This window comes from Rattus norvegicus, chromosome 4 (genome assembly GCF_036323735.1).
Source record: "Rattus norvegicus strain BN/NHsdMcwi chromosome 4, GRCr8, whole genome shotgun sequence".
NCBI classification, from domain to species: Eukaryota; Metazoa; Chordata; class Mammalia; order Rodentia; family Muridae; genus Rattus; species Rattus norvegicus.
The window spans coordinates 106,447,603-106,576,569 of record NC_086022.1 but is presented as its reverse complement, the minus strand read 5'-3'; the positions used below and the strand labels follow the sequence as shown (position 1 = coordinate 106,576,569).

Here is a 128,967-nt window from a genome sequence, read left to right as displayed (position 1 = left end):
TGTGCCTGTGTCTGTGTCTGTGTCTGTGTCTGTGTCTGTGTCTGTGTCTGTGTCTGTGCCTGTGTCTGTGTCTGTGTCTGTGTCTGTGTCTGTGTCTGTGTCTGTGCCTATGTCTGTGTCTGTGTCTGTGTCTGTGTCTGTGCCTATGTCTGTGTCCAGCCATGGACACCTGTGTGCAGCTTCCCTCAGATCCCAGAAGGTGTCAAATGCCCTGGAACTGGAGATACGGAGGTTTTGAACTGCCCAATGCAGGTTTGGGAACTGAACTCAGGGCCTCTGGAAGAGCAAGAAGCCACCCTCTCTCCCATTTTCAATTTTTTTTTGTTTGTTTGTTTTGCTTTCAGCACTGGGACTGACCCTAGAATTGCACACAAGTTAGGCAAGCACTCTAGCACTGAGCTATAGCCCCAACCCCCTACTCTTTCTTCATTGTGGCAAAATAAACATAATACGAATTTTATCATTTTAACTATTGTTAAGTGCAGAGTTGAGTGGCACTAAGTGTATGCACACTGATGGGCAACCAGCACATTTCCACCGCTCAAGTTTTCCTTTGTCTCAAGTCTGTACCATGAAGTAAGACGTTCCCTACATTAACTACTTTTCTCTTTGCTATGACGAAATCTCTCTCTCTCTCTCTCTCTCTCTCTCTCTCTCTCTCTCTCACACACACACACACACACACACACACACACACACACACACCTTATAAATTGTTGGGATTTCCTTGGCTCACATTCTGAGCATGCAGTCCACTGTGGTAGGGAAGGAATGACTGCAAGAACATGAAGTGGTCCGTCACGTTGTGTCCATAGTCCAGAAGCAGAGAGGAGAATGCAGGCGCTCAGCTGCACTTTCCCAAGTTTTTGTTTGTTTGTTTGGTTGGTTGGGTTTTTTTTTTCCAGTGGGGGAGGGGGAGGTTGCTTTGTTTCTTTCAAAACAGGGTTTCACTGGCTGTTCTGGAACTCACTCTGTAGGCCAGGCTGGCCTTGAACTCACAAATCTCCTCGCCTCTGCCTCCCACGTGCTGGGATTAAAGGCTGTGCCACAACTGCTCAGCTCCATTTCCATCTTTTTCAGGCCAGGACCCCAGCCCATAGCATGGTGTGGTGAGATCCACATAGAGTCTTTCCCCTTCAGCTAAACCTCTCAGGAAACAACCTCATGGTGGGCATGCTCAGTCTCCTAGGTGATTCTACATGCAGTCAAGTTAACAGGGAAGGAAGACCATCGCATTCCTTTGGGCTGAGGGTGGCTCAGTGGTCTGAGCAGAAATCCCTAGGTTAGGTCCGCAGCATAAACAAACGCCCTCCAACCCCTCTTCCCCCACACCAAAGTTAGTTTGTCTTCCCAGTTTGGGGGAGCAGATTAGCTAAATGGTTCTGGCCCAGGCTCCTAAAGCTATTCATGATTTGCCCTAGAATTTTCTAGCACCTGAGGGAGGACTCACTTGAGTCCAGAAGCCACACCGCCAAGTCTGCATTGGCAAACCTCAGCTTCTAGGTGGCTACCGGACAAACACGTCCATTCTTTGACACACAGACCTCTCCCAAGGGCTGCTTACATCACAGCAATTGCCTTTCTTCATGAGGGGCGGGGGCGGGGAGCACATCAGATAACCATTGGCAAGCATGTGACCTCATCTAAAGAAAGACAGCTCTCTCCTCACAGCGCCACTACTGCCGGTACTCAGGGTCTGGGTCTGGGGCTCCCATGTTTCTGCCCCCCCCCCCATTTTTTAAAGAATTGAAATAAAATTCACACTGATTGCAAATTATTGAGAAGGCTTTATTCAAAGCAAAGTTACAGTGCAGACCCCAATACACTACAAAAGAGCAGTGGGCCACATGAACAAGAAAGTGCTCTAGGGCTGAAATATTACTTAGGGAAATCTTGTAAAGATTGAAGAGAAGGAAGAACTTGATTCCTACTAGGCATGATGAGAATGTTTCTCCCTTTTGAGGGTTTATGTCCTATAATCATTTTTTTTTTGGGTTCTTTTTTTCGGAGCTGGGGACCGAACCCAGGGCCTTGTGCTTCCTAGGTAAGCGCTCTACCACTGAGCTAAGTCCCCAGCCCCCCTATAATCATTTTTAAACTGCGCATGTCCATTCTCATAACGGACCTGATTTATTTATATACACACCCAATTTGCATAGGCACGGGATTGTAACTAGAGGATATTCCGAAGATTCTGAAAGGAAAGTCCTTTGTGGCAGCATTCGAGTGAAAAAACCAGCACTGGGTAAACAGAGGCCATTCGTGCCTGCTGGACCACAGAGCAAGCTCAAAGCTAGCCTTTGGTTTCAAACACCAAAGAACATATAACACACATTCATATTTGGTCAGGGAGATGGCTCAATGGGATCTCAGGGAAAGCTGAGACTCCTGTAGTAATTTCTGAGACTCCTGTAGTAAAAGGAGAGAACCAACTCCCACAGGTCCACAGGTTATCTTCTGACCTCCATAGGCCTGCGTACGTGTGCTCAAGCACATACACATAAAATCTAATCGTTCAAAAAAAGAAACATACCAAGGGGCTGCCGAGATGGTTCAGTGGTTGTGGGTAAAAAGAACTAAGTTGGGCTCCCAGCACAGACATAAAGCAGCGTGGGAGCACTCATAACTTGCACCAGGAGCTCTAACACTCTCTCCTAACCTCTGAGGGCACATGCACGAATGTGGAGTGCATGAACTCACATAGGGGCACAGAAATAGCCCTTTAGAAGCAGCAGCTGAGGGCAGAAATGTGTGCTGCTCTTCAGCCCTGCCCCCTTCTCCAGACCAGGATCCCAGTCAGGGAACAGAGCTTTGCACAGTGTGCGGGTCTCCCCAGCTTCGTTAATATTAACAGACTAATTCTTTCATGAGCATGCCCGAAGGCCCAACTCTAGGTGATTCTAGATTCTGTCAAATTGACAATTAACACTAAACACACACACATACACACACACACACACACACACACACACACACACACACACACACACACACAGAGTTGCATTCTGGTTTGCTTTCCATGCTTCTTTTGTCTCTTTCACACAGAATGGCAAAACTAATCCCACAAAGGAGACTTTCACAAATGTATCAACAGCTCTAGAGGTAGCAGATAGACGTGCTGACTCCTTGTGCGCATGCTCTGGCACACCGCATAAACATGCTATACAGGAGTATAAACCCTTCTGCAACAGTCCACACAGCTGCTCACTTCCCTCTGCCACTCCCCACGACCACTCGTTCCATTCTGACTGGGAAATTTGAGCATTTGTTCAAAAGAATGCAGCCTGCAGCGGAAGTGGCAGCAAAGAAGAGCGATGAGGTCTCTCGTTTCCTGTTGAGGGATTTTTTTTTTTTAAGAAAATGAAATGTTTGGTTATGCTCTGGCTAGAGGTAGGGTCTACGAAGACAAAAATGAAACGCAATTAAGGGATGGAGAATGGCAAGGTCGCTGTTACTATTTTAAGGGTAGCTGAGGTCCTCTAAGGAGAGGGACATGCGAGCAGTTTCCTAAATGACAGCAGAGCACAGTCAAAAGCCCCGAAGCAGGAGTGAATGATTTCCTCAGAGTCAGAAGTCAGCCAGTGGCCGGGGATGTAAGTCCGTTGTTTAAGTTCTTGTCTGACCTGCAGAAGGTTCAATTCCTAGCACCACATAAACCAGGCGTGCTAGCATATATCTGCTATCCAGTGCTTGGGAGGTAGTGACAAAAGGATTAGAAGTTCAGTCTTTCTTGGCTACACAGCAAATTCGATACCAGCCTGGATTACAAGAGACTCTGGGTGAAAAAGGCAAGGGACAGGGTCGAGATCTGGACTCTCTCCATGAATCATGGCCACCACATCCATGACTGAACCCTTCCCTTGGTAGGGTCCATGATGAGCCAAGAAGCCTCAACAGGTGTCCCTCAGCTCAGCAGTTTTATGAAGTTACCATTCTCTCCATACCTTTATTCCAGTTTCTGATTTAAAAAAAAAAAAAAAGTCATACTGAGGCTATGACCTGGAGCTCAGTAGGACACTTGCCTGCCATGCACAAAGCCCTGGGGTTCAAAACCAAACAAAGAGGTGTAGTGCCTCATGCTGTGATCCAGGCACTATTGAGGGGAAAGTAAGAAAACAAAAGTTTCGGGCTGGAGAGATGGCTCAGGGGTTAAGAGCACTCACAGTTCTTCCAGAGGTCCTGAGTTCAATCCCCAGCAACCACATGGTGGTTCACAACCATCTATAGTAAGATCTGATACCCTCTTCTGGTGTATCTGAAGACAGCTACAGTGTACTCATATACATAAAATAAATAAACCTTTAAAAAAAAAAAAAGAAAAAAAAGAAAACAAAAGTTTCAGGCCATCCTCAGCTACATATCTGGGCCAGTCAGAGATTATGAGATCTTGTCTCAAAAGTAATAAAAATTAATAAAACAAAAATGTCAGACCGGACAAGTCTGAAAAGGCCTCGCCCACCACCCTGTCCCCTTGTCCATCCCCCATCCCCCGCAGGCCTTCAGAAGGCCCTGTGAAGTCCCTACTTATTCATCCTCCAGCTTCCCATCATCCTGCTCAATCAAAGTGGAAATGTGATTGTTTATGAGTTGGGCGGCCTACCCTAAGCCGTCAGTGAGCAGGATGGTCTGCTCCAAGCAGCAGGCAGAAATGGTGTCACTGATAACGACAGCGGTTAGTGGACACAAGGCAGAAGGAAGCCCCATTGGCTCAATCATTTCTCTACTCTGAGTGTCTCACCATTGCCCTCCACACTCCACATACACCCAGCAAATACTGATTTAAATGTGCATGTGAATGTCACGGAAGACACACAGAAAAACTCTCCAAATGGGACCGGGGGACCCTGGCACCCCTAGGTTCTGACTTTTTCCTTCCTCCTGGTGTCCCAGTTCTTTGTCGCTCTGTAACAAAGCATTTGGAAACTTAATAACTTCAAGCAGCTGCAACGCCTGTCTTGCTCCTAAATTCAGTTTGGTCAGGGACAGCTTGTCTCCACTCTATGGAATGCAGACTTGCAGCATTTCCTTCCAGATGCTGGATTCTCTCAGAGCCCCAAGGCACCATGCTTGATGACAGTGGCTCACAGCCATGTGGTCTTTTATGGCCTGGCCTCTTAAGTCATAAAAGCCCGTCTCTGCCACATTTTACTAGAAGAAGGTCACTCAGGCCAACCTACAGGTAAAAAATGGTGGGAGAACTGTTGAGGTACATGTGGGGATTTCAAAGTCCTTGCCTATTAGGTTAAATGAGGCTGCTAGATTTGACCCTTTTTTTTTTTCATTTATTTTTGGTTTGTGTTTGTGACAGGGTCTCAGGTAGCCCACGCTTGCCTCTAACTCACTATGTAGCTAAGGCTGGCCTTAAACTCCTGCCTCTTCTGCGTTTCCCTCCCACAAGCTAAGATTTCTGACTGAGTTTATGGTGATGCTGGGGATGTAGCCCAGGGACTCAAGTATGTTAGCATCTAAACACTCTTGGGTGTTTTCTTTCTGGAAAGGAACCACTGAGCTGAACTTAGCGAGTGTAGGGAATGCCTGCAAGTCAGCTTCAGGCTCCTTTGTTTGGGAATCCTGCATCTCTTCTCTATACCTAGGAGAATCAGATTTCTTTCCTAAATAAAGAGAAAAGGAAATGGAGCTCCCCTTGGGCACAGCCTTGTACAACTGGGCATTTATGCTCTGGCTTCAAGGTGAAGCCCAGAAAGCCCAGACCTGACTTACAGTTAGTATTGCATCGGGAATGGGCTTGGGTGGCAGTAAAACCCTCTACAGAGATACTGTCTCCACAGGTCTGGACAGTCTCGTGCTCAAACTCAGCAGATCCTTCAACAAGCAGAGACATTTCACCCCACCCAGCCCTGCTCGCCTTTCCCCAGAGAGACTAGATTTCCTGGAGTTAGAGTGAAACCACGTGACTAAGTCCTAGCCGAGGAAGTGAAGATAGAAGTAATGGAAGCTACTTCCCAGCCTGGTTCATAAAATTCTGGTGTGGGCCCCTTATCCTCCTTCCTTTTCTGGTCTACTGCCCTGACACAGAAGATGCAGGGGTCCAGCACAAGAGAGGAGGCCTGGATACCAGTCGTTGCGTGGTAGGGAACACAGAGCACAGGGCCAGGCGTGGTACCGTAGGCTTTTAGGCCTAACGTTCAAGAAACAGGCCAATCTCTGTGAGTTAAAAGTCAAGCTGATTTATATAGAGAGATAGGGCTAGCCAGGGCTACATAGACAGGTGAGGCCCTGTCTAAAGAAAATAATTTTCTTAGAAAAGGGAATTAGCACAGGAATCATAGGATTGTATTACATAAGTAAGAAACAACTTTCTTTAAAAGATTTATTTTTATTGTATGTACATGTTTTAAGCACACCACACTGGTACCTGGTGCCCAAGCAGGCCAGACAAAGATGCTGAGTGTCATAAAACTGGAGCTACCGAAGCTTGTGAGCCACCATGAGGGTAAGCCTCGATGTGTGGAGGAGACAACTACACACACACACACACACACACACACACACACACACACACACCAATTTCTGTTTCTGTCTATGTGGACCATGAAGTTTGCCTTCAGGAAATGTTTCTCCTCTTTTTTCTCCTATCAGTAGAATATGCTCCTTATTCAACACAGAGAAAGAAACGGGAAGGGGGAATAGATGGTGTTTCACCCGAGTGACTATACTAGAACTTATTGTACGAGCTGAAGAGGTAAGTTTTTCAGGAATGCTTTATTTCACTCCTGTAAGGGTTAATAAGAAAAGAAACGTTTGCAGGCAAAGGAGCTTTTTTCCTCTTTTTCCTTTTAAAAACGACACTGAAGGTTAGCTGAAGGAGAAAAACCGCACCCTCCAATACAGTGTTTCTAAACGACCACTAAGAAAAGGCACAGTGGAGCCCTCCCGGGATTCCTAGCTCCCACCTCCGCCCTTAGACAAAGCTTGAAACAGCTTGTTTTAAGAAGCACTAGCCACAAGAAAATAGAAAGGAGACTCTGGAGAGGCAAATGCAAGAGTCTTGAGGCGATGCGGGTGGGGTGTCTCCCGCGAGCAGGGTTGCAGCAGAGCGCGCGTGCTCGCCCACACACCCATTACTCTACACCACATATCCACTCAACAAAACCCTAAGTCCTTTCCCGCTGCCCCCCACGCCTTTCCCGCGAGGTGAGCAGCAGGCTCTCGGGTACTAGGAGAAGGAGATGCATCAGGAAAAGAGACCACGGGTAGCTGGTGCCTGCCACCCCCAACGCGGGATCGTAGCGGGATAGGAACGCGGGCCCAGATGGGCGGAGCCCCAGGCAGCCTGGAGATGCTGAGCGCCCCCAGCCCCCGCGCGCGCTGGCCACGCCCCTCACGGGCTGGCCACGCCCTCGTTGCGGCGGGCGAGAGGCGGGGCGGGGCGCGGTGTATATAAGACGAGGGGCGGGCGCCGCTCTTTTGTCTCTTGCTGCAGCAACGCGAGTGGGAGTACCTGGAGCGCGAGCTCGGAACGAGAATCCACGGTGAGGCACAGCGCTGGCCTTGGGGCCTACCCTGGGTGGGGTCGGGGCAGCTTGTGGCTGGCGGGCGCGTTCCCCCTGGGTTGCAACAGGCGACCCGACGGTTTGGAACATTCTGGGGCTAGCAGGCCACGCCCTGGGGCTTCGGAGGGAGGGTGTGGTAGACGAGTCCCGGATCCTCGGCCTCCGGGCTGCGGGAACGCCCCGGACTGGGAACGCCACGTCGAGAGGCGTTCGCGGAAGGCGCGGGATCCAGGACGTGCTGGTCACCCCCAAACCCCAGGCCACCCATTATCGCCTTGGTTCGCCCATCAGAGTTGTAAGAAAATGGCAGACAAGCCGGACATGGGGGAAATCGCCAGCTTCGATAAGGCCAAGCTGAAGAAAACCGAGACGCAGGAGAAGAACACCCTGCCGACCAAAGAGAGTAAGTGTGCCCCCCGCCTCCGGGTTCCCACCCCAGCGCTCCTCCCTTCCCTGCTGTGCCAGCCCGGCACCCCCAACCCCCATCCGGCCACTATCTTCCCACCCCTAATCTAAGGCCACAGCCACCCTTCCAGTCACACAAAGCACTTTGTCTCTTCCAAACCCCATCTCTGTCCGCAGGCCTCCTGGGTTCCTCACCCACCCCAGGTTTGTGGGTTGGGTGTGGGGGGCTGTACGGTAGGTCCATTCTCCAATGACCACATCCCGCCCTTCGCAGCCATTGAACAGGAAAAGAGGAGTGAAATCTCCTAAAAGCCTAGGAAGATTTCCCCACCCCACCCCTTCATCTCCAAGAACCCCCTCGTGATGTGGAGGAAGAGCCACCTGCAAGATGGACGCGAGCCACAAGCTGCACTGTGAACCCGGGCACTCCGCGCCGATGCCACCGGCCCGTGGGTCTCTGAAGGGGACCCCCCCACTAATCGGACTGCCAAATTTCACCGGTTTGCCCAGGGATATTATAGAAAATTATTTGTATGATTGATGAAAATAAAACACACCTCGTGGCATGGTTTGCGTGGTCTGGATTTTTTAGTTAAGTATGCGTGGGCAGAGCGGAATTGGGAGTGAGTTGTGGCGCAGGGGGAGTGGGGGACGTGGTAGAGTGGACTAGCTGAGAGAGGACATACCGTTTTATTTTGGTTTTACGGGTTTCTCACCACAGGGTTTCCTGGGTTCTCAGTTGCTCCGCTCTTAATACAATTCACATAAATTTTAATCCCATTTTGAAAAATGCTGTCCAAAAGATTTAAGATTTGCTTTTGATCGGTTCTGCAAACCCTACCTTTTCTTCTGCCCTTGTACCTCTCAATGCACACCAGAAGCAGTGATTTATTAAAGTCTAGAGGAAGGGGGGGGCAAAGAATCGTTCTGGAATGTTGGGAATTGGGCGAGGTCGGGGTCCATCCCTCAGACACAAACACAAGGTTTTCTTCTGGGTGTTACAGAATGAGGTGAAATAAAAACAAAGGCCACAACTTGCGGAACAGACATCGGAACTGCAGCCACCGGCATCAGCCAATTTTTTTTTTTTTTTGTCTGAACCTTCGAATGCGTTAGCCATTAGAGGGGGAGTATAGACTGAGCCGCCTCCGGGACAGAGATCCGCTGAGGGTGGAAGTGAGATCAATGACTGCGTTGTGGCGGCTGAACTGAAGGAGGTCACACCCTTTCATGACCCACAGGGGAGGGGTGGGACCAGCACCGTGGGGCTTAATGGAGGAGGAGCCCAGGGGTATTGGGCAGGCTTATGATTACAGGGGTAGCCTTTTCCTGGAGGAGGGGAGGGAGGGAAACAATTGGATAGGGTTTGCCCCACATTTTTGTCTTACCCCCAAGGGACTGGATAAAAGGATAGGGGCAGTTAGTTCAAATGAGCTGTATCCTCCTGGCCACAAGAAATTTAAAACCTAGTAGTGAGACAGGCAGGCAGGACAGATCAGAGGACAGACAGGTTGGGGAGCCTCTGCCTGGTTTACATAAAGGATCAACTCCAGCTGGTACCTGGAGGCCATCACCTCTGAATAGGGAATGGTTCTTTTTCTCTGGTGTTAGTGATTCCCACAGATGCAGCTTTTGTAGTGACCCAGGATAGGATGGAGCTGAATTAAGTCCCATACTTGTTGAAAATTCCTTGAGTAAGAAAATTCCTCTAGTAAGTGGGCCTAATAAGCTCATTATCTCAAAAGAAAGAAGAGAGGAAAAAACCTCCTGAATCTTTACTGGCCTCACCTCTGGTCTCGTTAAAACCAAGCAGCAACCATGCTTCCCTTCCCCTACAGGCTTGACTCTTGTACCTTGATTGACAGGGCCTGAACATGATGAACCTTATCATGGTTTGAAGAAGCCACACATCCTCATTTCCCTTCCCCAGGCCCAGTTCAGGGTAGGAAGGAAATACTGTTGATTTACAATTGAGGTGATGACGGAAGGGAAGACTGCCTATTCCCGAAGTGGCAGCTATGGTAGTCAGCTTTGTCTCTAGAAGAAACACCTGTGAGATGGAAATAGAAACCATTTCTTTTGTCTAAAAAGTTCCAGTCTGTAGTCTACTGACCCTGCTTTGGATCTGGGGTCAGGCAGTACAGAGTGGAGATGCAAAGCAAAGCAAAACCACTCACCACCGGAAGACGTGGCCAGGAAGCAAAAGAGAAAGAGGAAGGGGTAGGGGTCCCACAGTACACCTTCCGCTTGGCCCCAGCTCTTAAAGGTCCCACCACCTGAGAAACAAGCCTATAACACATGGGACTTTGAGGATCATTTCAAGATCCAAATTATAGGAAGAACCATGTGTAAATTAGGAGATTTTGGGAGCCAGGTGTGGTGGTGCATGCCTATAATCTCAGCACTTGAGAAGTGACGTTCCGGAGGGTTTGGAGTTCGAGGTCATCTTCAGCTATCCAGTGGATTCAAGATCTGCATGGGCTACTTGAGACCCTGTCTCAAAACACACACACACACACACACACGCACACACACACGCACACGCACACACGCAGTGGGATGCTTGTTTCTGCAAAATTTAGAGGCCATGTATTTGGTGAGCTTAGTTCAACACAGCCCTTTTGAGTGCCCAGCAAGACCCCATCACTCTACTGAGTCTACAGAGTTTTGTGCCACCGACTGCAAAATGCTCAATGAAAGAAACACTAGAGACACAAGCAGTCCCCCCACAGCCCCTTGGGAAAGCAGACAAAGAAGTTAGCTGTGAGAGTGGCTGCCTTAGTGAAAGAGGAAGCATTTGATTGAGACAAGAAGTGAGACCATGAGTGGAGGCAGGCTCCTCCTCCTGTTGACACCAGAGGGTATTCAGTGAGGTAGGAGAGCAGTCACTGAATGAAAACAGAAGCAACCTCAAAAGGAGCCCAGGAAGGAAGGTGGGTGTGCTGTATCCTGTAGTCATTTGGGAGCCATAATAGATCTGGGGTCAAAACAAAGTGATCTGAGATGTCTGTGAGAGAGTGGGGGAGATGTGGAAGACACAAATAGTAACCACCATCACCAGCAGCGGTACCTACCCTATCACCAAGCCATCCTCACCAGCACCACTACCGTGCCTGCACACAGCTTGTAGTATGGCATCCAGCCTTCCTGGATTCTAGAGATCCTAACTCAAGTGATCAGGGTTGTGAAGAAAACTCTCTTACCCACTGATTCATCTCCCCAGCCCATCTCCACCTTATATTTTTGAGGCAGGATCTCTCACTAAACCTGGAACTCACTGCTTTAGCTAAGCTTGCTGGCCCATGGGCTCTGCCTGCCCCTGGCCCCCAGTCACTGGAGTTATAGACACATGCTGCCACACCTAGCTTTTTACATGACTGCTTGGGAATCTGAACTCAAGCATTTATGCCTGTGCAACAAGCATGTTTGTGTGTGTGTGTGTGTGTGTGTGTGTGTGTGTATGTGTGTGTATATATATATATATGTATATATACATATATATTATATAATTTTATGAGTATGAGTGTTTTGCCTGCATTTATGTGTATATACCAGGTATATGCTTGCAGTCTTTGGAGCCAAACAGAGGTATCAGATCATCCCCCGAAGCTGGAGTTCCACGGCAGTGCCACCTCTGGACCACTGTGGGCGGTCCTGAGTCACATAAGAAAGCAGCCTGAGCAAACCACGAGGAACAAACCAGTAAGAACATTCATCTCCAGCTCGTGCTGCTGCCTCCAGGTTCTTGCCTTGAGTTTCTACCCCGAATCCTCTCAGGGATGGAATGTGAACCAAGAGTTGTAAGGTAGAGAGGAAATATACCCTTCCTCTCTACCTTGCCCTTGGTCATAGTGTTTTATCACAGCAATAGAAACTAAAGATAGTCCCTGAAGGGACTCTGGGCATCTGGAACATGGTGAACAGGGCTCTGGCAGGCCTTCCCCTTCCCCGCCTCTGCTTTGCTAAAAAAGCCACTTAAGATTACATTCCTGAAGCTAGACCCCAAGGTCTATTCCTTTATTTGACTACTCCCTCCTCCTGAGGCTGACTATCAAGGTCCAGTTATCAAAGCAATCAAAAGCCCCTTTGGCTCACCTAATCAACATGCCCAGTTAAAAATTAAACACCTTGGGGGGCTGGAGAGATGGCTCAGTGGTTAAGAGCACCGACTGCTCTTCCAGAGGTCCTGAGTTCAAATCCCAGCAACCACATGGTGGCTCACAACCATCTGTAGTGAGATCCGACGCCCTCTTCTGGTGTGTCTGAAGGCAGCTACAGTGTACTTACATATAATAAATACATAAATCTCTTTAAAAAAAATTAAACACCTCACCCTACCACAGGGTTTCTCCTTGTACCTTTATAAACTGCCATTTTCCTGTGTCGTGCTTTCTACTCTCTACCCAGAGGCAGTCCTGTGTCCATCCTCCACTCTCTCCCAGACAAACACCCCTAACCCCTTTTTCCTCTCCCTTTTCTCCCTTCTCCCTTGTTCCCTTCCCTGTCTCCCTCTTCCTCCATCTTCTGTCTTGCCCCTTATGCCTGTCCTCTGTTGTTCTGGGTAAATAAATCTCCTGAGTGCTAAGAACATGGTCTTGGGGACCCTGAGCCAGTACTTTTTCTTTCATCCCCCAAAATCTCAGTGACTCACGACAACAGAAATACATACGTACTTTGTTCGTGTTACTATTCGCTGCTACTCAGTGGTTTCTGCACTCACTCAGCGTTGTTCCCCTCGATTCTCGGACTTAACTTCCATCCAGTCACACTAAGCAAAGCAAAACATGAAGCAAGGCGGCATCATAGGGAAAGCAAGAAGTAATTGGTACCCTGGGGTGGTTTGGATGTGAGATGCACCCCTTAGACTCATATGCTTGGACACTTGATTTCCCAGCTGGTGGTGGTTTGAGAGGGTTATGGAACCATTTGGAGGAAGTATGCACTGGAGGCCATGCTTTCAACATTTATGGCTACATTTCCTCTTCTCTCAAGCTTCCTAACTACCAGGCCAACCTGAGGCTTCTCCTACTGTGCCTTCCCCATCATGACAGACTCTATCCCTCTAGAGATGGAAACCAAAATAACCCTTTCTTTCCTAACTTCCTTTGTATCAGGGTATTTTATCATAGTAACAAAAGAGTAACTAATGCAGACCTATAATAGAATTCAGTGTCTTAAAAAGTATCTTCCTTAAATCAAAAACGTTGACTTATACCTGTAATTCCAACATTGGAGAGGCGGAGGCAGGGAAATCAGAGTTTAAGACCATCCTTGGCTACATCGTGAGTGGGAGAGCATCCTGAGTAAATGAGACCTTGTCTTTAAAAAAAATGTTTTCTAAAGATTATCTTTCTTTATTTCACCTTTATATGCCAGTTGGGATCATGTTGATTTGTGTTTTTACAGTATATGGAGGAGGAACTAAATTATAGTTATTCTTAATGTTTATTTCAGAAACAAGAAGTGTCATCAAATATTTAAAGATTAAGGCGTTTTGGTCCCTGAGGGCTAGCGACTGCAGCTGCCCAGAGTAAGTTTGGACTGTGGCTCTGGCCCAGGAGCCACGGAGGAACCTGCTTGAAAGCTTCTGGAAGGGAAACTGTACGAAATGAAAACATACAAACACCACTGCTGAAGGATGTGATGTTTGACCAAGACGGTCATCTTGAAGCCATTAAAGGAAATTGAGCTGAACAAAGATGGACCATGAAAACAGAGAAAGGTAAGGACTGGCTGAGCCCTGGAGCCATAGAGCATCCTCAAAGGGCTTCGTCTTTGAACTTCCTGTTGTGTGAAATATAAATTTCCCTGTATCTATTAAGATGGCTTGGCAGTTAGAGTTCTGCCCTATGAGCTTGAGGAACAGGGTTCCAATGCTGTACCCAGAAGGTGAGACACAGAATCCCTTGCACAAACTGGCCACCCAGACTAGCCTTGTGGGCAGTGTGAGCTCTGGGTTCAGCAAGACAGCTTTCCTCAGTGGATAAGGTAGAGAGGGACTGAGGAAGACTCCCCAATTCAATCTCAGGCCTCCACATGCACTCACACACATTTGCAACCATATAAACGAAAACATAAGAAAAACAAATAAATTTTCTCATATTTAAAAAATCTGTAGTTGGGTTTCTGTTATAGTCAAAATGATTCTAATACTCGTTATCAGGAATCAGAGAAGTCTAACATCAGAAGCAATGCAGACCTGAACAAGAGAAAGGCCTGCAGTGGAGGCTCACTGGTAAGTACGTGTCTATTGATCAGAAAGAGGTTCTGCTGGTAAAGGCACTGCTCCCAAGCTTGACACACCTGGCAACTGGAGAGAATCCCGGGAACCCACAGAGTGGAAGGAGACAACTGACTCCATCAAGTTGTTCTCTGGCCTCCACACAGCGTGTGCACATACACATATAAACAAGGGGATTTTCTTTAAAATTCAGAGCTAGAGAGATGGCTCAGCTTATCCAGGGAACCCAAGTTCAGTCTCTAGTACTCACAGAGGGTGGCTCATCCACCTATAACCACAAGTCCAAGGGTTCCAATAATCTCTTCTGACTTCCGTGAGCACCTTCACCTACACACAGAGAGAGAGAGACAGAGAGACAGAGAATCAGAGAGACAGAGAGATAGAAAGAGACAGAGAGACAGAAAGAGACAGAGAGACAGAGAGATAGAAAGAGAGAGACAGAGAGAAAGACAGAGAGGTAGAGAGACAGAGAGAGACAGTCAGAGAGAGAGACAGAGAGAGTATGTGTATATATTTTAAAGTAGCCAAGGCTGGCCTCAAACTTGCTATTTAGCTGAGGATGACACTGAACTGATCCTCCTGCCTCCACAAGTTCTGAGATTACAGATGTGTACACCTATCATCTATACCAAATTTATATGGTGCTGGGGATATGTGTGCATGCTAGGCAGGCAGTCTAACAATGCACATATTAGCCCCTTATTATAGTCTTCAGATAGAATTCTTTCTTGGGGAAATTACTTTTTGCTTTTAAGGCCTTCAACTAACAGGATGCTATCTTCCCACAGGCTAATTTTGTGACTCATATCACCAAAACACTTCTGCAGCAGCTCTAGACTGTGTGGGACCACATAACTGGGCAGACTGTACCCGAGTAGACACAAAGTACCACAGTGTTGAAGGGGTACTTCCCTTTTTTCACCTTATAGACTCCAGATTCGTCTGCATCAGGCCTAGTCCACACAGAGAGCACAGGAATGCAGAAATCAACTCCTACCAACACTGGGGCCAGGAAAGGACTGCTCCCAAGGGCAGAGTGTCTACTGAGCCCAAAAGCAGGAAGCTGCCTCAGAGCCACTCAGCCAGACCTCAGGTGCTGCTCTCAGACTTCTTCCAGTAGGATAGAAACAAGCTCTTAGGATTTCACCCCTTGAGTTTTCTGATATGTGTAGCTCGGCCCAATTCTAAGTAGTACAAAAAAAAATCCGAGAAAATATAATTTAAGGAAAGCTATTTTAAAATAGGACTAAACAAGAAACATTCTAAACCTTAATATACCTTTATTTATTTATTTATTCATATATTTATTTATTTATTTCGTGTGTGTGTGTGTGTGTGTGTGTGTGTGTGTGTGTGTGTGTGTGTGTATGTAAAACACTTGTGTGGAAGTTAGAGAACAACTTTGTGCAGCTGGTTCCGGCCTTCCCATGCGGTTCCAGGGGATCCAGTTCAGACCACCAGGCTCAGCCACAGCAAATGCCTTGCCCTCCTGAGCCATCTTCACGGTCCCGGAGACATTTGTAAAGAGCACAGTTCACGACGACAGAAATAAGACAAAAGAGAATTTGGGGATTGTGGGTGACAGCTGGAAATGCACCTCAGTTTGTAGGGTGCTTGCTTAGCACACAGGAAGCCCTAAATCCTCTCCCCAGAGCGGCATAAGCCAGACATGTTGGCACATGTGCAAGACAATCAGAAGTTTGAGGTCATCCTCAGCGTAAACCCAGCCTAGGATACAGAGGAAAAACAGAAAAGAAAATCCATAAATCTGCATGACTCTCTCCACCTACACACAAGCAGGCTCGCACACTGTGTAAGCACATAGAAGAGCGCCAGGCCCAGATGGTTCCACAGATGATTCCTTTCAAAGCTGCAAGAAAACAATAACTTCAGTACCTCAAGATTTGTTTCAGTAGCTAGAAAAGGACATATGTCTCTCATGATGATTAATCTTGGGTGTCAGCCTGGCTGGAACCTCAAAGCATTAGTTCTGGGTGTGTCCTTAAGTGTTCTTCCAGAGGACATGAACATGGGCATGGGGGGGTTGAGCTGGAAATAGCTTCTCTCTATGGTGGTGGGCACCATCCAAACAGCTGAGAGGCCAAAGAGAGCAAACCAGAAGAAAAACCTATGGATCTGTCTCTGTCTCTCTGTCTCTCTGTCTCTCTGTCTCTCTGTCTCTCTTTCTGCCTCCACACCCTCTCTTGCTCTCCTCTCTTCTCTCTTCCCTAGGGCTTTCCAGCCCTCTGTGATGGTTTCTATATGCTTAGCCCAGAGAGTGGCATTATTAGAAGGTATAGCCCTGTTGCAGTAGGTGTATTCTTGTTGGAGTAGGTGTGTCACTGTGGGTGTGGGCTTTAAGACCTTCATCCTGGAAGCCAGTGTTCTGCTAGCAGCCTTCAGATGAACATGTAGAACTCTCAGTTCTTCCTGTACCATGCCTGCCTGGATGCTGCCATGTTCCCGTCTTGATGATGATGGACTGAATCTCTGAACCTGTAAGTCAGCCCCAATTAAATGTTCTTATAAGAGTTGCCTGGGGTTGGGGATTTAGCTCAGTGATAGAGCACTTGCCTAGCAAGCGCAAGGCCCTGGGTTCGGTCCCCAGCTCCGAAAAAAAAAAAAAAAAAAAAAAAAGAGAGTTGCCTTGGTCATGGTGTCTGTTCATGGCAGTAAAACTCTAAGACACCCTCCTTCTGTGGCCTTCAGAGACTTGCCCCTGAAAATCACCTCACCTCCCTGGTTCTGAAGCTCTCGGCCTTGGCCTGAGCCTGTCTCCAGCCTGCACAGAGCCTGTGGCCGGATGTCTCTAACCATGCCGAGTCTCTTGCTTCTGTTTCTCTGGAGAATCCTGGATGGCACAAATGACAACTTTGATGTTAGGGGTTTTTTTTTCTCCTTAAAAGATTTATCTAGGGCTGGAGAGATGGCTCAGCGGTTAAGAGCACCCGACTGCTCTTCCAGAGGTCATGAGTTCAATTCCCAGCAACCACATGGTGGCTCACAACCATCTGTAGTGAGATCCGACGCCCTCTTCTGGTGTATCTGAAGACAGCTACAGTGTACTTATATATAATAAATAAATAAATCTTAAAAAAAAAAAAAAGATTTATCTAACAGGGCTGGGGATTTAGCTCAGTGGTAGAGCGCTTACCTAGGAAGCGCAAGGCCCTGGGTTCGGTCCCCAGCTCCGAAAAAAAAAGAACCAAAAAAAAAAAAAAAGATTTATCTATTTTCATTTTATTTTTATAAGTGTTTGCCTGAATGTATGTGTGGGAGAGACCAGGAGTGAGACAGGGTCTCTGCTAGGATAGGGGCCATGGGTAGGAACTAAGGGTGGCAAGACAGCCAGCTTCTTCCTCACCTTCCTGAGACAATAGCCTGACAGCTTCAAAAGGCCTTGTAGGGTTCCGTTTCCCCAGTCAGCAGGCCCCCTGCTGACAGAACTTCCTCAACAGATTTGAAGCTGGATCAAGACCTGTTACACAACAGTTGCGGGCCAATTTACCCTCTATCTTTCTTCAAACTGACCAACCCTAAATTAGGGAAGGAAAACTCTTCGAAGACTTTAAAAAAACCCAGACCTTGAGAAAAGAATAGCGTTTTCAGCTATCTGGGCCCCCTCCCCCACCTCCCTGCTTTACAAAGGGTCTTCCTTTTTGCTACATGCATGTCCTTCCTTACCCCCAGAAACGGTTTTCTTCATCTACGGAGTCTGTCTGCTGCAGTCTGCGGTGCTTGGTTCCCCACTGCTACCAGCTGCACTTGAGATTTCTCCTGCCTTTAATTCCCTAACTGGCAGGAAAAGACGAACCTAATCAGGATCCCTAGATTTTATCATATGGATGTCACCATGTGTACTGCATGTCTGTGGTACATATACATACACTCAGGCACACACACACACACACACTCTCACACTCACACACTCTCTCTCACACTCACACACACTCACACACACACGTGTATTATGTGCCTGCAGTAAGTACATATACATACACTCAGGCACACACACACACACTCACACACACATACACACACTCACACACACACTCACACACACTCTCACACACACTCACACACACTCTCACACACACACACACACGTTTATCATGTGCCTGCAGTACATATACATACACTCAGGTATACACATGCACATACACATAAAATAATTTATTTTAATTAGGAAGAAAATGTATGTCCCCGTTCTCCAGAGAAACCAATGATCTACAGACAGACAGCTGAGAGAGGAGCTATTATGAGAACAAGTTCACACAATCACAGAAGACAGTAGTCTCATAATATGCTGTTTTCAAGCTGGAGATCTTGGGATGCTGTTAGTAGGCCTCAGCCCAGTCCTGAAGGTTTTTGAAAGCAGCAGAGCCAAGAGTAACTCTAAGTCTGAGGCCAAAAGTCTGACAATGCTGAGGGTGCTTTGATGGCCTAGAGTGCAAAGGCCAAGAATCTAATATCCCAACTACTGGAGGGAGGAAGGAAGGACGGACAAACACACACACACACACACACACACACACACACACACACACACACTGTTAACTTACAGGCAATTCCACTAGCTCCTCCCAGGGGACCTGTGTCAGCTTATGTCATCATTCGCTGCCCTTACCTGCCACAGCAAAGTATGGGTGGCATAAAAGGACTGCACCCTAGCTCTTTCTTTTCCTCTCTTAGTTCTCATGTGTTCCCCTCTGGTGTCTCTCTCCCCCCTTTCTGTCCTCTGTCACCCTTCTCTGCCCTCATGGCTTTGTTCTCATCTGTCTGCCTATACCCCTTCTTCAGGCCCTGGTTCCCCTCTCTTCCCCCAAATAAACCTCCCTTATACCAGCTCTGTCGCAAGACATGATTTCTCAGGGGGATACCTTGGCTTGGGCCTGCCCTCACACACACACACACACACACACACACACACACACACACACACAGACACGCACATGCACATACAGATACATACACACGAAAAAGAGAGAGAGAGAAGAAAGGAATGATTTTAATCTGGGCTATGTGGGCCTTCAGCCATTAGATGGGATGGCAGCTATATCTAAGTTAGGACATTGGAAGCTTGTGAGATGCCTCACTGGGGGAAGGTGCTTGCTGCCAAACTTGATGATCCGAGTTCAATCCCTGCATGGAAAGAGAGTATTAACTCCCAAAAGTTGTCCTCTAACTTCCACACATGAGCTTTGGCACTCACATATGAAGGGGAAAAAATACTCATATGCATAAAAATAAAATAAATATTTTCGGGGTTGGGGATTTAGCTCAGTGGTAGAGTGTTTGCCTAGCAAGCGAAGGCCCTGGGTTCGGTCCCCAGCTCTGAAAAGAAAATAAATAAATAAATAAATAAATATTTTTTTTAAAAAAGCCTAATACAGTGTTACTACCTAACAGTCAATGCTAGCAAGAAGCAGCAGAAGACAATATCTATGAGTTCCAGGCCAGCCGGAACTTCTTAGTGAGACCAAATAAAAAACTTAGTGTTTCCAAATTTAAAAATAAATAAATAACATGTGGCCCATACATATACAACCACCAAACTAGATAAAATGGATGAAGCAAAGAAGTGCAGGCCGACAGGAACTCTCCTGAGAGACACAGCCAGAATATGGCAAATACATAGGCGAATGCCAGCAGCAAACCACTGAACTGAGAACGGGAACCCCCTTGAAGGAATCTTAGAAAGGACTGGAAGAGCTTGAAGGGGCTTGAGACCCCATATGAACAACAATGCCAAGCAACCAGAGCTTCCAGGGACTAGGCCACTACCCAAAGACTATACATGGACTTACCCTGGGGTCCAACCTCATAGGTAGCAATGAATAGCCTAGTAAGAGCACCAGTGGAAGGGGAAGCCCTGGGTCCTGACAAGACTGAACCCCCAGTGAACATAATTGTTGGGGGGAGGGAGGTAATGGGGGGAGGATGGGGAGGGGAAGCCCATAGAGAAGGGCAGTGGGAGGGGTTAGGGGGATGTTGGCCTGGAAACTGGGAAACAGAATAACAATTGAAATGTAAATAAGAAATACCCAATTTAATAAAGATGGAGGAAAAAATAAATAATAAGTAATAAAGTAAAAAGAGAGGAGCAAATGAGGTGGGTAGGTGGTGGGTCGATAAATACTGCTGTAACCATACAGAAGTGTTTGGTTTTCTGTAATTTTATCAAGTGAATAGATTTAAGTATCGCACACCTCTATCAAGATAAAGAACTGAGGTTGGAGTTGAAGTTCAAAGGTAGAACTTGCCTAACATGTTTGAGCCCAGCACTGCAAAATAATAATGAATAAAGGATACTCATTATTAACATTATGCTAATTTAACTGTCATCGCCCTGACAGACAAAGAGTAGCATGTCATCTGAGTTCCAATCCCTATGACTCCTGATGAGACTGAAATCTTCCCATATGCTTGTAGCCATTTGGATCTCTGCTTTGTTATAAAGTCATATAAATGACCACGGCTTTTTTCTTCTTTTTCTTGGGACAGTTTCTCTATGTAGCCCTGGCTGTCCTGGAACTAGCTCGATAGACCACGCTGGCCTTGAACTCACAGAGATCTGCCTGACTCTGCCTCCAGGTACTAGGACTAGAAGTGTGTGCCACCACAGCCAAGCCATGGGTACTGCTTTATCTAGAATGTTTGTTCTGTGTTCCTGACACGTAGACTCTAGCATTTGAGTCACCAGGTGGTGGTTCTATTTGGGAAAGCCTGTACGTAGCCATCTTGGAGGAAGTATGTCTCTGGGAATGGCTTGAAGACAAAGCATCTCTGCTTGTGGGTCAGGATCTAAGATCACAGCTCTTTGCTCACAGCCCAGCCACCATTTCTGCTACCTGCTGCTGTGCTGTCCCTGCCATTACAGGCCCCAAGCCTCTGGAACTGTAAACCCAAATTAGTTCTTTCCTCTACAAGTTGCCTTGGTCATGGTGTTTTATTATAGTAATAGAAAAGTACAGGGGTTGGGGATTTAGCTCAGTGGTAGAGCGATTGCTTAGGAAGCGCAAGGCCCTGGGTTCGGTCCCCAGCTCCGAAAAAAAGAACCAAAAAAAAAAAAAAGAAAAGTACAGAAGTTGGCACCAGGGAATAGGCTATTGCTGTGAAGAAACTGATAGTTTTGGGGTTTGGGGAGAAATTTGGAATTTTGTGCTTGAAAAGTGGTTAAATGTTATAAGCAGGGCATAATGAACCATTCTAAGCTTGGAAGACAGTAGTGATGAGAGGAAACACATTGCCTGGGGAGAACCAGCCTGAGAGATTTTAGAACAATAGTAACAACTGGGCTAAAATACAAAATGTGTGGTTCAAAGGTTAAAGGAGCACGAGGAAGCGGAACGGAGCTAAATCCTGTGTTCAAAGATATTAAATAGAATTAAGGGAATGGTGACCTTGGGGCAAGACCCCACTCAGCTAAATTTATTGTTTATGTGTTAGAGGTTGAACAAGGGATAGTCATATCATGTTAGGTGGTGTTGTGACATGATTGTTGTTTTCACTTGGTCATAAGGAGATATGATTGTGACTTAAATTGACAAGGGATGGATTGGGATGTTTATTCTCTTCGGTTGACAATGTGACAATATCTGGAATGAACGACAATCCAGTCATGGAGTATAGACCTGTGATCCAGATCTTGAGGCATAGTGACCATGTTTATAAAAAACTTGTGAAAAGGAATTAGAGAAAAGCTCAGGTCCAAGCAGGATGATACACTTTTAATCCCAGAAGACAGAGGCCAGCAGATCTCTGAGTTCAAGGCCAGCCTGGTACAAAGCAAGTTCAAGGACAGCCAAGCTTAGGCAATGAAGGAGTTGGAAAACAGAAAGCTGGTGATAATGTATTAGAACAAGGGAGCCATGTTCCAGCCCCAGCAATAGCAGAACTTGGCTTCAGACACATGGCTCTGGTTTTAGAGTCAAGAATAGAAGGGGTCACTGGACAATTGATGCTGAAACTATGAAATTAGTAGTGATTAAGAAGAGACAAGCATAACTGAGGTGAAATCTTCTGGTAAGTATTTTCTGAGGGCACAAAGAAGCTGTGTTCCAGAGATAGACATTATGCTAGCAACCAAACTTGGCAATGTGTAAGAGTCACCCAGGTGAACTGGTTTTGAAGGCATGAAGGGTTCACGGAGAGCAGTTGAGGCTTGGCACTGTAGAGGTCAGAAAAGACCTTTGGTGAAGGTACAGCCCCAGTGGCAGTTAAAGGCCCAGGACTGAAGGGGTCATGCAAAGAAGTTGAGGCTTGGCACCATGAATAGAGCCTGTGAGAGGCTATTGGTGAAAGTGTAGCCTAGTTGTAGCAAAGGACCTCAGCATGCTAAAGATGCCAGTACCATGGGATGATCACTAAGAACAGCAGCAGTAGTGGAGTGAAGTCAGCCAGAGCCTAGAGTGCTGCAGAAGAGTGACCCAAGCCCTTTGGGGAAGTCCAGGAGATCATGTTTGGATCCCAAGCACTGGGACAAGAATTTGTAATGTTGACGTTACCTTGGAGACCCCAAGATGTAAGAGATGTCAGAACTATGTGATACCTGCTGAGGAAAGCGGCTAACAGGAAGTGGGACCAGCCTGAGAGGAAGAATTGTGTGGTAGTCAACAATGCTAGAAGGAGTTGGAGATCTGACATGGAGATGCAGAGTTCGGAGTTTGCCCAGCTGTTTTCTGGTCTCTCTTCAGTCCAGTATTTCCTCACTATGACATTTTGGAATGGTAATGTATACCCTGTGATGTTGGAAGTGTGTGGTCTGTTTTTTATTTTTATTTTATATGGAATTTCAGTTAAGAGATTGCATAAGTCTCAGTAAAGACTTTGGACTTTTACACATTGGTGAAACAGTGATAGACTATGGGGACTTTTGAAGTTGGACTAAATTCATTTTGCATTATGTTATGGCTACAAACCTATGGGGGCCATGGAGTGGAGTGTGGTGGTTTGAATAGGTTTGGCCCCCATAGATTCATGGGTTTGAATGCTTGGCCCATAGGAAGTGGCATTATGAGAAGGTATAGCCTTGTTGGGGTAGATATGGCCTTGTTAGAGGAAGTGTGTAACTGTGGAGGTGGGCTTTGAGATCTCATGCTCAAGCTACACCCAGTGTGGAATTGGAGCCTTCTCCTGGCTGCCTGTGGAAGACAGACCCCTTCTGCTGCCTGCATATCAAGATGTAGAACTCTCAGCTCCTCCAGCACTATGTCTGCCTACATACTGCCTTGCTCCACGCCACAATAATGGATGAACCTCTGAAGCTGTAAAATTAAATGTTTTCCTTTATAAGAGTTGCTTTGGGGGTTGGGGATTTAGCTCAGTGGTAGAGCGCTTGCCTAGGAAGCGCAAGGCCCTGGGTTCGGTCCCCAGCTCCGAAAAAAAGAACCAAAAAAAAAAAAAAAAAAAAAAAGAGTTGCTTTGGTCATGGTATTTCTTCACAGCAGTGAAACCCTAACTAAGACAGTAGTTAAGAATGACCTTAAATTTCTGATCCTGCCTCTACCTCCTGAGGTGACCTTATGTGGTAGCAGTGACTGGGATCAAGCTAAGGCTTTATACATGGTAGGCAAGTGCTCTACTAACTGAGCTATATTCTCAGTGTGAGTGTGTGTGTGTGTGTGTGTGTGCGTGTGTGTGTTTGTGTATGTGTGTGCTTGTGTGTGTGCGTGTGAGTGTGTGTGTGTTTGTGTGTGTGTTTGTGTGTGTGTGTTTATGTGCGTGTGTGTGCGTGTGAGTGTGTGTGTGTTTGTGTGTATGTGTGTTTGTGTGTGTGTTTGTGTGTGTGTGTGTGTGTGTGTGTGTGTGTGTGTGTGTGCTTAATTTAGACTAACTAGTGAGGCCTTGAATTCCCTAACCAGAGTAGCCAAGGCTGGCCTCAAATTTAAGGACTAGATTCCAGGCATGAGCAACCACAGCTACTTCTGTTAAGCTAAAAAAACAAACAAACAACAATAACAACAGAAAACCCTAGACAAGATATGATGTAGCCCAGGATGGCCTCAGACTTATAATATGGCCAAGAATGACCCTGGGCTCCTTGAATCTCCTGTCTCTATCTCCTCAGAGATAGGATTACAGGTGTGAGCCACTATGAAAGGCTTCTTTCAAGCAATTTTGAAGTTGAATACCTTTAATTGGCACTTTCTATCTCCCCAGACCCCACCACTGCCCCCTAGCTGCACCCGTATGCTGTCAATTGCCCCTGAGGCATCTGCCTCTGAGACTGGGAAGGTTGATGAGTTTTGTAGCGTGGCTGCAGTATGGTGCCAGCATCCAGTTCCTCTAAGTGATGTTTGGGGGTGCCTCCCCCATCATTGCCCATGCTCCCAATCATAGATTGCTTGGTTAAACCCTACCTGGCTTTCAGACGTGAAACTGAAGGGCAATTCTCCTGTTACCTTTGTCATCACTGTGGTTCCCCATTTCCAAGATACCACCACCCTCCCTCAACTGGAATTCAGTTCTGCCTGGGAATGTGCAATGAACTCTGTGTGGTTTTGAGGGGAAACATATCTCTTATACAAGGTTACAAGGATCTCAACCCACCTAGGTTGCAGGATCTGGCTACGATGGCAAGCAAAGACCAGACCTCAGAAAGGGTGAAGGTGCACCATCTAGTGGCCCTTGCTGGAGTGGCAGCAGGTAAGTGGACACATTTTATACTGGCTTTTCCGTGATCATGAACAAAAATTAAAATCCAGAGAATAGTATATCCTAGAGACCACGCCATACCAGAAACAGCAATAAAAGGAATAGAACCAAGGTCGGTGGCACAAGCTTGTGATCTCAGCACTGGGGAGGCAGTTTCAAGACAGCCAAGACTACATGGAAAGGCCCTGTCTCAAACAAACAAACAATCAAACACAAAAAAACTCTTCCTATTTTATTTTCCTATTCTTTAAAAACAGATGTGATATATTTATCTGTGGGAGGGAGTGTCTTGAGTCCATTACACAATGCATATAGAAGTCAGAGACCAACTTGCAGGAGTTCATTCTCCTGCTACTATGTGAATCCTGAAGACTGAACTTAGGTCATCAGACTTGGCAGCAAGTGCCTTTACCCCCCTGAACCATCTCACTGTCCCATTTCCTGTCTCCATTAATCTAATATCTAATTGTCCAAAGGTATACTAGCAACAAGATCAATAGTATGACGACGTATCTGTCAATTAACATTGGATTTTGTAATACATTGTAATTGTATTCAATTACAATGAATAAGTGAAATAAAGAATACCAACATTTATAGAAATGTACAAGTCCCCATTGATTCATGGGCAGGTGATTACAGCAGTCAAAGACCGAAATGCCTGAGTCTTGGCTTCCAAATTTAAAGATGTTGGATTTATATAGGTGTCTTAGGGTTCCACTGCTGTGAAGAGGCACCATGACCAAGGCAACTCTTACAAAGGAAAGCATTTCATTGGGGCTGGCTTACACTTTCAGAGGTTCCGTCCATTATCATCATGGGAAGAAGTGCAGCAGCCTGTAGGCAGACATGGTGCTAGAGAAGGAGCTGGGAGTTCTACATCTTGATTCAAAGACAGGAGGAGACTGTATACCACAATGGGTGTAGCTTGAGCAAGGAGACCTCAAAGCTCACCCCACCATGACACACTTCCTCCAGCAAGGCCACATCTCCTAATAATGCCACGCCCTATGGCCTATGGGGGGGGCAGTTACATTCAAACTACCACAGTAGGTAAGATTTTCTCCTTTGGAAACAGAGGGAAATGTCTGAGAGTTAGGGGAACAGAGATCTGAGGAGGAACTATGTGGCTAGAAAAATGGAGAAGTGTCCTAGGCTACAGAAATGTTGAGAACAGAAGGGGCAACCTAGAGATTCACATAAGGTTCTCAAAGGAGAGATTCTTCCTAATGCAGCTGGAATAGTCAGAGGATCCAGGGGGCACCCCAGTACCCTGTAGTTTTCACTCTTCCCCCCTTTGCTCCAGGAAGTGACCACGCTACCAACCCCCTACTGGATTCCCTTGAATCTTCAGATAAAAAACAGACAGTTGTTCCTTTCAACTTGCCTTCTTGGCCCAATTGCTAAGTGCTACTATCACCTGTCTGGAAAATTGTGCCCTTACCAATTTCTTATCTCTGTCTCTCCCACCTGCCCTAAACTTCAGTTGCTAAACTCCCCTGACCACCTGTCTATAGGAGCAGCCTGTGTGGCCACGATCTTGTCTCTCCAAAGCATGGAAAACTCTCCTTCCTTGCCTCTCCCTCTTGCCTCCAGGGACCCAGAAGTCCTACCTGTACCTTCCACCCAACAATTGGCCCATGGCCTTTACTGACAGACCAAGAACCACCTGGGAAACAGGATCTTAACATCAGCACCGCCCCCTACATTCTCAGTCAGCTAGGGCCAGTATGGGCCAAGGTCCACCCAGCTTGGTCCTGTAGGGAAGGAGCTACAGGTTAGTCAGGCCAGGGGGAACCATGACAACATGTTCAGTTAGGAGCTGGAGACCAGGCTGATCTTGAACTCACAGAGATCTGTCTGCCTCTGCCTACTAAGTGCTGGGATTGAAGATGTGCACCACTATACTTGGTCTCTTGAAGCATCATCTTTGATGACAAGATCGATCCAATCAGACACCACCAGATGGAAATCTTAACAGTGTGGCAGTGAGGTTGCTTCTACCATTCATGCTATTCCAAGTCCATCATTACTGGCTCATACTAGAGAGGCACCTAAATTATCACACTTTTCTTATTCTGTATAGAGGCCCGATTGAGTGATTATATATTCCTTAGATTTTTACAGGAAGGAAAAGCAAAGAGAAATAACAAATAAACACACCAGGGTAACTGAGAAAAAATTACTTTTATTGGGGGCTTCTCGTGACCAGATTCTTTTTTGGGTTGTTTTGTTTTGTTTTGTTGTTTTTTGTTTTTGTCAGGGTCTCACATATCATAGTCTTGACTCTAACTTGCTATGTAGCTGAGATGACCTAGAACTTCTGGCCTTCCCGTCTCCATTTCCCAAGTACTGTGGTCTGGTTTACCCAGTGCTGGGGACTGAACTCAGGACCTTGTGTGTGTTAGACAAGCACTCTACCAACTTAGCTAGGAAGAGAAAGGTTTGACTTTTTCTCATCGCTCAGTTACCAACACTGAGAACAGTAGCCAGCGCATGGTAGGTGCTTAATAGATATTTGCTGACTACAAAAATGTTTCTACTCATATAACTGCAGAATTAAATAGCATTACATATATGAAAACCTGTATATGTGTTTATGTGTATATGTGTATTATACTGTATAGTGTATGCTTACATACGTATACAGGTGTCCTGCTCTATTATTCTCTGTTCTGTCCGTCTGCTAGCTAGATTTTTGTCAACTTGACAGTCTCAAGTCATCAGGGAAGTCAACCTCACACACACACACACACACACACACACACACACACACACACACACAAATACAAGATATTACATATCCTTCCCGACCCCAAAACAAAACACAAAGAAATGAAATAAATATAGGCTGAGGAGGGCAGATACCTGGTGAATGAAAGCCAGGATCTCACAGCTCTTCAGGGCCCAACCCAAGAAAGCTCTTCTCATTTCCTTCCCTGCCTGGCCCAGGAGATACATTCCTACCCTCTCTTGAGGTTTCCAAAGGAAATGAGGGAGATGCCTCTGACTCACTTCCTTGTAGGAAGACGGGATCACCTGCTGTGTCCCTTTCATCTTGGGTACTCTACAACATTTGGCTAAATCTATAATATGAATGATAAAAAGAAAAGAGCTTGGACGTGATAAGAGGCAGAAGACAAATATTTTATGGAGACAGAATTAATCCAGATTTTGATACTGCCAGAAACTGGGCTCCTTGAACTTCTGTGACCTTGAGCTTCAAGGACAGGTTTTAGAAGGAACCGGAATCCCAAAATTGGTAGTGTCCTGCCTTTGTGGCAGCCAGCCGTTAGACTCTGGTTTCAGTTTTAAACACTTTAAACACGTGGCTTTAGAGGGGACTTTCCCCCTGGAACAGGAAATGATGATGACAGGCAGAGCCTTGACCGGGGACCAAATTTGTCAGAAAACACCTACATCTGGTAAGCTATAGTGGCCAAGTGGATGGAGTAGCCACAGAGCTGCCAGTAGCTAGCCAGCCAGCCCTAAGCAGGTGACCCAGAAGTCTGAGATCCAGGACCTTTTCAGAGGCAAGCCCTGAAGCTGCGAAACCTCAAAGCCACTCTTCTTTTGTGAGGAGAAGGTGAAGAGAAACGAAAGCTAACACTATGGTAAGCAGCTGTCATGAACAGAAGACTCACACTATACTAACCTGAGGAACTAAATGCCAAGATTGCCTTTGGGCAAAGGATAATTGAGGCAGGGTGTGGTGGAACATACCTGTGACCCCAGCCCTCAAGAGGCTGAGGCAGGATCAGCCTGGGCTACAGAGAAATAGTCTTTCTCAAAGGGGATTAAAAGGCAGAGCCCAACACAGTACAGAGCTGTGTCCTGTGATCCCAGAGGTAAGAAGCCGAGGTAAGCCACCAATGAACAGACACCAAACCACAAGGATGAAGCCATGAGGTTCACATGGCGCTGCCCTAGAGACCAGACCAGAGCGGAGATCCCAAACCAGTGTGGTGTTCAGCTATTTTCTCAGTGGTGAAAAAGTAAGCTGCTCCCATAATGTCAGCACTTTGAAGGAAGAGACAGCAGGATCAGGAATTCAAGGTCGTCCTTGGCTATACAGTAAATTACAGGCTAACCTGAGAGAGGGAGGAAGAGAGGGAGGGGAGGGGGAAAGGGGGAGAGGGGGAGAGGGAGTGGGGGAGAGAGAGGGAGGGAGAGAGGGAGTGGGGAGGGAGGGAAGGAGGGAGAGAGGGAGGGGGAGGGAGAGAGGGAGAGAAGGAGGGGGAGGGGGAGGGGGAGGGAGAGAGGGAGAGGGGGAAGGAGGAAGAGGAGGGAGTTTTGGGGTCTGGCATACCTTCCCCACAAATAACCAAAATCTAGAGAGAGTAGAGAATGAATCTGGTACCAGAGAATGTGATAGGGATTGAACCCACGGCCCCATACCAATCCACTATGTTCTCTATACATACACTGTATGTGCATGAGAAAAAATTTCCTCTTTTTCCTATAGTATAATATGACACAGCTGCCTCATGCTTTTCCTCTACCAGCACTGCCTTACAGGGTGTTCCAGATTAGTTCAAGAGTTTCCTCCCCATTTCTACCCAGCATTCCATCAAATGGCCACACCTTCGTCACTGTGTAGAGCACTGGGCTTCCTTCTGATCTCAGAAGTTACCAACATTGCTGCAGTAATAAACTCTGGAAAATTTGACTTTTCACAAGAGAAGTGTAGTCCCTAGGGAGAAGAATGAAAAAGAAATAAAAGGAAATGGTGACATATCTTTGTCGGTTGCTGACAAATCGTCCTCCCGATGGTCCGTGCTGACTCTGCTGCCCCACTTGTAGCGCCCCAGCTGCAAATGGACCCATCCTGACCTGGAAAACTGTGTTTCAGAGACTCCATTCAGTAAGCTGTTCCCATAATGCCAGCAGATGAGTTGGCTATGTAAGCGGGCACAGTTCTGGTGCAAGAGGAGCTCCCTCCAGCCAAAGCTCCCTTGCTATTGGATGCTGTCCAATTCCCACGACCATTTGTCTAGGGATTCTGCCCATACAAGAGCTACTCCTGGATCCCACTCACCTTTGCACGTCTAGCATCAGACACACCACGTACTCAATAAAGGCTTATTGTGGGGAGTTCTGATTAGATTCTTAGGCCAGCCTAGCTCAGTGGTTGGGTTCCAGGTACCAGAGAGTATCCCTGTCTCAAAAACTTTAGATTGCTCCTGAGGAAGTTGATTTCTGTGTTCCATATACATATGTATAAATACACATATGTGCACATACATTCTACATAGATGAATGTATGAATACACACAAATAAAAATAGATTACTCAAGGTCTTCTCATGGTGGCACAACTTTAACCCTAGTACTCAGGAAACAGAGGCAGGCAAAGTTTGAGGTCAGCCTGATCTGTATAGAGAATTGCAGGCCAGCCAGAACTACATATGAGACCCCATCTCAAAAATAAATAAACAAGCAAACAAAGAATATAAATAAAAGTTTGAGGCCGGTAGGATGTCACAGTAAATAATCATACTTTCCCAAATAAAAGTTATATTAGATGAGAGAAAAAATTCAAAGTATGCTTTTATGGACCTAGCAGCTGGGAGGAGGCAGAGATAGGAGGCTCCATGTTGCTCACTGGCTGGCCAGTCCAACCGAAATGGTGAGCTCTATCTCTAATGAGAGAACCCGTCTCAAAAAGTAATGTGGAGAGCCATTGAGGAAGATACCTAAGATTGACTTCTGGCCTCCACACATATATACATAGACCACCCCACACACACACACACACACATGTGCACACACACAATAACAGTAATAGTAATAAATAATACATTAAAATTATTAAAAAATTGGGTTTTTTCTGCCAGAATGACGATTCTGAGACTATTACTAAATGCCTAAGCCATAATTAGCTTTGGCTGACTAACTAGCTTGTAACTTATCTAACCCATTCAAACTACTCTATGTCTACCACTCGGTAGTTACCTCTTCCTCAGCCCCAGCCTGCTTCTTCTTTCACATCTCCTCAGTGCCTCCCTCAGCATCTTTCCCAAATCTCACTTGAATCTCTCTCCAAGTCTCTCCCTGCATCTCCTTTTATTCTCTCACTTTCTCCCAGAATCCTCTTCTCCTATCACTGTCCCACCTCCTATTTCCTGCCTCAGTTCATTGGCCACCAGCTTTTTTATTCATAGGTGATGCTTATAAAAGATTCTCTCTACATAAAATTTTAAAATAAAGCTTGAACTTTACAAAAGAAGGGGGGGTGCTGGAGAGATGGCTCAGAGGTTAAGAGCACTGACTGCTCTCCCAGAGGTCCTGAGTTCAATTCCCAGCAACCACATGGTGGCTCACAGCCATCTGTAATGGGATCAGATGCCCTCTTCTGGTGTGTCTGAAGACAGCTACAGTGTACTTATATATAATAAATAAATAAACCTTAAAAAAAAAAAAAGAAGGAAGGAAGGAGGGAGGGAGGGAGGGAAGGGGAAGGGAAGCAGCTAGGTGTCTTGGTTCCACCGTAGAAGACCTCAGACTAGAATAATCTGCCACTACCCCTAGACATGGCAACTGCATCACTTTGGCCTTTTTTTTTTCTTCTACCCCAAGTTTCCCAAGAAAGAGCACTTATTAACTATCTAAAACAAAACAGGCCTGTACTTTGAAGGCTTTCAAAGCATCTTGACTCAGTCACAGGCATCAATGGCTCCTTGTGCCCATGCTGACCTTAACCCCAAGATACAGCTCCTGTCTCAATCCTGAAAGAAGGCTCAGTAGGGCTATATTGTCAGGTAGCATAAAAGTGTTTCCCCTGGGGGCTTCAGTGTGCCAGGCACTATGCCTGTAATGGCTGATTCCAGAGACCTGACATACTCACACACCCCTACTCACTGTCCTATGCCTGTGACTTGTCTCTCAGCTCTACCTTGAAGCCATCCTTCTTCCTCCTGGACCTTCTGCAGGTCTCTGAGCTCAGAGATCATTTGGGAAAACAACCAATTTGGTCTTGATCCATTGGAGTGACTGTGAGGAAGGCATTGCAGGTAACAGACTTTCTCTTTTGGGGCTTGATTTACCCATGAAAGAACCAGGAAGAGCTTTATTGCCAAATAGAATAAATCCCAGAGAACAGGAAGTAAGAGTGGGTCACCAGAGAGTGACACGAGGTCAGCACAGGGTAGACAGGCTGTTACAAGGTAGGGAGGGGAGTTTTAGAGGAAGTGTAAAGAAGCCCAAAGCACCAGAAAAAATATACTTAGGCCTGAGCAGCTCCTGAAAGAAAGACTTAAAAGAGAGAGAAAGTGGGGGAAAGGAAAAGTTATACCTTTCTGAGTTAGGGCTCAGGAAGAAAGAGAGACCCAGCTCCAACCTTAAGGCAGTTCATAGGGACTGGTGTGTACTGTTGTTTTAAAGTTACATTTATGTATGCATAGTGGTGCGTTCCTTTAATCCCAGAACCCAAGAGGCAGATTTGTGAATTCAAGGCCAACCACGGCTACACAGTTTCAAAATTAATTAATTAATAAAAAATACATGTATCGGGCTGTTTGCTGTGTGTATGTGTGCACAAGCTTGCCACAGCACAAATGTGGCAGCCAGAGGCCAGCTTTCAAGAGTCAGTTCCTCCCTTTCACCATGTAGGAGCCAGAGTTTGAGCTCAAGTCCTCAAGCTACGCAGGATGCGCCTTCACTCACTGAGCTGTCTGGACATAGGTAGGAAAGAAAGCCCTAGACACATGGGTAAACTTCAGGCACTCTGAGAGTCAGGTGCAGCAAGAAGCCTTGTACACTGCACAGATGAAGCAAATACATCAATGTGTGGAAGAGAGAGGCTGTCTTAGTTAGGGATTTACTGCTATGAACAGACACCATGACCAAGGCAAGTCTTATAAAGGACAGCATTTAATCGGTGCTGGCTTACAGTTCCAGAGGTTCAGTCCATTATCATCAAGGCAGAAGTATGGCAGCATCCAGGCAGGTATGGCGCAGGAAGAGCTGAGAGTTCTACATCTTCATCTGACGGCTGCTAGCAGAACACTGGCTTCCAAGCAGCTAGTGCTAGGATATTAAAACCCACACCCACAGTGACAGACGTACTCCAACAAAGCCACACCTACTCCAACAGGGCCACTCCCTGGGTTGAGAATATACAGACTATTCTCACAGAGGCAATGGGCAGGAAAAGCCAGGCCCTGGGAGTGTCTGGGAATTATCAGCCTAGTTTGGTGTGGATCTGGGAGTCCCACTGGCCTTGTCTCCATGAGTAGTAATGAGTAGCTGCTGGCCTCTTGGTCACACATACTAGCTAACTGAAATAGTTATTAGATATTGTCTCTAGAGGAACAGAACTTATAAAATGAATATTATATACATATATATTATATACACATATATACATATATATTATATACACACACACATCCATTATATATAGTATAGGTATACATTCAATAAATGTATATATAAATAATATATAAATGTGCATATACAAATGTATATACATATGAAGTATAGTCATATAAAATGAATTTTATATATGTCTGATTTTATTAGAATGGCTTACATGCTGTGATCCAACTAGTCCAACAATGACTGTCTACCAAGGGAAGGTCCAAGAATCTAGTAGTTGTTCAATCCATAAGGCTCAATGTCTCAGCTGGTCTTCAGTGTACACTGGAATCCTGAAGAAGTAGACTCCAATGCCAGTGAAGGAATGGACTTGATAGCAAGGTGAGAGCAAGCAGGCAAAGAGAAAGCAAGTTTCCTTCTTCCATGTCTCGTACAGAGGCAACAGCTATAAGGTGTGGTTCAGGTTAAAGGTGGACCTTCCCACCTCAAAAAATGTGGATTAAAATTGTATTTTCTCATCTCAAAGATCCAGATTAAAAGTAGGCCTTCCCATATCAAATTATTTGATTAAGGGAAAATTCCTCACTGGTGTGGTGGTGCACATCTTTTATCTCAGCATTCAGGAGAAAAAAAGTAGGCAGATCTCTCTGAGTTTAAGGCCAACCTGGTCTATAATATGAGTATAGAAAATCCAAGGTTCTGTTATACAGAGAAACCCTGTATCAATAAAACAAAAAGAAAGAAAGGAAGGAAGGAAGGAAGGAAGGAAGGAAGAAGAGAAGAGAAAAGAAAAGGAAAGGAAAGAAAAGAGAAGAAAAAAATTCCTCACAGATGAGCACAGCTCTTGCCACCAAGCTCTTCTAACCCCAAATATCTCTCCCCTCCCTGTTCTTCTTCTTTCTTTTTTTTTTAAGATTTACTTATTTATTTATTTATTATACACACTGTAGCTGTCTTCAGACACACCAGAAGAGGGCATCAGATCCCATTACAGATGGTTGTGAGCCACCATGTGGTTGCTGGGACTTGAACTCAGGACCTCTGGAAGAGCAGTCAGTGCTCTTTACCTCTGAGTTATCTCTCCAGCCCCTCAGTTTTTTTATCACCCATTCTATAACAGTGATTTGCTAACTACCCTCTCCCTGGCAGGCTTTGTGCCAGGCATTTGTGACTATTTACATTTGGAATGTGTCCCCTGATGTACTGCTTTAAAATTTTAAAATAAATAAATAAATAATAAATAAATAAATTTTAAAATAGCTTTTGGTGCTATTTTGAAGGCTGTGGAGACTTTAGCAGATGGGGCCTAGCAGTTTAGTAGGGGTAAGCTTTTGAGGTTATAACCAGCTTCTGGTTTCAACCTGGGCTGTTTCCTCCTGGCTATGAATAACACCTTCGCCAGCTCCCACCACCTTCACTCATGCTCCACCCTGCCTTTCTGGCCATGACTGCCTGAAGCACCCCAAAACTGTGAGCCAAAAGTCATGTGTCCTCATTAAGTTGTTTCTGTTGGGTGTTTGGACAGGGCAACAAGAAGTAACAAAAACAGTCTGGAAGGCACAGAGACCAGTGAAATCTGGCCTTTCCCAGCACAAGTCAAAGTGCCCGCCTCCTGGGTGATAAGATTACAGACTTACCACAAGGTAACACGGAATCCAGGCCTTTGTGTATGCTAGGCGTGGTGATTTAAATGAGAATGGCCCTCTATAGGCTCTCCTATTTGAATGTTTAGTCATCAGGAAGAGGATTTACTGGAGAGCTATTAGGAGGTGTGGCCTTGTTGGAGTGGGTGTGGCCTTGATGGAGGAAATTTGTCCTTTGAGGTAGGCTTTGGGGTTTCAAAATCTCAAACCAAGCTCAATGTCCTGCTAACTGCCTTTGGATCCGGATCTAGAAGGCTCAGCTCCACCATGTCTGCCGCACACTTCCATGCTTCCCACCATGATGACAATGGACTCAACCTCTGAAACTGTAAGCCAGCCCCAATTAAATGTTTTCCTTTATAAGAGTTACCATGGGGCTGGAGAGATGGCTCAGTGGTTAAAAGCACTGACTGCTTTTCCAGAGGCCCTGAGTTCAAATCCCAACAACCACATGGTGGCTCACAACCACCTGTAATGAGATCTGGTGCCCTCTTCTGGTGTGTCTGGAGACAGCTACTGTGTACGTATATATAATAAATCTTTTTTTTTTTTTTTTTTAAGTTACCATGGTCACAGTGTCTCTTCACAGCAATGAAATTCTAAGTAAGACACTAGGCAAGCACTCGGCCAGCTGAATTACGATTTTGAGTGTTTTGTGGTTTTGAGACAAGGTAGTCTAGAATTTATTGTGTAGCTACAATGATCTGAATGAGAATGTTCTCCATAGTCTTAGACATTTAAATGCTTGGTCCTCATTTGATGGTGCTCTTTGGAAAGGCTTAGGAGATGTGACTTTGTTGGAGGAAACAGAACCCAAATCACAGTCACAAAACCAGAGATTCACAGAAAAGGACTCTGGAATGCCTCCCTGTCTGGTTCCCCAACAAAATCCTTTTTCCAAGATCTAGCATTTTGACAAAAGCCATTTCCTCGGGGACTTGAAGAAAGTTCCTGTTTGCTAAAAAGGGAATCATTCTACTTATCTCTGGCATGAGAAACTTGTGGCCCTTTATTAACACATGACTGGTGACTATTAACTTGCCTAGGTCTGCAGCCTCTAAGCTCCCTCAGCCCCTACTCAGAAGCCCCACATCAGCTCACAAGCCCCCTTTCTTCCACCCCCATTAACCCTGAAAAATCTTTCTTGTCCCTTCTCTTTGCTTTCCCAGGAGACAGCCTTGGCCGTTTGGAATAAATGTTTCCCTTTTCAAGCATGGAGTGTCTGCTTTGGTTTCTTTACAGCACACATTTTCATCTATTCCCCAAACCAGCTTGGGATGAGGCTGGGCTGTGATGGCAGTAGCTATTTTCTTGGTGGTGCCCACTCCTAAATTGTAAAAGCCAAGGATAAAAGCAGGGCACCCCCTATAATGCCAGGACATTGGAGGAGGAGGCTGGAGAATCAGAGTTCAAGATCAGGGTTGGAGATTGGGTCAGCATTTAAGAGCCTAGAGCAAGTTTGAGGTCAGCCTGGTCCACAGAAGACCCTGTCTGAAAAGAAAACTAAAAACCCCTCAAAGACCAGGGCCAGCAAGGCGGCTCCTTGGGTTAAGGTTCCTGCAGCCCAGCCTGATGATACAAGCCAATTCCCAGAAACCACCTGCTGGAAAGTAAAAACAGAAGGACTGACTCCTTCAAATTGTCTTCTGACATCACACACACACACACACACACACACACACACACACACACACACCACACCAAAGCTAGGCTGGATGTAGTGGTACCTGCTTTTTTTTTTTTCTTTTAAGATTTATTTTATTTATATGAGTACACTGTAGCTGTCTTCAGACACACCAGAAGAGGGCATCAGATCCCATGACAGATGGTTGTGAGACACCACATTGTTGCTGGGAATTGAACTCAGGACCCCTGGAAGAGCAAACAGTGCTCTTAACCGCTGAGCCATCTCTCCAGCCTGTGGTAGCCACTTTTAATTCCAGAACTCAGAGAAGCAGAGGCAAATAGGTCTTTGTGAGTTCAGCCTGATCTATATAGAAATTCTAGTCCAGCCAAGGCTACATAGTGAGATCCTGTCTCAAAACAAATAAATAAATGAAATAAAAGTAAAATTTTAAATGTAGTTAAAATTTTAATTTTCTTTTTTAATTGACCAGGCAGTGGTGGTGCAGGCTTTTACTCTCAGCACTCGGAGGCAGAGACTGACAAATCTCATTGAGTTCGAGGCTGGTGTGTGTGAGACCAAAACAGGAAAAGTAGACCTTTCAGGCTAAGAGCTCTGTTTGCAGTTAAGAGTACGTTCCTGGGGTTGGGGATTTAGCTCAGTGGTAGAGCGCTTGCCTAGCAAGCGCAAGGCCCTGAGTTCGGTCCCCAGCTCCGAAAAAAAGAAAAAAAAAAAAAAGAGTTCGTTCCTGTTTGTCCTGCATGTGTTTGATCCATTTGCACCGGATGGACTTGATCACGTGCAGGCAGGAGGTATGTGGGCAGGAATCACGTGGGAATGTACACTTGCCCCTGATTAGACCTAGTAGAAACAAACACAGGTATGGGCCTGGGTAGAGTCCATTAACCTGGCCAGTATTTAATTAAAGGTTGTTTCAAATTTGGCTTAAAAGTGTGGTAGTGGTCTTATTTTTGACAAGTAGGATTAATGCCTGGACTACAAAGCAAGTTCCAGGAGAGCCAAGGCTACACAGGAACCCTGTCTCAAAAAAAAAAAAAAAAAAAGATGTGTATGTATGTATCTGAGTGTAGGTGTGTGCGCATGAGTGTATATGCATACTGAGACCAGAGCTATCAGATCCTCCTGGAGCTGGCATTACAGGCAGTCGTAAGTAATCCCATGTGGACTCTGAGCACCGAACTCAGATCTTCTGTAACAACAGTGTGGCCTCTACTATAACCATCTCTCCAGCACCAGAGTTGCTGCTGCTGCTGCTGCTGCTGCTGCTGCTGCTGCTGCTGCTGCTGCTGCTTCTGCTTCTTCTCCTCTTCCTTCTCCTCTTCCTCCTTCTTCTTTTTAGTTAAAGACCAAAGGAGAAGTGTTTTCTTGTTTGTTTGTTTTGTTTTTAAGATTTATTTATTTCATGTATGTGGGTACACTGTCAGTGACTTCAGACACCAGAAGAGAGCATCAGATCCCATTACAGATTGTCCTGAGCCACCCACCATGTGGTTGTTGGGATTTGAACTCAGGAGGTCTGGAAGAGTAGTCAGTACTCTTTTATTTATTTATTTATTTAAGATTTATTTATTATATATGAGTACACTGTAGCTGTCTTCAGACACACCAGAAGAGGGCATTGGATCTCATTACAGATGGTTGTGAGCCACCATGTGGTTGCTGGGAATTGAACTCAGGACCTCTGGAAGAGCAGTCAGTGCTCTTAACCACTGAGCCATCTCTCCAGCCCGAGAAGTGTTAACTATGAAAATGGGAAGGTTTTCATTCCTAAAACCTACATTACAAAAACAAAACAAAAAAAAAAATTTAAGCCAAGTAGCACACCCCTTTCATCCCGGTACTCGGTATGGAGGCACAGGCAGAGGATAAGTGAATTCCTGTAAAGCCCAGGCCAGCCTGGGCTATATAGTAACACCCTATCTTTTAAAAAGAAAAAAAAAAAAGCCAAAGCTACCATAGTAACATAGTGGCATAATGCCAGTCATAATAATAATAATCCCTAGGGTTTGTTGAGTTCCAGGTTGGGGGTGGGAAGCCTTCAAGAGAGCAACTGGCCATAGTAGATCAAGAGAGGACTGAAGCTGGCATGGGAGGCTCCCTGGGGCGTGGGCCAGTAAGGAACCTGAGGTGTGCCTCATCTATGCACTGTGGTCAGCACTCAGCCTCCTGACTTCTCACCTGGACTCCGGATCATTAGCCGTTGTTGCCTTGCTCCCACCTGTCATCCAGATAGGACTTCCTGTTCGGTAAATTCTGAGGGTTCCTTTCCCTGCTCCTCAAACTCCTCTTTGTTCCTAAACTTCTTAGTGTTCACCATCCCCAGACCTTCTCCCTCCCTTCAGCCAGCTGGAATTTCCCGTCCCACATGCTCTCCCAGCAGGAGACTCCATTCCTGTTTCTGAGTCACTCTGGGGTGACTCAAGCGTGACTCACTCCACCGTGGCCCCTCCCACTTCTACTCACCTCGGCTGGGTGTGGCTCCTGCCCATTCACTGGCCCGGCTTTCTTTCTGCAACAACCGACGTGAGACTCCTCCCACATCCCAGGGACCTGGCACGAAAGGGACCTTCAACAAAGGAGAAATCTGGCCAGTGCAGAGGCAGCTAGACCACAGAAGCTCGAGCATTCCAATGCTGGAAAAGTAGCTGAGCTGGTTTCTCAGTCCCCACCCTTCTCAGACCCTGCTGCAATCAAGGCTCATCTCACTTTTCAGAAACCGGCCTTTCTGTCCCCATGGACCACTCCAAATACCCATTTACAGCCGGGAGCAACTATGGGTCACAGACTGAGCTAACAGTAATCATAGTAAGGAAAGTATTCAATGTTAAGTAGGATACAAACTTACGTACTAGGCAGACAAAAAAACAAACAAAAACCTTATTTCAAAGGAAATAAGAGACATATTCTTTATTATGGAGTCAGATTGAGTGCCCTGGGAACACAAATTTAAGTTACCACAAATCCCATGTCCCAGTGTGGTAAGAGTCTAATGAAGTTTTGTTGTTGTTTTGGTTTTTCAAGAAGGGGTTTTTCTGTGTGGCCCTGGCTGCCGTAGAATGATGCTTGCTGGTTCGTTTGCTGGCTTACTCTCTGTCGTGGTTCTAACTTGACCAGCCTCCTACACAGCCCAGAAACACCTACTTGAGGAATGATCCTGCCAAGAGCGGGTTGGCCCTCCCACGTCCATCATTAATCAAGACAGTCTCCCACAGACATTCCCATAGGCCAATCTGAAGCCCGGCTTGTGCACACCTGTAATCCCAGCTCTTGGAAAGTAGAGGCAAGAGAATCAGGAGATCAAGGTTATCAATGATAAGTTAGGGGGCTTAGAGACAGCATGGAGTACATGACCGAGTCTCAAAAACAAATACAAAACAAAAACAAAAAGGATGGGGAAGTGGGTTGGAGAGATACTCAGCCCAGAGAGTGGCACTATTAGGAGGTGTGGCCTTGTTGGAGTAGGTGTGGCCTTGTTGAAGGAAGTGTGTCACTGTGAGGATGGGCTTTTGAGACTTCCTTTGTCAATGCAGTTGATCTGATTCTCTTCACCTTAGCCTTAGTCCCAGGAAGACTCCAGATAAGGACAAAGAACAGCCATGTTCTTCACCAAAACCAGTCTCTACACCATATACTAACATTCTTCTCCTCTGAAACCCCCACAGTTCAAGTCACACACTCAGCACCAATGATTCCATCCATATTCCTACTAGGATGGCTGATTAAGCCCCCACTTAAAGCCACTTTCCAAATCCAAAGTCCCAAAATCCATATTCTTCCAAACAAAAGCATGGTCAGGCCTAGCACAGCAATACCCCAATACCCTAGTCCTTGGTACCAACTTCTTCTGTCTTAGGGTTTCATTGCTATGAAGATACACTATGACCAAGGCAGCTCTTGTAAAGGACAACATTTAATTGGGGCTAGCTTATAAATTCAGAGGTTCAGTTCATTGCCATCAAGGCAGGAAGCATGGTAGCATCCAGGCAGGCATGGTACTCAAGAAGGAACTCAAAGTTCTACATCTTGTTCTGAAGGGAATCAGGAGAAGACTCTGCAGCTAGGAGGAGAGCCTCAAAGCCCACTCCCACAGTGACACACTTCCTCCAATAAGGCCACACCTCCTAAGAGTGCCACACCCAAGGTCAAGCATATTCAAACCACCACATACTCAATGGTTAAGAACATGCATGAGGACTGGAGAGATGGCTTAGTGATTGATAGCGCTGGCTGCTCTTCCAGAGGACCTGAGTTCAATTCCCGCCACCCACATGGCAGCTCACAACTGTCTGTAACTCCAGTTCCAGTGGATCTGACACCCTCATATAGACATACACACAGGCAAAACAAAATAAAATAAGAATAAATAATTTTTTAAAGGAGCATAACCCCTATCAGAGGATTCACATTTACTTCAGTGGGCACATGTATGCATGTGGCAGACCTCATATATGCATCATTTAAAAAATAACTACATTTTTAAAAGAAATAAAAACGTACTCCACCCTGGCCCTGCTGCTGCCTCTTACTGACTTCATCTCGCCCCCGTGAACTAGATCCCCACGCCAGCTCCCCGAGGCCCTGCTCCATCAGAACCCAGGCAACCACCAGGCCTGGAAACCAGTATGGTCAAGGTCTCTCTTGAAGACAAGACTGTGAAACTATGCTCAGCTAATGATTTCTTTCTTTTAATTTACCTTTTTTTTTTTTTTTTTTGAGGTAGTCTCTCTACATAGCTCAGGTCCACCTAGAACTTGAAGTTCTCTTGCTTCAGCTTCTCAGGTGTTGGAGTTACTCGTGTGCACTATGGTATCTAACCTAATATTCTGATTCACATATATTCATATACATTCAATATGGTAATTCAGTATACACATATAATATGTAATGATCAAACCAACATAGATAACATTTTCAGATCCTTAAACAGCTTCTTGGGGCTGAGGGAGTCAAGTGCTTGTTCTGCAACTGTGTGGACCTGAATTTGGATCCTCAGTGACCACACAAGTCCCAGGAGCTCTATGGACAGCTAATATCTAGGCAAGGTGGACAACACCATGCTCACTAAGAGAGACTCTCTCAAACTAAGGTGGAAAGAGAGAAAGAGACAGAGAGGAGAAGGAGGAGGGGGAGGAGGAAGAGGAAGAGGGAGAGGAGGAGGAGGAGGAGGAGAAGAAGAAGAAGAAGACGACGACGACGACATCTCTGGCCTCTGCATTGGCACATGGAGGATCACAACTCCACATACAAACATACACATTACACATGGGGGCAGAGCACACTGTTTTGGTTTTCTGTAGTGCTGGTTAGGATCCAGGGACTAATTTGTGCTAAGCAAATGATCATCTGTGTGCCACATCTGACCCTTAAATTTTTTTTTTTAGTTTTTTAAAAGATTTATTTATTTATTTCATGTATGTGAGTACACTGTCGCTGTCTTCAGACACACCAGAAGAGGACATCAGATCCCATTACAGATGGTTGTAAGCACTGTGCGGTTGCTGGGAATTGAACTCAGGACCTCTGGAAGAGCAGTCAGTACTCCTAACCACTAAGCAATCTCTCCAGTCTTCCTTAAGTTCTTATTAATGGGTATTAACTATATTATGAAGTGGAAACTTAAGAGTTCTTGGGACCGTCGGTTGGATGGTGTTTTGCCGGGGCAAACACGTGAAGGAATGTTTAACAATGGACACAGGTGAAAGGCTAAGGCAGACTCAGGAAGGAACGTTTCACTGAAGCAGACACAGCAGAGAGGATATTCAGCTAAAGCAAGCACGTGAAAGGACACGTGATGAAGGATTCTTTGCCAAGGACATGCATGTATTGGTCTGCCTTACACTGCATAGTTGAGCTGCATTTGTCGGTTACCATAGAGAAATGCTGGTGGTGTGCTGCAGTTTGCTGCTGCTTCAGTGGACTCGGGCTGATTGGATGCACGTGCTGAGGAAAGGCATGTGGAGGACACATGATGCTTAGAGGGTGTCAATAGGATCCAACTGACAGTGACAGAGGCAGAGCTTGGCTGATGGAGCTAGCTGTGCAACTTGTGACACAGCCTGGAATGGCGTTCCTCCTGGTCCTTCCTCCTGCTCACCTCACTGTCTCTGTTAGGCGTTGCCATAGGTGCTGATTAGTGTTTGCTAACCTGACTCTACCAAACTGGGCTGTGGATGTATCCATGAAATGTTCCCAAGTGTCTGGAGCTGCCTCCCCTAACCTGTGAACTGAACTGCCGATTTCCAGACAACACAGAGGGGACTTGCTCCAAAGAACCTTCCTAAACATGTCCACTTCCCCATATCCTTTTCCCCCCACTACCTCTGGTGAGTGGTGGGTTACAGGGAAGGTTAAAGCATTTAAGGACCATCACTAAAAATAAGGTTTGAAAAAAATTAAAATTAGGGCTTGGGGAGATGGCTCAGTGGTTAAGAGCACTGCTCTTCCAGAGGTCCTGAGTTCAATTCTCAGGAACCATATAGTGACTCACAATCATCTGTAAGGAGATCTGATGCCCTTTTCTGGTGTGTCTGAAGACAGCTAAAGTGTACTTATATACATAAAACAAGTAAATAAATCTTTAAAAAAAAAAGAAAAATTATAACATTATATAATTGTTATATTATATATAGTTAAAATATATACTTATATGTAGTTATTACTTGTTAATAAGTAGCAAAGTACATACTCTATATAGTTGTTATATGTTATATATAACCATAAATAAAACTATATATAACATAATAACTATATGTTACATATAAAAGCATAGATGGTTATTATTTATTAATAAGTAATACAATATATGATATGTACTTTATGTATATTGTTGAACTATTTAAACCTACCAGCTTCCAATAATGACACAGAGACTTATTTTTTTTTTCTTTTCTTTTTTTTTTTTTTTCGGAGCTGGGGACTGAATCCAGGGCCTTGCACTTGCTAGGCAAGCGCTCTACCACTGAGCTAAATCCCCAACCCCAACTTATTTTTATTTATGAATGCCTAGGCCTTATAGCTAGGCTTGTTCCCAAATAGCTCATATATCTTAATTAACCCATTTATTGTAATCTTCATCCTGCCATGTGACCCATTACCTCCCCTTCAGCCCTGACACCTGTTCCTTCCACCTTTCAAATTTCCCCCAAGTCCCCAACCACCTGATTCTTTCCCAGAGTCCCCTCTTCCTGGATGTCCCACCTTTTCTCTCCTACCCTGCTACAGGCCATCAACTCTTTATTAAACCAATCCAAAGATGGAGAAGATTTTACAAAACGCTTCATAAAAATAACAATACCAAAGTCCAGACAGTACTCAGGACTCTGCTAGTACAGAAAGCAACATTCGAACAAAGCAAAGAGAACCTTTACCCAGCACACAAGATTATCCCAACATATGTGTATATACTCGTTTGTTTTGTATTTCAAGACAGGCTTTCTCTGTGTAGCCCAGGCTGTCCTGGGTGTTCTGTAAACACCAGACTGGCCTTAAATTCAGAGATCCACCAGCTTCTGTCTCTACAGTGCTAGGGTTAAAGGCATGCACCACCACAGTGCCCAGTTAAATAACTGTATGTTTATATGTCCCACTGCGATGTTTTAGTTTCAGTACACAAGTACAATACATACCGTTTCAATTAGGAAAGTGGGCGCCTCCATCTCATCTTGGCCCAGGGTGACCTTGAGCTTCTGATCCAGCTGCATCTTTTTCCTCAGTGCTGGGGATCAAAGGCAGAGCTTCTTTGCACATGCTCAGCAGGTACCACACCCCCCTGCATGCTAAGGTCCTAGTTACCGTTCTATTGCTCTGAGGAGACTCAGTGAACGAGGCAGATTATAAAAAAAAGCAGTTAATCGGGGGTTAGTCTCAGAGGGTTAATTCGTTATCATCATGCTGGGAGCTTGGCAACAGACAGGCAGGTGTGGTGCTAAAGCAGTAACTGAGAGCTTTGTATCTTGACTCACAGGGAGCAAACAGAGAAAGTACCAGGTCTGGCGAGGGCTTTTGAAACCTCAAAGGATAACCCCCTTGACACACCTCCTCCAACAAGGCCACACCTCCTAATTCTTCTCAAACAGTTCACCAACCGGGGCCAAGCATTCAAACATCTGAGCCTGTGGGAAGTATTCTTGCTTATACCAGCACTCTAGGTTAGTGTCCTACAGGCCCATACCTGTGCTTCGGAGCTAACATGTCAGCTCACTGACTGTACCTGTGTAGCTGGCTTTGGGACTTGATCGTAAGTCAGAGGATGCAGAAGCAGCCCAGGAACTCTGTTCCCCAGGTGCTCAGTGCTTGCTGGCGGGAGCTGCAGGGCAGGATGATGCAGAGGTGCATGGGGGAGGGGGAGGGTGGTGAGGTTTTTGATGAGCCCAGCAGGTATGCTCCAAAGTGTCAGGCTGAAGTGGCAGAAACCAGAGGCAGGACCAGAATGATGGGTGTCAAGGAAGATCAAATGTGTTCAAAAGGAGAGGAAAGAACCCCGGAGAAGCCTCTCAGAAACGCTGATGTGTGGTCAGACATTGCTTTCTGGGCTCTGGTGAAGTTCAGTGCTAGAACACTTGCAGGTTCTCTGTGATGAGGCCCTGGGTTCAGTCCCCAGCATTAAAGATAAAACCAAACTGAAGAAATACATACATACATACATACTACATAAACACTAAACGTATACATACATACATACATACTACATAAACACTAAATATATACATACATACTACATACATACATACATACATACATACATACATACATACCATGGCTTTGATGCCCCTGCCCCAGAAAGGTACTAACAGAAACATCTCCACCAAGACTGAGGCAGCTTACAGGTATGAAAGAGTTCTCAAGAAAAAGCCTCTTGGACTGGAGAGATGACTCAGTGGTTAAGAGCACTGACTGCGGGGTTGGGGATTTAGCTCAGTGGTAGAGCGCTTGCCTAGCAAGCGCAAGGCCCTGGGTTCGGTCCCCAGCTCTGAAAAAAAAAAAAAAAAAAAAAAAAAAAGAGCACTGACTGCTCTTCCAGAGGTCCTGAGTTCAAATCCCAGCAACCACATGGTGGCTCAAAACCATCTGTAATGGGATCTGATGCCCTTTTCTGGTGTGTCTGGAGACAGCTACAGTGTGCTTATATATATAGTAAATAAATACATCTTATTTAAAAAAAAAAAAGAAAAAGAAAAAGCCTCTCATGTGTTTAAGAGTCTACAGGTAGACTCAAGAGAACTGTGATTGTGGGAGTTGGAATGTTGCAGGTCCACAGTCAAATTCTCTTAGGCTATTTTCAGCCCCCTTGGTAGTCCCTTTCACACCTATGGGTCTGAACTAACATCTGCATTATCTGGTGAAATCTTTTGAGATATACTAACCAGCCACTAGCTTCCACCAACTCAAAGGCTAAGAATATCATCAGACTCTGAGGTTTCAAAGCTTTGCCACAGCTACCTGCCTTGATATGTCCACACATGTATATTAAAAACACCTCGAGTGATGACTTCCTTTGTTCTGTTACTATGAAAGCTTGAGAGAGCTGGGCTGTAGCTCAGTCGGTGGAGTGCTTGCCTAGCATGCAGTGAGCACTGGGTTCCATCCCCAGCACCACAAAGCTCAGCATGGCCGTACGTGTCTTTGACTCTGGCCCTGAGAAGACAGAGGACCGAAAGTTCAAGGCCATCATCAGCAACATAGGGAGTTTGAGGTCAGTCAGGGGCATGTGGGACCCTGTCTCAGTGAATGAATGAATGAATGAATGAACGAAAGAATGAGTGAAACCATCACCATGTTGTAACATGGTATTTGAGGTGACTTAGATTCGATTTCTTGAGCCAAGATAATTTATATTTGTGTCCAGAATACATTCTCTTTTAAAAAATATCTGTCTGTCTGTCTGTCTGCCCATGAGCCTGAGCATATGTCTGCATACCACATGAGTGCAGGAGTCTTCAGAAGTCAGAAGAGGGTGTTGGTTAGATCCCGTGGAGCTGAAATTACAGGCAGTCCTGAGCTGCCATGTGAGCGCTGAGAAGCAAACCCAGATCCTCTGCAAGGGCTGCCAGTGTCCGTAACTGGTGAGCGTCTCTCCAGCCCCCGGAGTAAGTTCTCTTACTGCTTTTGAAGAACTGTTTTGTGTGGACACAGGCTATGCTCTTGTGTGGGGCCCTTCCACCCTGGCCAGGAGCAGCTCAAAGAATGACTGATTATAGTCAGTCTCCAACGACTTCCTTTCACTAAAGTTCACCTTCTACAATGAAGTATCAGTCACGTCCTCTGCAGGAACTGTTGTTTGAAGCAAAATACAAGTTTCGGCTAATAAGGTAATTAGAATATTACAAGGAAAAGTACAGGTTGGGCTTTTTTCTGTTCTTGAGAGAAAGGAAAACATACGCACTCTCCAGGACACAAAGCACAGCTGTTTGCTTATAAGTAGCCCCTTGGCTGAAAGGGTTCCCCTTGTGCTGAGTTTTGAACCTACAGCCCTGTACATGCTAGGTGGGCTCTCTACCATTGAGCCACATCCCCCGCCCTCTACTGCGGATCCATGTCTATATTACAGGTGAGGGCAGGCACAAGGTAAGGCAAGGTCCATGATCTGGCAGTGAAAAAGAAAGGTGGGGGCAGCATTTTTGAAAGGCAGGAGAGAGGGAGAGAGAAAGAGAAGAACCAAGATGGAGGCAGAGCAGGAGGACCCAGATCCGTGTGGCTTTAAATGGCCACAGGTAGCTATGAATATTTCATAAGGGATGGATTTTTACAGGACAATTTGTCTTATCTAGGTGTGGAGTTTATATCAATGTCAATTGGTTGTGAGTATTGTGTGGATGTTTTCGTGGAGTTTACTGATATAAATCTGATTGCTAACTAACAAGTTTATTGAGTTTTGATGTTAATGGGTTACTGGGAGTTGTGACTATAACAACAGAGGGCGGATGCTGGGAATGGGAGCAGAGTTTGCAGCAGGGGCAGGCCAGAGAGTAGCCATGGAGACGGAGAGACTGCTGGAGTCAGTGAGTAGCAGGAGGTAGTGTGGCATGGTGCCTGGTGTTTGGCATCATTTTCAATGATTTACCGCTACGTTTATTTGTATTTCCAACTACTGAGACAACTATATGGCTCCGGACAAAATCCAGAACAGGTTTTACCTGGAAAAAAAAAAAAAAAAAACTAAAAACTAGAAAGCCAGCCGTGTTAGCTTACCCAGTAAGGCCTGTGCTTTGGAGACCGAGGCAGGAAGAGTGACATAACTGTGAGGCCAGGCTGAGATATTTATTGAGATCCTGTGTCAAAAATACCACATACAAGAGGTGAAGGACGGAGCCCAGCTGGTAGAGTATTTCTCTACAGTGCACGGAGACCTGGGCCGACTCCCAGCACCACGTACCATTTATTCCTCTGATCAAGAGAACAAAATCTCTGGCCTAACCCAGTTGGGCCTTAAGCCCAGTCGATCCCTTGGCCAAAGGGACACCCCTAGGAAGGTTGGGTCATTGAAAGCCATGTTGAAGAGATGGCGGAATAGTTAGTCCTTTAATAGGAATTGTGCTTTTCCCGTCCAGAATCCTGGCCCTCTGCAGCACTTCACTGGGATACACCTAGAGGCTTAGGAAGTCCACCCACTTTACTGAACTTAAAGAAGGGCATGTTTCCTCCTTTCTTCTTTTTATCTCTTTTCTAAAGACACTTCCCTTAACGCTTCGGGTCCCTGCCCATGTCTCTCACCCCTGCACCCTTCACCCCTTACTCTTTCTCTGAAGCCTCCCTTCCCAGCAGGTGACTGCCAGCTTCAATAGGAGAGTTCTTTCTCCTCTTCTCCACTGCCTGCTCTGGGTTTTGTTTTGTCGTTGTCGTCGTCATAGTTGTTGTTTTGGTTTTTTCAGGCTTTGTGTATGTGTATGTTGTTTTTTAAAATTATTTTTATCAGTTATTTTATTTACATTTCAAATGTTATCCCCTTTCAGTTTCCCCTCCAAAAACCCCCTATCCCACTCCCCTCCCCCTGGGTTTTTGTTTTGTTTTGCTTTTTTTAAACCCAAATAAAACTGCCCTTGGGCTTCAACTTAAGTCAGTTCTTAACTGTTTTTATCAATGATAAAATTCCAGTAATAGTGTAATACTGCACACCTGTAATTATAGCACTCAGAAAGCACAGGCAGAAGGATCAGGAGTCTATGATCATTCTTGGTTACTTATCCAGTGTAAGAATGTGCAATCCTCTCTCAATTAAAAAAAAAAATCCCTATAAAACAAGCTATCTGAAACTGGAGAGATAGCTTAGTGGTTAAGAGCTCTTGTTGCTGTTGTTGGGGACCCCAGATTCATTCCTGGCACCCACACATTGTCTCACAACCATTTACTTGTAACACCGGTTTCAGGGGCTCTGAATCCTTCTGACTTCCACTGGCACCGGACCTACACATGGTGCACATACATACACTCAACAAAACATTCAAGTGCAATAAATAAATAAATAAATAAATAAATAAATCGATCTAAAAAACAGAACCAGAAGAAAAAAGAGGAGGAGGAAGAGGAGAAAAAAAGAAAAGAAAAACCATGCAACCCAAAATTCTGAAGCTGTAGTCACCTCTTCAGCCTTTGTCTTGTAATAAACTTCCTCCAGCTGCCTTTCTTTTTCTCATCTATGAATTCTTGCTTTGGTGGAGATAAGGGCCCATGGGGAAGGATGCTCAGTCTGCTCTGCCTTTATCTCAGCCCTCACACACTGGTGGTATTCCTACTCTCCCCATGTTCAATACACTGTCCATAACAGCCCATGGGGCTGGATGGGGGCCTGTGAGGCTCTGGAGTCCCTGACTCTTTGAAATGCCCTCTTCTTTGACCTCTACTGCTCCAACCAGTTCATCTTCCCTAGCCTCTCCGAGCCTTTACTCAGATAGTATCTCCTGAAGCCCAAGCTGGCTACAAACTCACTATACAGCCTGAAGGAAACCTTGTGCTGAGCCCCCAGCTTTTGCCTCCTGGGGTTGGAACCGAAGGTGTGTTCTGCCAAGCTCCTACTACAGTCTTCACTGTAGGTGAAGGAGGAGGAGTATTCCCAAACTCAGCTGGGAGAAAGGTGAAGGACTCTAGGAGCAGCCTTGATTTTCCCAGAATGGGGCTTACATCACTTTTCTGTCCTTTTTATTTTTAAAAAGATTTATTTATTATATATGAGTACACTGTAGTTGTCTTCAGACATACCGGAAGAGGGCATCAGATCTTATTACAGATGGTTGTGAGCCACCATGTGGTTGCTGGGATTTGAACTCAGGACCTCTGGAAGAGCAGTTGGTGCTCTTAACCACTGAGCCATCTCTCCAGCCCCACTTTTCTGTTCTTATATGGCAACCCCCATCCCCCAATCCCACCCTCCGATGTGGTGTGATATCCTGATGCATTATGGGAAGGGGCCCCTTTTGCAAGGCAGAGGATTAGGGGCTGCCATTAGAATGAAGTCAAAGATAGTTATTGGTCATTGGGAGAAAATCTAGTTCCCCACGATCAATAGTCCATAACTCCCGCTACCACCTAGTAAACTTCTGTTTAATAAAGGTCCTGCTGCATTTCTAGAACTTGACAGAGTGATCTACCCCTTCCTCCTTTCCTTTCCTTCATTTCCCTCACACTCCTTTCTGGATTAGCTTACTTACGTCATACACAGAAGTACTGATAAACACTGAACCCAGTCCAAAAACGCGGGGCCCCCAGAGCCCCAGTACTTGCTGGAGGCCGGGCACCTGAGGAAAGTTCTGGTTCTTGTTTTTTGTTATTTCCTTGAAAAGCATTTTCTGCCTAGAGGCTGTATGGGAATAAATGCCTGAAACTGATCGGGTCCTCTCACAGCCGGACAGACCTGCCTGACCAGCCCACCCCCTTCTCTCTGAGCTTCACTCCAGTCTCTGCCATAAGCCCTTTAAAAGGCTCCTGGAAAGGTAGCTCAGAGCTACCCTATTTCCTGGGGAGAATCCCCACCTCCACCCTGCCATGGTGCAGAAACTCTTCTCTCTTTCCCATTCTCTCTTAAGCCCCCACTTATGAATCTATACTAGATTTAATACATTTCTCTTTCAAATCACCCCTTGTGGCCTATGAATTTCATTCTTCGAATTCTTTTTTTAATCTCCCCCCCCCCCCCCGCCCCCCGGAGCTGGGGACCGAACCCAGGGCCTTGCGCTTCCTAGGTAAGCGCTCTACCACTGAGCTAAATCCCCAGCCCCCATTCTTCGAATTCTTGAGACAAGAACTCAAAGCACACTGTTTCAGGGCACTTTGGTGGCTTTGAAAGTTTCAGGGACCCTAGCCGTTTTCCCCTCCAAATATAGTTCATCAAGAGAAGGGTTCTCACTTTCTCAAAGACTCCCCAGTATTTCCATATGTACTAAGGGTTCGAATCCTTAAGCAGCTCAGAAATCTAGCATACAAATCTCCAGGTACTAGCCTGAAATTTTCTGCAGTGCAGGTTAACCCGGAACTCACAGAGATCCCATTGGCTCTGCCTCTGCTGGGCTTAAAGGCATACTGCTGCGGACAGCTGTTGCTCTTGCAAAGGACCCCATTTTCATTTCCAGCACCCACATGTCTCAACTGATCTGACCTTCAAGAGTGCCAGGCATGCACTTGGATGCACATACATACATGCAGGTAAAGCACTCACATGCATAAGATTGAAGCCTCTCTGCCCTGCTTGCTTCCCTTAAGCATGCAGACAGCACTCCTGGGGCTTCGTGTTACAGGCAGGTCTACTGCAACGCTAGCTTCAGGATTCTCCACTTCCCCCAGCAGCTTCTCAGGTGTTCTCCATCTGTCTGCATTTTTCCCCTCAGGGTCACCAGTCTCAGGCCATGATGACCTGAGTTCAGGTTCTAAAAGCCAGGATGGAAGGAAAGAACCAAGGCCAGAAAGTTGTCCTCTGATCTCCATGGGCACAAGATGGCACACATTCCCTACCACTTGTACACTCAGTAAATAAATGTAATTTTAAATTTTTGGAAAAACGAAAGGTAAGCTTTGGGCTCTCAAACCTCAAAACATTTTTATAGCAGATCTTCAGGATAAGATTCCTGACCCGTAGACATTTTCTCAGGGGAACTAAGAAGTTAGGACTGACCTCACCATTACAGGTTCAGCCAATCCCAAGCCTATGTTCGTCTATCTACTCTCCTCTACTTAGCCCTGTCCTCACTTCCTCCTTTAAAACACAGCCCCCGGCTCTGTATCTTTGCTAAAATGAGCTCTCTGCAGTGAGGATGCTCAGACATCAGGACTCTAAGAATCCTCTCTGCCATTCTGTAGGAGGGGAGCCATTCAAACAGCAAAGGACCCATACAATCCTAATGGAATCGGGAAATTATGGAGAGACATACAATCCTAATGGAGTCAGGGTGTGATGGAGGCCACGCTCTAACTGGGAGCCTGCTGAAGGCAGCCTGTTGACTTTGGCAGAAAGGGGGCATAGCACCTAGCCCAGGTTACCCTGTGTCCAAGGAGTCCATCTCTGAAAAAACAAGCTGTAAATGACTCAAACTAGAATATTTTTAATGGGAGATCTGGAGGTCTGACTGAAAAATAATTGCCTTTGTCAGGCAAACCCACACAGAACTAAAGGCTGGAAGTGAGCAAGAATAGCCTTGCGGCAAGGCCCTGGGTTCAGTCCCCAGCTCCGGAAGAACTTGCGGCTCCTCAAGAACAGGGTTTGTGTCTGTCTTGGTCTTTCTTATATCTCAAAAATGCTACCTAGTTCAACAAACATATGGGACATAGAGTAAGGTATGCCAAAGGGTGTGTATGCTAATAATCCCAACACCTGGAAGGTAGAGGCTGGGAGGAATACCATAAAATTGGGACCAACCTGGGCTATATAGCAAGTTCTAGGCTTGTCAAAGAGACATATGGAGACCTTTTCTCAAAAAAAGAAAAGAAAAGAAAACCCCGAACAGGGGCTCCCATTGGTAGTGCTACATACCTTTAATTCCAGCACTCAGGAGACGGAGGCAAGCTAATCTCTGTGAGTTTGAGGCCAGCCTATCTACAGAGCTAGTTCCAGGACAGCCAAGGCTATGCAGAGAAACCCTGCTCGAAATATCAAGAAAAACAAAACAAGAACAAAAATCAAACAGGGCGTGGGAGATGGCTAAGAGGTTAGTAGCACTTGCTCCACATGCAGGCGTGAGAAGCAGAGGTCAGATCCCGCATCTATGGGTATCTCAAGCATCCCTGTAACCCTACTTTCTTTTTTCTTTTTTTTTTTTTAATTATTTATTATGTATATATAAATCATACAGCTTTCTGCCTGCATGTATGCGCCTGCTGGCCAGAAGAGGGCACCAGACCTGATTATAGATGGTTGTAAGCCACCATGTGGTTGCTGGGAATTGAACTCAGGACCTCTGGAAGAGCAGACAGTGCTCTTAACCACTGAGCCATCTCTCCAGCCCCCGTAACCCTACTTTCAAATGGAGCAGAGACAGGGCTTGCTGGCTTCCAGCCTAGCTGAGAGATTGCAAGTCTCTGGGTTCAAGGAAAGACCCTGAGAAGTGATAGAGAAGGACACTTAACCTACTCTCCTAGCATCTGCATACTACAGATGTATGCACAAACACACTCGCATAATCATACACTACACACAGATGATAGACAGACAGACAGATAGATGATAGATAGATATACACAAACAGCTATAAGATTGAATAATTAAAGAGGTTAGTCTGTTTTTTCAAAAATGAGCCTGCATTCTTTTGGATGTTGTCTCTGAGTTCGTATCATGGCCAATAGTTTCCGTGCATCTTATCATTAGACTCTATGATACTGACTAGGGATATGGATGTGGAGTTTGCTGGCTTCATGTGGCCACACACACACAACCTTCTGGTGTAATTCACTGCCACCTTACTCACTGCTCCTTCCTGGAGCCCTCATCCACTCTGTTTAACCTCTTCCTGATTCTTGGCTACCGCACTTTGAATAGACAACCACTGCATAAAAGGTTTAGTTCATCATTTTGTTTTAAGCTTGAAAGTCCCCTTGCTTCAGCATCCCTAGTAGCTGGGATCATAGGTGCATGCCACTGCCCTGCTGGCCCCGCTGTTTTTGTGGGACTTCTGTCCTTTCAATTGCTTGGTGATTTAAGACAGTCCCCTAGATCACAGAGTTGCCTACACCAGTAGTTTGGCTCTCACTGGGATGTGCTCCCAGCCACTGGCCAGAGCCCTCTGCATTCCAGAATGAAAGACGCACATGCCAGTTAATTTTAAATGCCTTGACTAGGGCTGGAAAGATACCTCGATGGTTAAGAGCACTGACTGCTCTTCTAGAGGTCCTGAGTTCAAATCCCAAGCAACCACATGGTGGCTCACAACCATCTGTAATGAGATCTGATGCCCTCTTCTGGTGTGTTTGAAGACAGCTACAATATACTTACATATAGTGAGTGAATGAATGATGAATAAATAAATAAATTTTTTTTAAAAAATGCCTTGACTAGCCCAAAGCCTGGGCGGTTCTAATCCTCCCCATGCTAGCACACATTTCCCTTCTGTAATCCTGGCCTAATACCCTCTAATCCTATATTTTATCTTTGTTGCCCTGGCTCCTTCTGGGCAGCTCTCAAGTCTTTACTACCCAAGATGCTTCTGAGTTGCCCTTCCTGGGGCTGCATTCCTTTGGCCTACATTTCAGATGATTTTCCTTCTGTAGCTCTAAATCTGGTTGTCTCCCTCTGAATCATGGCGATCCTCCCTCTTCCTTTCTCCCAATTCCTAACCCATGCAAATCTAAAGGTCCTGCCTCAGTCTACCTGCCCAGCCATTGGCCATTGGCCATTGACCATTGGCTCTTTATCGATTGATCAAAAACCAACTGGAACAAAGACCTTTAATGTTTGGTCACGCAGATTCTCTGTTTTAAAGGCTAGAGTAAATCAAAGCATTAGAACTAATCCCCAATAGTTGCCTCAAACTCATTATGTAGTCAAGGCTGACTTTCAACCATTGATTCCCCTGCCTCTGTTACAATATCTTATACCAAAACTCGGTTGGAGTACATAAGGGAAAGCTCTTTCTTTCTGGTCAAAATAATAAAAATTTATGTTTGGCCTGAGTAGAAAAACTAACATTCCATGCTTCAAAACATAAGAGTTAATCCAGGTTCAGCCAACTGAGCCTATTGTTTCTTTTTCGATGGCTGATGGGGTAGGTTCTAGCCAACCAGAGGTAGTGCCATGCCTCAGTAGTGGGTACTGAGTTGTACAAGAAAGCAATTGAGCAAGCCATGGGGAACAAACGAGTAAGCAGCATTCTTCCATGGCCTCTGCCTCAGTTCCTGCCTTGAGCTCCTGCTATGACTTTCCTCAGTGATGGACTATAAAATGAAATAAATCCTCACCTCCCCGAACTTACTGTTGGTTAAGGTGTTTATCACAGCAATAGAAAGTAAACTGAGACACCTACCAATCACCTGGTAGAGGCTTGTCTCAGGAAGGCTGATCCACCTGAAGCCGAGCTAAAGAGATGGGAGAAATAAGTGTCCCTCTACTGAGAAAATGCACTCCTCCCTTCAGTCAGACCATCCCTGGGGTTCTGCCACAGAGCTTCCAGGGACTCCACGGCACAGATGTTGAGTATCCCCTTCCTATACATGGGTTCTGTGGTTGAACTCAGCTCTTCAGGCTTGGCTGCAGGAGGCTTTACCCGCTGAGCCATCTCATCGGCCCTTACATTCTTTCTTTCATTCATTCATTTATTTATTTTGCCACGAGGTATGTTTTATTTTCATCAATCATACAAATAATTTTCTATAATATCCCAGGACAAACCGGTGAAATTTGGCAGTCCAATTAGTTGGGGGAGGTCCCCTTCAGAGAGTCACGGGCCGGTGGCATCGGCGCGGAGTGCCAGGGTTCACAGTGCAGCTCGTGACTGGCGTCCATCTTGCAGGTGGCTCTTTCTCCACATCACGAGGGGGTCTTGGAGATGAAGAGGTAGGGTGGGGAAATCTTCCTAGGCTTTTAGGAGATTTCACTCGTCTTTTCCGGTTCAATGGTCTCTTTGGTCGGCAGGGTGTTCTTCTCCTGCGTCTCGGTTTTCTTCAGCTTGGCCTTACCGAAGCTGGCGATTTCCCCCATGTCCGGCTTGTCTGCCATTTTCTTACAACTCGAGGATTCTCGTTCCGAGCTTGCGCTCCAGGTATTCCCACTCGCGTTGCTGCAGCAAGGGACCCTTACATTCTTTTATTAACAGTACTAAGGAACCCGAAGGGAATCCCAATGTCCCAGGTAGCACCACCATTTCCTAAATGCTTAGATTACAACACCGCACCTGGCTCCAGTCCCTTATGTTTTAATAGAACCTCTAATTCTAATGTTGTGTAGGGTACCCATACACTGTCCTGTCCCCTGAGGATCATTCTATGTAGGTATGTAAATGTTTTTGAATTGTGTTTTGAAGTCTCAGTTGAAATAGGAATCAGCTTCATGAAGAATTTGGCAGCTTAGTGAGACAGAGCAAAGTATTGGTATGAGGATAAGGACACCATCATTTACTCATTTTACAAGTCAGAATCCAAGGGGCATTGTGAAAGTCAAGTGTAAGTGGAACTCTAAGTCTGTAAATGGCAAACATATGAATGGCACGGGATGGTCTAATGGGGGAAGTATTGTGAAAGAAGTCCTGAGTGGTTAGTGGGGATTTTTTTCCAATGTATTGCATTATCAGGATTCAGGTGGGGATGTCTTTTCAATGGTGGATCCTTGGGCCTCACCCTCAGATATTCTGATGGAGTTGATCTAGTTCAGGGACATTTAATATTTATCGCCTGACTTCCTCCCTGCTCTTTACCCTTCCTGGAAGAAGAATTGATGAACAAAGGCAATAGAAACTGGTCAGGTAGAGCAAGGACCCTAAAGAAGCAGCTACAAGCTAGAAGCCAGCAACACCAGAAGAGTTCTAGTTCCAGTTTCTTTGTTAACTCATCTCTGAGCAGCATGCTTAGGGGCTGCACTCAGGACTGTGACGCTGAGACAGCACTCTGGCCACCTCCTGGCTGGGCCAATTGGATTGACTAGCTTATTCCCCATCCCATGCCTCAGTTTCTCCATAAACCCTTTAAAAAAAATCCTTCTACTCCACCATAGTCAGATGTGGTGGTACATGTCTCAGTACTCGGGAGGCAGCTACAGGGAGATCTCTATGAGATTGAGGCCAGCCTGGTCGACACAGTGAGTTCCAGGACAGCCAGGATTACATAACAAGATTGTCAAGAAAGAAAGAAAGGAAGAAAGGGAGAGAGAGAGAGAGAGAGAGAGAGAGAGAGAGAGAGAGAGAAAGCAAGCAGAATTCCTGCGTGTTTCAGCTTCAGTTCCTGCCCTGACTTCCCTCAGTGATATGGGATGTTGGGGATTGGTTCTAAAGCTTTGAATTAATCTGGCCTCTCAAATCAGGAGTCTGCGTGTCTAAATGCTGAAGGTCTTTGTCCCCAATAGGTTTTTGATCATTGCTAAAGAGCCAATAGCCGGGCAAAGAGAGGTGGAACTTTTAGATTTGCATGGGCTAGGAACTGGGAGAGAGGAAGGCAGAGATCAATCACCATTACAGGGAAGAAGAAAGACCAGACCTAAAGGCCCACCAACATGTGAGAATTAGGGAAAGTGGCCACATGGGCCACTTCCCCAATTACATTTGGGGTAGCAGAGATGAAATATAGATTTTAAAGATGTTAACTCAGGAGTACTGGAGGGAAATGTTTGCTAGCAGTAGAAAGGATTAGAACTGCCCAGCCTTTGAGCTAGTCAAAGCATTCAAATTTAACTGGTGTGTGTGTGTGTGTGTGTGTGTGTGTGTGTGTGTGTGTGTGTGTGTGTGTGTGTGTTATTTCATTCATGAATCCAGATAGCTCTTGAGTAGGTACATGTGTGTGGCCCATCAGGAGCACAGAGGGATTAGCCAAATTACTGCTACACTGGAATTCCGGGCGGGGCATCAAGCATCCTGTAGGCCCACCGGTCTCTCTTTTTAGGCCATTTTGAAGAACTTTATACATGTTGGACAAGTGCTCTATGTCTGAGCTATATACCCCTTTTCTGGTTTCTGTTTTTAAATATATATTACATTCTATTTATGTATTATTACACATCTGTACTTCTGTGTACAAACATATATATGTATGCATCATCCCATTGTCCAGGTTCTTCAGTTTTGAGATCCTCCTGCATCAGCTTGCCTGGTGTTGGAATTACATGTGTAGCACCATTTGTGTGTGTGTGTGTGTGTGTGTGTGTGTGTGTGTGTGTGTGTGTGTGTGTATCTGTTTGAAACAGAGTTTCATCTGTCCCAGCCTGAACTCCATATGTAGCCAAGGATGATCTTGAATTCCTTCCCCATCTACCTTTCAAGTGCTAGGATTGTGGGTACACCACCTGACTATCAAGTGGTGCTTGCCTCTGAGTCTAATGGCCTGAATTTGATCACCAGAACCCACGTTGAAAAAGGAGAGAATTGATTCCCACAGGTTGTCCTCTGACATGCATACATGCACTGTGGCACACATGTCTTCCTCCATACAGGGTAAATCAATGTAAAACAAAACAAATCAAGAGCGGCTTAGGTATGGTATCTTCTCTTTATTGACAAGGCAAGTGAGACATTAAGACTCACCTTCCAAAGCCACATAGCTGGTCAGGAGTAAAGCTAGCATCTGAGCCCTCCTGAACCTCAGAGCCCCCACAGAAGCTAACCACAGATTCCTTCCACTTTCTAGAGCCTGGAAAGCGTAAGACAAGTATGTGACATCTGGTCCCTTGATCACCTCTGGGTTCTCTCCCCTTATTGGTTATTTCTCCATTGCAATGATAAAACAACATGACCAAGGCACCTTATAGAATTTGTTTGAGCTTATGTTCCAGGGGGATAAGAACCCATCAGCACCTCCGTAGGACATCATGGTAGATGGAGCTGGAAGCTGGGAGTGTACGTCTTAAACTATAGGCAGGAAGCAGAGAAGGAGCTGAGAATATCATGTGGCTTTTAAACCTCAGCGCCTGCCCCCCAGTGACATACTCCCTCCAGCAAGGCCTCCTAACCCTACCCAAACAGCACCTCCTTCGGGGACCCAAATATTCACATACCTTGAGCCTATGAAGAACATTCTCATTCAAACCTTCACTTCCAATCTCACGGTACCCAGCAGTCTTAACTCCAGGTTCAGCTACTTCCACATCATGTCCTTCCTGTGCCTGTACCTGACACTTTAAATCCTATCTTATGGTTATTTCTCATTCTCTATAACTGAACTTTCCACCATGCTGGGGATGGAACCAGAGTTTTCTATATACCGGGTAAGTGCCTCTCTACTGAGCTTGTTCCCAGCCCTAAAGCCACTCCTTGCTTCCTGCAGAGCTCCTTGATGTCCCCTTCTAGCTTTATCTGTTTAGTTCTCCTTTTAACTCCTGGTAACACGCGCTGTATGGTTGGCTCAGCTCCTCACACTCCTCATCCTCATTGTCCCGACTTTAAACATTTCCTGTCCTCAATAACAATTGCAACTTTAATTTCCCTTTTTAAAGATTTATTTCACGTATGTGAGTACTGTCACTGTCTTGAGACACACCAGAAGAGGGCATCTGATGGTTGTGAGCCACCATGTGGTTGCTGGGAATTGAACTCAGGACCGTTGGAAGAGCAGTTAGTGCTCTTAAATGCTGAGCCATCTTTCCAGCCCTTAATGGTGATTCTTTAAATGCTTTAAACTCTGTTTTAGTCCACCACCTACCAGAGGTAGTGGGAAAGAAAGGATAAGGGGAAAGTGGACCTGTTTAGAAAAGTTCTTTGGAGCAACTCCTATCTCTGTTGTCTGGAAATCGGCAGTTCAGTTCATAGGTTAGTAACAGCAGCTTGAACTTCATTCCCAACCACTTCATGGATACGCCAGAAGTCCAGTTCAGTAGAGTCAGAATAGCAAACACGAATCAGCAACATTGGCACTACCTAGCAGAAACAACCAGGCCTCAGTCTCGGCTCGAGTCAGCACAAGGGCCCAGGAAGAATGCCAGAGCTCTCAGCTGTGCCTCTCTTAGACAAGCAAAGATACAGGACCCACAAGCTTTACACAGCTAGCGCTATAAGCAAGGCTAGCTCAGCCTTCATCACTGTCCATAGAGTTCTTTCTGTATCCTCCAAATATCACGTGTCCTCCATGGGTCTTACCTCAGCACATGCATCTGTCTCAGCTGACATCACTCTGCCAATCAGCCCAAGTGCTTGGAAGCCATAAGAAACTGCAGCATGCCACCAGAAATTGTGGTGTGTGTGTGTGTGTGTGTGTGTGTGTGTGTGTGTGTGTGTGTCTGTGTCTGTGTCTGTGTGTGTGTGGAGTCCCAACAAATGCAGCTCAACTATGCAACGAAAGCTGGACCAATACATGTGCGTTGTTAGTCAAGAATCCTTCATCACATGTCCTTTTACGTGTTTGTTTTAGCAAAACATCCTCTCTCCTGTGTCTGCTTCAGCAAAACATTCCCTCATGAGTCTGCCTTAGTCTTTCACCTGTGTCCACTTTAGGAAAACACTCCTTCAAATGTTTGCCCCAGCAAAACACTATCCAACAGACTTCCTAAAGAACCGTTAAGTTTCCACTTCGATTACTTCCCAGCATCACCTGACAGTAAATACTCTGATAATAGGAAGGACAGAAAATAGATCAGCATGACCACCGACAAAAGGATGCCACATAAATTCATCACCTGAAGCACACCCCCACTTTAGTGTTTTGAACAGTGTTTCATGTAGCCTAGGCTGACTTCAAACACTATGCAGCAAAGGTGATCTTGAACTAATTCTCTTGCTTCTATCCCCAAAGCACTGTGATTATGGAGTCCACCACACTCAGCTTACAGAGCTCGTTTAAACACTGCTTCGCTGACGCATAGTGTGCTTGGGGCATGGGGCACAGAAGTTTAAAATGGTGGGTGTTTGGGATTGTTAGAAACCTACCCAGAACCACTGAATGGCCTTTGTCTTTGGTTGGTCCTACTGTTCTTAAATTTTTGTTTTATTTAAGATTTTAAAAAAATATTTTACATGTGTGAGGGTTGCCTCCTTGTATTTAAGCGCACCATGTGTGCAGTGCTGGCAGAAGCCATTGGGAGCTACAGGTGGTTGTGAGCTGCCATGTGGGTGCTAGGAACCAAACTCTGGTCCTCTGCAAGAGCAGTAAATGCACTTGGCCATCTTACCAACCCTTCTTTAAGATTTTTAAAGTTTTATATGGATGAATGTTTTGCCTGAATGTGTGTGTGTGTGTGTGTGTGTGTGTGTGTGTAGCATGTGTGCTTGGTATCCAGAAAGAGGCCAGAAGAGGATATCAGATTGTTTGAACTGGACTTTCAATAAGAATGGAGTACTCTGCAAGAGAAGTAAAGGCGTTTTTTTTTTTTTTTAATTTTTTTTTTTATTTATTATATCTAAGTACACTGTAGCTGTCTTCAGACACACCAGAAGAGGGCATCAGATCCCATTATAGATGGTTGTGAGCCACCATGTGGTTGTTGGGATTTGAACTCAGGACCTGAGGAAGAGCAGTCGGTGCTCTAACCACTGAGCCATCTCTCCAGCCCGAAGTAAAGGCTTTTAACTAACTTTCCGGCCCCCCATTTTATTAAAAAGTGAAATGCTTTATTCTTTGGGAATTCACAGGGTATGTTGATCACATTCATCTTCACTCTTCCCCCAGCCCCTCCCAGACCCACTCCACCTGCCTATCCCAAGTGTGTGTCTTCTTTTATGTTTAATAACCCATCAGTTCCTGTTGTGTCTGGGAGTGGGGCTCTCCACTGTAACATGGCCGACCTACTAAGAGCCACACCCTTATATAAAACTGACTCTCCCTCCCCGAGAAGCCATCCACTGTTCTTAGTTCCACGGTCGGGTGGAACTTATGTTGACTGATGCCTGGCTTGGTCTTTCCAGGCATCCACCCCTGCTTTGAGGCCCTGCATGCACTGGAACTGTCACACTGACACTGCACTCCTGTCCACCCTGACCTCTGTCTCTCATCATCTCTTCTCTCTCCCACAATGGTCCCCTAGCCTTGGTGAGAGTGTGCTATAGATGTCCTTCTCCACTGACACCTATTATCCTCACTTCCTGGGTTTTTTATTTTGAGTCTCCAGTAACTCAGCTGTCCTTGAACTACAAAGCTAAAGATGACCTTGAAATCGATACTCCTGCCTCCACCTATGGACTGTTGTTCTCACTACACCTAGTATACATGGCAAGTAGTGCAGAAGAGCAAACCCAGGACTTCCTGCATGTTAGGCAAGCATTTTATTAACAGAGCTCCAACGCAGTTCTGTTCTCAGATTAAAACTTATTTTGCTATTGTTGGTTTTTTGAGGGTTTCTCTGTATATCCCTGGCTATCCTGGAAATTATTCTGAAGACCAGGCTGTTCTTGAACTCAGAGATCTGCCTGGTTCTGCCTTCTAAGTCCTAGAATTAAAGGCATGCACCACTAGCACCCAGATATACTTATTAAGATTAAATGTGTGTCTGGGGCTGAAGAGATGGCTCAGCAGTTAAGAGCACTGATTGCTCTTCCAGAGGTCCTGAGTTCAATTCCCAGCAATTCCCACATGGTGGTTCACAGCCATCTGTAATGGGATCTGGCGCCTTCTTCTGGTGTGTCTGAAGACAGCAACAGCATCCTTATATACATAAATTCTTTAAAAAAATGTGTGTGTGTGTACACTTGAGTTTTGGGGTGCCCAAAAAGGCCCTGGAACTGGACTTAACACAAGTTCAGGTCCTTTGAAAGCACAGCACTTAGCAGTAGCCACTGAGCCATTTCTTCAGTCCCTTATGTTTATACTCATGAACCTCCTGAAACTGGAGTAATGAGTGGTTATGAGCCACACGTGTAGATGAACCAAGCCTGGTTCCTCTGCAAGAGCACTTTTAGTCTCTGAGCCATCTCTTCAGGCCCGCTTAGACTGTTATATAAGAGAGTTAGGAACCCATTCCTAGTCCTCAGTGGGTTGTAGCTAAAGCCATCTGTAAATTGTGTTTCTACTCATCCTCTTTGTTCCAAGAAATAACAACTCTGAGACTTAATATTTCATGAATAAAGTTTCTAGGCCATGAATAAAGTTTTGCTTGTTCCCCAACTGGTTCATAATTTAACTACTCATTTACTCTAAGTCATGCCACATGGCTAGCTACCTGGTCCTCAGTTTCATGTGTCTGTCTCCTCCAGTGTTGTGGGAGAATCTCCCAAGTCTGATTCAAATCCAGAATTCCTCTCTCTCTGCTGGATGTCCCACCTTCTAACCTTGTCCCTGCTCATTGGCTAATCAGCATTTTTACTGACAGATGGATGCCTCTGCACAATGCACAAAAGATTATCTCTACGGTGGGTAAACCACTTTCCATGAAAGTTGGGGGAGGGGGCGAAGTCAGCACTCCAAACTCCAGAAATCCAAAGACCAGCTGTATCGGTGAGCTCTGGGTTTGATTGAGAGACCTTGTGTCAATGAATAAGGTGGACGTGCCAAGTAAAGATGATTCATGATATTAACCTTTGGCCTCCACACATGTATGTGCATCCAAATCATAATCATGCATGCACACATGTGCCAGATACATACATGAAAAGCAGGAAAATATTATAAACCTTTACCAATTATCTCCAAACCATTTTCTCAAGAAGCTCCCCAACAATGCTGTCAAGTCACCTCATCCTCACCACAGTCCAGAATGCCTTGCCTCTGATTATGATCCCACTTCATCTGGGCTCCAGGTGATTAATCCATTCACTCATCACTAGTGTATCCTGGTGAAGGAAGGAGGGCCTGTGGTTCCTGCCCCCTCAGTCTACCAAAAAGATGAAAAACATCTCAGAGAGAGAGAGAGAGAGAGAGAGAGAGCACGCACACTTGAACAAGAACAGACTGAGCAAACAGAAAAAGCTTACAAGGAATATGGACTTAAACTGGGGCTTAAATTATCTGATCTCCCGATAAACAGAACAGAGAGCAAGTGCAGGGGCCCAGGGGCAGAAATCAACATGAGACAAGGAGACAAAGGATCAGCAGAAAGTCAGGATGCTGGGAAGCACATCCAGCCTTCAGTTAACTACAGCCCTACCTTCAGATCACAGGAACTCACTGTTGGTTTTTCAAGTCTCAATTTATGTGCATATGCCGCAGATGCTTTGGTGACAGGTGCCCTGGAACTGGAATTGTAGGCATTTGTGGAGAGCCAGACCTGGGTGCTGTGAATTGATTTTCTGGGTGAACAAGTGATCTTATCATGGAGCCATCTTCCCAGACCTTTTGGTGTTTCTTTGTTTGTTTGTATTTTTGAGACAGGGGTCAGTAGAGCTTAGCTGGCTTTGTCCTGACTCCTGAGTGCCAGAACAGGAATGCACCACACACCCAGCTCTTGCTCTTGTTTGTTTTTGGAGACAGGGTTTCTCTGTGTAGACCTGGCTATCCTGGAACTCTATCTATAGACCAGGGCCTTGAACTCCTGATGCCCGTGTGTCACTACTGCATCTTTTCCTTAGGAGAGGGCTGGCCTGGAACTTGCTAAGTAGATCTTTTCTTCTTTAACAAACCAAGCCCACACAGCTTAGTTTTATTTATGTATGTGCACCTCACATGTGTGGGTGACTGCAGAGGCCAGAAGAGAGCATGGTATCCCCTGGAACTGAAGTTACAGGTGTTTGTAGGTCATCTGATTTTAGTGTTCTCAACTGCAGAGTTACCTCTACTCACACTTTTGAGGTAAAATCTCATATGTAAATCAGGCTGGCCTTGAACCCACAGCAATCACATTGACTCTGTCTCTTGAGTGCTGGGATTAAAAGCTTGAGCCACTGTGCCCATACACTATTGATTTTCTTGCTTAAGGACAGTTTTATTGTGGTTCATACTTCTGACAAGCATACCCAGCAATGTCAAGATTACAATTATTGTACAGAATATCCCTGTGATCTCAAAAGTCCTCAGTAGACGACTATCTAGCTTACAATCCTCGGCTGTATGGGATTCCTCATGTCATTTGTGTACTTTAACAGGACTCGTGGACACTCCCTCCCCCTTTTTCCTGAGGCAGGGTCTCCCAGTGTAGCTCTGCTGGCGGTCCTGGAGCTCTCCATGGAGACCAGGCTGGCCTGAGATATGCCTGCCTCTTCGTCCCAAGCCACGCCTGGCTCACTTCCCCTAATTTTAATGCCTTAAAGTACAGAAAAACAGAGACAAAAAGGTTGACAATGGGAAGCTGTTGTCTGCTGCTCCACAGATGGTATTTAAATCTCAGTAGGATTTATCCTTTAAAACTGCTGTTAACTGGCCATCTACAGAACACCGGTTAGTTTGGTAAAGACACTTGTCACTTTCAACTGGACACAGGAGAAACCAAGGCGGCATGGGGAGAAGAAGAAGGCATGGGGCGCCGGGAGGTCTGGAGACTCAAGGACAGGCTGGGATACCAAGAAATAAAATAAGGTCTTGCAAGTGATTATACATGGTGATTTGTGCCTGTAATCCCGGGATTTGGTAGGCTGAGGCAGAACACTAAATTTAAAGCCAGTTTGATGAAGAAAAGAATTCACTGGGGGCTGGGGATTTAGCTCAGTGGTAGAGCGCTTACCTAGGAAGCACAAGGCCCTGGGTTCGGTCCCCAGCTCCGGGAAAAAAAAAAAAAAAAAGAAAGAAAAAAAAAGAACCAAGAATTCACTGGCTGAACAATTTGGTCTAAGGATTTTAAGTTACCCTTTTTGGAGGTACGTTAACATTCTGCAACACAGGCTGGCCTTGTACTCACAGCCATCTGCTTGTCTCTGCTTTAGAAGTGTACCACGCCAGGTATTTTTTTTTTTTTTAAATAAAGCATTTCCCATTTAGCAGCGAGGGACATAAATGATTTCATTCGTTTCTGAGACCTTGACTGCTGTGTGCAAGTGGCTGAGTAGTTGAATCTCTCCTTCACAGTATGAGTCCCAAGGAAGCTTGTGGTTCAAGAGCTACCCAGCAAGCCCAGGCCTTGAACTCCTGCCCCCACTTTCCAAATGCTAAACCAATGGAAACTTACCACCAGAAGACTGGGTTTTGGTTTGTTTGGAACTTAAAGCTCAACCTTTAACTAGCTCGAGTTCATAAAACCTAATGATCCAGCCTAATCTTACTGGAATAGGAAGAGATTTTTATGCTCATTTTCTTACTTTTGCCCAATTGAAAACAATGAAATCAGTCAAAGAGCTGATGGTAGTCCCTCAGGGGGTCAGACAAAGCTGTTTCCTCTCACCAACAAGACTAGCTAACCCCTCAGTACAGTAAGACTTGTTTCCTAAGGTTTCCTTTCCCTAGCAACATTCATGTACATAACACTGAGTTTCCTTAGAACTTTTCCATACACACTCCACCTCCCAGCTCCAGTCCCCTTCTTCCTGAATAGTCTCCTTTTTTATACTTACTGATATTCCATTCTGGAGGTGTTGCTTTTGTTAGCTACTTTAATTTCTCCAGCATTTTTACAGGATTGCTTAAAAACTTTGATATAATTTATATAAAATTTATATAAAACCATCATTCACTCAACAGACCTGTAAGTGCACTTGGGGTGCGGGTGGGGGTTGTTAAGAGCTGCTAGCCTAAGTGGTTGGTTAGCATTGGCGGTGAAAGGTGCTGCAGTTGGAAACTGGAAGGGAAGGGTGAATGAAGTGTGCGGTTTCCAAGTGTGCGAATGGCTGGTTTTATTAAATAAAACACTAAGCATTGAAAAAGAAAAAGAAAAAAAAAAAAAGAGCTGCTAGCCTGACTTTCATAGCTCAAAAAGTTCAGGGAACTTTACTGAAACTTGGGATCCCTTGCCAATAATGATGATGATGATGATAAATGCTTAGGGTCCTCAGAAAGGATCCACTAAACAGGCTGTTGATCAGGCTAACTACAAACCCTGTTGTCCCTTTGTAACCCCTTAGTATAGGGAATTACACACGCACACACACACACACACAGACTCACACACAAAACAAGATTATGTCTGGTTATCTAGTCTTCATTTAAACCCAAATTAGGTGGGGGTATGATGGAAGGTGCTTTTAATTCCAGCACTGGGGGAGGTGGGGAAGGGCATACTCAACTACATAAGCAATTCAAGGACAGGCTCGGGCCTGTCTCAAGACCATACCCAAATTAAAAATATGATCCTTATTAAAAATATCATCAATTACAGCTATAAACGGTTCCTTTAATAGACAGGAATGACCTACTACGTGTTCTCTTGGATTAAACCTAATATTTTTTAAAAACAGGCATATCTTTTTTTTTAGATTTATTTATTATATATAAGTATACTGTAGCTGCTTCAGACATACCAGAAGAGGGCATCAGATCTCATTACAGATGGTTCTAAGCCACCATGTGGTTGCTGGGATTTGAACTCAGGACCTCAGGAAGAGCAGTCAGTGCTATTAACCGCTGAGCCATCTCTCCAGCCCAAAACAGGCATATCTTAAATCATTTTTAATAGTGTAACAAACAGGGTCCTTCCTCTGCTAGCTATTCTACATGCCGAGTTTTGGTACTGTATCTCTCCTCTGCATCTGTTGATATGCTTGTCCTTTTTGAAAGCCACAGAAGCTAAGGCAACCAACGCTTTGTCCAGGTGCCACAGCCAGTGGAGGGTGGGCAAATTAGGAAAATCGACAAAGCAAGCAGTACCCTGGACCCTAGTTTCAGTAAACTTAGCAGGGAACTGTGTTCAATTTCGAGTGTACCCAGACAAAATTAACTACCAAAAGCGAACCAATAAGAGCGAAGGCTCAGCAAGGTTAAGTCACTTGTCCAAGGTTACACCAAGCATATCAGAACCAGAATGCCAGGACTGAACGTGTCTTAACTCCAGGGCGCGATCTGTTCTACCTGCGCCACGCCATCACTGACACGTGGTCAGGGGTAGTCTGAAGTGTTTGCTGAGTTAGTAATGCCCTAAAGAGAAAGTAGACTGTAAGGAGCCTGGGTAAGGTTGGAGGGAAAGACATGCACATACAGAGAAGCAGTCCACGTGCCAGAAGCAAACTAGCCCCGAAGCCCACCAAGTTTTCCCGGCAGCGCATTGGAGCGGGTGGCGGCCCGGCAACCGAGCCGGCTCGCTAGGCCTCGATCTCCCGTAGATCTGGGGACACGAGAGCCCCGGAGGAGTCCCGACTGCCTTTCCCTTCTGGATCCCCGGCTTTCAAAGCAGCACACAAACACACGTCCCCGGGAGGTCTGCGATGGCCTGGCAGCCACGCGCCCAGGCGCTAGGGAGCCACCTCAGGGGCGTTTCGTGTCCTCGTCCTCCCCACGCGCAGCGTGGCGGGCCGCGGCTGGGCTCGGGTGCTGCGAGACAGCGGCCGGGCCGCCGCCAAGCACGGTCGCCCGCCGGCCGCGGGGCCTCAGGGCGGCGAGAGGCGGGGCGGGCGTGCGGGCGGAAGGAGGCGGAAGAGGAGGAAGAGGAGGAAGAGGAGGAGGAGGAGGAGGAGGCGGCGGCCCGAGCCGGGAGACGGGCGGGGGGCGGGCCGGGGGAGGGGACGAGCGGGATTTGCGGACGCCGCGCCGCTGCCGGGAGCCGGCGGGGGCCCGAGAGTGACCGAGTCACGGCGGGCGCCGGCGGAGCCGCGGCCGCGTCGGACCCGCCTCCTGGAGGAGCTCAGGCCCGGCCCCATTCCCGCCCCGCGCCGCCTCCCCGCCGCCGCCGCCGCCGCCGCCGCGGGAGCGCTCCCCTGCCCACCCCGCCCCCGCGGCCGAGCCCGGGAGTCGAGTGGGAGTCGGCCGGCCGGGCGCGGGCAGCGCCGGGAGCCCGCGGTGGGGGCACACTGCAGCCGGGAGCCCGGGAGGGGCCGCGCCGCCAGCGTCTGAACTAGGATGTCCCGACATGAAGGTGAGAGCCGAGCCCCCGCCCCCACCGCTTGGGCCTCGGCCTACCCCGCCCGAGGTCCCGGCGCCGCTGAGGGCAGCGGGGCACCAGCGGGGACGCAGGCCGGGTCCGAGTCGCGGGGCTAAGGAACCCGAGGCGACCGCGGCCCGAAGAGCGAGCGGGAGCGGCGGCCGCAACCGTGGCTTGCGGCCGCGGCCCTGAGCTGGGCCTGGAGCCGGAGGCGGGGCGGCCGGGCGGCCGGAGGCTTTGCACTGTCATGGGGCGGGAGAGGGGGAGGGGAGGCGGCGAGGCCCGTTACCGGCGGGAGCCTGGCCCTCGGGACACATACCGGACGCCCAAGGCCCGGCCGGCCCGCCCGGGGGAACCGCGGGGCCCCGGCGCGGCCTAGCTGCGGCGGCTCCCGGAAGAGCCCGGCGCGGTGGCCGAGCCGGGTCGCGGGCGTGCGGCCGCGACCGGGGAATGGGGTCCGGGCCCCGCGGGCGCGTCCGGTCTCTGGGAGACCGCGGGCGAGCCGCGGCCCCACCTGAGGGCCGCGGCCGTGCGGGTGGGAAGGCGCCGCGGCCCCACCTGAGGGCCGCGGCCGTGCGGGTGGGAAGGCGCCGCGGCCCGGGCTCGGGCAGCCCTCGGTGACTGGAGCTCGCCCGGCCTCGCGGTAGGCCTCGGCGCGTCCCTGGGCTCGGGTAAGCCAAGTTCCCGGGGCGGATCCAGCCCAGCCGCGGCGAGCAAACTCTCTGCTCGGTCACCTCGCCAGAGCGGAACTTGCTCCCGGCCGGCCCCGGGCCCTCACCCGCGTGCGCTGCCCACCGAAGCAGGCTTACAGTCGGGGGCGTTTGGACTTCCGCGGTGCCCTGTGGAAGGAAACACGCTAGGGTTCTGTGGTTAAGAATCAGACCACTCACGTCCCAGCCCCACGGCACAAAGGCACAAGTGTTTTAAGGCCGATGGATGGGCGATGAACTGGTGAAAAATAAGTTAACTCGAATTTACTACCATATGGTTTAGGAAGGGGGAGGGGGTTAGGTTCTCTTTGTTTCACTACAGCAGATTTTACCTTAAAAAGTAGTCTCACCGACTCAGTGAAAAGTTTATTTCAGTACGGGTAATGGAAGATTGTATACGTGACCTGAAAGTATTGTATCCCTTAGATTTTCAAGTCCAGTAAAGGTGTTTTGGAAGTAGAAAAAGTTTGAGGAGGAAGATTCTCTCGCAGGCAGGACATTCTTAGGGAAGTACAGACCTTGGATTTTCTATGGTGAAAAACTCAGTTCAGTTAACATACATTTAGTGAAAGTTTCAGAATTTGCATTTCTAAAGGCAAGATTGAGATCGAACATTTTGTGTTTGGTGATTCTCTAAAAAAAAAACTAACAGGAAAGAAACTTCTTGGAGCATTTTTGATTACTGTTCATATGTTGGACATTTTGAAATAGCAGGGTACTTAATTTAGCCTCAATCAGATGGATGAAAAGAAATTTTTGGGAACTCACCTGTTAAACCATTTTATATGCTTAATGGGAATGTGTTCCTTATCAGTGCAATTTGAAAAAAGTTTTAATTAAGGTTATAATCATTCCATTTGGAGATGGTAAGGTTGGCATCAGTTGGTGTATTGATCACCTTCAAGACAAAGTGAAAGTGAGCACGGGGTGTAGGCTCTAACTGAGGAACCAGATTAAAATATCAGAAAAACAGTCTGATGAGATGGGTGTCTGAGGTCTGCTCCTTGCCTTAAGGAAGCAGCATCTGGACTGAATACCCTGATGCAGTATCCTGGAAAAGTACCCTCAGATGATGTGTTTGAGCCATTGACATGGTTTAGGTAGATACAGCATCCTTTAATAAAATACACATTGTGTGATCTGAGCCCATCTTTCCCTCTTTGGTCCTGGTAAGGATACTTTTTAATTACTTGACATCTTGAAACTTTCAACACCTGTCTTGGCAACTTAATGCACAATGTTTGACAAGTGATTTTTATATTTACATACATACATTAATTAAAGTTATTTCTTTATTTATTTTAGACAGTGTCTCACTAAGTAGCACTGACTGGCCTGGAACTCAAGAGTTCTGCCTGCTTTTGCCTCCCCAGAACTGTGATTAAAGGTGTGTGCTCGCAGACCTTTAACAGGGTTAGTTTAAGGGTCTAGTTTTTGGCCTAAAGCAGGAATGATAGTTTTAGTATCACATCTGTTCATGAGATTTGTCTATATTTTGTAGTATATTATTTCAGGCAGTAATTATTTTCATCAGGAAGGATTTGACAATCTCAAATATAGGGTACAATATATAGGGTACAAGCTCAGATTTTTGTTTACTTTTCTCTTTGGACCAGCTAAACCTGTTTATTTCATTGTGAGACAGGGATCACGGTACCTATTCTTGGCTGGTCTGAACTTACTATGCACACTAGACTGGCTTCATACTTTTCAGGCACCTTCTTGTATTCAGCCTTCCTATATCTGCCTCCCTTCTGAGCCATCTCACTTAGCACAGCACTTATTAGTGGTCTAGATTTTGCTCTTTTAATCATCTGTCCTTACATTCTCTGCAGTTGTTTTCCTTGGGAGTATGACCCAGAACTGGATGTTGTAGTCTAGTTCAGGACAGAGCTGAACAGCCTGTAATGTACTTGCCTAGGTCTTGCTTTACAGCCTTAAGTGTACAAATAACTTGTTACTTTGTCTTCTCCCAACTCTAACCAATTGCTCTGTAGTATACAGATGATATAACATTGGACCACACAGCCCCAAGATGAACACCCATCAAGATCAAGCACTGGACTACTCTGAGAAAAATGGATGCAGCCAAGGACACAGAGAATGCTCTAGGCCAGAGTTAACCCACTTTCTCTAAAGTAAAGGGCCAGGTAGAAAACGTTATAGGCTTAACCAACTATAGTCTGTCACTGTCACAGTTGTCATATGGAAGCCACCTAATCAAGTTATGGCTGTGTTCCACTTAAAACCTTATTTATGGACACTGACATTTGAATTTCATAAAACTTTCATGTGTCATGAAATATGGTTCCTTGAAACGTTGCCATCACCACCATTTAAAGATGTAAAAGCCATTTTTAGCTGGTGGGGCCCATCGAGAATTGGTGGTGGCCAAAATTGATCCAAGCACTGTAGTTTGTCTGACCTAGTGGAGCTATACAGCTGAGGGTCCTGGAACTGGTGGGAGACCAGGAAGGGCCCAGACATACCCTTGGTATGTCTGCATTTCTACTGGGTCATGAGCAGGTGCAGGAACTGACCAACTCCTGCACCTTATGAGGGAGCACAGCATAGATTGGGAAGAGGGCTGGGGAATAAGCTCCTGCCTTTTCAGGTAGGTGTTAGTGGAGGGCGGTTCTCCACCACAGTGAAGTTCCTATTTGCTACATGATTTGACTGGGGAGAATTCCAGGGCCTCCCTTTCAGCTCGTTTTGAAATGTGCTTACCATGTTAGCAAACGTTTCCCAGGTCTAACTAGCACCAGGCCACTCTATGTTGTCTATATCAACAGTATCTAGTTTTGGGTCTTACACCAAACCCACTCATTTTCTGTTTTCCATGTTTCTTTTTTAAACTGTCTCTGGCAAGGACTATAGCTTAGTTGTAGAGCACACGTGTTGTTCTGCTTCTTGTTATTTTTGAGACAGTATAATAGGTATCTGGCTGGCCTTGAAGTTATTGTGACCAAGAGTGACCTTGAGCTCACAGGCATTCAGCACCATGTCTGATTTATGTAGTGTTGGGACTTGAACCCAGAGCTTCATACATGCTGGGTAAGCATCTTACCAACTAAGCTGCATCCCTGGCCTTGCAGGACATGCTTAACCTACGTCGAAAGCTTTGGGTTTATTTTTCAGCACCAAAGGAAAATAAAAGGAGGCATGTATGATGTCACCTAGTATTAGCCGTAGCCACTCTTAGAGAGTAAGACTGGAGGATCCCTTGAACCTAGAAATTTACTGCCAACCTGGTTGTACTACTCAGTCAAAAGAAACAGCACTTCAGGTCCCTGTCTGTATTGCCAGACCCCTGTCAGGAGGTTGAGGCAAAATCCTGTATCACACATACAAAAATTCTTAACATCATGTTTTGGAAAACAACATATTTGAAATGTGTGTGATTCTGAGTTTGAAGACCAGGAAATAGCTTTGTAAATAAAAACCTGTGAGATCACTTAGCTCATGAGCTCAGTTATGGGGGTTGTAGTTGATTACCTGAGTTAACACAGATAGCAGCTTTAAATCCTTGGACTGTTTTCCTTACTGTGTGAAAGGCACTGCTAGGTACCAAGGAATGTGAGGAGACACGGACTTTCACTCCAAGCTGATAGGAAAGATGTGTTTGCAGACAGTCTCTGGAGGCAGTGCAGCCTGAGGCAGGCTGACAGAAAACGATAATAAGCAAGTGGTTGTCAAAGTGCTCACCGACTGTCCATACAGCTGTTTTGGCGTATTTAGTGTACATGTGTGAGAGAGGGTGTGTGGAGCAGTGCATGAGGGTCGGGATAACTTTTGAGCTCAGTTCTATATTCTAACTATAGAGCCATATCCTATGACTTCCTAGGATTGAACTATGTTCACCAGGCTTGTGTGGCAAATGCCTTTACTTGATGAGACTTCTTACCTTATTTTCCACAGGTTTAGAGAGGGAATGAATATATTTTGATTCCAATAGTTTGGGCTTTTTTTTTTTTTAGTTTGGGTTTGTTTTTGTTGTTGTTGTTGTTTTTTTTTTTTTTTTAAAGATTTTTTTTCTTTTTTTTTTTCGGAGCTGGGGACCGAACCCAGGGCCTTGCGCTTGCTAGGCAAGTGCTCTACCACTGAGCTAAATCCCCAACCCCTTATTTATTTAGTTTATGTATGTGAGTACACCGTTGCTGTCTTCAGACACACCAGAAGAGGGCATCAGATCTCATTACAGATGGTTGTGAGCCACCATGTGGTTGCTGGGAATTGAACTCAGGACCTCTGAAAGAGCAGCCAGTGCTCTTAACCACTGAGCCATCTCTCCAGCCCCTGGTTTGTTTTTTTTTTTTTTTTGTTTGTTTGTTTGTTTTTTGTTTGTTTATAAAAACAGGGTTTCTTATAGTCCAGGCTGACCTCGAACTTCTGTTTTTCTACCTAGGTGACTAAGTTTTGGGGTTATAAGTGTATCACTAGATGTACCCACTTTCAAGTAGTTAAGGTTGTTCTCTGCCACTCTGGTAAAAAGATAGTGAGTGTGTTTCTTTGTTCAAGAGACATGGTGGTGTGCATGGCAGTTGCATGTGGCAGGCCCAGGGCAGCCTTCAGAAGTGGGTTCTCTCCTCTCACCCTTCCTGGAGTCCTGGGCATCAGACAGGTCGACCAGTTTGGTGAGAGCACTTTACTTAGCTGAGACAGGGTCTCATGTAGTCTGCATTGGCCTTTAACTCCCTATGTAACTGAGGATGATTCTGAACTTCTTATCCTGCTTCCACCTCCTAAGGCTGGAATTACAGGCACACATCACCATGTTGTGTTTATGCAATGCTAGGCTACAGTCTGCCAACATCTTCAGCCCCAGCCCTTTTCTACACTGTGATTAGTAAGAGATCGAGGTTTTAAGTAGAAATATATTCCTTATATTTACAGTGCTGAGGATGGCATAGTAGATATGGGAACGGTCTTGGTACCGTTTTCTTTACTTCATGAACTTACTCTGTCTTAGGCAGGCCTTGAACATGCGATCCTCTTGCTTCATCCTCCATTGTGGTACAGGTCTGTGCCACCAGGCTGTATTTACTGACTTCTGCCACTAACTTTTTGAAGATTTTTAGTTGTGTACTGAAAGTGGATAGATGGAATAGATGACAATTTGTTATTTGTTTCTCAGAAACATTTAATGCTATTTATTAACAAATGTGATCACAGGACTTTGCTAGCCATCAGTCTAATTAGTATCAGTTTATATATCTTTTGCAGCACTGGGAATTGAACCCAGGACTATGTATACATTTAAGAGATCTACCATGGGGCCACATCCCTGGTCCTCAACTTTGGTTTTCTGAGACAGGGTTTCATGTGACCCAAACTTGATCTATAACTGAGGATGACCTTGAACTCCTGCCTCTGCCTCCCAAGTGGTGGAGTTACAGGTTTGTGCTATTAAACCTAGCAATTTTTTTATAGAAAATATTATGTATTTATTTTTAATGTGTACAGCATGTTCAAATGTATGTGTATATGTTAGAGTATCAATTACAACTTTTTGAAAGTCGTGCCCTTTTGTATATTTTTCTCTTTTCAAAAAATACTCTTTAGCAGTAAACACACATTAAGACATGAAAAGAGAATTGAAATAATTTTTTCCCCTCAGATTTTTGACTTCAAAGCTAGGCTTGATAGCATACAATTTTACTACTCCCTGAAAGACTGTGTGCCATCATCTTGACTCTGTTCAAAGATCTTGTCAGTAGTAAGATAGTGTTAACTTCATAGATTACATTTATTTTGACTTTCTCTTTTGTTTTGTTTGCTGTGTGTCCGTAACTGGCCTGAAACTCATTTTATAGCCAAGGTTAGCCTTTTTTCTTCTGAGTGTTGGAATTGTGGGCATAAGCCATCATACTCAACTACTTTGACTTTTCCGTAAACAATAGATAATAAATTAATGAGAAAACACACTGTATTTTAATTTCTAGATTTTTTTCATATAAAGTTCGGTTTGAAATACACTTTTTCCATGTATTGGCATTTTGTGTTTAAGTTCAGAGTATTAATTTCTTGTTTTAACTTGGGACTTAAATAGAAATAAATTTCTTTTAATCTCGGGATTTTCTGTTGCTCAGCTTTAGGATGTGTGCACTCAGACGGCTGAGGCAGGCAGACCAGTCAGTTCATGGCCAGCATAGCTACTTGAAACCCTGTCTCTAAAATAAACATAAAAGGAAAGAACCAGACCCAGACTGTTACCAATAATTTTGTTTAAAGAAAGGAAACTTTGTTGTAGTACAAACTTAGGAAGTTTCTGACCAAACATTCATTTGTTTGGCTTGCAACCTTGTAGACAAAAAGCCTATGCATTTATGAATCAGACATGACTTAAATTTCAGAGTATCTCCCTGACACCTGTTGGTGCACATGGCTGCTTTGTTTCTTTTTTAAAAGTTAGTGTATGTGTTCCTTTGCTGTGTGCATGAATGTGTACTGTGCATTGAGCCAGCAGACGCAGTGGATCTCCTGGAGCTGGAGTTGCAGGTGCTTGTGCTGTCATTTGGATGCTCAGAATCAAACCCGGTCTGCTGAAGAGCAGCCAGTGCTCCTGACCGCCCAGCCAGGGCTCCAACTATCTTTTGCTGTTTCTAAGCAGAGGCTCAGGTATTCCAGAGTGGCCTCAAATAAGCTATGTTGCCAAGGCTAGCCTTGACTCCTGACCTTCTACCCCTACCTCCTGAGTGCAGGGATTTCAGGTGTGTGTTACCATGCCTGGCTCTAAAGTTGTTTTTAGTGAAGGTTTTTGAATTATCCTTATTATAAGAAATGCTGTGGGGTAACTTTCTTGAATGTGTGTTCAAAGGAAGCATTCTCTACTTCGTTAAAGAGTGCTCTTTGTAATAAAAAGAAATTTGCAAAATAGTAATTTTGTATTAATTTTAGTGTTCTAAGGGCTGTAATCTTTTTATTCCTTAAATAGCTTTTGGGGGGGGGGTCACTGAAGTTATTCATTGAAGTTGAAGAAAGAATCCCTAAGTATACAGAACACAACAGGTTTACATGTGTTCTTTGCTGTGTGTTATGTAGGATATGTGTCAGAGAGAATAAAGCAGATAGTCAGAGGCTTGGATTACCTAGGGAAATGGTTTGGGAAGGATGTGAACGGTCAAGAAAGCCCAGAGCACACAAAGCACGCTTGGGATTGTAGGGCTAGGCACATGTGGCATAGGCAAAGCCGTGGGCATGAAGCCTTGCAGTGAATATATAGCCTTGGTGCAGAAACAGAAAACCACCACTCAGGCCTGCCTGGTACAGCGTCCTGTGAAGCAGGCACCAGGAGGCAGCAGCTCACTGTCCAGTACATTTAGCAAGAGATGAACTGCTTTGCTGAGTGACCTTCCTGTGTGGTGCCATCCCTACCACGTGGCTCACCTAGTGCTTTAGTGGTGGTCACAGCCTAGAGAGCTGTTTTTAATTTTAGCAAAGGGAAGCTTCATGAGCCTATCAGTAATGCAAAATTGTCTCATCCATGGCTACGGTGCCAACCAATAGTCTCAACAGACTTCGCCAGTGGTTACAGTAATGTGGGGAGAAACTGTAGCTGGATCGTTGTAATTTATCACTGCCGCTAGGGAGGGGAAAACTTGAACTCAGTGGGTTATCTTCTGTTGAATTGTATGTGTGCATGTATGTGTGTTTCTCTGTGTCTTACACTGAGCACCAGTGGCATGGTTTGTACCCTCTTTCTATAGCTGAAGGGTTTTCATTAAGGAGACCACTTTTTATGGGTTTTTTGTTTGTTTGTTAGTAGCCCAGACTGATCTAGAACTAAGAAAGATGGCTCTGGCAGGCTTGACAGTTATGAGGAGTCACTGGCCTTGACCAAGAATTTTTATTTGTTTGTTTGTTTGTTTGTTTTGGTGTTTTGAGACAGGGTTTCTCTGTATCTTTGGCTTCGAACCGCCTGCTTCTGACTCCCAGAGTGCTGGGATTAAGGGCATGTGCCACTTTTAAATACTAAGTTCAGGATGGGGAGATGGCTCACTGGGTAAAGTACTCTGCATAAACATAACATAAACACCTGAGTTTGGATCCCCACTACCCACTAAAGGTCTATAATTTACCTTTCGGCTATGATTTGACTACTTACTGTTCCTTAAAGGCCCATATAATGCCATCTGTGCTGTGGAGTTGAGGGCCCTCGGGTAGCATTTCTACCTATACTCTACAGTATACATCGTTTATTTTTGGCCTCCCCACCATCTATTTGCTAGGTAGGAGTAGGCTTATCTTTGAACCCTACTGCTTCTTACTGCTTACCACTCCAGTGTCTGGCTCCTTGCCCCATGAGTATCTGTGAGATTCGTTAGTATTTGTCTAAAATAACCAAGACTGGAAATCCTCTCCTGTTTTCATTTGGGATGCTGATTAACTAACAGGAAAGGGAGACTGTGGGAAAGGAACAGGAACTTTAGAAGAGCGATGAGCTACGTAGAGAAAAGTCAATCTAGGGGAGCTGAGTTCCAGGAGCAAGGCCTGGCCTAACACTGGACGATGTTTTGTTTCACCCCTGCTTCTGGTTCAAGTTAATTGTGTACTAATTGTACTTTATGTTTGAATTTGCTGGTCCTTATAGTTGTTCCTTCAGTGAATATTTATGGACAACCCACCCTGGCGGCATCTAGTGCTTGCTAAAACTTGTAGATCTCTTGCTAGAGGATGCTAATATTCAGTAGGTCTGAAGCATGTGTTTGGAAATTAAATGCTTTCCTGTTGGGCTCTCTTCCAGTGTGCTGGAATTAATCTTGAAGTTTATATTTTACGACAAGGTAGTTAAACTGTGTAAGTATTTTAATATTTTGTCAACACTTGCACGAGCCTTCCTCCCTTAAGTTTATTTTCATTTACATTTCAGTCTTAGTCTGCCCAGCAGTTCACTTCTTTCCTTTGCAGCATTAAACCATAGGTATTCTGAAGTCTGAGTACACATCTGCATATGTAAAAGTATGTTAAAATAGATTATTCCTCATAGGTTTGTAATTATATTTGATACTTATCAAGAAAAGAGCTCAAGGGATTAAATGTTTAATTTTGTTTTCAAAGCACTTAGTTTTTGCATTACAAGCTTTACACAGTCCTGTTGCTTATATAACTATCAACTGCTGGGCTGAGTAGCTAGACTCTGGTCCAAGTATCCCCTCCATGTTTGTCCACGCTTGTCGGTGTAAGCAAATGGGGTCCTCTCTGAGGAGCTAAGGCCGTTCAAGGGAAGCAGACACACTGTAGTAAAAGAGTTGCTGTAAACTGTCCTTTTTCTGGTGTGATGGTGGATAAAAAGTGTACGTATTCAGATCCGCTGATCAGCTGACCATTGCAGAATCTGATAGGTATTTGTGTGGTGTCTTGTGGATATAGATGTGGATAGACAGTGGTGGCACAGGTCAGATTCACTTACTCTGGCCTGGGAAAAGTAGAGAAGAAGGTAAAGTAAGAGCGACTCAGTTACCCTAAGCTGGCCATGAACTTGGGTGCTGGGATTATTGCTTGCTTATTTTTGATTTTCAAGACAGAGTTTCTCTGTGTAGCCCTGGCTGTCCTGGAACTCACTCTGCAGACCAGCATAGCCTCAAACTCAGAGATTTGTCTTTGCCTCCCAAGTGCTGAGAGAAGGGCCTGCGGCCATCACTGCAAAGCTAGAAGCTGGGATTGCCGTTGTGCTTCACAGGTGCAATTCATTTTAGTAAGTTAATAATACCCAAAGCATTTTAACATGCAGCAACTAATGCTAGAATTATTCAGTATTTCTTGTTTTTGTTTTAGGACCTAGTTTCAGGGGCTAGAGAGTTACGATAGACTCCAAGAGGGTACCATGCAGGCAAAACACTCATACACATAAAATAAAAATAAATCTTAAAAGACCCCGGGTTCATATCTTCCAGGGTGGTCTCAACTTCACTGGGTAGTCACAGATGACTTTGAACTTGCGATCCTCCTGCCCACATATCCCAAGTGCATGAGAGCATGTTTCACTACACCTTGCTTTAAAAACTTGTTAATGCTTCTTTTGGTTTGGTTTGGTTTGTTGGTACTGCTGGCGAACTGAACTCCAGTCTTTGTCCAGGCTGGGCAAGTATTCTACCACCCTTAATGAAGTCTTCAGTCTGTTGAGCATCTTTTTTTTTTTTTTTTAAGAATTATTTATTTTATGTATATTAGTACACTGTAGCTGTCTTCAGACACATCAGAAGGGGGCATCGGATCCCATTACAGATGGTTGTGAGCCACCATGTGGTTGCTGGGACTTGAACTCAGGACCTCTGGAGGAGCAGTCAGCACTCCTAACCGCTGAGCCATCTCTCCAGCCCCTTTACTGTACCTTTTTCTCAGCTGTACCTGATCTCACCTGTGCTTCGTCTTAGATCTGCCGGTTTATCTTTTCATCACGTCCTTAGGTGTACTTCTGCTTACTGGGCAGTTAGTAACATTCTGGATTACCTTTTTCATTAAAAGTGATGTTGGTGATGGTGTTTTAATGCTTCTGCTCCAAGGAGCAGTTTATGAAAGCAGCTCATGGGTCCCCCAGGGCAAGTTCTAAAGTAGTAAATTCAAAGGAAGATGAGTTGTTTCTGATGGAGACAGAGTTTTTTCCATCTTAGATTAAGATGAAAAATCTTAATCTGCTGCTGCTGCTTATTATTATTATTATTATTATTATTATTATTATTATTATTATTAAGTTTTTTGAGACCGAGTCTCTTTATGTAAACCTAGCTGTCCTGGTACTCTGTGTAGACCAGGTTAGTCCCAAACTTACAGAGATGCCCATCTCTGGCTCCCAAGTAGCTGCCCTGTCTGTCTGTCTAATACTTGCTATCAATTATAGATCCCCATCTTAAAATGCAGGCCTTGAGGGTAGAGTTCAGTGATAGAATGTATGCCATGGAGTTCAGAAGACAGTTGTCCCCTTTCACCATGTGGATACTGGGAATTGAACTCGAGGCATCTGGCTTGGTGTCAAGTGCCTTAACACTGGCCTGTATCTGTTAGAAAGTCAAGACTTGATGTTTTCTGCCTTTATTTTGCTGAAGATTCAGTTCTGCCCCATCAGATCACTGGAGCAACATGCAGTTATCACATTTGTTTTCAACAGTCTAAGACACTACAAGTACCATTCGGTGCTTTTTGTTATTGTTTCTTTTTTTTTTTTTTTTTTTTTTTTTTTTGTGGTTCTTTTTTTCGGAGCTGGGGACCGAACCCAGGGCCTTGCGCTTCCTAGGTAAGGGCTCTACCACTGAGCTAAATCCCCAGCCCCTTGTTATTCTTTTCTTTTTCTGCACCACCCATTAGCCAGGTATTCTTTTCTTCTTTTTTCCCCCTGCCAGACAGATTTCTCTGTGTAGCCCTGACTGTTCTAGAACTCACTTTGTAGTAGACCAAACGACCTTGAACTGCCTCTGCCTCCTAAGTGCTGGGATTAAGGACATACACCACCACCACGTGGCTGGTTGGATATTCTTACCCAGTGGTCTATTAAGTGTGGTCCAAGAACTACTAGTATGGGTGTCACTAAGTGGGTATGTCATCTAAAAGTACACCTCAAGACTGTGATTAAACTAGGAGTAGTAAGTAGTACACGCCTCTAGTCCCAGCACTTGGGAAGCAGAGGCAAACTGATCTCCATAGTTTGAGGCCAGCCTGGTCTACTTAGTCAGTTTACAGCCAGGGCTATGTAGTGTGATACCTCACTCCAGATAATCTTACCCATTAAGTTAAAAACAAACACCTATCCTCAGTGGCCAAGTAAGTTCAGTTTTTCTGTTGGATTGGACTCACAACTATCCTGGGGCAGTTACAGTACTGAAATGTGAGGTGAACTCTTGGTTGTAGAACTTGGTAAAGGTAGATAGATGCTTTGGTTCTGCCTAGATCTATCTACTGGAGATTTGGGAGGGTGGGCCCAGTAGGCTGCTGTTGTAAAGTTTTATGGGGAAACAGCCACATCTAGTCATTTATGCGTCAGATATCTAAGCTATATTTGTACTGTAATAGCAGAGTTGAGCAGTTCTGACAAAACCACTGGAAATATTTACTATCTGGCTCTTTACAGAAAAAAATTGTAGGTTTCTGCAATAAACCATAAAAGCATAAGTATGCAGTAGAACATTTGGAGGTGGCAGGTGTTAGGGAAACCCAGGACACAGGTTAAAAGAATAGAGCTCCTTGTAAATAAGGTTATCAGAGAGGGCCTGTCTGAATGAAGATGGGGCTTTTAAAGAGAGGTCTGAAGACATGTAAATGAAAGGGGGCATTTAAACGAAAATTATAGTTAAAGAAGGGAGTATAGCAGGTGTACAGGTCCTGAAACTGGGAGTGCTTTTGGTGAGGCCTCATGGCTAGAGGACAGTGGTTGGGGTAGGAAAAGAGGAAATGAGTCTGACAGAGTTGGCCACGTCCTGCCTTAGGACTATTTAACGGGGAGTAGAAACACGTTTCTCTAACTGTGCATGTGGAAGGCCTTTGAGTGAATGAATGACAGGGGCTGGGGTGGTCCGCCTCTGTCCTCTACGGAGGTACCTCAGGAAGCTTTCTTTGTAGACTTAGCTATTTTCTTCTAGAAGGTGCGGGGGAGGGGTCTGGAAAAGAAATCTCTCTTAGTTGAATGGGAAACCTATGAGACTAGAATTAGGTGGTCTTCACTAGCTTTCAAAGGGGGAAACAAACACAATCTAAGGCTTTTTTTTTTTTTATTACGAGCCAGGAATTGTGGAATCATATACATCTGTTGTACCAAACAAGAGTTTTGCAAAGTAGAATTTACCTACACTTTGAAAAATTTGTATTCTTTTTCCTCTTCTGTTTCATTAAAAGGAAATAACTTATAATGACCTTTAAAGAAAAAAGAATTATTCATTTTAAGTACGAGTACACTGTTACTGTCTTCAGACACACCAGAAGAGGGCATCAGATCCCGTTACAGATGGTTATGAGCCACTGTGTGGTTGATAGGAATTGAACTCAGGACCTCTAGAAAGAGCAATCAGTGCTCTTAACCACTGAGCCATCTCTCCAGCCTTTATCGTGACCTTCTAGTATGTGTCCTGCTAGTTGGAAACCATTCTCTTCTGCCCAATCCCAAATCTTAAGTCCTTAGGTTGAAGCTCTGGCAATGGGTACTAAGTTACAGAGAACTAGCTTTTCTTGTTCGTGGCCAGGCAGGGGACAGAAGCAGAAAGGGCCATGAGTATAAAATAGTCTAACTGGGATAATGAAGTGTTAGCTCTAAATGACTACATGTTGGCAGGTAGCCTGAGGTGTTCTTCATCAGAGACTATTTCCCAAAGGGTATCATTTCAATTCAAGACACAAAGAAATTCTGTGGTGGTTGTTCATTTTGTTATTTTGTTTTATTTGGGCTTTGGTTTTTAGAGACCGTTTCTCTTTGTAACCCTGCTGTCCTGAAATGCACTCTACACCAGGCTGGCCTTGAACTCACAAAGATCAACCTGCCTCTGCCTCCTGACTACTGGAATTAACGTGTACCACCACTGCCCACCCTGAATATAAAGACTTGGGTAGAGGTAACCAACTTAGAGAATTGTAGGAGGTAAAATACAGAACTACAAAAAAACGGGAGATAAGTCAGTGGGACCAGCTTCTCAAACTGAATACCTCTGTGTGTAAGTAGGGGGAGTGTATTAGAGACATTGATTGACTTGCCTAAAGTTCCAAAGGGGAAGTAGAACAAGGACTCACTTGTTCTGACTTCCGGTCCAGTGCTCAGAGTCTGTTTCCTTTTCTGTAAAGAGGGATGGGATAGTAATGCCAGCCTCTCTGAGGATGGTTGTGGGATAAAATGCTGATGTGTGTACAGTTTCGTAAGTTAGAGAGCACTGACTGCAGGAATGAAAGGTGGCAGTGTTTTTAATCATGGAAGACCAGGGTAGAAATGGAAGTTGGAGCACGATAGGTAGAAGTGCGGACTTCAGTCCCGTGTAAGGGCAGTCTCGTCATTCTCAGTACAGATGTGGGATAGAGGAGGATAGATTATGCCTTAAAAGTTTTAAGTAAGAATGACTCGGTGACACAGATCTGTAATCCCTGCAGCTGAGGGAAGTTGAGGCAGGAGGATTGAGACTTCCAAGACAACATGGGCTACTTGAAACCCTCTCTTAAAAAACTAAACAGGGAAAGGGTACAAAGAAACGGGCAGGTTTTTAAAAGATGTGTGTGGTAGCATGAGATGAATAGGTGCCTTTGACAAGGAAACTGGTTAAAGGCTTTTTGCTAAAATGAGCTCGAAATCAAAAAAGGATCCGATTTATCAATGGCAGTGGGGACAGAAAAGGAAAAGATGACAGGCCAGAGTCTTACTGTAAGAGAGCAAGGAATAGACAGGGTACTGGAAGAATAGCAGATTCTTCTAGCAAATTGGGAGCATAAGGATGAGGGGAAAACATGTTCAGCTTTTGACATTTCGAATTAAAGGTGATGGTAGTCCGTCAGATAGAAATCAGAGATGGCAGATTACTGAGGGGAGAGGAATAGGGGCTGGTGATAAGCATTTTATAGCCGTCTGCACAGAAGCCTGGGGTCGGGCTGCTCTCAGTAAGGAAGCACAGGGAACTACAGCATTCACCAAGTGGCTCTTAGATTCCACGTTCACATTTACTGACCTATTTCATTAGTCTTAGGATAGGCCTAACCTTTTAATTACAATTCTATTTGTGGTTGTGTGTCTGCATGTGGCACAGTACATGTATGGAGTGCTTACCTGCACTTATTCAAAAGTAAATCAATAAAGCCAAAATAATTCAACAGTGTGTCATAGATGAGAAAGTTGAAGGTCTATTTGTCCTAGATTACTCATAGAAGAAATACTAAAAAATTAGCTAGAATTTTGCACCAAATTCTATCAGAAGCCAGAATCAGTGTCCACTTCTATTTAAACACAGTGAGCTTCTGTGTTTGGCTTTGTGGGCCGTGGTGTGTGACTTATGGACTGCCCCACTCTGTTGGCTGTGTAATGAAAGCAACCATTGATGGTATAGAAACAGGCAATCATGGCTGTGTGAACAAGTAGGTCTTAGGGCACTGAAAGATGAATTTCATATAACTTCTAAGCACATTAAATACATCTATTTAATTTAGCTTGTCTTGTGGATTGAACCCAGATGTTGGAAATGCTAGACAAGCCCTCTGTCACATCCTCAGCCATAAACAGTACTCTTTCAAAAGCTTCCCAGCCCTATAAAAATATGAAACAGATGGTAAGCCACAAGCTGAAGTTTGATGACCCTTGCTTTTTTTATGTGTATGAGTCATTAGGTCCCAAATCCATACAGTCAGCCAAGAGGTGCTTATTGACATAACAAAACTGATAGTGGCCACCAGGATCTCCTAGCATCCCTCAAGTCCTCCTAGCTGGCACGCCCTGTCCCTTGCCCTACTTTTCTCTAGCCCACAGGCTGAGCTGAGCTGCTCTTCCCCCAGCCTCCCTTCTCTATATATCCTAGCCATCTTGACTGTCCTGGCCTTTTTACTCCTCTTGGCCACTGCTCCTGGTTCCTCTCTCACAAGGCCTGGCTCAGGCAGAGGGAGGTCCTGTTTACTCTGGACTCTTTCAGATGCCTCTGCATCTGGCATTAGTCTCCTTCATATCTCTCTTATACCTTAAATAAACCTCTACTATAAGTAGGAGCAGTCATGTTGGCCTTTTTTTTTTTCTTCCATTCATGAATAGTTGGCAAGATTATATTTATCTGTACCACATATGTCTCTGGTGTCCATGGAGCTCAGACAAAGGTATTAGAATCCTCGGAATTGGAGCTATGGTTGGTTGTGAGCTACTGTGTGGGTTCTTGGATCTGAACCTGGGTCTTCTGTGAGAGCAGCAAGTGCTTTTAACTAGTGTACCAACTCTCTAGCTCCCAGCACCCCCTTTCTGAGGTAGAGTCTTGTTGGATAAACCAGACTAGCCTCAAACTTGAGATCCTCCTGCCTCCTAAGGGCTGGGATTATGATACAAACTACCATGCCTGGTTGGGGTCTCACTGTGAAAATGTACTAAGCTGTGTGGAACTCTGGCCTTCTAAGATTAGGTAGGTAGTACTAGGTGGCAGAATCACAAGCTCAACATAGAGAAGGAGAAAAGAAACGAGGGTAAGCTTTAGGGTAAGTTTCTGAAGGCATCTTCAGAATCAATGGTAGCTGTCAGATTGACAGGTCATAGAGCTGGGGAAGGAAAATAGATAGGTTTGGTAATTGATTAGGCATAAGGATTATGGAAGGAGTTGAAAGTTAGTTTCTAGCTTGGTGTGTTAAGATGCACAAAAGCATGGCGTGAGGGTGGAGCAGTGAACTGATAAAAGGAGGGACAGCTCGGAGCGGAGGAGCACCTGCTGGGGTGTGGGGCGGCAGAGCTTGTGGACCACGGGGACAGTGAGACTGTATCGCTAAGCTCTGGGGAATTCTCAACACTGGAATGGGAGAACACCGGATAGAAGAGAGTGGAGAGGCCAGCCTGGTATCCATAGTAAGTTCTAGGATGGCCAGAACTGTTAAACAGAGTTCTTGTCTCAAAAGACGGGGTGGGGGTGGGGGTGGCTAGAGAGAGCGTGGTGCTGAGGAAGGAAGGTGGTTTTGTCCACATAAGTCATTTGGGAAGAGAGAGTCTCAGTTGAGAAACTGTCCTATCTGTGTCTCCTGTAGGCACATCTGTGGACTTATTTTGCTGATTGATGAGGGAAGACCTGACAGGTTTGGATGGTCCAAGATTGGTCTGTTACTGTGGCCCTCCTTTGGTTCATTGATGAGAGGACTCTACAGAAGGCTCTGCAGAACTGTACCGGTCCAGCTTGGAGATCTAGCTATGGGGAGTTAGTTTATTTTAATCCTTTTCTCTAATAAGAAAGGTAGTAATGGACGTTTGGGTTCTGAAGGAAAACAAGCACTGCAGCCTCCATGTGTTTCCTGTTTGCCACCCTCCTTCCTGCTATGGTCCAGAAGAGCTGAATCACCACACGGTAGTTACCGAGGGAGGCCTACAGTTCAGATCTATGACTCAACTCCAGACCATATTCTCTCTCCTTCCATGCTCTGGCATGAGAGAATAGAAGATAATTTACCAGTTCCGAGATACACTGAGGTCAGGTTGCCACAGTGGGTAGAGCTTTCCTACTTATGCTGAAGTTTTTCCTCAGCTCTGAACAGTGGAATTCTAGGTGAGACTTGGATGACTGCCTGGCTTTACATCCCGTTTGGCCACTGACTGACCTAGGCTAAGTTACTTAGGTCTCTGTGTATCATTTAGTATAAAAGATATAAATTTTTAGCAGTCTTGGAGCATGGTTTTGTGTGCTGGTTATTGTAGATAAAGTATTTAGACTAGTACCTGGCACATAGTAGATTCTTACTGTTTTTAGCACGTAAGCAAATACCCTTTTAAACAATTGTTTTAAATACCTTGCTTTTAAATTGATAAAATGTTTCCGTGTACAACACACTTTAAATGTGCATTCATTTATGGGATGTTCATAGAGTAATTAATATATATTATTACTTACTATTAATAGTATTAGTACTATTAATAGTATTATTATATATATACAGTACTACCTTACATATTTTTTGTGGTAAGCTTTGCTTTTATATTTTATTTATTAGTAGTATCTTCCTGTGCCAGAGGACAACTTTTGGGCATGACTTCTCTCCTCTGACTGTGGAATCTGGAGGTCAGACTTAGGTCAGCAGGCTCACAATAAGTGCTTTGCCCTGACCCATCTTGCTGGCCCTTTCAGACAGTTTGGCTAAGTATGGCTGATCTAGAGCTAAACTAGAACAGTCTGACCTTGGACTGTACTTCTAAGTGGTGAGCTTCTGTGTGTCCCACCACACCCTGGATACACTTCTTTTCATAAGATATTGCCCCTGTCTGTGAGGGGTTTGCATTCCAATGGTCAAGGAGTACAAGAAGACACACTCCTGGGTATTCCTGTGGATTAACATACCTTCTCTATGTGAGTTCAGGATTGTTGTGGGTGAAGGCTGGGAGTTGAAAAGTGTAAAGTGACTTGCCCGAATAGAATAGAAGCAGAATTCCATCCAGGCCAGTGAGTGTAAGACCAAGGGTAGAAAATGTAGGAGAATAACAGTTGTGAACAGTTGTGCTGAGGGAGCACAGTGGTGAGGTGCCTCTAGTCTGCACCAGTCCAGCTCACCAAATCGATGGCTTTTCACACTGGGTTTATACATAGCTTTGAATGACCATCCTTGTAGACTCTTGTCTTTCCTTCGTTATGTGGACATGATAGATATGTTTGGACATTGATGGAGAAGAAATGTTTACTGGTTGAATGGTTCAGTGTTAACTCTGTAGATGGTCAACCTGCAGTTGAGAGGGGGTTACTTGAAGCAGCTGTCACTTTTCTCTGTTGTGGGTTTTGTTGTTTCTGTTTTTGAGAAAAGGTCTTACTATAGAGCCCTGGCTGGCTTGGAACTCAATATGGGCACTCTTGGTTTCCTAGGTTTCAGATGTGTGCTGCTGTACCTTGATGTGGAATTTTTTTTTTTTTTTTTTTTTTGGTTCTTTTTTTTCGGAGCTGGGGACCGAACCCAGGGCCTTGCGCTTCCTAGGTAAGCGCTCTACCACTGAGCTAAATCCCCAGCCCCTTGATGTGGAATTTTTACATTGACAGATTAACACACATGTGGTATTCTTTGCTGTATTACACACCTTGAACACAGCATTTTACCCTGTTTGGTGGTGAGTGCTCTGCAGTTCTAGGATAGAGTAGAAGCTCATGGATGTGTGAGTCATGAACTTGACCTTGCAAGCCCAGATCTTTGGCTAGGACAAGCCTATGTATGTATGGTGTGCAAGGTGTGGGTATCATTCCTCAGTTACCTTAATTTTGGAGACATAACCTGGACCTCACTAGCGATTTGGCTAGCAATTCTTGTTTGTGGTGGTGTGTGCTGCTGTTACTTGTTTGGGGATTTTTTTTGTGCCTGTAGATCAGGGTGTCCTCCATTGCTGCACTCCTGCCACTGCTTCCCAAGTGCTGGGCTCACAGGAGAGAGGTACAGCTTCTTAGCAGTTTTTTCTGGCTGGTTGTACACACTTGGTTTATGTACATACTTAGTTTATATATCGTTTCGTCCTCCATGTTCCCTTTAAATGATACCTAGGTCCACAGATTTATTTTTAGAAAGGATATTTTATATAGGTGCTAAATATTTTACAACACTTCTATCACACCAATAATGTTTGGTTGCCTAAGTGAGCCCTGGTGACACACTGTCTCCCCTCGTGGTCACTGATGTGAATCTCTTGGAGCCATTCTTTCACAGTGCTTAGAGATGTTGGGTTTCTTATTACTTTTCTGTAATAAATTTTCTGGAAGTTTTCTATAAATAAATCTTATTCTCATTTTTAAAAAAAGAAATAACCAGAAACCCTACTAAAGAAAAACGAAATATTGTTTAATGTCTTTCTGGGCTAAAGAGATGGCTCAGCTGTTAAGAGTACTTGTTACCTGCCCTTCTAGAGGACCTGAGGTCAATTCCCAGCATGCATGTCAGGCTGCTTGTGTCTATAACTACAGCTCCAGGGATCCAGAGAGAGCCCTCTTGCTTCTGCAGGCACCCAGACACAAAGACACAGAAAAACAAAAACAGTGTCTTTCATAATATTAATGCTCAGCCTGGGGCGCAGTCAGTAGTAGTCCGAGTTGCTGCCAGCATTATCTCCAAGGACCAACTCAAGGCCATCACATTCCAAACTGTTGCATTGCTGGTGATGTGTGTATTAAAGCCTAAAGAAATACTCAGTATCTATATGTAAAATGGAGTTAGTACCTATGTTCAAAAGAAGTACAAAGTTGGTTTTTTTCTGTTGATACATTTGGAAGTCATGTGAAAGGTAGGGAGTTCCAGTTGTCATCACACTGCAGGCATTGACTAACTGGCAGCCACTTCCCGAATTCTAGGCAAGAAGCACTGTGACAGCCATGCTTTCATAGCACCTCTTAGGAACAAATATCACCCACAGCACTAACCACTGGTCAAGTGAGGGTAGTAAGATAGGAAGCACGGTGACTTTTATAAATAAACATTTTATAGGAACTTTAAAAACCATGTTTTGCTACTATTTTATACCTTAAAATCCCAAGAGACTCCTTAATTTTTTAGTTATATTTTTGTTACTTTTTTTAATATGTAGTGGTGTACATGGAGGTCAGAGGACAATATGCGGTTCTCTCCTATGTGGGTTCCCTGACTCAAACTCAAATCATTACTGAGCCACCTCAGCAGCTTACATTTAAGAGGTATTGCGCACGTGTGCCTGCGTGCGTGCGTGCGTGCGTGCGTGCGTGCGTGCGTGCGTGCGTGTGTGTGTGTGTGTGTGTGTGTGTGTGACAGTAGCACACACAATGAAGATCAGCGCACAACTTGCATGCATTGATTCTCCTCTTCTTCCACCACATGCTTCCCAGATATTAGCTGAGTCTGTCAGGCTTGGCTGAAGCTCCTTTACTTACTGAGCTGTCTCATCAGACCCCAACTAACTTAATTTGTAATTTTGTGTGTGTGTGTGTGTGTGTGTGTGTGTGTGTGTGTGTGTGTGTGTGTGTGTGTGTGTATACGTGTACGTGTACACACACATGCACATGTGCCACACCAGAAAACAGCTTTCTGGGAGTCCGTTCTCTCATTGTATCACCTGAATCTGGAAGGTCAAACCCAGGTCTTCAGGACGGACAAGTCTCTCTACCTGCTGGCCACCTTGCCAGTTCTGGGGTTTGTTGTTGTTCGGTCAGGTTTTTTCAGATGGGCTTTAGCCAAGGCATGTAGCCAAGAACTTTTAATCACTGAGATTACATACATACATGGACTACTGTGCTCAGCCTGCACTTAGGATTTCTTCAAGCCTCAAAAAGCCAGTGAGTGCTATGTTTGAGAGGGGTTTTGGTTTGTTTTTAATTAAGACAGAAAAAGCAAAGCAATTTTGAGGGAATGACTTGCAGAAGGCAAGGAGGTGGGAAGGTAGAAGATACAAGAGGGGTCTGGAGAATGAATCAGAAGGCATGAGACCCTTATGCTGCAAGCAGAACTTCGAGGGACCTTTTCAGAGAAGCATCAAACTTTGTGGTCTGTTTCCTGTGAGTACTTAGAATTGAATGTTGCTTCTATGTTAGTTAACAGAAGTATCTGGCCTTGATCTGTAGCATAAAATACAGTGTAAGAAATTTTATGGTACTTATAAAATAAGCACATAATAGAAATAAAGTTGTAGGATAATCACCGTATTTACATATAGTTTGAATATCCCTTCCAGTTTAAAGAAGTTGTGGTCTAGCTTGCAGATGTGCACTGCTGACACACAGAGGGACTTTGCCCATGGCATCACTGTATCCAGTTACTTCTAGACAGTAAAAGAGTTACCATTTACAAAGCACTTTCCCTTCTAGAATCTGTAGCTCTGTGACTCTCTAGCTCTTTGGTGTTTCTTCTTATTTTATTTTTGTTTTTAAGAGACAGGGTCTGACTATGTAACCCAGCTAGCCTATCCCTAATTCAAGTTCCTTCTGCCTCAATAGCCCATTTTTTTTTTGTGCTTTGTGAAGCAGAATGACTTTTTAAAATTTTTTCAGCCAAAACACTTTTTTTTTTTTTTTGGTTCTTTTGTTTTTGTTTTTGTTTTTTTTTTTCAGAGATGGGGACCGAACCCACCAGGGCCTTGCACTTCCTAGGCAAGCGCTCTACCACTGAGCTAAATCCCCAACCCAGGTCAAAACACATTTATTTCAGTAGATGGAGATGTTTACCATAGTTTACTGCATAACTACTAATGTAGTAAAAAGATTGAGTTAATGAGGTGAGTTAACTATTTCAAATGTTGTTAAAATAAGTGAGGCACTGTCTTCTAAACAAGTTAAAGACTTCTCACTTGTAGATCTCAAGCAGAACTATAAAAGAAATCTTTAATAAAAAATGATTTGAGGGGGGCTTGGTGTTGGTTAGTATCTTCACACATTGCACTTCATGTAGTGAGATGGGGTCTCACTGCATGGCTCTGGCTATGATGGAACTTACTAGGTGGACCAGACTGGACTTGAACTCATAGAGATCCTCCTGCCTCTGCTCATGCATATCTGTAACTTCAGTTTAAGGGTTATTGGGGTCAGTAGCCAGACAAACTCTGCGGCCTTGCTAGCTTAGCCACAATGGTTCAAACTCTAAATAGTGAGAGACTGTTGTTGTAAAAATATATAAAATAGAAAGGAGTAACGGTGTGTCTTTTTCCCTACTTGGTCTGCGCCGCGGTGTCCCAAGATATCTGCTAGATATCTTGGCGGAAACACATCCCAGCCTCACTTTCCTACACTCAAACCCCCACATAAAAGAACATACAACACAATAATATTTGACCCAATTGGTAAGATATAATTGCCCACTTAAACATACAAAGCCCGGTACCATCCATCCCTTGAGAACATTAATAACAACCTGTAAATACACAGAGCAGAATCTTAACATCACCTGCCATCTTGTCCTGCCAAGGCTTCTCTCTCTCTCTCCCTCCTGTCTCTTCCTCTCTCCTAGTCTCCTCCTCTTCCTTCAAACTTCTCTCCAGCCCATCCTTCCTTCTCATCCAATGACAGGCCTCCTTCTATCCTGTACCTGCCCCTCACCTGTACTTTACAAATTCAATGGAGAGGTGGTTCTGGTGAAGTCACCTGAGTCCTGAGTACGTGACTAGGCAGCTGTCCTTGGGGCAGTGGAATTATCATCAAAATACAGTAACTTCAGGGCAAACCACAACAAGAGACTATCTCAAAAAATAAGGTGATAGATCTTTAATTTCATCATCTAGGAGGGCAGAGATAGGCAGATCTCTGTGGTTTTGAGGCCAGCCTGGTCTACATAGTAAGTTCTGTGATAGCTAGGGCTACATAGAGAAACCCTGCCCCCAAAATACATGGGTGGCTGGATGGGTGGGGTGGTGAGCCTCCATATGTGTATACAGGCAGCACATTGCACGTTTTCAGAGAAACATCTTCATTGTCACATGAAACAAAAGCTTCACCAGTTTCCTGTGTGTCCTACTCTGTTCAAGTTGACACCTGAAGTTGGCCATCGCAGTGGAATATCTAAAAACAAATGCTCACGGGAACTGGAAGTAATGTTTGTGTTTTTATAAAAGATAGAAGTAACGTACACCAGCTGTGTGCAAATGCCCAAGGATGCCAGAGGGTATTCACTCCCTCCCCACAATCAAACTGGAGTTAGATAAGTGGTTCCAACCCTGTTTGTGAGCTGCCTGGGGTGAGCCCCCCGGTGTGAGCTCTGGGAACTAAACTCTGCTCCTGCAAGAGCAATAAGCATTCATGACCACAGAGTCTTCTCCCCAGCCCCTATGTTTAAGTGATTTTAAAGTTCTAATTTTATTTATGCTTTTAGTGATTGTTTCCTCCTGCAGATTTATTTTGTTTTGCATGTGTTTTGCCTGAATGTACAAATGCACGGTTCTTTGTTGCATTTCCTATGCATTCCAAGACTCTTGGCCACTTGGGCACTTGGCTCAGCATGTGCTGGTATACCCTCAGCCACTGAGAACCTCCCGCGGTTTCACCTGTGGGAACTACAATGATTGGCGCTGCTACTTTTGGAGGCCTTGTGTTCTCCCCCAGCTGAGAGAATTGATTACATCATTGCATGTACAAATTGCCATTTTCCTAGTGCTGATGGATCTGCTTCAGTTAGCTTTGTCCCGTTTTCACAGGATTCATAATTCCGAACTGATTAATTCATTTGGCCTCTGGTTTAGATGGAACCTGTTTCCCCTAAATATGTAGAAATTCTTTCAAAGCAAGTTTAAGTTTTAAGTTTGTTCTTTTTCTATTTTGAAGATAGGGTTTCTCTATATAGCTCTGCTTGTCCTGGAACTCAGAGGTTCATCTCTCTCTGCCTCCTGAGTGCTGGGATTAAAAGTGTGGACAACCACACTGGCCTAAGTTTGTCTTCCGATGATGATGGTGGTGATGATTGTGATGATTGTGGGGAGAGAGCTAATACCCTCTGGCATCCTTGGGCATTTGCACACAGCTGGTGTACATTATGCCTATTTCTATTTTTTACATCATCATCATCATCATTGTGGCAGCAGTAGCAGTAGTTGTAATATGGGTGTTGTATGCCTGTGAATATTCTTTGTACACCATATGCCTGCAGTACCCACAGATAACAGAAGAAGGCATTGATTTGGATCCTCTGGGACTGGAGTTAAGCACTCATGGTTGTAAGCCACCATGGTGGTTTTGGGAATCAGACAGGTACTCTGCTGTTAACTGTTGAGTCACCTCTCCAACCCTGTCTTTTAAAGCTTGAGGAAGGGCAATTCTGTTCCAACTTAAAACAGGACCGTACAGGTTAGGTAAAAATTCTTGCAGCTGCTAAGAGAAGAGGTGGGGGGAAAGTCATGCCTTTTAAGGTAGGTGCGAGATGCAATAGAGACTGCTTGTTAAGACACAAAAGCATCATGAGTGGAAGTGGGCTATTGGCTTCATGTAGGTTAGATTGGACTCTGTGGTTGAACTAGTCTTGAAGTCCTGATTTCCTGCTTCAGCCTTCCTCATTTTTTGGTAACAAACAGATACTGACTCAATTGTAAAAGAATTATCTTTTAAACTAAGTGTCGTCCTCTTTGCTTATTTTCTTAAAGTACATTCTTCAGTTAATATATAGCTCTCACTCAGCTTCACTTGTTGTCAACATTTTAACATTAACTTGGCACAGTTGTCAAGATGAAGAGATGAGGCTGGGTGTGGGGCTCAGTGATAGAGCACCTGCTTAGTGTGTGCAGGACCCTGGGGTCAATCCCCAGCACAGAAATAGAAGGTAAATGCCCTATAAACCACAACTGATAAACCAACATTGTTGCTGACAAACTCCAGGCTAGGATTTAGGATTCTACCTATCCAGATCTCTCTCTCTCTCTCTCTCTCTCTCTCTCTCTCTCTCTCTCTCTCTCTCTCTCTCACACACACACACACACACACACACACACACAAAAGATCCAGGATGTTAATGTTGCTTGGTTTTGAACTTGATGCAGTTCTCGTATCCCCCTAGTACTGCTCCTAGCTCTTATGCCTAACCCTAAGCTCTTATGCTTAAGACACAGGCAATGAGGTCTCTGTTTTAGGTTACAGGCTTGCTCTACACCACACACACACACACACACACACACACACACACACACACACACTTGTTTCTTAAAAACAGAAGTGGAATAGACCAAATAATTAATGAAAAATGCAGCAAGAGAAAAATGAAGAATTCAGGAGTTGCTCCCACAGACTCATTCCCAGAACTGAGTAGACAGTTGCAGGAGAATCACAGCGGTTGTGGTTGTATCTGCATTGAGGCTGGTCTTCCCATCTAATGTTCATCTTCCTGCTAGTGTCCTTTCCTCAGCAGCAAAAGAAATGTACAGGGCAGTAAGAATAGTAGAAAGCCAGTACTTGCCCGGTTGTGGTGGTGCATGCTTTTAATCCAGGACTAGGGAGGCAGAAGCAGGGGCTTTCTTGAGTTCCAGGACAGCCAGGGCTACAGAGAGAAGCCCTGTCTCAAAAAACAAAAACTAATGCTCCCTTGCTTTAAACAGACAACTGACCCACCTTACAGATTTATATACCTAAAGAGAACTCTAAAACACGGTCAGTAACAAGTAGGGTTCCCCTGAACTTTTCCGTCTTTAGTCTTCTTGTACCTTATAAATGAGAGGTACCTGACAGAGATCTCTGCTAGAGACCAGAGAGGAGGGGTCTGATACAGCACTGTGCCATGGAGGTGACTGGGCAGGTGAAACAGTATGGCAAATTTGTAACCATAAGAAGGCTAAAAAGAAGTCTGCTAACAGGGCATGCTGCTATGTGGAGTTAGCTTGTGGGAGGTGGTGAAGGTGTACATTGACCAGAGTGCGGGCAGTGGGCAAGGCTGTTCAGAGATGTCCAAAACCGGATGGGTTGCAAGGCACAGGCCCTTCACTCTGTTTCACTTCTCTGTTCTTTCCTGGACTGTTTGTTATTGGGGTTCTCATGAGCTTTGCTTGAACTTGATCTTTTTATGAATGAAAACAAATCAGAAAACTGTAGCACTTGATATTTCTCTTATCAAGAAAGTATTTGAATGACATTCTTTCTCTTCATTAATGCTTGGTTCCGATTTGTACTTTGCTCTTATGGATGGTTTCAGTTTGCCTGTATTGTGTAGAAAGGCCTTGCCTACCAAGATGTAATAAAAATACTCTCATATATTTGAAATTTTTTATTAAAAAAGCACTTTTAATTGTGAAAAAATATACGCCTTTTGAGTGTAGCATTTATACTTATATATGAGAAATATGTCTTGCATTGGAAGGAATGTCTAGAAGGGTATATATTTTAAAAAGAATAAACTGGATGTGCTAGTGGACACCTGAGTTCAAGGATAGCCTGATCTACATAGTGAGTTCCAGGCCAGACTTTGTCTCCAAAACCAAATTAATGCCAAGGGGCAGAGGGATAAAACAAATATCCTCGGATCTAAGTATTTCCATCAAAGAGCCTCTCGTGGTCCACTTCCTAGCCATGAGCTTAAATACTAGCTCTCTGCTAAGATATCACAGTTAAGCCCACCCCACTTCCAGGGAGAAAAAGGACAGTTATACTCTTAGATGCTGCTGGGAGAAGGAACCACAGCAGTTTACCCTCAGTCTCCTTGGGAGCGTCTTATTCTTTGAAGTCCTTGCACAAGACCTTGGAAGCTCAGGCCCCACCACTGAGGGAGAAGGATTTGGTTGGACTGGAGTTTGGCTGGGCTTTCATTGGCTGGATTTGTAGGCTGTAGTCAGGAGGTGACTGTTCACTGTGGCCCACTTCCACCTCCCAGGTCAAAGCAGGACACTTCCTTGGAGCAGAGTCCTCTCTCTCCTAGAGGCAGTGTGGGGACTTCATCAGTGAACAGGGGAAACCAACCAAGTCCAGATTAATTAGACCTGTGTCACATTCTCTGGACTCTATTCTATCTATATTCAGGTTAAAGAGAATATATACATTATATGTGCACACAAATACTGTGTATAATCACTTTTAAAAATCTGAGTTAATTGTAATCACATGTAGTTATGAAAATGCACAAGGATCTCAGTAACTGAGCAGTGGTACAGTATTAAAAATACTGTGGTGTCTCACACCTTCAATCCCAGGAGGCAGAGTTTGAGGCCAGCCAGGTCTACAGAGTTCCAGGACTACACAGAGACACCCTGTCCCCGAAGAGCAAAACAAGAACTATGCTAATACATTGGTGCAGTGAGAGTGCAGAACATTTCCAAGGCTGTGAGGAGTGTGTTGCTCTTGAATAAACACCCAATGGCCTTCCTCTCTCACTGTTCCCCCGGTCACTTCCTTTTATGTGATTGTCTTGTACATATGAAATTGACATGAACATTAAATTAACAAGTTCACATGCCCCTGTGTTTAGAGGAAATACACCAGGTTTCCTAGGAGCCTCTGGCTAAAACCTTTTCATCAAGGATTGCTCTATAGCTTTTTTATGTCCTTATCTGTTGAAATATAAGTAATTAAAGTTACATCCTAAGAAAATATTATAAACATATAGATCACAGTGAGTAGACTGTCGTCAGATTGGCCAGCATGAGTCAGCAGCACTGTAACTCATGACTGAGCTGTGCCTTTTTCATATGTTAGGAGCACCGAGCAACACTTCAACTTTGCTCATAGGGCCACTTTAGCAGAATCACCAATACAGAGTGCAAATGATTTTTTTTAAAGGGAATCATGGCATATCCTAGAAGAAAAAGTACCCTGGTTTGCAGTGTGAATGGCGAAACAAAAAGGCAGAACATCACCTTGTTTGAATTGAGCCAGAGACCTGAGCTCTCTCATCGCAAACTTTTAAGCTACTCCAGGTGTCTGCCATTGACTATGTGTTACCATAATTGACGTGTGCTTGTGCATACATGTAAAGAAAGCCAGTCTATCTAGAATGCTTACTGAAGTAAACTGAGGCAGTTAATAGGATGGGGTATAGAGGACATTGAGGGTTCCGATAATGTTTGTTACTGCATCTAGACCATTCCTTACACTGGGTCTGTTTACCTTGTGAAGACGAAGCTGCACTTTTGATTTGTGTCTGTTCCTGTTGGTTACGCCGTAGTAAACGCTATAATTCTGCCATGGCCGTGGGATCTGGGTAAAGAATATCATCACTCTGGGTCAGACTTTGGTTTTTGTCTTCTTGCTTGGTTTCTGGTGGTGGGGAATGAGGGTATGGCCTCATATGTTGTAGACAAAGTGCTCTGCCACTGAGCTCCATCCTCCGGCCCTGAGTCTGCCTCTGCTCCCACGTGGAACTGTAACCTGACATGTGGCTGTCACCTGCTACTTCCCTGTCTTCTGGTATTTTCATTGCTGATCTTTTGGATGGGATCTAGTGGTCTCTACCTCCTGCTCTATTACTCACCTCAATCCCCTGGAGCTGAAGTTAAAGGAAGCTGTGAGGTGCCTACAGTGGGTACAGGAAACTGAACTTGGGTCCTCTAGAAGAGCAGTCTTAACCGCTGTGCGCAGGCAGTCCTCACACTGTCTAGTCTTCCTAGCATTCCTAGCTCACGTGTGCTTGGAAGAGCTACTCAGTGACCAGCAAACTTGACTCGTTTCTACAAGAATCAAACAAGTATGAGGTTCAGAGTCCAATTCTGGGGACCCAAAACAAAAAACAACCATAGTTTTAATGAATAAGTTTGCCAGGTCAACTGTGTTGCCCATTTATGCCTCATTGTAAATCAGTTCTCCTGTCACCAAAAGTCGTCTCTTGCTCTAATACAGGCTTGGTTGCCTGGCTCCATCCCCACCACCATAGAAACAAAGCTTCAGAGCAGGGGTGGAGATGCACGTTAATCCCTGCACAGGGGAGGCGGGGCAGAAGGCTCTCTTAGCCTGAGGCCAGCCTGGGCTCCACAGTGAGACCCTGTCTAGGAAAAAAACAACTGAACAAACAAAAAACAGAAACAAAAGCTTCTTAAGAATTCCTCCAGGCTGAGATGAGGCAGTGTGTCTCCCCAGTATTGATGAGACAGTTTAACCACAGGCCAGTACTGTCCTGCACGTACAGCTGACTGTACTCAGTGCTCTTGTGTTGGTTTGTGATACAGGGGATTGAACCTGGCCTTCTGCGTGCTGTGAGGTGCTCTTCCACTCAGGTTGCACCCTGTCTTGATCTGTTGGCTGTTCTTTCTCAGCTTATCCCTTTTTGCTGCTGGTATTGGATTTTTGCCTACATGATTTAGTATGTCTTCTACATTTGTACATAACCATACACAGTGACGTAGTATTGTTGTGTGTTTTAAATTTTACTTGGAGTGGAGGCTGGAGAGATGGCTCAGTTTTGGTAAACGCCTGTCTGCCTTGCAAGCACAAGGGCCTGAGTTTGAATCCCTGGCACTTGTAAAAGATGATCCTGGCTGGGGTTGGTGTCAGGGTGAGAGAAGGCCGAGACTGGTGGGTCTCCCTTGTGGTCTGCCCTGGAGTTATCTGTATTTTGATGCTAATTCCACTGCCCCAAGGACAGCTGCCTAGTCACATACTCAGGACTCAGGTGACTTCACCAGAACCTTCTCCCCGCTGAATTTGTAAAGTACAGGTGAGGGCAGGTACAGGATAGAAGGAGGCCTGTCAAAGGACAAGAAGGAAGGATGGGTGGGAGAGAAGTTTGAAGGAAGAGGAGGAGACTGGAACAGAAAGGAGGAGGAGACAGGAGGGAGAGGGAGAGAAGCCATGGCAGACAGGACAATATGGCAGGTGATGTTAAGATTCCACGCTGTACCTTTACAGGTTGTTACGAATATTTTTAAGGGATGGATGTGTATTGGGCTTCATATGTTTAGGTGGGCAAATATATCATCAATTGGGCCAAAGGTTAGTTATTGTGTTGTGTGTTCTTGTATGTGACGGTTTGAATGTAGGAGAGTGTGTGGCGGCTGCTCTGAGCCACCACAGAGTTGGGATGTGTGTTTCTGGCATGGAAACCTGCCTTGGGAACTGGATAGGTAGAGAGATTGCTAAAGGCTCAGAGAGAGGCCTTCAGCAGTATGATATGGGATGGAGCAAAGCAGGTGAGAGGCTTTGCTGACTGAGAATTAAGATATCCAGCAGATATCTTGGGACACTGCAGTGCCGGACCTAGAGCGGGTTCTAGACTTTTATTTTTTATATTTTTACAACAACAGATCTCTAATGCACCGTGCGTTTATTCATGGACCTTGTCTTTTTTTTTTTTTTTTTTTTTAAGGGGTGGGTGGGGTGCTGGAGAGATGACTCAATAGTTAGGAGCATTGACTGCTCTTCCAGAGGTCCTGAGTTCAATTTCTAGCAAGCACATGGTGGCTCACAACCATCTGTAATAGGACCAGATGCCTTCTTTTGTGTGTCTGAAGACAACTGCAGTGTACTCATATAAATAAAATAAATAAATCTTTTATTAAAAAAAGTGGATTGGTCATTGAGGTAGGCCTCTGACCTCCACATGCCCCACCACCACCACCAAATTTATATATCTTCGTGGTGGTAGCTGGTTAGTTTGAAGTGTTGTTTTTAGTTCTTTGGGTTTGTTGGCTTTGTTTTTATTATTTTTAAGACAAGCTTTCTTTATGCAGCCCTGACTTATAGACCAGGCTATCCTTGAACAGTGCAGAGATCACTATAAATGTGTCCTTTACTCTGCATGTGTTGGGGTATAGTGTTTCAAAATTCAGCTACATGCTAATGTCAGGGCCATGAGTTATTGGTTCCCATGCTGAACAGGTCCTTACAGACTTCTTTATATGTTTGAAAAGACGAAAGCTAAAAGGCTATATATTCAAAAACTGTATTGATTGTTATTAGGCAGTGATCTGTCTGCAGGGTTGAGGCCAGATGAGAAAACTTTAGATGAAGAAGACAGTGGGACTGGAGAGATGGCTCAACAGTTCAGAACTGAATTCTCTTCGAGAGGACCCAAGTTCAAGCTCCAGCACAGCATAGTGGCTCACAACTACCTCCAAGATCTGACACCCTCACACAGGCACACAGGCAAAACACTATCAGAAGGTGCTGTAGGAAGAGCTGGCTCTGTCTGCAATCATCATCCTGTGAAAGGCATCTTCTATAAGCACCAACCTCGGGAAATTCTTAACTAGGCTGATGGATCAGGCTTTTAACCTCAGCTGTTCAGAGCCTGAGGCAGGAGGCTTATGTTCGTGACTTACCTGGGTCAAAATGTTCATACATAGTGTACTTTAATCATGGTCACTCTCCTGCTGCCCTCCCCGCCCCATCTCTTCCTCTTCTAGAATGCTACCATAAGGTTGTTTCTCAAGAAGTGGAAGTGGAGAGAACTGACTTGAAAGCTGTCCTCTGACCTCCAATATGTGCTGTGGCACAAAACCCAACACAGACACACAGACAGACACATATGCACATACAATAACACCCTTGAAAAGCCAACTGCATGCAGTTTCCTGATCCCTGCAGCTCCCTGAGGAATACACATAAATTAATATTTTAAAAAAGAGAGACCCTGAAGTATTTTCTCCTTTTGCAAGACAGTTTTTATTGTTTATCTTATTTTACTTTATTTCCTTCATAATTCCTTAGCTAGAAATGGGGAAAGCTTTCTGCTCCTGACTCTGCATGTGAAACAGTATAAAATTTGTCTTAGATTCCTTAAGCAGAATCACCTGCACACCTGTTGGGTCTTATGCCACAGCACACTTTGGAGGTCAGAGGATAACTTTCAAAAATCAATTCTCTCTACCATGGGTTCCAGAGATTAAACTCAGGTTGTCAGGCATGAAAGGCAAGGCAAGTGCTCTGACCTGCTCAGCCGTCTCCTTGTTCAGGGTTGCACTCTTTTTCAGTTGTCTAAATGCAAAGATCCTCTTGGAAGATGGCCTTTACCATTATAGTGTTTTTAGTAGCATTTTCGCAGTGAGGTTCTGAATATTCCGGTTTTTTTTTTGTTTTGTTTTGTTTTGTTTTTTGTTTTTTGTTTTTTTGTTCTTTGTTTTTTTCAGAGCTGGGGACCGAACCCAGGGCCTTGCGCTTGCTAGGCAAGTGCTCTACCACTGAGCTAAATCCCCAACCCCAATATTCAGTTTATTGTATGGCATAATAAGCTTCCTTTTAAGAAAAGTCACACTTGGAACGATACATAGGCCTTATAGAGATAATACTGATTAACAACCTGGAGTTTTCACTTTAAAACGCTGTGGACAAATCTCTGTGATTCCAGCAAAGGCCAGCCAGGGTTACATTATGAGAATCTGTCTCAAAAAACAAAGGACCTGCTGGAGAGATGAGGGCTTAGCAGTTAAGAATTCTTGCTACTGCTCTTTCTGAGGATGTAAGTTTGATTCCCAGTACCCATGTAGGTGGTTTACAATCAGTCTTTTGTAACTCTTACTCTAACTCAAGGGGATCTGATATTTGGGACAGTGGTTATTTTGATGCCCATAATTTAAAAATGATAAAAATTTTGAAAGCCACAATAACTGTAAGCAAAAAAAGAAGAAAACAAAATACAAACACCCCCCCCTTTTTTTAAAGATTTATTTATTTCATGTAATGAGCACCCTGTTGCTGACACAACAGAAGAGGGAATCAGATCCCATTACAGATGGTTGTAGCTACCATGTGGTTGCTGGGAATTGAACTCAGGACCTCTGGAAGAGCAGACAGTGCTCTTAACCACCGAGCCATTTCTCCAGCACCATCTTTTTGTGGATATGTGTACAGCTGCCCACAGAGGCCAGAACAGCATGTTGGATGTCTTGGTGCAGAAATCCCTGGAGTTGGTTAAAGGCAGTTGTGAGCCACCTGATGAGAGTGGTGGGAAATGAGCTTAGGGTTTCCTGAAGAAAAAGCAAGAGTGAGGGTGGGAGTAGGTGGGTGGTGGTCTGCCCTGCCCTGCCTTATTTGTCATCCCCAAACCCCACCCCCCACCCCGGTCTTAAAGAGTTTTGATGCTGTAAAGAGACACTATGACCATGGTAATTCTTATAAGGAGAACTTTTAGTTGGGTCTGGAGTACAGTTTCAGAGGTTTAGTCCATCCATTATCATGGCCGGAAGCCCAGCTTGCAGGCAGACATGGTGCTGGAGAAGGAGTGGAGAATTCTACATCTTGATCTGCAGACAACAGAAGGAGACTGTGCCACACTGGGCATAGCTTGAGCATAGAAGATCTCAAAGCCCACCCCCACAGTGACACACTTCTTCCAACAAAGGCACCTCCTAATGCCATTCCCTATGGGCCAAGCATTCAAATGTGAGTTTATAGAACCATACCTATTCAAACCACCATACCCCAGTTCCATGAATCTAATAGACGTGGCCTATATATTAGTCAACATGACATAATATGTGACAAAATGCAGCAGTTTGGATGAAAATGGCCTCTGTAGGCTCATGTTTGCATGTTTGGTGAAGTGCTTGGATTAGGAGGTGTGTAGCCTTTTTGGAAAAGGTGTATCATTGAATGTGGCAGGGTGGCCTTTGAAGTTAAAAAAAAAAAAAAAAAAGCCCTTGCCCAGTGACACCCTTCCTACCTGCCTGCAGGTCTTTCTGAGGATCAGGATGTTAAGCTCTCGGCTACTCTGAACCACCACCTCTGTGCTCTACATAGGTGCCTCTGAGACTGTGAGCAAGCCCCCAGTTAGTGCTTTTATTTATGAGCATTGCATTGGATCTGGGGGTGGTATCATATGCCTTTAATCCTAGCATTCAGGAAGCAGAGGCAGGCAAACCTTGAGTTTGAGAGAAAGAGTTCCAGGTTGGCCAGAGCTACACTGTGAAACCCTGTCTTTAAAAAAAAAAAAAGGAAAAGATACTAACGTTTCCTTGATCGTTGTATCTTCACAGCATAGAACAGGTCTGCATTACTTCTGCAGCTCATTCACTATCTCTCTAGCACTGGTATTTAGCTTTGCAGTGCCATGGCTGTCTGCTCCTCCTCCTGCTGTTTCTGACCTTGCCTTCTCATCTTCAATGCATGTGTAATTATTGGGCCTCTGTTATGTTAAGTGGCCTGGTTTGTCTATACTCCCTTCTTCTCCCCCCACCCCCGTGTATTTGTGTGGTTTGTGTATACATACATGTTTGCATGTGTGCTGGTGCAAATACAACATATGTAGAAGCCAGAGGTCAACCTCAGGTATCTTCTTCAGTCTCTTCCCCACCTTCTCACTGATTGGCTGGCTACTGGCTTCTAGCAAACGATCCTCCTGAGAGTGAGTGCACTCACTGCTCTCTATCTGGGTGCCAGAGATCTGAACTCAGGTACTTCTTGTGCCAGCTCCCTAGCCCCTAACATTTTTTAAAATTGTGTTTAAAATCTTTTAATGTCTTTGAATACATTTTTACTAATTTGGTTCATAAAGGCTTTCTGTCTTTGATTAGATTTATTCATAAGCTTTTTTTTAATGGCCTGCCTTTTATTGTGGCACTAAGTATATTCACACTCTTGTCGTGATCATTAGCCATCTTTAGAATTTTCCCATCATCCCAAACTGGCACTCCACCCAGTAGACAGACACTCCCTATCTTCCCTTCCCCACCTCCATTTATCCAGCCCTTGATAAACAACTGTCTTCTTTCTCTGTGAATTTGACTAGTGTAGGTAGAATCATAAATTGCTTTTTTTTTTTCAATGCCTTTCTATTTTGGAGTGAAAAAAAATACCATTAATGTTAAGCTGCCATTGTCTTGTTTGTTTGTTTGTTTGTTTGTTTGTTGTTTTGAGGCAAAGTTTCTCTATGTAGCCCTCAGTGCCCTGGAATTGTAGACCAGGCTGCCCTCACAGAAATCCACCTGCCTCTGCCTTCCAAGTGCTGGGACTAAAGTATGCAGCACCACTCACCTCCTAGCTAAAGTGTCTTCTTTCTTATCTAGCACACTGGCCCAGGAGTTCATTTTGAGTTCAGCTATATATATGAGCTTTTTACATAAACAAATATATCATGGTTTCATTTTGAGTTCAGCTATATGAGCTTTCTGCATAAAGAAATGTATCACATGCAAATACAGGCATTTTCTATTGTTAATCCTGCCCTTTGACTTTTCAGTTAAAATTTTTAAGAATCATTTTACTATCTGCCTCTTGAAGTACCACCTATTTCCCTATATCCCACCCCCTTTAGGTAGGGTCTCCCCTTGTGGCCTTGGCTGGCCTGGAATTCACTGTATAGACCAGGTTGACTTCACACTCAGAGTGCCCACAGTGCACTTTGTTTAAACATACTAAGAATCCTTGTACACCTTTAATCCCTGCACTCTAGAAGCAGAGGCAAGTGGATCTCAGTGAGTTCAAAGTCAGCCAAGGTCCAGCTACACAGTCAGACCCTGTCCTCACTCTTTGTTATTTAGGAGTTCAAAAAAGTTGGTGCATATCTATAAACATATAATCCCAGCACCTTGGAGGCTGAGGCAGGAGGATCATGAATTCAAGACCAGCTTGGGCTTCCTAGTGAGACACTATGTAAAACAAAACCGAAGAATTGGTATTTAAGTATTTGCTATCTGTTTCTGATATGAACTTACAATATGGTTGTGGTGTGTCTTTGTGTGTGTTATAGTTTAAATGTACTTAGTTCTTAGGATTTTATACCTGCCAGATACTTGGTGGCATTTTGAGCCATATGGGCTGTGAACTTATAGAAAAAGCATGTAATTACACCTTTTTCTGGGATCACAAGCTACTTTGAACAAGGGCTTTTACATTCTTGAAATATTTGGAGACACCCCTCATCCCCATAGCATCTCACTGTCTAGTGACCTATGAACTCTTAATTTTGCTCCAACCACGCACAACTTGAGGTCATCTTCATTAGGATTGACCTTTCTAAATAAGGAGTTTACCGTACTTCGAGGATTGCTTGTTTCACATGTTTTTGCTGGTCATGTTTGAAAGGCTATCTGGGCCAAATGAGCCTTTGAGCATTTACACAGTTGATGTAGTAAGTAACCTTTTCTAGCTGCTAATTGAAGGTGCTTCTTCTTGTTTTATAGGTGTCAGCTGTGATGCATGTTTAAAAGGAAATTTTCGAGGTCGCAGATATAAGTGTTTAATTTGCTACGATTACGATCTTTGTGCATCTTGTTATGAAAGCGGGGCAACGACAACAAGGCATACAACTGACCACCCGATGCAGTGCATATTGACAAGGGTAGATTTTGGTAAGTCCATTTATCATTCAAGGGCTTTCTATGGTTATGAAAAAGCAAAACATCCTGAAACTATCCCCATAAGCCTATCCAAGGGTCCAAAGTCATTCAAACTAAAACCATCTTCCCTGTGTCCCTTCTTCTGTCTCTTGGTTATAGTTTTCTTAAGAAGCCCTTTGAAAAAAATCCACAGTGGTGAAGGATTAGGTAGAGCTTCTGTGGAAACAAGCAGTGAAGTCAGGCTGGGCTGTTGCTAATAGCATGCGAGTGCACTGGCAGTCAGTTAGGAACGCTGTCTGCTTCAGGACCTAATTACTTAACTAGCCTATACCCTTATAACAGTCTTTGATTATAGCCTTCCTGATGGGCATGAAGCACTGTCTCAAGTGGTTTTGATTTGATAGTTAATGATCCAAGCATTTTTTCTTAATGCTTATTAGCTATTTGTATATTTTTGAATAAAATGTTCAGATTCTTTTCCCATTTTAAAAAAAATACATATAATGCCTTTATTGCTTAATTATAGCCGATCTTTATATATTAGATACATTTCCTTAACAGATAGGTGATTTGCAAAAATTTACTCCCAATCTGTTGTCTTCTCACCATCTAGGTGCTGTACTTTGGAGTACAGAAGTTTTGCTTTGAATGCCTAGTTTGTTCTTTTTAATTACTTGGTGCTCTGAAGTCACCCAAAGCACACAGCCCAGGCTAAGTCACTGGGAAGCTGTCTTCTGAAGGTTCCACTTGGTCTGATTTAAATCATGCACTTAAGATCAGTTTGTTTGTTTTGTTTTCATTTTGAGACAGGGTCTCAACTATGAAGCTAGATTGGCGAACTCACAGAAATCCTCCTGCCTCTAGCTCCTGAGTGCAGGAATTAAGATTAGGTTTTCACGTGAAGTTGAGGTAGAGGGTACCCAGCTGTTCTGGGATCATTGAACTATCTATCACTTTTTAGTTTTCTTCTGGCTTAAAATAAGTTGCCCATAAACAAAGGCTTACATAGGACAGTCTTGGGTTGATGTGTGTGGCTGCTCATGACAGGCCGTGCTGTCTGCACTTGCAACGCTCTGTAGACACTGCTGAAAGGTCTGCTCTCCTGATCCGGTTCCCATTCAGATCAGAAGTGCACACTCTGGGTCCCTTGAGTTCCTCTGAGTTTTAGGAACACTGACCTTTTTTTTTCCACAGAAGCCAAGTAGATGTTGATAGTGATTGTGTAGAGCTTACAGATTTGTTTGAAGAGTGTTGCTATTTTGGTATTAAATCTGATCCACGAACATAAAATACCTATTTATTTTAGGGCTTTCATTTTTCTCTATAATTCCCAGAGAATAAAATATATTTCATTAAACATACTCGTAAGTATTCTTTGGCTGTTGCAAATAAAATTGATTTTATCTTTGGGTTATTTGTTATAAATGTTATTAAAAAACAACTACATAAATCATATAACTATGTTGCTAAATTGGCTTATTAATTCTAATATATGATTAGTTCTAACCTAGTGGATTCTTTTTTTTTTTTTAATTAACTTGAGTATTTCTTATATACATTTCGAGTGTTATTCCCTTTCCCGGTTTCCGGGCAAACATCCCCCTCCCCCCTCCCCTTCCTTATGGGTGTTCCCCTCCCAACCCTCCCACCATTGCCGCCCTCCCCCCATAGACTAGTTCACTGGGGGTTCAGTCTTAGCATAACCTAGTGGATTCTTAAGACTTTGTTTTATTTCTTTTCATTGGATGCTTTTTTTTTTTTTTCTTCCCTTCGGAGCTGGGGACCGAACCCAGGGCCTTGCGCTTGCTGGGCAAGCGCTCTACCACTGAGCTAAATCCCCAACCCGGCGGATGCTTTTAATTTACTCCAGAGAAATACTGAATAGAAGCAGCAAGAGAAGAGACCCTTGTCTTGTTCCTCACCTCAGGAGAAGGACATTTATTCTTTTACCAGAGATAGCATGATTGTAGGTTTGCCATTTAATGGATAAATCAATTATTTTTGGCACTTACTGTTGTTTGTTTGGATTTTTGTTTTGCTATGTCGTTTGTTTTTGAGACAGGGTCTTACAATTCAACTTAAGCCACCTGGATTTGCTTTGTGGCCTAGCTTGGCCTTGAATTCATGATTTTCCTGCCCCTGTTTTCCAGGTGCTAACATTTCAAGCACTTACCACCATCTATCCTTGCCTTTTTTTTTTTTTTTTTTTTTTTTTTTCCTCCCCTCGGTTACAAGAAGTCTACCTTGCAAGTCTTATGCAAACACACATATATATGCACACATGCACATGACACAGATACATATGCATACACACACATATATATATCCACACCATGTACATATATACATATATAGCAATGACACTTTGAAGATAGTTTAAATATCTCTTAAGAATTATTATCTCTCTCCTACCCACCTCATTTTGTTTTAGGCAGGGTCTCGTGAGAGGTGGACAACAAGCAGATTCTAGGATTATCTTTCCAGGCACATTCCCAGTGACTTAATCTCTTTAACCTGGCCTTGTCTCTTTAAGGTTTTGCCACTTCCCAGCAGTACCATACACAGGCTAGAGACTAACTTATCCATGGGCTTTGGAGGAACACTCTAAACTATGGCTTAGGGAAATGTGTTTGCTTTGTTTTTCCTTTCTTGCTATGTAGAGAAAAAAAATTGGAAGAGTGTCCTAAGTTTCATATGGAAATGAAGGTTTTTATAAATGTTAAGAGTTATTAAAACCTCATTGAAATCAAGCTTCCAACTGTAATCTTACACTCTTAAATGCACCCCATCACACAACTATACTCCCTTAATCCCAGCAGGGGCAGGCAAAGTTGTGAGTTTCAGGCCAGCCAGGGTCATTTTAGAAAGCAGAGCAGATGCAGTGGCACTTTGAGCCACACTGTTCCCTTCACACTGCGTGGACCTGACCGTATTGTACACTTGAGAAGGAGCATGGGCATTCCTCAGTGCAACTCCACTTTGTTTTTCAGATTTGTACTATGGTGGGGAAGCTTTCTCTGTAGAGCAGCCACAGTCTTTTACTTGTCCCTATTGTGGAAAAATGGGCTACACGGAAACATCTCTTCAAGAACATGTTACTTCTGAACATGCAGAAACATCAACAGAAGTGGTAGGTGAAACATTTTGCTAAATATGATGAAATAAATATGTTACTCCTGATGTTGCTAAAACTAGGCACTGTCGTCCTCTTGCATGGTATAATGGACTGTGTAGTAATAAAAAATTATTTCCAACAGCAAATTTTAGATCCCTAAGACGCTGCATTTCTTCCAGGTGCCTCATCAGAGGCAATGGAGAAGGTTGAAAGGACCCAGCCAGCCTTCTTGTGCCTTTTTAAAGGGTTCTTGTATTGCTCTGTGCGTTTTTGTTCTTTTGTGAGGAACTTTTCCTGGGGGAACCTGCAGCTCTTTACTTGTGGACTAAGTAGTCCCGGACTGGTCTTCCTTAGATTTCACCACATCACCTCTTAGCTTCCCAGGTCAGAACTCAATGCTTCTCAGTTCTTCCTTCCTGATCCCCCATCCCACACTCCCCCATGACTAAAAGACAAATACCTAGAATAAACTATGAAGTCTAGGGCTGGAGAGATGGCTCAGAGGTTAAGAGCACTGTCTGCTCTTCCAGAGGTCCTGAGTTCAATTCCCAGCAACCACATGGTGGCTCATAAACATCTATAATCAGGTCTGGTGCCCTCGTCTGGCCTGCAGGCATACATGCAAGCAGAAAGCTGTATGATTATACATAAATGTTAAAAAAAAATATGAAGTCTAAACTTGAAAACTTTGAACATTTCTTATTTATCTCACATCTGAGTCACTATGCTTCTGACTTTAAGCAGTGATAAATACACCCAAAAGAGTTTCAGAAATGAGTTCATTCAATCAAGATAGTGGATTGCAGGGAAGAACAGATCAGGGGTTGGGGATTTAGCTCAGTGGTAGAGCGCTTGCCTAGGAAGCGCAAGGCCCTGGGTTCGGTCCCCAGATCCGAAAAAAAGAACCCCAAAAAAAAAAAAAGATTTATTTATTTGGGGTTGGGGATTTAGCTCAGTGGTAGAGCGCTTGCCTATCGAGCGCAAGGCCCTGGGTTCGGTCCCCAGCTCCAGGAACAAAAAAAAAAAAAAAAAAAAAGAACAGATCAAAGGAGACTATCGAGGGGGACAGTAAAGGAAGAGAAGGGACTAAAGGGAAGAGGACGGGATGTGGCTATGGGGTATGTGAGCTAGAGCTGACTTCTTGGTGACATTAGGTAAAGTGAAGTGTCTGTGTGCAGCTGTAGATCCTGACTTTGGAGAATTTGCATACATGTCAAACAGTAATTCTCTACATGCACTTAAAACGGGTACCGTTCATTCAGAGAAACAAAGCAGTGCTCTGAGGGCCTGCACAGATGAACGCCTGGCCAGAGGCCGCTGAACAGGTTAATTTTCACTCCCAGGGACAGTGTCAGTTTTGCTCCCAAGTTCTATAAGATTTAAAGGTGGAGGTTTGATTAACTTCATCTGATCCTCAAACCAAATTTCCCTTTAGAGTACACCAACCAAGGGGACCTCAGAGCACCGTTGTCCCACTATTCGTTGGCTCTTGTTCTTGTTGGATAGCTTTGCTTCCTTTGTGCCATCCAAGGTCATAGCACAAAGAGTCCTGACACTGTCTGTCCCCATCCCAACTGCTGGAGAAACTTTTGGTCATTTTTCTGTTTTAATTTCTGCTGGATCTTTTTATTTAACTAGATGCACTGAGTTCCTTAAGGAGAACTGGACATCCCTAAGGTCCTTGACGCCAGCAAGCTCTGGTGTACTTTGATTCCTTGGGTGGGCAATTTAACTATACCATTTACCACATTCAGGATTGGGTAATCCAGACCTTTCCGTGGTTCACTCATCTTCATGAATAAAATCAAGGCTAAACTTTTGGTAAAGCAACTATTGTTGTTTACAATCCTCCATTCTGATAGTGTGGAAACTAAGTACCCACCATTTACAGTTTTACAAGTTTGTTCAGTCACTTAGCCACATTACTTTCCCAAAGGATCCAGTACCTGGTCCAGGGCACCATTCTAGTTTTTCATATTTGTTCTGTGGGCTATGTTTTAATAATTTCTCCCTCCTTAGCCCTTAGTTTTTACATGAGTATCAAATTACACTGCAGTAACCAAGCCCCAGAAATTTCAAAGAGAAAAATCGCAAGCAGACAAGGACTTTTGCTGTGAAGGTGCAGGGTCATGAATGTCTGGGTCATGCCAGGACCTGCATGTGTGGCCTACATACTAGTGTCGATTCCAAAGGAGTAATGCCAGTGCCACACCGTGCTTCTGTCTACTCTCTTGTAAATGTGCACATCACCTCTTAACCTACAGTGTTTCGTTGTAGGTTAAGCCATGCAGTTGTTTGTTTCGTGTTTTTGTTTTTATCAAGATAAGGTTTCTCTGTAGCTGGCTGTCCTGGAACTCACTCTGTAAAGGAGGCCTCAAACTCAGAAACCATCCTGCCTCTGTGTCCTGAGTTTGGGATTAAAGGCATAAACCACTGCCCAGCCCATTTTTGTGTGTCTGTTTGTTTGGTTTGTTTGATTGGGTTTTGGGGTTTTTTTTGGGAGGTGGGGGGAGTGGTTCCCTCCATCATTGTGTGTATCCTGGATATTGAACTGAGCTCAGGTCATCAGGATTGGCAGCACTTGCCCTATCCCAAACCAGACATTCTAAAATTGAATCATAATCAAGAGTAAATCCCTTTATTTTGAACTGCCCAATTCATTATTGTGCCTTTATTCCAGCAGGACTGTAAGTGTCCTCAGACCAATTCCTACTTTGCCATAGGACTTAGGACCCATGCCTTCTGATAATCAGCATTCCTTTGGAATGCTGTAGGGCTGTAAGAGACTCTGTCATCCTAAACAGTTGCTACATCTCACTGAGAGTTGGAGTGGCTAGAAAGAGCGTGTGTACATAATACATTTTGATCATATTTCCTTATATTTTCTCTCATCTCATACCCCATCTCAACCAGCTTGTACTTAATGTTATTATTATTTTTAAATCCAGTAAGTTTCATTGGGGTCTTTAAAGGAATATGGCTGAGGACTGTTTAGAGGGGCATAGGCATCTTACCAGTGGTTGTACCACAGAAGAAAGTGTTTATCCTTCCCCCATTGTTTTAGTTAGGGTCTTATTGTTATGAACAGACACCATGACCAAGGCAAGTCCTATAAAGACCAACATTTAATCGATGCAGGCTTACAGTTTCAGAGGTTCAGTCCATTATCATCATGGCGGGAAGCATGGCAGAATCCAAGAAGACATGGTGCTGGAGAAGGAACTAAGAGTTCTACGTCTTGATCCGAGGGCAGCCAGAAGAAGACTTTCCTCCTTAGGCAGCCTGAAGGGGTCTCTCTTCCTCCCTGGGCAGATATTGAACACTTTTCCCCAACAAGGCCTGATAGTGCCACTTTCCATGGACCATATTCAAACCACCACACCCATCAGTCATTAACTGCTATGAATTCTGAAGGAGGGCAGGGTTTGAGTCCTCCTTCCTTCAGTGGCAGAGTGTTGACAGCTCCAGTCTTTAGCACAAACTAGACTTGTCTAGGGCTGTCTGTGAGAGGGGAGAATAGCAGGGTAGAGAATAGAGCATGTAGGAGAGACGGAAGCAGGAGCAGGGCATAGAGGGAACATACGAGAGTGGAAGGGGCGCTAAGGAGAAGGAGTAGAATGCGAGGGAAACCAATGAGCTGGAGAAAACGAGAACTGGGATGCTCTGTGTACTTTAAAACATAACAGGTACTCATGATATTTATTGAAGGAGCTTGGAGGCTGGCATATATTTTGATACACTGATAGATGCTACAGATAGCCATGAGTCCCTTCTGCTAGAGACAGATGACTCCTTTCGTTAGAGGGGACCTGGCCTCACAAGTTTCTGAGGAATGCTGGCTTATCTCTAACCACCAGAAATCCTCCTGTAGTCCACATGAAGCTCACACCATTCCTGGATGTTTGGGCTGCCTCTGGGGTTTGGGAATTGGGAGTTTCCTTTGGACCTAAGAGTGCCCTCTGATGCCTCCACGTCTTCCCTACCCATAGACAGTGCATGGCGTTTAACTGAGGTCGAGCACATCCACCTCCTTGAGCATTTGCCGTGCCCAAAGAGAAAACAGTCCTTTCTTGTAGCCTCTGAACTATGAGGCATGAGTCATCAGATGCGAATGCTTGAGAGCAGCAACTACAGAGGCTAGAAGAGGGCATTGGATTCTTACTGGAGGGGTGTGGGGGAAGTGGGGGGAGGTGTTTGGTTTTGTAGATGGTGGAGGTTTTTTGGGTTTTTTGTTGGTTGGTTGGTTGGTTGGTTGGTTGGTTGGTTGGTTTTTTGTTTTTGTTTTTTTATTTTTCCTTTTTGAGGCTGGCCTAAGAACTCAAGAAATAAATCCACCTGCCTTTGCCTCTCGTGTGCTGGAATTAAAGATCTGTACCACAATGCCCGGAACAAGCATTATATTACATGTATGTATGTAAGTGTTCATTTGCTGAAGTTAAAGAATTCCTCGAGTTGAGTATAATGGTTCTTCATAGGAACAAATGCAACACATAATCGGTACACATAGATGTCAGGGTCGGGGAGACAGAACTGTAGCTTATTTGACTCAGTGAGAGGGCAGTGTAAGAAGTAGTCAGCGGAGGCCTTGAAAGTTTGTGGTTTTGAAAAGAATGGGAAGGAGACAGCATAATTCATAAGGAAGAGACACAACCAAGATGCATTGTTAAGAAGAAAATAACTGGGCTGGAGAGACAGCTCAGCAGTTAAGAACACTAACTGCTCTTCCAGAGGTCCTGAGTTCAATTCCCAGCAACTACATGGTGGCTCATATCAATTCCCAGCAACAGTGTTTACATATTTAAAATAAATCTTTAAAAGAAGGGGAAGGAGGAGACGGAAGAAAATAACCAACAGTGGTGCATTGGACTAGGAAATAGAAATGGATCTTCAGTGAGAACAGATAGCAGAGAACCACTACAGCCAGAAAGCTGTGCCCTGGTTTACATGTAGACGTTTCAGCTCCTCTACAGAAAAATGGCGTCTCTTTTGTTATGCCACTACACTTGTCTGAGTTCCCTCTGCCTCTGCCTCTGCCTCTGCCTCCGCCTCCGCCTCCGCCTCCGCCTCTGCCTCTGGAGTGCTCAAGGTGTTTGCCACCACTCCCTGCCAGAAATTTCTTAGGAAGGCTGAGAGAAACACATTGCATGGTGGAAGGAACTTAAACTCCTCTCATTATTTTTAAGCTGTACATAATACGCAGAGAAGAAAGTCTGATATGATTGTATTTGGTGGTAGAAAGAAACCAGAGGAAATCCAAACCTGCTTGAGACTGAAAAACAATTGCATGGGAATCTATGGAGTGTGGGGGGTTTTGTTGTTGGGGTTTTTGTTTGTTTTGTTTTGTGAGGATAAGTTTTTTGCTAGCTGGAATTCATGAGTAAGCTTGACAGCCAGTGAGTCCCAGAATCCGCTGTTTCCCCTCCCACCACTAGACTTAGAAGCATGTGGCATCAAACCCAGCAACTTTTCTTAGCATGGGTTCCTAAAGGATCAAACTCAGATCCTTGTGATTGAAGGCACCTTACTGACTTGAGTTATCCTCCTAGGTCCCTACTTAAGGTGTTTTCCAGTAAACAGATAGCCTGTGTTGTCAGGGAGGGTGTTTCCTACGTTCAGTAGTGACATAAGATCTGTGTGGAATGATGACATCGAAAGTCTGTTAGTAACAGCATGTGTAGAAATGTGCACCAACTGGTTGCTTGCTGGTGATCCTTTGAGAAACTACAGAGACTGCAGAGTCCGGCCGGCCTCATTTGGTAAAGGCTGTCAAGAGGGCGGCAGGCAAAAGGCAGGACCGATGAACAGAAGAGAGTGACCTAAACAATAGCAGAGACAAAAATTTGAGACACAGGGATGTTTGTGATGAGAGGACTTTTTGGTTAGATAAGTAACAATAGCATTTGGCTTTTCATTTAATTGGGAGATAGACATTTAAAAACTGCAGGTTTTTGTTTTGTTTCCAAGTTTATTTGTCAAATTTACCCCAGCTATAAGACCTGGGATTCTTGTTCAGAAATACACGTCTGCCCCTATCCAATCTTTCTCCAAGGCTTAGGAGAAAGCATTTTTCACAAGTTCTCCAGGTGGTTTATATTCTTAGCCAAATTTAGGAAACACCAACGTAGGCCAATTCAGTAAGCCGTATTGTTGACAGGTTGTTTTAACTTTCAACTAATGTGTTAATGGAATTCTCATGTGAGAATAATAGAGATTACTGTGCTTTGTGGCGGTGGGAGTATGATAATTATTTGCGTTGACAGACTGTCACATTTAGAATGAATGGCCTATCCTATATGTAGAATTTTCCCATGTTGTAAAGGACTTGAGTCCATGATGGTGAAGGCCCATTCAAAACCAGCAGCTGTGCACCTAACAGGCAGCTCTGGCTCTCCTTCAACCCCACCTGACTTCATTTCGACTCCTTTTTGTCTTCCCACCCTATTTTTCCCTTTTACCTCCTCAGTAAGTGCAGCCCTGCAGGACACTGGGACCTCAGGCGTGCTCAGATTGCTAAGTGTAAAACTGACAGTGTAAGAGATGACCAGGTCTCTGTTCCCATGGGCTCTGAAGCTTGATTTTCTTGTATTAGTTTCCAGTGGCGCAAACATGGCAGCATTTTCTCTTGGATTCCAAATCTGGTCTCTTTGATTTTCTGGGCCAGTTTCTAAGCCAAATGACCTTTTCTAGTAAAGGCTTCATCCTCAGTAATTCTTTACCCCAAATCTTTATGAAAATTAAGTGGGATGTTTTTAGTTACTTCTGCATGAGTACCTTTAGCCTAGCAGTGAACCCAAAGATTTTGAGTATAAATACTTAATTATGAGGAACTTGGTTATCTTTGTTTTTCATCCCCATCTCCCCTTAAGACAGTTTCTCTGCGTAGCTCTAGTTGTCCTGGAACTCATTCTGTAAAGCAGGCTGTCCTCAAGGTCAGAAATCTGCCTGCCTCTGCCTCCCAAGTACTGGAATTAAAGGTGTATGCCCCGCCACCACCCAGCTTTAGTTAGGGCATTCTTGCTAGCTTTCTTCTAGGAATATGTATCTTCAAAGGAGATGTTGATCTGACTATACATCTAACAGTGTATAAAAGTCCTGAACCTCATCCAGCTGTCTTATTGCAGTAGAGTCATACACTATCTCAGGGGAAAGGAGCTTTCCATGTGGTTATTTTCCCACTAGATAAAAATGTTAGATGGTCTTAGGCTGGACATACCTTTAATCCCAGCACTCAGGACAGCCTGGTCTACACAGAGAAATCCTGTCTTGAAAAAACAAATTAAAAAACCTTACATGGTTTTAATGATCCTGTAATAAGACTGTACACAGTTTAGTGCTTAACTGCTGAAAAATGAAATCTCAAAACTTGTTTAATCTTTAAATCACTAGAATTGTTGGGGCTAGAAAAATGGCCCAGTAGATAAGAGTGCTTGCCCACATGGCAATCAGAACCATCTCTAAATCCAGTTCCGAAGATGACGCCCTCTTGTGGCCTCTGCAAGTACGAAAACAAGCAGGACATCGTATATACATATAAGTAAAAAATAAAATCTAAAAAAACGGGTTGGGGCTTTAGCTCAGTGGTAGAGCGCTTGCCTAACAAGCGCAAGGCCCTGGGTTCGGTCCCCAGCTCCGGAAAAAAAAAAATCTAAAAAAACTAGACTGATCCTGTTTTTTTTAAAACTTGCTTTGCTTTTAATGTTTGGCCGTGATTTGGAAAACAAAGACAAATCATCCTTCAAATATTTATAATCTCAGAACCAAGCATCATAGCACACACTTGCAATTCAGAAGGCAAAAACAAGAGCGCCTCCGCAAGGTCAAGACCAGTTAGGGCTATATATTTTTGGTTATGAGCCTCGCCTTTAACGGCTGAGCCATCTCTCCAGCCCCAGTTAGGGCTATATAGAAGACCTTGGCTCCAAAACACAAAAGCTTATAATCTAACTAGGCACCCAGAAGCACCTAGAAAGTTGAGTGAACAGATCACTGCAAGGCCTTTCAGAACATAGCAGTGGCAGCAGGTGGCCCGGGTGTCTAGGGAAGAGTTCACAGTTTGTAAACTTGAGCAGATACCACTGCTTTTCTCTTCAAGGGAAGGAGCAAAAACCTGACCATTGTAAAGCAGACCTGAGCGTGTGCTGGCTCCTCTCGTTTCCCGTGGGCACAGCCCACACTGGCCTCTCTGACTCTGTTTTCAGGCCAGCTGCTTCCTTGTTTTCTTGTGAGCATCCTTAGATTTTCTTGGTTATTTTTCAGGCTCAAGGCATAAGTAATCAGGACAGCCAGTTGGGCATTAGAGACTAGTCACACTCAGTGCCTTCTGCTCTCAGAAAAGACAGGAGGTGTGTTTGCTTGGGAGCCCGGAGTCAGATTGGGCAGTCTTCTGCTCCTTGTTTCAGCATTGACTTCTGTATGCCATCTTGCCAGTTTCCTCCTCAAGAGTCACTAATGGCCTGAGTCTTAAATTTGTTACGTGTACTAGTGAGGTGATTGACATACTGAGAGAGAAAGAAGCACACACCTCAAGTTTCAACTGCATTTCTTGGTCTGGTCTGTCTTCTCTATTAGACCCTCTTTCTTGTTAAGATTTGGAAACTTTCTATGTCAAGGATGGAATAACTTACTTTTTCTGTCTTCCACCTCCTACTCACTAATTGTGATTAAAAAGTATTTCAAAATAGCCTTTCCAGCAATTGGCTAGAGATTCTCAGCAACCAATCCTGCCCACCTCTGTAAGTTCTAACCCCAAAGCATAACCACTCCTTTCTCTCCATTTTGGCTCTTTGGATACTGGCACAATCTGAGCACCCTTGCCTGGCACTCTCATTCCCACCCATCTCTGAATCTCCCCACACCCCATTCAGTGGCTCACTCCTGTTGCTGTGCACACGCGTGCTTTCTTGGACCCTCTTTGTCTTCTCCATCGCCCCCTCCTGGCAGCTGCCAAGATTGCCTGCTTACCTGCCCTATGGTTTTCTCTCAAACAAACCAATATAAAATGATCCTCAAGCTTTGGGGAAGGGAGGGAGTTCCTTCCCAACAATCAACTCCTCTACCTTTGTGTACATTGTTTTATTGTTTCTTTTGTTGCTTCTGTCTCTGGCCAAGGAAGTTAATTAATTCCTTGATCTTGATCAGGTTATACACTCTCACCATACTGACCATCCCCCTGGGAAATAGAGTTCTAGACTGGTATTTCCCTCCCCTCCTCCTGTTACTTCAGAATGACCAGTGCTCATTACCTCACTGTCCATCTTACTCTATACACATCTATACCTGTCTTGGTTGGGGTTTCCATGGCTATGAAGGGACACCATGACCTTGGCATCTCTCATAAAGGAAAACAGTTAATCAAGGCTGGCTTCTAGTTTTAGAGGTATCGTTCATTATCATGTCAGGAAGCATGTTTAACATGCAGGTAGACATGGTGCTAGAGAAAGAGCTAAGAGTTCTACATGTTGATTGGCAGGCAGCAGGGGCTTGGGGGACTGTGTCTCACTGAGCATAGTTTGACCATATATAACCTCAAAGCCTGCCTTCACAGTGTCACCCTTCCTTCAGCAATGCCACACCTGTCCCAACAAGGCCACACCCCCTAATAATGCCACTCTCTATGGGCCAAGCATTCAGACACATGAGTCTATGAGGACCAAACCTATTCAAACCACCATGCTACCTTTTTCATTTTTTCTCTTTTCTTTCTTTCTTTTTGAGACAAGATCATTCCCTGGTAGTCTACTTGCCAGGTAGACTAGATTGGCTGTTCAGGAAACCCAGGTATCCTCCAATCTCTGTCTCCAGAGCACAGCTATATTTTAGCCAAGCATTTGCTGCTTTTTTTTTTTTTTTTTTTTTTTTTTTTTTTTTTTTTGTGGAGCTGAGGACTGAACCCAGGGCCTTGCGCTTGCTAGGTAAGCGCTCTACCACTGAGCTAAATCCCCAACCACATTGCTGTTCTATTTGGGAATTGACCCTCAACTACCTTTGGAGAAATATGCCTTATCTTATGTCTGTTATTAGCATTCAAGGCTGAATTTTAGGTAAAAATGTTTATTTTTAAAGTTTTGCCCAGAACTGTCTGACTAGACCAGACAAATGTGTCTCAGCCCCACCGATAGACGACTCTGCTGGAAATCGGATTTAGAACTACTGTGTGCGACCCTGCGAGATGGCACTGCAGTTGAGTGACAGCAGTGCTTGCTCAGACCTGCAGTGGCTCTGCTGGGTTGGGACTGGGCCTCAGCAGCTCTGTACTGATCCTCGTGCTTTATTTTCATTGCAGATTTGTCCCATATGTGCAGCGTTACCTGGAGGCGATCCTAATCATGTCACAGATGACTTTGCAGCTCATCTGACACTTGAACACAGAGCCCCTAGAGATTTAATATCCTTCCAGGAGGGTTTGCTGGTGGTATTGGTGCTTTGATTGTTGTTGAGAATAGTAGTCTCCAGGAAAGACTAATCTCTAAGTTATTTTGTTTGTTTGACCTTTTCATAAAAGTGACTGTTGTTTGTAGACTCATTGTGCTGCCTTCAGGTTATAAATTGCCTCCTCAGTCTCTCATCCTTTAGGTTTCTGTTCATATGAAAGTTTAGGTCAAGTCAAAGTTACTCAACCTTTCTGTCTGCCAGACTTTACTCATGTTCTGTAATCCAAACTAGACCTGTTGTGGAGCAAAGTGGTAGTGGTCGGTCTGTAGCTCTAGTCTTTCATCACAGCCCTGCTTTCCTCACTGGAGACACAGACTGAGGCAAGGTGGAAATTACTGGAAAAGTGAAGAAAATGGAATAAACCTGGGAAATTAATGCCCGGGGGACTAACAGGCCTCAGACTCACAGATCCACCGCCTCTGTGCTGGGATTAAAGGTATGTGTCCCCTACACCCAGCTGGGGGGGGTTGTTTTTGGTTTGTTTTTTGTTTTTTGTTTTTCTTTTTAATTAGGTCTGGAGAAGTGACTCAGTGGTAAAAAGCTCAGCTGCTCTCTAGAGGACCCAGGTTCCATTCCGAGCACTCACGTGGGAGCTCACAACCATCTGTCACTCCAGTTCTAGGGGATCTGACGCCTTTCTTGAGCTGTGGCTAAGACCACATATACCCATGATCCATGTAGTCAAAATACCCATACACATAAAATTTAAAAAATTTAAGATGGAAAAAATCAAGTGGGCTAAGAATAAACACCTAGGTCTTTTGAATAACTATGCACTTCCTGGGGGAAGCTACAAATGCTGACCTGAACTTTTTTCTTCACAAATTCCAACACTTGTGATGCTAACAGTGTGTGCATTCAATAAAGACTGACCCCCTCATCTGAACCCATTTTGTAAGCCTTCTACAAATGTCTTTGGTTAGTAAGGAAAAGATTAAATTTTGAAAAGTACAGGAATATGAAAGGTATTTTACATATTTTTATTTACTTATTTTCTACCAAACTTTAAAACACAGAATGCTACATTAGCAGATACATGAAAGGATGTGGAGCTTTCAGATACCTGTGGTATCATAATGTACTGATGGTGTTGGGACCAGTGTCTAGTGTATGCCTGTGGGCAGCAGTTGATGGATGTCTCCTAACAGTGCCCTCTCACCCAGCCACTTCTTAAGAACAACACGTGCCAATAACCTGCAGAGCCCAGAGTCTCATCCTAAACACCACAGTGAGACCCTGCATATAGAAGTGACTTATGCGGGGCTCCTCACCCTGTCTTTAGTTATTCCAGAACTACCAGCCATAACCAAAATCAACAGGGGACTGCTATCAGCTGCTTGCCTCTGTGGAAATACAAGGTTAACTTCAACGGCTGGTTGGTTGGTCAGTTGGTCCTTATTTCTTATCTTTATGATTTAGGTGGCTAATTGCTGCACAAGACCTTGCTCAGTTTGGTTCACATTCAATCCTGAGAAGAATAAGGCTTCTAGCAATCTGCTTGAAGCATGTTAGATTAATGTGTATCCAGTGATACAGCAATTCAGGTATATTCTGTTTAGCAACAGAGCTGGGAATAAAAGTTGAAGACAGAAATTAAAGCGGACATTGAAACAAGCCACATTTACAGAATTTAGATTATTCAGCTTGCTCCTTTTCATTGTAGAGACTGAGTGTCTTATTTCTTGATACATAAAATCCAGTGTTAAGAGCACCATAGATCTGTGACCAGGCAGCTCTTTTGACCTCGCTCTGGCAGTGTTCAGGTCTAGAACCTGGAAGAAAGTTCTTGGCCTTCAGAACATATAGAATCTATACATTGCTTTTGTATTATATGTATGTATTGTATGATTGTATTTATCTGGTTTTTTTGAGTCTGGCCTCAAACTCCATTGTTTTCCTGTCTTTGCCTCTGAGTTAGGATTACAGGCATGCATCGATTCAGGATTACATCATGCCTAGCTTATGTCTGTTGTTTCATGTTATCTTTTTTAGGATAAACGAGCCTCATAGAGTTGTGACATTTATATTCTAAGCTAAAAGTACTATTTTAAGCTGCTCACAATTTAGGACTTCCCAACAACTTTCATTTTGTTTTTTCTTCTTTTTGTAAACTACTTATCCTTTCCTTAACCTTGAGTTATGATGAATCGAGTGGTGTTCGACATGTACGTAGAATGTTTCACCCTGGTCGGGGGTTAGGAGGCCCTCGTGCTCGTAGATCAAACATGCACTTTACTAGCAGTTCTACTGGTGGACTCTCTTCTTCTCAGAGTTCATACTCTCCAAGCAGTAGGGAAGCCATGGATCCTATAGCTGGTAAGTTTGTTTCCACTTCTTAAAGGCAAGGGCAGAGGTTGGGGAGCTCCTTTAAAGATGGTTTGTGTAGTTTATGTTTTACTTTTGCTTCTAGTCCTGTGCGTGGATTCCTTCAAGTTTAAGTGGACATCATAAAGTAATCCATGTACTACTGCATTTCTCAAAGGCATTAGGGGATAAGATAACACAGAGGAAGGGCTTTAGGAAAGATTTCAGAGTCCTTAGAATCCTGTGATTCCACCTTAAGGACTTAGGCACTCAGTAAGTTCTTGGGAGGAAAGTAGGAATGTGTCCCTCCTCACCATGATTAAGAACATAGTGATTATTGAACATACTGAAGGAGGATGTTACAATACCTTGAACAACTCCACTAAAACAAGAGTATGGGTTTTACCAGGCCAGAGTCAAGCGCTACAGTGGAGAGGAGGCAGAAGCCAGAATACAAGAACCACATTTATAAACGCTCCAGACTCTGAGGTTTCATCCTGCTAACTCCTCTGATCAAATGAGCAGAGATTTATGAGTGCTGATACCATCATGCCAGGCCCTGATCCAAGAACTGGGAGTAAAGAGTAGACTTTCATGCTTTCATGGTGTTTCCCTTAACAGTTCTTGATTATGATTGGACCTGCTCTTGAGTCTAAATAGTTTTTGGGTTTTTTTTTTTGTTTTTTTGTTTTTTGTTTTTGTTGTTGTTGTTGTTGTTGTTGTTGTTGTTGTTGGGTTTTTTTTTTTTTTCCGGAGCTGGGAACTGAACCCAGGGCCTTGCGCTTGCTAGGCAAGCGCTCTACCACTGAGCTAAATCCCCAACCCTGAGTCTAAATAGTTTTTAAAGCCACCTTTTAAGTTCTGTCTGAAGCAGGCTTAGTTTTATGTAGGTTCACATAGGTGTTGGGTCCTTGGCAGAACTTGGAATATGTTGCGTGAACTTGCATTGTTTCACAACACTTCGATTTTCTCCACTGACAAAATGGTAACGAAGCACTAAGTTTCCCTGTGTCAAGTTGATTGATTATATGCGTTTCCATTGGCAGAGCTGTTATCTCAGTTATCAGGAGTGAGACGTTCTGCAGGAGGACAGCTTAACTCTTCAGGCCCTTCCGCTTCTCAGTTGCAACAACTGCAGATGCAGCTGCAGCTTGAGCGGCAGCATGCGCAGGCGGCCCGGCAACAACTGGAGACTGCTCGCAACGCAAGTCGGCGCACTAACACAAGCAGCGTCACCACTACGATCACACAGGCCACGGCCACAGCCAACACAGCCAACACAGAGAACAGCCCGCAGGCCCTCCACAACTCCCAGTTCCTGTTAACAAGGTATTTCATTGACTAGTGTGGCTGGGCTGGAGAGAGGATGTTTTGTTGACACTGTCCAGTCTAATGAGCTCTTTCCTTTTGTGTGTATAACTTCATGAAAAACTGTCTTGGATTAAAGCATTACAGCTCTCCAATTAAAATACATATTTAATATTCCCCTAGGAACACAAAAACTTACTGTTTCAGATAAAGTAAATGTTGGTGTTTGTGTTTACAAGGTATTACGGGGTGAGTGTGTGTGTGTGTGTGTGTGTATATCATCGTTAAAAATATTTTTCTTTGTTAATTAAACTTTGGGACATTGAAATTGGCTGAGGGAAATAAACTGAATAGAGAATATTACTCTATTCATATACTTCTAGGCTACATAAACAAATACAATAAAATTTTTAAAAGTTATTAAAAAGAAAAACTTTAAAAAATATTTTCTTTCCCATACTACACATAACACTTAAAATGCTGTATCATTTCACTTATATTTATACACCTTTATTAGCTAATTTATTTAATAATGTCTGTTCTAATCTTCCATTAAAGTCTGCTGAAACATTAGAACAGAAGAGGGCTTAATGGAGATGGTGCAGTGGGTAGTGTTCAGTGCATGAGGGCCTGAGTTCAGATCCTCACACCTAAGTAAAGAGTATTCTGTTGTTCCAGCCCTAAGAGTGCCCACCTCTAGCCTTCAGAAATACGAACAGGTACACATACCTGTGTCTACACATGTGCACATGCATGTACCACAAGTATAGATATATAGAAGAACAAACGCTTTCATAATATGGGGGAGGGAGGAGTATATGTGATTTCCCAAAATTAGATTTAAATTCTTAGGATTGTTACCCAAAAGTAACTTTAGAAAATGGCTTACCATGGTATCATTAATACTCATCACATATAGCAGACCATTTATTCCACTGGTGGAAGTTTTCATGTATTTCTAAAACTACCTTGAGGGCTAGGAATGTAGTTCTGTTATAGAATGCTGACCTTACATACACAATGATGCGCAGTCTCTAATCCTCGCACTTGGCTTGTAATGTCAGCACTGAGAAAAATCAAGGATATCCTCCCACATTATGAGTTTGTGGCCAGCCTGAGACACATGAGACCCTATCAAAGGGGCTGAAGAAGTAGCTCAGAACTTGGAGCCTTGCTGTTTTTCCCTGAGGAGACCTGGCTTCAGTTCCCAGCACCTAGATGGCAGCTCACAGACTGTCCAGTGACCTGACTTCAGAGGTTCTGGCAGCCTCTGCTGGCCCCTTCAGGTACCAGGCGTGCACAGATGCACATGCACACATGCCAGCAGACACTCATTCACATACAGAAGTCTTTAAAAAGAGTAACACGAGGGCGGGAGAGCTGGCTAGCAGTTTAGAGCACTGACTGCTCTTCTAGAGGTCCTGAGTTCAATTCCCGGCAACCACATGGTGGCTCACAACCATCTGTAATGGAATCTGATGCCCTCTTCTGGTGTGTCTGAAGACAGCGACAGTGTAGTCACATACATGAAATAAATAAATAATTTTTTTTTAAAATAATAACATGAAAATTGGTCTGTGAAATAGTTAACTTGGGCTCGGGAATGTAGCTCAGTTGGAATAGTACTTGCCTAGCATGCACAGAGCCCTGGGATGAGTCTCCAGCATTAAATGCCAGCCATGGTGCTTCCCTGTAATCCCAACACTTGAAGAAGGGAGGAAGATCAGGAGTTCAGGATCATCCTTGCCTACATAAAGAATCATCCCTGATGATTCTTTGGGACTGTACAAGAAACTGTAATTCCTCCTCCTTTCTTCTTGCACTTAAATCCCACAGTGCAGTAGTACAGGTGCATAGACAGAAGTAGAGTGCATAGTGGAGTGCTTAGGTAGGCATAGAATGAAAACACTCAAACAAGAACCCCTTTCCCCTTAGAAAAGTCATTTCCTATCTTTAGTTTTATCATCAGTATCCTACCCAGGAATCCTGCCAGTGTATGAAAGAAGATTATCAAAAATACCGATCATTGTCATTTATTGTGAATTTAAGGAGGCATTTTGCACAGAGTGGTTTATCTTTGCAGTAGCCTTCATGAGGCGAGTGAGTGCCACCAGGCAGAGTGGTTCAGTGTAAGCTGCAGAAGGCTCTGCCTGATGCGGTCATCACCTTCTACCGAGACTGAGCAGCAGCAGTGCCTTTTGGAATCTGAGCACTCACCTGAAACCACGAGCCAGTGTATGTCTTCCTGAAAGTTGGCTGCACTATGGGTGGAATATCTTGCCAGGAAAAAGACATCTTTCCAGCCAGGCAAGGAGTTTCATGTTTTTAATCCCAGCATTCAGGAGGCTGAATGTAGAGAAAATCCCTTAAGTACCGTGTGGAAGAATCAGCAGTCAATAAAACTGATGGCTTATTAGCTGACATCTGGCAGAGAGAGAGGATTCTGGGAAGAGTTAAGAGTAGGAGAGTCACCCCATATTCTGAAGATGCATGGAACTGAGGAGAGGTAAACAACTGTGTGACACAGACTAGAACAAACGGGCTATATAAGGTATGAGCTCGTTGGAGAATGAGCCAAAGCCTATGGCCTAGGCGTTTATTTTATAGGCATATATATATAATTCTCAGTCATTATTTCTGGGAACAAAGGACAGCTGAAGCCAGAGTTCAGGGCCACCCTATGGCATGTACTGCAAGATTGTGCATCAGGAAAAGGTCAAAAAGAGCTGGCATGGTGGCCCACACCTTTAATCCCAGTACTCAGGAGGCAAAAGCAAGTAGATCTCTGAGTTTAAGGCCAGCCTGGTCTACAAAGGGAGTTGTCAAGGAGCTGGAGAGATGGTTCAGTGGTTAAGAACATCTGCTGATCTTGCAGAGAACCAGAGTGTGATTTCCAGCAACTTTATCAGGAGACTTAAAAGTGCCCGTGAATCCAGTTCCGTGGTACCCAGTTTTCTCATATGGCCACCATAGACACCTGTACTCGTGTGCATGTAACTACGTACATGTAATTTTTTAAAAAGTCGAAAAGACATTACTGTATATTTTTGTTTGTGTTGTATATCTTTTTAAATCCCAAACTACTTGGTAAAGTTAATATGATATTTCATTTCCTGTGTATGTAAAAAAAGATTTTTTAAAAATTACCAGCGCATAGTATGTGCTATCTCTTGGTGCTGTCCGTGATCGCACGCACGCTGTCCTGGAAGGACGGCTGTCTCCTGCAGCTGTGGAGTAGATGCGTGATGGCCTGTGGTCCACATTCCTTCTTCTCATACCTTTCCCTTCCAAAGCCTCATATGTAACTAGGCTGGCCTCGAACTCATCCTCCTGCCTCAGCTTTCAGCAATGGGGCATGGTAAAATATGCCTGAAATCCTTGTAATTCTCCACGTGGAGGTGGGAAGATGAGAATCCTAGGTCACAGAGTAGTTAAAGACCGGTATCAAGCTTACTTGTTTGGGGCTCCTTGGAACTTCAACTATACTAGCATACATTATAAACTTGGAACAAGCAACTGCCGTGTCAGCGGGGGAGGGGAGGGGGCACTTTCTGCTGTGCAGGAGTACTCTTTGTGACGTGTTCATCTTATCCCGGAGCTGACTGTAAGGACATAGTTATGTCCAGGGAGGTCAAAGATAGTTGACATGTTAAGTGTTAAGTCAGAGTTCTGTCTTTTGGTAATAGACAGCTAGTTTGAAGATCTTTAGCTTAGCAGCTCTCTTTGGGTCTCTACCAAAACTGACTTGCCAAAATATTGAGCCCTAGCGCCACATTCATCTTCCCCTCAAGCATTAGACACTCTCTTAGCTAGTTCCCTTAAAGTTAGAGCAGTATTGAATTCTAGTGCCTCCCAGGAGCGAAGACCCCTTCTTGAGTGTCTCTGACACGTTCATCTGACACGGTGATTAGTCTTCTATCCACCCTGTATCTGAGTTGACTTCTAGGTCCCTCTCCCAGCATTGACCAAAGGCCTTTTCCAGAGCTGAGAACTTCGTGATTGTTGGGAATATGTACCTATGACTCAGCCTCCAGTCACTTAGTGTTCTCATGACACGTTCTTAAAATGCTCTTAACCATGGGTGGGACAGGCCATCTCAGTGCAGCCATAGTGGCGTTTGATGAACTAACTGCCCACATGCTTTGGCCCCCTTTGAGTTCTGTAGTTAGCTCTTACCTTATCAAGGCCGCAGAGCTCATCACTATGGTGGTTCTTAACTGAGACTTTGAGCAAGTTAGCTGAGCTCTGCCTGAGTTTCCTCTTCCTTTAAAACGGCAAACCCCAGCTGCTGGGGCCAGAATGATGCGCGCAGAACAGAGTCAAGCCTGTTGTTAGTCACAGCCCGTGTTTCGCCTGCGCTCTGGGGTGCCCTAGCCAGACAGCAGGCGCAGGGGGCAGTGAGTGAGCTGCCCGGAGGTCTGTGTTAAGCTTGCCCGTGTTCTTGGGAAGAGTGCCCCTGCACTTTCCTGACCCAGTGCTGCAGCTGCTTGCTTTTCTCACCACTACAAATAGAGAAATAAAATCAGTGCTGACGCTGAGCACAAGCTCCCGTAGTTTGGGGTTTGTTCTTTAGTGGAAAGACCTGAGCCATTTTAGCACGTTGGTAACAATAGAATAATAGTAAGTAATGACCAGCAGTGAGTCGACCTCCTGGCTTCCGGGTTCTGGGCTTAAAGGCATGCTCACACCACCACACCTGGCTCAGTTTTCAACTTTTAACATCCGTCCATGTTCCCTAGGGACGAACCTTGGCTTCATTGCCATCCTCTGGGAACTTGGTGAGCTGATGAGGTGACATAATCAACCCAGCAGTCTGATGTCAACCCCCAGGACCCACATGAAGGAGGAAGAAAAGAAACAGCCCCACAAACTTGAACGACTGTATACATTACTGTGGCACACACACATTTAAAACAAGAAAGCAAGCTAGGCATGGCGATGCTGGAAAGTCAGAGGTAGACGGATGGATCGCTAAGAGTTCTAGGTCAGGTTTCCTGATCTACATATCAAATTGCAGGCCACCCAACAAGACCCTGGCCAAAAAAGTGGGGAAGAATAAAAGAAAATGGCCTGGCATGTGCTTCCTTGAGTTTTTGTGCATAGCTTTATTTCAGAGAGTAAAATGGAAAGTGAAAAGTCCTCAGTGCTTAGGACTCAGTGCTGGAGCCGCACTCTTAGCGCTGGAGTGAGCCACGAGCAGGACCACCGTGACTGACCGCCGGCACGGAAATCCTGCTTGGGGAATTCTTCTTCCCAAGCATCCATCCATCAGCAGTCTCTTGCTTGCTTTGTTTTGTGTTTTGGTTTTTTCAGAGGAATTTCCACCAGGGTTTTCTCCAAAGCTAGTCTAGACGGTCTACATGGCTTAGTTTCCGTGTTTGCCTGTTTGGGTTTTTTCTTCTCACTGCATCTGCTGAACTCTGGTCTGCACACGGTGTGGGGATTTATCTGAACTAAGGTGTCGGTCGCCAAACAAAGCATCCCACACAGGCTGTAGAGCTCGCCTCACTGTTTGTTCCTGATGGACTTGTTACTAAGAAGGTCTTTCCTTTCTTACCTGTGCAGGTTGAATGATCCCAAAATGTCTGAAGCAGAGCGCCAGTCCATGGAAAGCGAGCGTGCAGACCGCAGCCTGTTTGTCCAGGAGCTCCTTCTGTCTACGTTGGTGCGTGAAGAGAGCTCGTCCTCAGACGAGGATGAACGGGGGGAGATGGCAGATTTTGGTGCTATGGGCTGTGTAGATATTATGCCTTTAGATGTCGCTTTAGAAAACCTAAATTTAAAAGAGAGTAATAAAGGAAATGAGCCTCCACCACCTCCTCTTTGATGACCTCCCCACTCGCAGACAATGTCCTCTGTGCTGTATTTGCCAATGAAAGTGGACAACAGCTATCCTGGGTTTGTGTGGTGATTGTAATTTCAGGTCTGTCACTCTTGTTACATTGTGTACATTCAAAAGGAAGAGAGAAATATATATGATAATCATTTCCACTTAACTAATTTTTACTTCTAGCAGGTAAATGTAGGTAGCAGTGCAGGGTGATCTCTGCTTCCTGTACCTTGACATGCAAAAGGCTCTCCTAATACTCCACATTCAAACTGAAGAGGAAATTGAAATCTCTAATGAAGCTGCTGTGTGTATTTATGAATATTAATGAATAAAAACTGCTTGGATGGTTTACCTAACTACTGCATGAGGTTTTTTGCAGCGTGCATGAGTTTCAGTGGCCTTGTTATTTAAAAATTAAATACAAGGAGTAAAACTTTCAAAAATAAAATTGAAAAATAAAAATAAAATACAAAGCCCAAAGCTTTCCCAACGTTATTCAACGGTTACTGGGCGAGTGGCTTCCCAATAGTGTCTGCCTGACTCACCCTCATAGCTGTGCCTCCGCACAGAGCCAGCTCTGCAGTGGAACCTGGGGGTCCTAGCCAGGTATGGCTCTCCACTGTATGACTGTCCTGTCGCCTGTTAACCAGAGTCCAGCCTGTCTCTGACTCGTCACTAGAAAACACACCAGTGAAGACAGGGTCTCTGCAGGGCGACTGTGTGCCCT

The 128,967-nt window shown here is 44.6% G+C and overlaps 2 protein-coding genes, 1 long non-coding RNA gene and 2 pseudogenes across 7 annotated transcripts; 4 read left to right on the top strand and 1 right to left on the bottom strand.

The window, feature by feature from the left end:
• Positions 1 to 7,359: 7,359 nt before the first annotated feature.
• Tmsb10 (thymosin, beta 10) lies at positions 7,360 to 8,490 on the top strand. Of its 2 annotated transcripts, none has more exons than XM_006236692.5 (3): positions 7,360 to 7,493; positions 7,774 to 7,917; positions 8,194 to 8,485. In XM_006236692.5, the coding sequence occupies exons 2-3, from the start codon at positions 7,818 to 7,820 to the stop codon at positions 8,226 to 8,228; spliced, it is 135 nt and encodes a 44-aa protein (XP_006236754.1). In that variant the 5' UTR covers positions 7,360 to 7,493; positions 7,774 to 7,817; the 3' UTR covers positions 8,229 to 8,485. The 2 variants fall into 2 exon arrangements, with proteins under 2 accessions (XP_006236754.1, NP_067084.1); NM_021261.3 differs by having other exon boundaries at positions 7,430 to 7,493; positions 7,806 to 7,917; positions 8,194 to 8,490.
• Positions 8,491 to 20,171: 11,681 nt separating this feature from the next.
• Positions 20,172 to 34,391, top strand: LOC120102310 (uncharacterized). Of its 2 annotated transcripts, none has more exons than XR_005503647.2 (2): positions 20,172 to 28,430; positions 29,322 to 34,391. It is a non-coding gene; the product is annotated as an uncharacterized LOC120102310 (long non-coding RNA). The 2 variants fall into 2 exon arrangements; XR_010065831.1 differs by having other exon boundaries at positions 28,663 to 34,391.
• On the bottom strand, positions 55,156 to 55,623 carry LOC120102170 (thymosin beta-10-like; annotated as a pseudogene).
• Kcmf1 (potassium channel modulatory factor 1) lies at positions 68,211 to 128,596 on the top strand. 3 transcript variants are annotated; one of them, NM_001128192.1, is made up of 7 exons: positions 68,211 to 68,322; positions 105,097 to 105,264; positions 108,243 to 108,382; positions 118,650 to 118,751; positions 120,940 to 121,114; positions 122,149 to 122,431; positions 127,976 to 128,589. In NM_001128192.1, the coding sequence occupies exons 1-7, from the start codon at positions 68,307 to 68,309 to the stop codon at positions 128,235 to 128,237; spliced, it is 1,146 nt and encodes a 381-aa protein (NP_001121664.1). In that variant the 5' UTR covers positions 68,211 to 68,306; the 3' UTR covers positions 128,238 to 128,589. The 3 variants fall into 3 exon arrangements, with proteins under 3 accessions (NP_001121664.1, XP_063142758.1, XP_038964281.1); XM_063286688.1 differs by lacking the exon at positions 68,211 to 68,322 and adding an exon at positions 68,953 to 71,188 and having other exon boundaries at positions 127,976 to 128,596; XM_039108353.2 differs by lacking the exon at positions 68,211 to 68,322 and adding an exon at positions 68,979 to 68,999 and having other exon boundaries at positions 127,976 to 128,596.
• On the top strand, positions 122,680 to 122,802 carry LOC120102632 (small nucleolar RNA SNORA36 family; annotated as a pseudogene).
• Positions 128,597 to 128,967: the final 371 nt, after the last annotated feature.

Coding starts and splice junctions, on each gene's coding strand:
- Kcmf1 (NM_001128192.1), top strand. Junction 108,383..118,649: donor CAGAAACATCAACAGAAGTG/GTAGGTGAAACA, acceptor TTTTCATTGCAG/ATTTGTCCCATATGTGCAGC. Junction 121,115..122,148: donor AGCCATGGATCCTATAGCTG/GTAAGTTTGTTT, acceptor TTCCATTGGCAG/AGCTGTTATCTCAGTTATCA.
- Tmsb10 (NM_021261.3), top strand. CDS start 7,818: ATGGCAGACAAGCCGGACATGGGGGAAATCGCCAGCTTCGATAAGGCC. Junction 7,918..8,193: donor CACCCTGCCGACCAAAGAGA/GTAAGTGTGCCC, acceptor CGCCCTTCGCAG/CCATTGAACAGGAAAAGAGG.